Consider the following 129162-nt stretch of genomic DNA (forward strand, 5'->3'; position numbering starts at 1 on the left):
CAATGCCTGGGTGATTCAAGCACTCGTCTAGACACTTCCTAAATGCTATCAGTGACTCTGCTTCCACCACTTTCTCAGGCAGTGTATTCTCGGTACAAAAAAATGCTGGAGAAACTCAGCGGGTGCAGCAGCATCTATGGAGCGAAGGAAATAGGCAACGTTTCGGGCTGAAACCCTTCTTCAGACTGAACAGACAATGGTATTCCAGGTACTCTCTGATTGAACCCCTCAGATCCCATCAAAATGTCTTCCCTGTTACTCTAAATTTATGTCTTATAGCTTTATGTCTTATAGCTTTATCCTACTCTTATATGACAAATCATTTTGTGCTGTCTACCCTACCTATATCCCTCATGTCCCTTCATAAACTCCTCCACTCCAAGGAACACGGAACCAGTCTTTCCTCATCTCTCCAGTCTCTCCTCATAAATGAAATGCTCCATCCCATTGACATCCTGATGTCTGATGAAGGGTTCCGATCCATAATGTCACCCATTCTTTTTCTCCAGAGATGCTGCCTGACCTGTTGAGCTACTCCTGCATTTTGTGTCTATTTTCAACATGCTGATGAATCTCCTCTGTACCCTCTCTATAAAGGCGCCAATAATGGGGATTTCCGTTAGTATTATACTGTCAAGCAGGCCAGCAATTTAAAGGGAACAGAGTGTAAATGACTACTAAAGTACAGCCAGAAGAACGTATTTTATCCAATGTGTAGCAAGCGCATCAGAAGGTGGGGACTGTAACAATTCTGAATTTAAATTGTGGAATGAAGCTGGACAAGTCCTTGCATGCTTTATCTACAGTTTATCTGTTGCGGTAACACTATATCCTGCATTATATTTCCTTGCCCTTTATTCCCGCCCTGTTGTATGACTGTATCCATATGGTATAATAATAATAATAATAAATTTTATATTTAATGGGCGCCTTTCATACAAAATCTCAAGGACACCTTACATAGTAAACATATAATCGGAATATAACAATAAGGACATCACAGAGACACAAATTAAAAACAGGATTCAATCCAAAAACAGAAAATCAAAAACACAGTGTGAAGAGGGAGCAGCGGCAACCAAATCGTGCCAGCGTCCACTCTCTCTTCACGGCAGCCATCTTGGACACAGACCTACAAGACTACAAATAGACAAAAAAAATCATCCCCCCACAGTGGATAGCACTGTGGAGGAAGGCACAATGTCCAGTTCCCACCCCATGTTCACCCCAAAGTCAGGCCTATTGAGGCCACCGCAATTGCCTCTACGGAGGCCCGATGTCCCTGGCCGTTCTCACCGGGTGGTCTTGCCCCGGCGTCGGGGGAGTCCTCTCGGCGGCTGGGCCACCTGGAACGGCCGCTTCCTGGTTGGAGCCCGCGGCTGCCGAAGCCGACAAGGCCGCGCCGGTTTGGAGCTCCCAGGCTCCCGTTGTTGAAGTCGGCGCCGCCTCTACGCTCCGCAAACCCGCAGCCCGGAGTTGTTGCTCTCGGCGGTCCAGCTCGCCAGAGCTCCAGCGCGTCGCCCCAGGCAAGGGATCGCCTGCTCCACTCCGCTCCGCTCCAGCGCTCCGATGCTGTGCCGCCGCCGAGGCCGAGGTGCTGGGCGGTTCCCGCCAGGAAACGGCGCTCCAAGCCCGCAGGTAGGCCACGAGGACGGATCGACGGGTATGATCTGTATGTAGCGCTTCTTTGCCCTCTACATGAGCTGCGCCCCAGGTTCGTAAACTTTAATTCCCTTATAGGTGTTTTACTGGTGTTTCTCACACAGATATTCAAAAAAAAACAACACTCAATAAATCAATCTTTTATGGTACCTTTAAGTATTAATTACTATGTGGGCCCACACACTCACTCACACAAGCCGGCAACATTACAAACAAAACAAGAATAACCCCACGTTGCAGGCCTGGTCGAAGCTGGAGAGCGTCGCGGCCAAATACAGTGGAAGCCGACAAGTGCACAGTGCAGAAGCTCACAAGATGGCGGGGAGTTGGCTGACCAGAGAGGACCCCATGTGGCAGAAATCTTCCTTCTCCCTCGTTGTCTCCAGGGCTCAGCTAACCGCTGCTCTCACTCTCCTCGTAATCACAAAGTCCAAACAGCGACAGTCTTTAATCCACACCTCCGAGCTGAAGAGGTAGCAGTTAGCCTAGGCTTCTTCTGGACTTCTCTCTCCTGGACTTCGATTACCCACAATTCCCAGCTCCCGCCCCCAAACCAATCACCACACAGGAAAAATGATCTAACTCATTAACAACAAATCAAAATGCAGAACACATATTCACAGCAAAACTTATATACATTTCTTAATAAGAAAAACTAATATGAAGTTACACAGGCTACATGTAGAAACAAGGAACTGCAGATGCTAGTTTACAAAATAAGACACAAAGTGCTGGATTAATACAGCGGGTCAGGCAGCATCTCGGGAGAACTTGGATTGGTGCTGTTTCTCACCAGGACCCTTCTTCAGGCAGATGAAGGCAGCACAGTAGCGCAGCTGACTCTCATATTTCCCCTTTTAGTTAACTTATTTTAGTTAATTTATTTGCTGAATTCTGAACAGCTCCCAATCCTCAGATCTGCTGCTTTTTTTGGCAGCTTCCCAACTGCAGAAATCTAGGTTCATTCTTGATCTGGTGATATATGTGCGGAGTCTGTACATTCCTCCTGTGATCGTGTAAGTTTGCTCTGGGTGCTCCAGCCCACAACCCAAAGCCATGGTGGCCAATGGGTTAATTATACACAATAATTTGCCCCATGTGCGTAGGTGAGGGGCAGAATCAGGGGGAAGTTGATGGGAATGTGGGGATGATAAGGGGTGAATAATGGTCAGTAAGAACCTGGTGGACCAAAGGGCGTCTTTCTGCCCTGTATGACTCCGTGAATTGGGACCTGGATTTCGAAGGCAAAGGAAGGCGATATCATCACTTAGCAGATTCAGTCTTTGCACTTCATTGGGTGGGCTGGAGTACCAGGTAACAACTAAATGGGTTGAATTGTGTGGGATTCCTTCGTGTCTAATATGAGCAGGTATACAGTATGTGTGGCTAGCCAAAGAAATTGATTACCGATCCAGTATTCATTGAGTGACAATGTGGAGAGTCTGAAATTAGCTGAACCGCAGTCGAATAAGTTCCAAGACCAGCACTAAAAGGGTTAATAGAGAAAGAGAGCACTGCTGTGGGAAAATAGAAAATGATCTCATGGCTGACATGCTTGTAATTGGAGAGGGGACTTAACATTAAATCCATAACTTTAAGCTTCGAAATCCAAGCAGGAGGCTAACTCGCGCGGTTGACTCCTGACACACTAACACCACAGGCTGGAGTCCCAGACCTTGGTGTCACTTTGAATCACTCACTTCATTCCTCATCTTGGAGTTAATGCAGACACATTCCTAGAATTCACAATGCATTAATGATATTTGGAGAACAATGTTCCCTAAATCCTGTGATTGGGCTGTAGTGAAATACTGGTAGGATCTATAAACTATATGGAAGATACATTAGGAATGTTAATATACAGAGGAACCTTGGACTACAAGTCCATTGTTTACTGACAATGGCAGCATTGGCTCATGTGGTAATAAAAGCACCGAGCCCATGCCAACCATCAACCCTCCAATTACACTAATACTATATTAATCCCATTTTATCCTCCCCACATTCCCCATCCATCTCCCTGGTTCTACTATTCACCCACACACTGGGGACAATTTCCAGTGGCCAAATAACACAGCGACCCTCGTGTCCTTGGGATGTGGAAGTAAAAAAAGCACCCAAGGGTCCACGTAATCACAGGGAGAACGTACAAACAACTGTGGTCAACAGAACTTATCAAGGGAAGTTAGTAATGGGCAACAAATGCCTGCCTGGTCAGTGACAGGCAAACCCCCCCAAAAATGAATACAACTAATAGGCTGTGTTCAGAAAGTGAAGGTAAATTGAACTGAGCACATTGTAACCACAAATCAGTTTCACCCTAATGTGTAAATTCTAGTGACTAAAGTACACAATTCATGCAGGAAAAGCTGATGATTCGTTCAGTGAAGATAATTCGTTAGTTGCTTTCCTGACAGAAAGGGCCTGTCTGCTTTCACCTGACTCCTGCCAATGAGTATCTCTGGAGAGAAGGAATGGGTGACGTTTCGGGTCACCCATTCCTTCTCTCCAGAGATGCCACCTGTCCCGCTGAGTTACTCCAGCATTTTGTGTCTATTTTCGGTTTAAATGAGCATCTGCAGTTCCTTCCTACACATCCTGCCAATGAGCAACAGAATGAAACTCCATACGTTCCTCTTGAATTACAATCCATATTTGAGTGCCTCGCAGAGATGGCCTGATGAAGAACAAGTTCCCTGCTCACTGAGCAAGGAAATCCCATCAAAGCCCAAATTTCCAATAGATGGAATTTCACAGATCAGTGGCCATTTCTCTAAACCGGTTATTTTTCTCATTGCAGAATTAACCGGGTGACCCGCCCCCTCTGAATGGAGACTGGGAAAAATGATCACTCTATAACCTCACGGCCATAAAGTGAAATTTAAAGTGATAGAATTGGGTGTTAGTAATACTAATTAATAATGCGTTGTAAATCCGATTAAGTTTTCAGCTCAAGAATTGAGCACATTTTCACAGGGAAATAAATGCTTTTGAAATTCCATCAGGTGAATGTGACACCTCCAGCCTTGCTCCAGCTAAGGTTTTGAGAGTTTGTGCAGGTCACTGCACCTCTCGTAACAAGCTCCGGATGGTGAGAAAGAATGCCCGCCAGTGGTTAATTGGCCAGCGACCCATCCATTCATAGACTGAAGAGATTTCGTTCAGTGGCTGTGAATTCCAGTAAGAATTGGACAGCAGAAAGGTTCATGACTGGACAGGCCCTCCTGGAGAACATTCGGGATTTCTGAACTATTGTGCTGATCAGTCGCAAATGGAGGAGGCAGCCAGAGAAGGTATTAGTCTCCTGGCCAAGTTGGACACTGAGGAAGGAGAGAGGCCAAACCTGTCCTCTTCTGGAGCAGTATTCATCATGTTAAAATCAGCTCTGGGTGCCGGACTCCTCAACTTCCCCTGGGCATTCAGCAGGGCTGGGGGATTACACACAGCTATCATTGTGGAAATGGTAAGTCTCAACGGCCACCTTGCAAAATATTTTTTGTAGTCTCCCTTCTGCATCTCTTGGAATGATTTCTCTTTTGGGAATGTTATTGCTTGTTGATGGAGTACTTCTTCTTGTAAGAGTTATGATGTTCCCATCTAGCTATTGCAGGGCATTACTTTGAGCTGGGCAACACTACTTCCCATCAAACACTCCCAGGGCAGGGATGGGAGGGGATGGGTAGAGAGTAACGATCCCTCTTTACATCCTGACAGACACTCCCAGAGCATTGGTTGGGGAGAGAGTGAAGATCGCACTGCACCCTTCAAACATTCCAAAAACATGTCTGGCAGGGGTTGGTGAGAGAATGGAGATCCTTCCTCATGTCCCATCAAACATTTCCAGAGCAGGGGAGAAAGTGAAGGTCCTTCTACATTGTGCCATCAAACTCTCCCAGAGCAGGAATGGTAGAGTATGGTTCAGGGCTAGGATATTTGGAGTGGATCTGAGTAAGAGATGGGTAGTTGGAATCTGATTCATACTGCCTGAGGGGATGGCAGAGCAATAATCCCTCACAAATGTAAATACATAGCCAAGCACTTATATCACTCATGGTTTAGTAGGTTGCCGAACAAGTGCTGTAAATTCGATTAAATATAGATCTCAATGGTTGTGCAAGGGACCTGTCTCTGTGCTGAATATTGCTATCCTTGTTCAAGATCCAGTGCCTGGGAGCCCTCCAGCCCTGGGACAGTGCACAAGGATCTTCTGGCATCCAGAAAGCCAGCAGACAGCACATGCTGCATGCTACCAATGCAGTTGTGGAATCCTTTCCACCCACAGGTTAACCAGGGTGGAGCAGTGGCACAAATGGTAGAGCTGCTGCCTTACTGGGAGTAATTCGGGAGTTCCTGCTTTTTAACCTTTTGCCTAACTTCCTATATTAATTTTGCAGGACCTCATTCTATTCTTACCTTTGTCATTTGTGCCAACATGCACAATGTCCTCTGGCTGGTCATTGAGAATGTCATGCAGCCACTTTGAGACATTCTGGACCCTGACAGCAGGGAAGCAACACACCATCCTGGTGTCTTGATTGTTGCCATGGTATCTCCTGTGTTCCCCCATAACCAATGAGTCTCGTACCACTATGGCTTTCCCAGATATTACCCTTCCCCTCTGTGCCTCAGAGCCAGGGTTGGTGTCACAGCCCTGACTACTACAGCTGCTCACCCGAATGGGTCATCCCCCAACAGTATCCAAAATGATACAGGCAAATGGCCACAGAGGCCCCAACACACTCTGTTCACTCTGTTTCCTCGTGATCTCCTACCTACTCTCTTCCTGTACCTTAGGCATGACCTCCTCGGTATAATTCTTATCTATGAAGCTCTTTCTCCTGGATGATCCTGAGGGCGTCCAGCTGCAGCTGAAGTTCCTTAACACGGCCTGTAAGGAACTGCACCTGAACACAATTCCCAAAGGTGGTAGTTAAAATTTCCCCGACTTCCTGCAGGAGGACGATTGTACCATTATGCCTGCCATCTCCAATGCCTGTGGAACAACACTATAACAGCATTTAAAAGACAATTCATGGATAGGAAAGGTTTAGAGAGAAATATTCCAAATGCAAGCAGGCAGGGTTAGTGTAGATGGGGCATCTTGGTCAGCATGGGCAAGTTGGGCCAAAGGGCCTGTTTCCATGCTGTATGATTAGTGGATGGGGGGGAGTGGTGCGACCTGGGATACTGTGAGGAAAGAGATTTTCCGGGGTGGTGTGTGTGTGTGTGTGTGTGTGTGTGTTTGTGTGTGTGTGTGGTGTTGTGTGTGTGGTGTGTGTGGTGTGTGTGTGTGTGTGTGTGTGGTGTGTGTGTGTGTGCGTGTGTGTGTACACATATGTCTCTGTAGGATGAAGATAGACACAAAATGCTAGAGTAACTCAGCGGGACAGTCAGCATCTCTGGATAGAAGGAATGAGTGACATTTCGGGTCGAGACCCTTCTTCAGACTGTGCGATGCTTTGCTGATGCAGGTAGTGTTTGTGCATGTGTACGTTTATGTGAGTGTGCGTATGTGAATGTCAATAGGTGTCTTTGTGTGCGCTTGTTTTTATGTCTGTGAGTATTCAAACGCACATGTGTGTTTGTCTGACAGTGTGTCTGAGTATCTATTGATGTATGCATATTGATGTGTGCGTATTTGTGTGTTGGTGCGTTTTGATATATGTGCATATTGATGTGTGTGTGCATTGTGTCTGGTTATTGATGTGTGTGTGTTTTGGTGTATGTATGTATTTTGCGTGTGTGTGTGTGTATTGTGTGTGTGCGTATGGTGTGTGTTTATTGGTATGTGTGTGTATTGGGGTGTATGTGTAATGTTATGTGTGTGTGTATTGATATGTGTGTATGATGTTTTATGTGTATGTTTGGAAGCATGTATGTATTTATGTGTATGTGCGTACGTATGTGTAAATAAAGTAGCTGAAGAGCCTGAACAGAAATCATGAGCACCAACTCATGCGAGGGAGATTGAGAAAGCTGCGACACAGAAGCAGGGCTGAGTAAAGACCACTGCCTCCCCTCGCTGAGGGTCAACAATGTCACTGCACCAATGCCCGGCCCTTCATCAGTGACACCAGCCATGATCAATTGTAGGCTCCTAATGTGATTCAACAGTGCCCCTTCCTGACTCGGCTCTCTTGCCCAATACTCTCGTTCTGGTGGTACGAACGGTTGCCAGAAATCTTCGAGATTGGTGCAATATGTCCGGACACGTCTTTGGGATAGATGGGGCCAGTCAAGGGGAATATGATTCCCTGGGTATAATATCCCTCATTTTTCTCCCCTCATCACCTCCCGTAACCTGAGTGCCCATGCACAATGCTGCTGTATTGTTTCTGCAATACTAGACCCATCCCGTCACAGTCTTTGGTAAAATGACAGAATTACGAGCTATTCCTCAAACTCTTCAGCCAACCCCAATGACTCGTTTGCCTCCTGCTAGCTGCGACCTCGTCAAGGCATCTTCTGGTCATGCCTGCAGCACCTCCCAGCTTCCCTGCAGACACAGATCCTCACTAAACCCCACACACCTCCCACTCCCCATTTTACACTGTCATCCTCAATCCCACCAGTCCAGCTGTTCAACACATCTCCCAAACCAACCTGCTGACAAACCACCTGCCCAAAACCAATGTTTGTGTACTTTCTGATCCCTACTGTCCAGAATTTCCTGCCACATTGACAATGGTGATCCATTCCCCAGGTATCCCTTGTCTTTCTGATCAGTGGGCTGGTGATCCTTGGCTACTGTTCCTCGATCAGCAGGTGCTCGACGTACCAAGGAGTGGTGAAGGCGATCTGTGGCCCCACCATCGGAAGACTCTGTGAAATCTGTTTCATCTTCAATGTCTTCATGATTTCCATTGCATTCCTTGTCGTGGTGGAAGACCAGCTCAGCAAACGTAAGTGTGGGCTGGGAGCCCCATCGGTCAATAACCACATCAATCAGAAACTGTCTGTCAGTTGCTGCCTGCCGGTAACAGTGTCAGTCAGAAACTATGTCAATCAGAAACTGTGACACTGGGAAATAATGTCAGACCGAAAAAGTATGCATCAGGAATAGTTTCAGTGAGAAACTGTGTCAGTCAGTAACTGTGTCAATGAGAAACTGTCAGTGAGAACCAGTGTCAGTCAGGAACTGTGTCAGTCAGGAACTGTGTCAGTCAGAAACTGTGTCAGTCAGAAACTGTGTCAGTCAGAAACTGTGTCAGTCAGAAACTGTGTCAGTCAGAAACTGTGTCAGTCAGAAACTGTGTCAGTCAGAAACTGTGTCAGTCAGAAACTGTGTCAGTCAGAAACTGTGTCAGTCAGAAACTGTGTCAGTCAGAAACTGTGTCAGTCAGAAACTGTGTCAGTCAGAAACTGTGTCAGTCAGAAACTGTGTCAGTCAGAAACTGTGTCAGTCAGAAACTGTCAGTCAGAAACTGTCAGTCTGAAACAGTGCCAGTCTGAAACAGTGCCAGTCTGAAACTGTCAGTCCGAAACTGTGTCAGTCAGAAACTGTGTCAAAAAGAAACTGTGTCAATAAGAAATGGTGTCAGAAATGGTGTCATTCAGAAACTGTCAATCAGTTGTTGCTGGTCAGTAACCATGTCAGAAGTAACCTCATCAGTCAGTTACCATGCCAATCGTTATCAATTTCAATCAGAAATTATGTCAATCCTAAACTGTGTCAGTCAGTACCTGTGTCAGTCAATAACCATACCAATGAGAAACTGTGTCAGTCAGTAACTATGAACCAATAATTGTATCAATCAGTGAAATCTGTTTCATCTTCAATGTCTTCATTATTTCCATTGCATTCCTTGTAGTGGTGGAAGACCAGCTCAGCAAACGTAAGTGTGGGCTGGGAGCCCCATCGGTCAGTAACCACATCAATCAGAAACTCTGTCAGTTGCTGACTGCTGGTAACAGTGTCAGTCAGAAACTATGTCAATCACAAATGGTGACACAGGGAAATAAGTGAATAACCATATCAGTCAGTGACTGCAACAATCAATTATCGCATCAGTCAGTAACCATGTCAGTCAGCAACCAATGCAGTCTGTAACCACATAGGTCAGCGAATGCTTCAGTCAATGATCGCATCAATCAGTAGTCGCATCATACCCTAGCTGTGTCAGTCAGTAGCCACAACTGTCAATAACCACACCAGTGACCATGTCAATCAGTAACCATGTCAGGCAGTAAATGCATTTGTCAGTGACTGTGTCAGTCAGTGATTGTATCAGCCAGTGAGCATGTCAGTCAATGAAATGTCAGTCAGTGATTGTGTCAGCCAGTGGCCGGGTCAGTCAATGACTGTGTGGCCATGTGAGTTAGTAACCATGTCAGTCGGTAACCGTGTCAGTCAGTAACCGTGTCAGTCCGTAACCATGTCAGTCAGTAAAGGGCCTGTCCCACTTTCCCGAGTTATTCATGAATTCTCCTGAGTTATACATAAATTCTCCCGAGTTTTCAAACTCGCAGAATGTTCATAGCGAGTCCATAGGAGTCAGTGGATATATCGTAGCGGCTCGTTATGCCAGCCCTAGGTACTCGGGGCTATTTCTTTACTCGTAGACATTTTTCACCATGCTGAAAAAACGTCCCGACTTACCTGATGCCCCGAGTAACTACAGATGGCATAACGAGCCGCTACGATATATCCACTGACTCCTACAGCCTCCTACGGACTCGTTACGAACATTCTGCGAGTTTGAAAACTCGGGAGAATTCGTGAATAACTCGGGAAAGTGGGACAGGCCCTTAACCGTGTCAGTCAGTAACCCTGTCAGTCAGCGACCGTGTCAGTCAGTAACCCTGTCAGTCGGCGACTGTGTCAGTCAGTGATTGTGAATGTTAATGACTGTGACAGTCAATGACGGCATCAGTCAGTGCCTGTGTCAGTCAGCCCATCATGTCTACTCCGCCATTCAATCATGGCTGATCTACCATTCTCCTGCCTTCTCCCCATAACCCTTGAGACCTTTACTAATTAAGAAACTTTAAGAATACCCAATGACAACCTCCATAGCTGGCGGTGGCAGACTGGATGCCCTTTGATTCGTTCCCTGTGAGTAGTGTCCTGTGATTGATGAACAGGGTGTGCTGCCCTTGGATTGGTTCCCTGTGATTGATGCCCAGTGGGTAGTGCCCTGTGATTGGTAACCTGTGAGTGGTACAATGTGATTGGTTCCTGTGTTTGGTGCCCTGTGAGTGATGCCCATGATTGAAGTGTTTACCGCACCACTTGCTTTGATGCCCAGCATGGCCTGTTCTTTGTATTGCAGTGTGCGATTCAATGTCTGACAACGCAACCTCGTTGGGTGCTGTGGATTCGGAACGGTCTTGGTACATGGACCGCCGGCTGGGGATCTCTGCTGTGTGCCTGTTCATCATTCTGCCATTGTCAGTCCCTGAGGAGCTTGGTTTCCAGAAGTACATCAGGTACATCAGGGAGGGGCGCAGCTCTGGATGGTACTCAGACTCCTTGCTGAGACTGGGAACTGTGACTGCGATGCATCCAGTGTGGTCAAGGAGCCAACACTTGTGGATGGTGACTGGTATTTGTACACTGAACTGTCAGTCGATGTCCAGCCAATAACTCTGCAGCCACAATTAAAAAATATATATTTTGCCTATATTTAACCATTTCGACATGTTAACTCTCAAAATTCAACTTCTTTCCCATTCACTCGTACAATCTCCAGTCATTTTCAGTCCAGCTGTGTACATTCATAACTGAACTTTTGCACGAGTAGCTACAAGTGTAAAAGTATCTTTACAATACTACTGCTTCTTATTGAGTCCACTCACAAGATTAGAAGTTGTTCAGCCAGAGCTGAACACATTTCTCAGCATCTGCATACAATGGTGTTTGTCTTGTTGCTTCTTGTGCTTCTTGTGCGTGGTGGTGGAAAGACTGGTGGAAACAGGGCCTCGATGTGAATGCTATTTCCTTGACCCCTTTACAATAATTAATCATTGTGATTTGTCAACATAAAAGTGAACAGTTCTTCTCGTGCCTCCACTTTACCCAGATAACAATTCAATCTAATATATGATGACTTCTGCTAGACTCATGAAGGTTTATTGACTAAAGTCTATTGTGAATTATGCCCGGGTTCTTTCAGTGCTTGCCATTGCTGACCCTCTGGCATGACTTTAAATATTGTTCCTTAATCGAATTTCATCAATGGGATTTAGATGAACAAATATCCTAAGAGATTACGTGCAGCTGCAAGACAAATATTGTTGTCATAGTAAGGGATTTTAACTTTCCCAATGTAGACTGGGACTGTCATAGTGCCAAGGGCTTAGATGGGGTGGAATTTGTCAAATGTGTTTAAGAATGTTTCTTCAGGTCATGTGTAAAGGGCCGTACAGAGGAGAAGGCAGACCTTGATCTTCTCTAAGGAGATTGGGAAGGGCAAGTAACTGAAGTGTCCATGGGTGACCAGTAAGCACGGTCCCGTTAGTTGTAAAATAGTAAATGGATAAAGACAGAGTGGGCACACAACTTAAACTTCCTAATTGGGTCAGGTCAACATTGGTGGTATTAGACAGGAATATGTCAAAGTTAATGGAGTAGATGTGGCAAAGGAATGTGCGGACACTGGATGTTTTAAAAATGTGACGATAAGAGTTCAGAGCAGGCTTGTTCCTGTTAGGCAACACTGCGTATGAGCCACACAGTCTGTATGTCCTGGTGTATGTGCTGGTTTGTATCTGTGTGTTTGTCTGTGAGCTTGTGCATGTGTGTGAGGACATCCTCCTGTCAAGGTGTGTCAGCACTGGGTAGGGAATGAACTATGTCTGAGTCTGTTGGCAGCTGGCTGAAGGACCGAGTGTTCCTCTCCTCAGTTTCTCCTCTCTGTTTCTTTCCCTCCTTCAGCATCCTGGGGACCTGCGCAGCTACCTACTTAACAATTATGGTCGTTGTGAAATTCTACCTGATGGATTTGGATTCTATCCCAGAGCTTCACAACCCCAGGTGAGCAAGGACAGAGGGGACCTCCTTACACAGGGAGATGTCAACAATAAAGGTCTTGTCACTGCTGAAGGGAACATCTTCCTATGCTCTATGTCAAAGGCCCACATTAGCTGTGAGCACCACCAACTCAGCAGGCTCTGTTTTAATCCTTTTACATAGCCTGAGACAATTCAATCAATATGATCTATAGATTTTAAGATAGTTATGAATAGGGATAAGTCTGGACCTTGGGAGAAGGTACTAAATTGGGGGAGGGCAGAAGAGGTAAATTGGAGAAGTTGCTATTGGGAAAGTCCACATCAGACATGTGGGAGTCGTTTAAAGATCAGCTGATCTGAGTAAGGTGGAGGGTCAAGGGTGGCAAGGTATGGAAACCTTGGATGATCAGAGAGGTTCTAAATTTGGTCAAATTTTTTTTTTAAAGCATGTGTAATTAAAGAAAATCCAGCGGGGAATTAAAAGGGCTGGAAGTGACTTTGAAATGTTATTGGCGAGTTGGATTAAACAGAATCATTAGACTTTTTATACCAACATTAAAAACAAGATGCAACTAGAAAGAGCGTAGGACCAGTCAAGGATAAAAGAGGGAATTTATGCTTGGACTCAGAGGATGTAAACGAGGTACTAAACGAGTACTTTGCATCGGTATTCTACGAAGAGAAGGACATGGAGGATAGTCTTTGGGATGTGGGATTTGGGCGGAGCTCTGGTGTAGCTCTACCAGCTGCACCACTGTGCATCCCTCTTTCTGGATATTTATTTGCCAGCAAACAAGCTATTCCAATCAACTTTTGCAAGTGTTTCCAGCTAATAGCATCGATGTTGACTTTGCCCCAATATGGAACTTTTAGCTGTGGATCAGCCCGGTCCTTATCCATAACTATTTTAAAGTTAAGAGAACTGCGGTCACTGATCCCAAAAGGCTCGCCCACAGACACTACAGCCTCTGACCTGACCAATTCCCTAAGAGTAGGTCAAACTTTACCCTCTTCCTAGTAGGGCCTTCTACATATTGCCTTTGGAAACTTTCCTGAACACATTCTATTCTATCTGGAATTATTCTATCTAATCCCTTTGCACTATGGCAGTCTCAGCTCACATTGGGAAAATAAAAATCGCTTGCAACACTCTTGTTTTATTATAGCACAGGTGCCTCCTTTTTCTGCCAAGATAAATCTAGGCTGTGGAGGCAATCCACTAATTTAAGCCATGGTATTTCCCAAACCCTGGTCCCATTTACTTTCCACCCTGGCTTAAAAAGGGCGTAGACCATCCTTTAAATATGGGTTGGTCCTCGAGTTTGTCATTCTGAAAGCACCCACTAGTTGCTGTTTTATTCAAAAAGCAACGTAAGGACAGAATCTCAGTAAGGTTAAAGGGTATTGTTAAGAGGGGTATTCCTCCTCCACCATTATATGGGACATACGTACACACCCGGCATGCACTTATATTATCACGAAGGGCCAATTCATGAATCATAGACAGAAACAGATTATTTCCCATGCCAGCACATCTGGGCCAATCTCAGGTTAAAAGGAGGGTCAATAACCCCATTGTCCTTTCTTCATTCAATGGTAACATACTTAACTTTATAATTACTTTCTTTCAGTATAACAAGCCTATTAGTCTTGCAGATGTTTGCAATCTACCATCAAATGTGCTGGTCTTTAGTACAATCCCAACAACGGAAAGATTATTTTTCCCCAAGACAATTTTATCCCAAGATAGTTATCTGTTGTTTCCAAAGTAAATTTAAGGGTTTAAATTCACAATTGAAATTACGCCACCATCAATTTAATCTGTGTAATGCAAATACTGTTTATCAATCATGTTATAACCGATCTGTGATAAGGAATCACACATTATAGCAGAATGACCTATGCAGCTGAAGGACACTTTAGTTTAGTTTAGTTTAGTTTAGTTTAGAGATACAACACGGAATCAAGTCCTTCGGCCCACCGGGTCCGCGTCGCCCAGCAATCCCCGCACATTAACACTTTCCTACACCCACTAGGGACAAGTTTTACATTTACTAAGCCAATTAACCTACAAACGTGTACGTCTTTGGAATGTGGGAGGAAACCGAAGATCTCGGAGAAAACCCATGCAGGTCACGGGGAGAACGTACAAACTCCATACAGACAGCACCCGTAATTGAGATCGAACCCGGGACTCCGGCGCTACAGTACTGCTGTGCCACCATAAGAGAAGAGACCTCTCCATGGAGGCTGCACTTTATCCCACAACGGACCATCCAACTTGTTCTGTGTAAGACAAAGCCAGCAGTCAGCGAGCACCGAGTAACTGAAATAAAAACAGAAAATGATGGAAAGACTCAGATAGCCAAACAGTAGCTATGGAGTGAGAAACTGAGTAAATGTTTCAGGCCAATAACTTTCACCAGAACTGATGCAGGAAAATGGTCTTCGATCCAAACCTTTAACTCTGTTGCTTCCTCGTTTACTGAGTGTTTCCAGCATTTGTCATCTTTTCAGTTTCAGTTTCCATGCATCTGCAGTGTTTGACAAATTGGTTAAAGGTAAAAGTGCAGAAAACCTGTCTAAAATAGTTCCTGACCGGGCAGGACAAAAAATAGAAGTAAATGAAGTTAATTTAAACTGAGAAGTCATATCCCAGCAGCCACTCAGATGTAGAGTCCTCGACTTGGCATTAACATACATTCTTGCAATAACTTTGCACCTTCTGAAAGTAGCACAGAGAGTGTGTTGACACTGGCTGACATTCACTTAGGAAATTGTAAAGGCACTATCAGCTGAGGTGTTGTACAGTATCACTCTCTCCATTGTGGCTGCTTTTCTGATGCCAAGCCAGAGGACCATGTTGGGACTCAGTATCCAGCTCTGGCGAACTCAGCCTCTTCATGTTTGAAAGTTGGCACTGATACACAGATAGGATTGGCAAACATGAAGTCCTCTTTTAAATAAATGTCAAAGCATTTTATAGCTGATCAAGTACTGTAGCAATGTAGCGACTTATGTAATCCAGGTAATGTGGGCCAACACATGCTCACAATAAGTAATGTGATAAAACCATCTGATCTATTTTTGCAATTTTCATTGCTGGATATGTTTTGGCCAGGGCGCCAGAGGCAATTCCTCTCTTCTTCACAGTATCAGACAGTATTTTACCATCAGTTGAGAGGCAGCTGTTGAACACCTTGTTCAGTGCACTGTAAAGCTCCCTTAGCTTTATGCTGGAGAGTGTCGGCCTTTTGTGCCCAGCTCCCTAATCCAAACATCCCTGATGCACGTGGGCTGAATATCGGCTGCCATAGTGAACCCATGCTGACAAAAATATGCCTCGGCTCCGAATATCCCTAAAACCAAATCGCCAATCATCGATAACAAAGAAATCCAGAGAGAGGTGGGGATTGCACACTGCAGTCACTGCTAAGTGTAGCCGTCAGTTGGGGAATGCCCTTTACCTTGAGATACTGGGCAGCAGGGTCTGAGGCAGGAGGTATGATCACATTGTCTGATGCCCTGGCCATCTTTCTGATGTAAGCACCCTCCCCTTTCTCTCCCACAGCCTCTCCTCATGGACGGGGTTGTTCACTGTAGTCCCAACGATCTGCTTTGGATTCCAGGTAAGTTTGGTCAAGGAGCTCAGCCTATCCCTAACATTGGATGTTGGTTGTTGGTGGCCCTGTTCTGATTCACTCCCAGTTCATCCTTGGACCAAGCATGCAATTCACATACACTAGCAGCAGTTTAAGACCAGGACGCACACGCCCAGAGTAAACCCATCATCACACAGACCAGGATCTCACAACATCTCATCATATACCAGGATACGACATCCACAGTAAACCCCTCAACCCCCCTCCCCAGCTCAGCACCCATACACTGTAAATACCTCATCATCCACACCTGGATTTCACACCCAAAATAAACCCCTCGCCCTTTCACCTAAGACCACTACACCCACAGTAAACCCCTCATCATCCACGCCAGGACCCCACACCCACATTAAACTCCTCACTCTCCAACCCAGGACCTATACACCTCATGAGAAATAAACCTGGAGATTGTTTTCCCTTGTGAGTTCCCTTGCTAACCTTGGCCCCTTGCCCCAGTCTGGGGTTCTGATTAGGCCACAGAGTTAGAATGGGAACCCAGGCCACCGAGAGCAAAGCAGTGCGAGAGGGAGTTCGTCACAGAGATCCCGGTGGCTGGTGGAAAGGGCCTTGAAGCACTATTGTATGACACGGTCTCCAACATCTCACCACCAGATGGCACAGCCCCTACTATGGCACAGTCACCGAAAGAAAGGGGGACAGGGTGGGGTGTGCGGAGGGGGGGAGAATGGGAAGACGAGGAGGAGTAGGGAGAATAGGGTAGTAAAAGAGGAGGAGAAGGGAAGAGGAAGAAAATGAGGGGGGAGGAGAGGAGCACAAGGAGGAAGGCGAAGTGGGGGAAGAGAGAACTTGAAGATGGGGAGGAGAATGGCGATGGGCAGAGGATGCCCCAGGCTCCATGATATCAAAGAGTTGTAAAGAGCAATTTTCTCTGGGTGGCCTGTCAGATGCTCCTCATTCTGTGTTATCTCTTTGAGTAAGGAGGTGTGGCCACCTTCCCAACGCCGCAGTGAGCAGCAAACAGGGTTGTGGCAGCGCTGGAGCACCATCGTGATGCATAGAGGTGGGAGGGGTGGAGGAAGCCCCAGGTTGCTGACACTTGTCTCTGTCTGTGTTTCAGTGTCACGAGGCCAGCGTGGCTATCTACAGTAGCATGAAGAACCAGGCACTCTCACACTGGATCCTCATCTCCTGCCTCTCCATGCTCGCTTGTCTTCTCATTTACTCCGTCACAGGTAAATGCTCGACCATGGCACCCGAAGGCCACAACTCCTCTCACTGTGCAACCATTTAAAGAATGCCCCAGGCTCCATGGTAGCTCTGTGGCTAAATGTACCATTGGAGGTGGGAGAGGCAGCCAGTGCCATTCAACTACCAACAGCAGAGGATCTTAAGTCACAGTCTCCTCAACACTGTCTGGTCACTTCCTGACATCTGTCATTAAACAAGGGTCAGGTCCTGATTTATTCCAAAACAAGAGGGTGTTTGTTCCATCAGCTATGTCCCAGCTCACAGGACAGCAGCCCCATCATCCCATACCCTTGCGTACTTCTCTGTATCCCTGCCATTTATTCCCTTTCACACATACACTCATCAACTACAGAAGCTGTGTTGCACCTGCATACTGGAGGCAATTTACAGCAGCCAATTAATTCAGTGACCCAGATATGGGAGGAAAGTGGAACACCCATTAGGAAACCCACACAGTCATAGGGAGAAATGCAAACTCCACACAGCCAACACCCAAGATCAGGGTCAATGGAACAGTACAAGACAGGAACAGGTCCTTCAGCCCACCATGTCTGTGCTATCATGATGCCAAATGAACCTGTGCATGGACCTTTCCTCAGCCCACCTGTCCAACTGATCAAGATCCTGTTGCAATTTTTGATAACTATCTTCACTATCTACAATACCACTCACTTTTGTGTCATCTGCAAACTTGCTAATCATGCCATGTATGTTCTCATCCAAATTATTGATATCGATGATAAACAGCAATGGGCCTAGCACCGAACCTTGAGGCACACCACTTGTTGCAGGCCTCCAGTCTGAAAATCAACCTTCCACCATCACCCTCTGCTTCCTTCCAGGAATCCTATTTTCTATCCAACTAAACTAAACTGAACTACCGAGTAGTGATGGTGACACTAGGTTGTAAAGGATGAGAGTGATGGTGTGTGTGTTGGAGGCATTGATGCTGGCAGTGACACTCTGAATATGATGGTGATGGTCACAGTGACTGCGAGTGCTGGTGTTGGTGATCCTGACAGTGGCACAGAGACCATGATGACGACAGTGACAGTGGGGGTGGTGATAGTTATTACGTGTTAGCGAGGGTCGTTGCAAATGAGAACTATGAATAACCAGCCCAGAAAGCTGGCTTCATTCTTGCTATGGGGGAATGTTACTAATGTTAGCCAATTCTGAGCCTGAGCCTGGAGGAGAGGTTCAGAATCCACTCCAAGAGCCCCGGGAGAGGACACTCCAATGAGACTGAGCCCTCCGCTAGCGATGACTGTCTGACAATACCTACAGAAACAGGCCCTTTTGTCAATCAGGGTCATGGTTAGCATTAACCACCCGTTTATAATTATTTTATTTTATTTTCCCTACATTCCTATCAACTCCCTCCAGATTCTAACACTCACCCACATACATAAAGTCAGTACACAGCAGCCAATTAACATCGACCTATGCTGAAGATAGATACAAAATGCTGGCATCACTCAGCGGGACAGGCAGCATCTCTGGATAGAAGGAATGGGTGATGTTTCGGGTCGAGACCCTTCTTCAGACCTGTGCTTCTTTGGAACATGGGAGGTAACCCGAGCACCTAGGGTAAACTCACTGGGTCACAAGAGATCATACAAACTCCACACAGAGAGCGGTGGAGGTCAAACTCGTCTCCCGAACTGAGAGGCGGCAGCTCTATGAATTACACCCCTGTGTTACTCTTACAGAAGGAAACCACTCTGACCCCTTGTAACGATCGTGATGTGTTTCAGGGATGTATGGATACTGGACATTTGGTACAGGTGTGGCAGCGGATATCCTGATGTCTTATCCAGACAACGAGGTGCTGGTTATCATGGGCAGGCTGCTCTTTGGCATCTCCATTGTTACCATCTATCCCATAATATTGCACCTGGGCAGGTAGGTGGATTGATCAAATTACTCATCTTTCACGTCTCATGGAGAGTTTCTGCGGTGTGAGTGTTGTGAGGGGCAGATGTCACTGATTATAGGGCAGAGTGCGGCAGGCTCGGGCAATACCAATGCCAGGAGCAGACTCTGCCTGGTGCTCCATCCATCACAGTAAATCCTGCAGGGAAGTTGGCAAAGGTGAGGTTCGATGGACAGTTTTCATCCTTCCTCTTTCCAATTTTGCACCTCTACCCCAAGAGTGATTTTATATTAGTTAGACTGTGCTTGGACTATTGTGTACAGTTCTGGTTACTACACAGCAGGAAGGATGCAGTAGCAACAGGGAGAGTGCACGAGGTTCACCAGGATGCTGCCTGGAATGGAGGGCTGTAGTTATGATGAGAGATTGGATAATCTACAGCTGGTTTATTCTCACTGGAATGTAGGATGCTGAGGGGTGACCTAGACAAGAGGCATCGAAAGGTCTGTTTCTGTACTGTATCGCTCTATGTGAAAGGTACGCTCCAGGACCTAGTGGGCAAACGATGTGGGGGTCAGCCCCCATTTCTGATTGCCCAGGAGCCATCAATGGCCGGTAAGGCTGCAGACTGTCGAGCCAGTCAGCTCCAGCAGTCACTGGGCAGCCCTGAGGAGAATCTACTCACTCTGAGTCCTTCCCCCCAGCTACAAGAAAAATATTATGCATGACCTGCTGTCATCTGCTCAATTGCTGCAGACATCCTCCTCCCACCCAGGTCCAGGGATAAGTGAGAAGGGGATGGGTGAGCTGAGCAGATTGGGCATGCTGGGACTGTGATTCTTGCCCTGCACTTGAGAGGCCAGTTCATGGAACAGATTGGCGTTACAGTCCACCATCCTGCTCCATTCAGATAGACCGGACCTGCAGGCTAGTCCAGTGGAGTCCTTTGGGATGAACACACTGAAGGGCAGCAGAACGCACAAGTGAAGGATTGACTGGACTCTGCAGTGTTCAGTGCTGTTCTCCTGCCGCAGCTCCCACTCGAGATTCATAGAAGTTAGAAGAGTACAGCACAGAAACAGATCCTTCGGCCCTTTATTCAGACATAAATTCATTTGTGCCGAACATGACATCTAGCTGAGCTGATCTCATCTGCTTGCGCCTGAACCATATCTCTCTATTCCCTCCATTTTCATGTGACTATCCAAAAGCCTCTTAAAAGCCACTATCATATCTGCCTCCACCATCACACTTGGCAATGAGTTTCAGACCCCCACCTATGTAAAAATACCTGCCCTGCATATTTCCATTAAACTTTCCACCTCTCACTTTATAGCTATGCCCGCTAATGTTGGACATTTCTACCCTGGGAAAATGGTTCTGACTATCTACCCTATCTATGCCTCTCATAATATACCGATCAAGTCTCCCCTCACCTCTGATGTTCTAGGGAAAACAATGCAAGTCTATCCAACCTCTCTTTATAGCTGAATTCCTCTAATCCAGGTAGCACCCTGGTAAACCTTCTCTGCTCCCTCTCCAAAACTTCCATATCTTTCCTGTGAAGGGGCGACCAGAACTGCACGCAATTTTGCAAATGTGGCCTAACCACATTCCTAGACCTATAGAATTGCATCATGACTTCCTGACTCTTGTACTCAATTCCCCTAGCAATGAAGGCAAGCATACCATATGCCTTCTTTACGACACTATCTACTTGCTCTGCCACCTTTAGTGAGCTATGATCTTCAACTCCCAGATCCCTCCGCACATCAATGCTGTTAAGGATGTCATTGCTATTAACTGTATACTCCCTCCTTCCATACAACCTCCCAAAGCGCAACATCTCGCACTGACTCGGGTTAAACTCCATCTGCTATTTCTCCACATGATCTGTATCCTATCACCCATTTCTGTGGATGATCTGTATCTTCTGACAGTCTTCCACACTGTCTGCAACTTTTCCAATTGTCTCCAATTTTGGTGTCATCAGCAAATTTACTCACCAACTTGCCTACTGGTACATTTACGTTTTGGTCATTTACATATATCACAAACAGCTGAGATTCCAAGCATAGATCCCTGCAGACCTCCAGTCCTACTTTCCATCACAACCCTCTGTCTTCTGTGACTAAGCCAGTTACAAATCTACATGAGCAAGTTACTATGAATCCCGCACATCTTATAGCATTGTGTGAGGGTTTCCCTGGACAGATCAGAGCGGTGGTGGAGCGTGTCTGCCGATCTCACTCTCTCACACAGGTCTGTCATCCAGGAGTTGTGTGTAACGAGCAGGACCAGACATGTGGCGAGGGCCGGAGGCTATGGGAGGAGGCCGAGGGTGCTGCTGACCACTGGCTGGGTGCTGCTGAGCCTGGGAGCGGCCCTCTTTGTCCCGGACATCTCCGAGATTGTCGGCCTCATTGGAGGAGTCAGCGCCTTCTTCATTTTCATTTTCCCAGGTACAACGGTCAATCAATACAGCCCAGGCCCCAAACCCTAAATGTTCAATGGGGGAGAGTGAGTCCTCTACACCCTGAGTGACTGCTACACCTCCCTTTCCCCCTTCCCACTCGCTTCTTCTCCCCACCACCCCCATCATCCTGAACTCTCATATGACTCCCGATCATCGCAGGGTGTTAGAGATTGATCCCATTATTTGGGAGTTAATTTCCACTTCCCAGAATTGATATTTAGTTTTCTTGGTTGTTGGGATAGGAACAGGAGAGGCCATTCAGTCCTTCACAGTTGACCTTGTACCACTTTGTGTTTCATGCCTTTAATACCTATCAATTTCCTCTGAGTCATGTAATTCGAAGAAATGAACAGGTGAACAAAGGAAAAGATCCAAGTACGATATCTCCCTGCATCTCCTCCTTCTCCATCTTCGCTTCCTCCCCTTCCCTCCACCTTTACTTCTTCCTCCTCCTCCCAACCCCTTCATCTCCCCTTATCCTCTCCCCTCCCCACCGTTTCATTCTTTCCTCCTCCTACTGCCTCCTCCTCTCCCTCCTCTTCCCTTCCCACCCCTCCCTCCATTCATCCTCTCTCTCCCCATCACCTGCTCCCCTCATCCCTTCCTCCCCTCCTCCTACGTACATCTATCATTCCTTCTCCTTCTCCTCTTCATCCACTATCCTTCCCTCTCTTTCTCCTTCCCTCCTCCTCCTTATCATGACTACCCCCTCATCCTCCCTCTCATTCAACCCCTCCCCTCATCCTCCTCTTGTCCCCAGTCTTTTCATCCACTCTTCTGCTTCCTCTCCTTCCACCTCCATCCCACAACTCCAAGACATCAAAAAGTTTGCTCTCACATAGCCAGCCAGTGTCCCATACTGCCCATGCTCTGGAGTCCCAGTGTGATTTCCCTGCTCCCTCTCTGAAGTGTGGTGCCTCAGCTGTATGAGAAGAAGCTGCTGACATCTTCTCTCCCTTCAGGCCTGTGTCTACTGCGGGTGGTGCAGAGGGAAGGTGCCGTTCCGAGAGTAAGGTAAGGCTGAGCACAGCCATTTCCTACTGATGCACTGCTCAATAATTTGAGATGTTGCAGTGAAGCCACCAACTAGGGAATTCTTTCCCTGGATGCTGGTGGGATTTGCAGCACAAGCCCAGACACAGCATCAGATGCCACGCCCTCCAGCTGCTGATCTGGGGCTTGACATAATGCCCCTGTCCCACTTAGGAAACCTGAACGGAAACCTCGGGAGACTTTGTGCCCCATCCAAGGTTTCCGTGCGGTTCCTGGAGGTTCCCGGAGGTTTTTGTCAGTCTCCCTACCTGCTTCCACTACCTGCAACCTCCGGCAACCACCTGTAACCTCCGGAAACCTTGGGTGGGGCGCAAAGTCTCCAGAGGTTTCCGTTCAGGTTTCCTAAGTGGGACGAGCATTAAGGGTTAGTCTGGGAGAGATGTGATCCATGGCTCCACAAATTGTATGGGTGTCAAATCAACCTGAATTCATCTGGGAATGTCGATTACACTAAAATTGATGCTGCACTGGACAATGCAAAAGATTACAACAGGATGGAGAATAATTGGGGAAAAATGAGCCAAAAAACGGCAGATGGAATTTAGCTCAGACCAGTGCGCAGTGTTGCAGTTTGATACAGTAAACCAGGACAGGACTTACACAATAAATGATTGGGTCCTGGAAAGTGTTGTAAAACAGAAAAAAGCAAGGGGTACAGGTACATAAGTTCCTGAAAAGGATGCCACTGGTAGACAGAGTGATGAAGAAAGGCATTTGGCACACATGCCTTCATTGGTCGGGGCATTGAATACACGAGTTGAAACAGCAGGATAGCAGCCATTTCTCACCATGGTGTGGGCATCTCCAGGTACTTCTACAGGACCCTTTCCCCCCAGCCCTGCACCCATGAGTCCACAACCTTCTCACATTTGTCTCCAATGCAGACTCACTCCCATGTTCAGCTCACCAAAGCTCTCCCCAAGCACAGGAGAAGGCCATTCGGTCTGAGCTTGGGCTATTGCATTGAAGATGACAGTGTTCATCCCCCCTTCTCTGTCCACTGCTGACCTCATCCTGTCCGTGTGTCTGAAAGTTAATCAGCTGCCACACTTTAACAATTTAACGTATAAAACAATGTTCTTGACTTTATCTCTGCTAGTAAATGCACCCACAGGATTGGAAGGGACAGCGGGGAAGCAGGTCATTGGCTAGTTCTGTCCATAGCAAGTTTACTGAGAGCTTCTTTTCTGTTCTCAGGTGGGCTTTGATTCTGTGGGCAATGGTGACAATCCTGTGCGGAGTCTTTATCTTCGGACAGAGCTCAGCCGCTGCAGTCATGGAGCTGATCGAGAGACTGGGTTGATCGCTGGCCAAGCGAGGCCAGTGTTTAGTATGTTCACAATGCTCACAAAGAACAGACACTGTAACCTTCTTATTTCATAAATTGCTTTATCTGGAAGCTTCTGTGTGCTCATGTCTGTGTGCTTATTTACATATCTGTAATCTTCGGTTCTACTCTCCAAGGAGTACACATGAAACCTGTGCAATGTGTTCTCATCATTAAAGCACCTGATCCCTGTAGTTATTCCGTGGGTCTGAGATGTATCTTGTCCCAGGCTAGTGACCAGATGTGATCTGAACACTGCACTGCACCCAGGTCCTCAAATAACCAAAACATAACCCCCACCCACTCCAGTCCAAACATTTGTGATCGAGGTCAGTATTCCACTGCTGCTTCCATTAGTACTCTGCCCCTGTGCATCACTTTAACTGATTTGCACACTGAGACACAATGTTATCAAGAAAACAGAGGATGCTGTAAGTACTCGGTGTGTCAGGTGGATTCTGTGGAGAGAGAAAATGCCATGGTGTCAAAGGAGGCCATGCAGCTCATTGAGTCTGACTGCCCCAGATAAAAGGTACACAAAAATGCTGGAGAAACTCAGCGGATGCAGTAGCATCTATGGAGCGAAGGAAATAGGCAACGTTTCGGGCCGAAACCCTTCTTCAGACTCGCAACGTTTCGGGCCGAAACCCTTCTTCAGATAAGCCCCAGATAAAACATTCTCCATGCTTGTTCCTAAGCGTTCATGCGTTCATTCTTTTTGCCCATCTCAAGTTCAAATGAGTTTATTGTCATGTGTCCCTGTATAGGACAATGAAATTGTTGCTTTGCTTAAGCACACAGAAAATAGTAGGCATTTACTACAAAACAGATAAATGTGTCCATATACCATGATATAAATATATACACACATGAATAAATAAACTGGTAGTGCAAATAACAGAAAGTGGTTGCTAATAATCAGAGTTTTGTCCGAGCCAGGTTTAAAAGCCTGATGGCTGAGGGGAAGTAGCTATTCCTGAACCTGGTTGTTGCAGTCTTCAGGCTCCTGTACCTTCTACCTGAAGGTAGCAGGGAGATGAGTGTGTGGCCAGGATGGTGTGGGTCTTTGATGATACTGCCAGCCTTTTTGAGGCAGCGACTGCGATAAATCCCCTCGATGGAAGGAAGGTCAGAGCCGATGATGGACTGGGCAGTGTTTACTACTTTTTGTAGTCTTTTCCTCTCCAGGGCGCTCAAATTTCCGAACCAAGCCACGATGCAACCGGTCAGCATGCTCTCGACTGTGCACCTGTAGAAGTTAGAGAGAGTCTTCCTTGACAATCCGACTCTCCGTAATCTTCTCAGGAAGTAGAGGCGCTGATGAGCTTTTTTGATAATTGCGTTAATGTTCTCGGACAAGTCACCTTATACTTTCTCCATTGGGACTGCATCCTTCTCTGCCTTGCCTATTTACATCTCTGTCTGAAAGCTTCCAAAATGGTGCTGAGGTGTGACTTTATACAGACTTATAAATTATTTCCTGCCAAAGAAGATGGTGGGGTGGGTACAATTACAACACCTTTGAACAGGCACGTGGATAGAAAAGGTTTAGAGGGAAATAGGCCAACCACAGCTAAATGAGACTAAGGTGACTTGTTTGGCCTGGAAAATGCAGAGCAAGGAAATGCAAAAACTGGTATTTTGCTTAGAACACAAAGTGCTGTAGTAACTCAACGGGTCAGGCAGCATCCCTTCAGGACATGAATAGGTGATATTTCAGGTTGGGACTATTCTTCAGACAGCTGGCATGGAGAGGTTGGATTGAAGGACATGTTTCCAAGTTGTATAACTCCAAGACTCTGTGAAACGTCAATTCAATTCAGACAAAGCACCTTCCTGTCATTGAACCAATACAAGCCACAGCTAGTTGGTACCATCCAGGAGAAAGCGACTTCTGGCCTGCAAACGGTGAGGTCAATACATGTATGACTTTCCGCCTGTGACTGAGCTAACTCAACATTACCCAAAGCTTGACCTCCGAAGCTCCTGTGAAGTTGGGGAAAGCAGCCATCCACCAACCAACAGAATGGGGAATTTTTTTTTTTTAAAGCAGCTTTCTCCACACTCTGCAGAGCCCATGCATGACCCAATAAATAATGGGCAGACAGTAGAACATTTGTGAACATGGTTATTGAGTATGTTGTCCAGGATTTTGAAAGGGATTCACTTGCTTTGTTTTGAAGCAGCATCTGCTATCCTCCACATTCCTGTGGACAGGTAAGCAGGCCTCGCCAAGGCCTATCCTCTCTGAGAAGGCTCACAAATACCAGCCCAGCTTATTCACATCTCTGTAATGGCACCAATGTCCACAACCTCCTGACAGAGGTGAGAGACCAGAGAAGATTTTGTTCTGCAAAGTTATAACAAACAGTCTGGGAGAATTAACTTGGTTAGAGTTAACTTTATTTGGATAAGGTCATGTTCAGCATTCATTCAATGTCCAAGAGCAGCACGCAGGATTCCTCATAACCCCACCCTGCACTTGGTGGAAGTCAATGTAAATTTTCTTCTCTAAATCTTAACAGCTATGAGTTATTATTGTACACTTGTAACAAAGGGGATCATCAGCAGTTTACTGTAGAACTACAAAACTAAATGATGCACATACTCAGCTAAATTAACACTTAAAGCAAAGTGGCAGGCTGCCTGACAGTCCCTTGAATGGGGAGCAGTTCCCCTCCCTCAACCAACTCCAGCTCAAGCACCAGCACTAACCGGGCTGTCTATTTTCCCTTTGGATTGGGAAATCTGGCATCTGGGGGTGGGTCAGGATACAGCTGCCGATATCCACATCATTGCATGAGTCTGTATCTATGGATCTCAGTGTCTCCACGTTTCTACCCGAGTCTCTGTCTATATCTGTGGGTTCTTACTACAGTATATCTGTGGGTCTCTGTTCGTGTCTATCTGAATTGGGAACTTCTGAATTGGGGCTTGTAAACTCCTGGGTTCCGTGAATGGCCATCAGGGGAAATAGGTGGGGGAGAGAGGTAGACGATACAGGAAGAAAACATATACGAATTATGCAGAGGGCACTGAGAAAGGGAGATACAGCAGGCACACAGGGTAACATATGAAAAGGTAAGAGCAGAATTGTAGGAAGAAGTTGGGGAGAGGATCGATACAATAGGAATAAAGACGAATCAAGGAATAATGGATGAATTTGGAGGCATTGCCCTCTCAGGGGAATGTAGGTACTTTAGTCTGGAGAGGGACTCAGCTGATTGTTCCACCCAGTGTTCAGCACCAAACTGTTTGTCCTGGCCATCAACTGGAGCTTCTCTCCCATTCTTCTCTACAACAACCGAGGCAGCATAGTCAGTGCTGAATGCAACCAGGCAAGTTCCGAGCCACCTCCATGGTCAGACCCGCTTAGGACAGAAAGGGTGAGGCCACGGACAGGCTCAGGCCAAAGGGAGCAGATCATCAGCTCTCTCAATACAACCGTTTGGCTTTATTGAGTTCCTCCCATTGGCATAGGGTCTGTCAGACACACTCAGCTCAAATACACCGATTTTCTTTAATAAATAACGTGCGTAAAATAGTCAACAAATATTCCAGGAAATAATGCAAAATAAACCAAGGTCTTGTATGGGAGCTGCCATTTTAGTAAGAGAGGGGTGCCTGTTTGTCTGGTCTGAAGCAGCAGCGCCTCTCCCTCAGCTTCCCTGAGAGGCCCCAGTTATTTTCCATCCAAAGTACACCAGGCAGCTTGAAGAAAGGAAAGAAACAAAGCATTCAGCCAAGCTTGGGACTTTTCCACCCAGTCTCATCCCACTCTCAGTCACACCCACGCGGTACCCGTAGTCTCATCCCGCTCTGCTTCCTCCCTTTGCCCCACCCAGTCTAATCGCACTCTTCTTCTCCTCTCTACCTCACCAGTCTAATCCCATTCTGCATCCCCTCCTTGTCCTACACATCCTAATATCACTGCCAGTCTAATCCCATTCTGCATCCCCTCCTTGGCCTACACATCCTAATATCACTGCCAGTCTAATCCCATTCTGCATCCCCTCCTTGGCCTACACATCCTAATATCACTGCCAGTCTAATCCCATTCTGCATCCTCTTTCTACCCAAACTGTCCATTCTTGCACGTGTAGCATACAATTTTTGTAATTCACTTTTTTTGCCCTTGAGAAGTGGGTTTGCGGGGTAGCGAGCTACCTTCTTGAACTGCTGCAGTCTTTCTGGAGAAGGTCCTCTTGCAGAGAGCTGTTAAGATGGATGTCCAGCCACAATTACGGACTAGCAATATATTATTAAGGATGGTGCATTGCTTGGAGCCTGCAGTGGTGGTGCTCTCATGTACCCACTACCCAGCACGGCTATGAGGCCACTGGAATGAACCCTTACCTGGTATAAACAACGTAGAGACAGTCTCAGGCTGGGTCAGTGAGTCCACTTTGACATGTTGGAATGCTCTGGATTTTTCACTTTGAAGGTGTCTGGAGGAGTGATAAACGGAGAATGGATATGTATGAGAACCACTCAGTAACTGCATGCTTTCAAGTGATTGAGTGGCTATTCAAGAGTTTTTTTACAATGGAATAATCAAAAGATGGGAACTGTTGGCACTGAAATCCTGAATGTTGGGAATGGTCAGTGCAGGGACACTCAGCAGGATATTAAACTTGTCCCAGGAAGTGCTGTGTTAACAGAGTTTTGGGACTCTTGGGTGGGAGGGAGGGGTGAGGGGGAGATGAAAATAAAAATAAGCTGTAGATGCTCTAAATCTGCAATAAAAAATGAAAATACTGGAAACATTCAGCAGGTCAGGTAGCATCTGCAGCAAGAGAAACAGTTATCATTTCAGGTCAAAAGCCCCTGTTCAGCGCTTTCTCACTCCTCAGATGCTGGCTGATATGGTGCAGGTTTAACAATGAAACTATGACTGAACAGTGGAGAGAATTGGATAGTTATATGGATGGGAAGGGAATGGAGGGTTATGGTCTGAGCGCAGGTATATGGGACTAGGGGAGACTATGTGTTCGGCACGGACTAGAGGGGTCGAGATGGCCTGTTTCCGTGCTGTAATTGTTATATGGTTATATGGTTATATAGAACCCATCAGGGGATGGGAGGCGGTGTGTGGTGTGCTCTGATTGTTCCTGTTTTCCTATGTCAAGGATGGATCATTGTGCATGAGTGATGAAGAGCACAGCTTCCTGTGGCTGGGGTGGGTGATGAATGTATTGACTACAGCTGGGTTGAGTAAAGCCTGTTACACCAAATTAAAACCGACAGACACTGTAAGAGTAGCATCCAGAAGAATGCGAAGCTTATGCATCTGCACTGGTTCTACGCAGTGAGGGTTCATTCTCGAACAAACAAATTTCTGTGGGAATTGGGAATGAGATGGAAAAGTGAGAGGTGGAGTTTTAAAATAAAAATGAATAAAAGTGAAAAAAGGATTTGAGTATAGGAGCAGGGAGGTTCTACTGCAGTTGTACAGGGTCTTGGTGAGACCACACCTGGAGTATTGCGTACAGTTTTGGTCTCCAAATCTGAGGAAGGACATTATTGCCATAGAGGGAGTGCAGAGAAGGTTCACCAGACTGATTGCTGGGATGTCAGGACTTTCATATGAAGAAAGACTGGATAGACTCGTCTTATACTCGCTAGAATTTAGGAGATTGAGGGGGGTCTTATAGAAACTTACAAAATTCTTAAGGGGTTGGACAGGCTAGATGCAGGAAGATTGTTCCCGATGTTGGGGAAGTCCAGGACAAGGGGTCACAGCTTAAGGATAAGGGGGAAATCCTTTAAGACCGAGATGAGAAAAACATTTTTCACACAGAGAGTGGTGAATCTCTGGAACTCTCTGCCACAGAGGGTAGTTGAGGCCAGTTCATTGGCTATATTTAAGAGGGAGTTAGATGTGGCCCCTGTGGCTAAAGGGATCAGGGGGTATGGAGAGAAGGCAGGTACAGGGATACTGAGTTGGATGATCAGCCATGATCATATTGAATGGCGGTGCAGGCTCGAAGGGCCGAATGGCCTACTCCTGCACCTATTTTCTATGTATCTATGTATCTAATAAAGAAGGTGACAAGACAGAACTGCATAAAAGGCTGGCAGCAAACATAAAGACAATCCAAAAGAAGTCAGAGGATCTGTGAACAGGGTAACGATTACTGGAAGAAAGGAGGGAGAAATGGCAAATGGAGTTTAATTTGAGCATGGGTAAAGTTTTGTACTTTGTGAAGTCAAATGTTGATGAAAATACTTTTATTTGTATTGATGTACTGAGGGATCCAAGGGTCGAGGGTGATACAATTGTAGTGGCCAGTAGGCAGTTAGATTAGTAATTGGCAGGTGGGGGAAACAGGACCAGTATGATTGCACTTGCACGGAGCTGAAGCAGACCCGTGGGTGAAATTACCAGGCAGGAACAATGCTGTTGGTGTGTCAGCAAGGCCCAGAGTAGCTGAGGGTTCCCTTGCATAGGTCTGTTGTGTCACTTACTTCTTCCACTGTTCCTCAGTCTCCCAAAACTCATAGACGACAAAGGACAGTTCATCCGGTAACCTCACAGCTGTAACACTGCAGACAGGAGACAAAAAGAGAAACATTCCCTATCCATCCACAACACATCACCAAAATCTCAGCAGATAAACATGAATGGGAAAAAATCAGGAGGGGCAAAAGAATGGAGAGGCCATTCCAGATAATCTATAACTATAAATGGTCAGCTGTGGGAATGGACAATGTTAGGAAAGGGTAGGAGAGTGAAGGGTCAGCAGTGGGAAATGGAAATGTTGGGAATGGTTGTAGGTGCGAATGATCAGTGCCGGGATTGTCACTATTGGGCATGGTCAATGTTGGGAATATTCAGCACACTGAAAGATTAGTGTTGAGAAAGGTCAGTAGTGGGAATGGTCAGCAGTGGGAATGATCAATATTGGGAAACAATGGTCAGGGCTGGGAATAATCAGTGGTGGGAGTGGCCACAGTGATGAAAGGCCAGTGTTGGAATGGTTAGTCAGGAATTAGGCTTGGAAATATGTGTTGTGAATGGTCAGTGTTGGGAATGATCCATGTTGGAGATGGTTAATGTTGGGCAAGATCTGTGGTGGGAGTGATCAGTATTGGGAATGATAAATATTGGGGAAGCGACCTTTACCCCACCTTTGCATTGTCTTTTCTGATATCATTACCCAATCCCGCCCATGCTAAAACTGCCAATCTGCTGACACCATTCCCCATGCAATCCCAGAAAACACTAGAAGTGCAACTTTACATTAAGGTTACCTCACGTCCAACCTGCTCTACCTCACCAGATCCAGCTACTGCCCTATCTCTGTCAGTTATGGCTCTTCCTTCTGGGGAGCAAGCATTGGTTCAAGCAAGGTGACCCCTGACTGGCTGGACTCACTGGAAGCAGTCTCGCTGTGCTGACACGTCCTTCAGATATTGCTTCAGAGAGCAGCCAAACTCTGTCAGCTGATCCTGCCCGACCGTCATGAGTTGGCGGACAAGAAGGAGATGCTAGAAAGAGAGAGAGCAGAAAAACAGACTGACATCAACAGAACAGGAGGACTGTGAATGTGGGAAGGGGAGGAAAGTTGGAGTCAGAGGAGAGGTTTTTGCACAGTAGGATGATTCTCCAACCACTAGCCACTTCTCCCCCACTGATTTTTGACCGCAACCATCACCAGAGTGCAGTGCCAAAGATCAGGATCAAATCCAGGTCTCCGGAGCCGGGTGTCAGCGGCTCCACCAGCTTCACCACTATATTGCCCTCACACATGGCAGCCTGGGAACAGGCAGGCTCCTTCCTATTCCAAATAGCCCAGAACTGCACTGGGCAGGATATTCAGTGCAAAGTCTTTCATCCTAAGAGGAAGAACATGATATTATGTTACAGCTGTACACAATGTTATGGGGGCCACATGGAATAGTGTGTGAAATCTGATCGCCACACTACAGAAGGACATGATTCAGCCAGAGAGAGTGCAGAAAAGATTCACAAGGAAGTTGTCCAGACTGTTTACCCTGGAGTGAAGGAGAAAGAGTCAGAGATTACCCATGTGGTGGTGAGGACAGGATGGAAATGGGCAGCAAACTAATAAAACGTTTCTGCATAGCTGTAGAAAGCTATGGTAATGCAGTCATCAATGTACCGGGGAACAAGTTGAGGAGACGAACCCGGGTGGGACTGGAAGAAAGACTATTCCACAAAAGGACAGCTGTGGCGTGGGCCCACACAGGTGCCCTGAGGTATAGTTTTGACCTGGAGGAGTGGGTGGGTGCGTGGAGTTGGAGAACTTGTCCAGTGTGAGAATATGTTCAGTCAGGTGAATGAGTGTGTGGTGGATGGGTAATGGCTGGGCCTCATTCAGGCAATTGGGATGTGTTGGGATCAACTGCCCATTATGAGGTAGATATAGGCTCCTGCTGGAGCTCAGTGAATGAAGTCGTTTTGAACATGGTTACTATCTGGACTACCCAGGACAGCGCAGTCACTATTGGGACCGATGGAGGGATGGTTCACTCACCGAGCAGGTCAGGCTCTCTTTATCCATCACCTTCTGCTGCAGGTCAAGCCAGACCGTCTGAAAACAGAGACAGAGGGAGGGGTGAGGCCTGGTCAGGTTGGGGCACTCCCTACACGACTCCCTCCATTTCCATGAGTAACATAGTGCAGTGAGGGAGAGCAGAATATGCTGGGACACTTCCTACACTACAGCTCTACCCCAGGGTTGAAAAACATATGACCCTACCTCTCCACTCCCAGAGGTTACACAGTAACGCAGTGAGGGAGGGCAGGGCATGTTGGGACTATTCTACCCATCCACCACCATATTGTAGAGTGCAGTGAGGGGTAGGACATGCTGGGACCCTTCCTACACTACCCTGGGGTAACACGGGGCAGTGATGCGGGTTGGACAAGCTCGGACAATTCCTATTCTACTCATTCACCCCCAAGGGAGTAGATGGATGTGAGGGAGCTGGGACACTCTATGTGCCACCTTCTACCGACCCCTACCCCACACACTCCCTCCTCACCCTTTTGTGCAAAGACCTGGTCCGTCTTAACTCACCCAGGAGAATAGTTTCCCTGGTGGTGCAGGTCCAGGGCCCAGAGGTGTCACTGAGCTTGGGATCTCACTGGTAACCCGACGGGTAGTGGTGTTTGGAGCTGGCTCTGCTCTCAGTGTATGTGGGGCATCGGTCACCAATGTGCCCAAAGTTATTTTACCCCCCCCCCCCAGTGGTACAGTGGGAACTTCCTGTACCTACAGGGCACAGACAGTTTTCCTAGGATGCTGCCTGGATTAGAAGATATTATATAGGAGTTGGATAAACCTAGATTGTTTTCTCTGGAATATTCGAGGTTAAGGGAGACCTGATAGAACTATATAACATTATGAGAGGCATGGATAAGGTAGACAGTCAGAACGTTTCTTCCCAGGGTGGAAATGTCAAAGAGTAGAGGTCATTGCTTTAAAGTGGGAGGGAGAAAGTTTAAAGATGTACAAGCAAATATTTTACACAGGGGGTGGTGGGTGTCTGGAACATATTGCCGGGGGTGGGGGTGGAAGGAGAGACGATCATGTTATTTAAAAGGCTTCTAGTTAGGTATATGGATATGCAGAGAATATAGATCAGGTGCAAGCAGAGATTAGTTTAACTCATAATTGGCACAGACATGGTGGACTGAGGTGCCTGTGCTTGTGCTGTGCTGTTCTATGTTGTATTGTCTATAACATGGTGGTCCAAAGAGCTTGCCTCAGTGCTGCTCAACTTTTTGACTCTTTCAATTGTCTTCCGTGAAGGGGACACGGTAAAGAATGAAACAGAGCCCTCTGAACTATGCCAGCAGCTGTCTAACCTTGGCAGATTGGCCTGAGAGGGCACCTCCCTCCTCACTATCAGTAAATAATAATTAACAATTGCAGGCACCAGAAAACTGAGATAAAAATGGTAAATACTGAAAGCATTTATGGTAGTAGCGCAGGCAGAGTTTGTGGAGAGAGAAACAGTTAATGTTTGAGTTCCGATTAATGGTCCCAGACCTGAAACAATAACTTTGTTTCTCTCTCTGCCCAGATGCTGCCTGTCCAAATGGGTGTTTCCAGCATTTACTGTTTTTTGATTCTTGCACCATTGATGCTGCTTCTTGGGATCTTCCTCATTAAGGATTTAACAACAATACTTGGATCTCTTTGATTTGGAGAACAGGAATGCATATGTGAGATGATGGTGTGAAAACGTTGCCTTACTTCCCCAGTGCATCCTTCTTTAAACATTAGAATACATGGGGTACACATGAAAGGGTTCCAGGTACAATCCCTGAACTGTGTCCTCGTCCACCTAGATGTTGGGCCAAAAAGGAGTGCACTCTTCATTGAAGTACATGCAATGTGCACCAGTGGGGGGTGGGGGGGGGGGGGGGGGAGGAGGGGGGGGGGGGGGGGGGGGGGGGGAGGCAATGCCATCTCAGCAGCCTCAGACGTAGAGAACAAATTCATTGGCTATGGTGCAGCTGGTAGAGCCACTACCTCACAGCTCCAAATCCAGGTTTAATACTGACCACAAGCACTATCTGTGCATGGACTTTCCTTCGTCCCTCATCCCAAAGGTACGCAGATGGATTGCTAAATTGCCCTTAATGTGTTGGTGAGGGGTAGAATCTGAAGAGAGTTAATGGGAGAATAAAATGTAGTTCATCTAGGATTAGAGTAAATGGGTGGTTGCTGGTTGGACTAAAAGTCAAGTTCCCATGCAGTCATTGGGTGATGCTTCCCTGGGTTGAAAAGCTAACCGGAGCTCACACTCCATGTTCTCGTCTTGTGTGTTCCATTCTAAAGGAATGGAATCATTGGCTGACATGAACATTGGATTTCTTCCTGGGAAGGTTTAATGACAACTCAAGTCTTGCTCCAGACCCTGTGAATGAACTATTTTTAAACTAAGTATATGAGAAATAATTTTCAAAGATTTGCCCAGACAAACAATGCATATTGTATTTTGCATTGGATATAATTTGGTGCTTTAGAAAATCTTTTATTTTGTTTCTTCCATATATTACACTATTGGAACATTATGGGAGGGAGGGGTGAGTTTCTGGAAATGGAGGGAGCGACAGCTCGGATGGTAGGCAGGGAGGAAGCAATTGGGGAGACAGTCACGGTGGGAAATTGTCAGGGTTCATTCACGAGGGGTGAGCTGGAGAATTTTGCGGTGATGATGGAAAAGTTTGAGGATGTCAGTAGTGAGGGAGGGAAAGAAGTGCAAACTAGAGAAGGCCTAGAAGATGCTGCCAACCCCATGTTGCCAACAACACTGGAAATTGGGTGCGGCCTGGCCTCCAGTACCAAATGCCATAGCCTAACCCTAACACTTTGCTTATGCATCCAGGGGTAGATATGGACAGATAGAATTATACTGAAGGCTAAATCAAGGTGGTGATGAACTTAGGTGTTGAGATTAACAGCTAAGAGAAGCACTTGACCTTATAACCATATAACCATATAACAATTACAGCACGGAAACAGGCCATCTCGACCCTTCTAGTCCGTGCCGAACACGTATTCTCCCCTAGTCCCATATACCTGCGCTCAGACCATAACCCTCCATTCCTTTCCCGTCCATATAACTATCCAATTTATTCTGCTCACAAAGTGATTCCCTCAGCCTTTGGATAAAGCGAGTGTTAGCCTCATAAGCTCAGAGGAATCCCACATCAGTGTAACATAGAACTCCTGCACAAGTTAAAATTTTATCAGAAATAAATGATGTGTCACACAGAACAACTGTTATAAATGATAGTATTCCAAGCCCAAGTATTCTTCTTCAAACTCTTTGGCCATTGCAGGGATGCTTTTGAGCCTTTTTTTCCAGATATTAATTGAATGTGACAACTTATTGCCGTTCATGCGTGTAATATTCTTCAGATCGGCTTCAATTTGTCCCCAGGGATTTCCTTAAACACTGCTGTCAAATAAATCACCTGGGCTTGTTTTGGTTGATAGCCTCGCAGCAGATCCATTGTGGTGATAAGATACAGTATTTTCCCTCGTGTGCTCATTCCTCTCTCCTGAACATGAGCAGCATTTTATTGATCTTAGATTTATCACATGCATGTTATATATGCATTAAAAACAAAAGGTTAGGTAGGGAGAAAGTAGGACGTCTCAAGGATAAAGGAGGGAATTTATGCCTGGCGTCAGAGGAAGTGGCTGAGGTACTAAATGAGTACTTTACATTGGTATTCATCGAGGACATGGACGTAGAGGATGGTGACATCAGTAAAGGATATGCTAATAAACTAGGGCAAATTAAGATCAAGAGCTGTTGGGATTATTGAAGAACATAAAAACGGGTCTGAAGTTGTGTCTTGACCCGAAACGTCACACATTCCTTCTCTCCAGAGATGCAGCCTGTCCTGCTGAGTTACTCCAGCATTTTGTGTCTACCTTTGATTTAAACCAGCATCTGCGGATCTTTCCTACACAAAATGGGTAATTCGCCAGGTCTTGATGGGATCTATCCCAGTTATTGACAGTCAAGAGAGGAATCTGTTTGGGCCCCAATGGAGATCTTTGTATCCTCTCTGGTCACAGGTGAGATCCCATAGGTCTGAACCAGAGTAGCCAGATTTGTTTAAGAGCAAAAGGGGTGCACAATGGCGCAGTGGCAGAGTTGCTGACTTACAGCACCAGTGACCAGGGTTGGATTCTGACTATGGGTGGTGTCTGTACGGTGTTTGTACGTTCTGCCCATGACCACGTGGGTTTTTGCTGGATGCCCCGGTTTCCTCCCGCACTGCAAGGATGTGCAGGTTTGTAGGTTGATTGGCTTCGATAAAAAAATATATAAATTGTCCCTAGTATGTAGGATAGTGCTGGTGTACTGTGGGCTCATTGGTCAGCACGATCTTGATGAGCTGAAGGACCTGTTACAGTGCTGTATCTAATCTAAACTAAACTAAACTAGTAATAATCCAGGAAATGATATGAGGGCTGGTTTTACATCAGTGGTTTGGCACCTGTTGGAGAGGTCTCTTACGATATAGAACAAAGAATAGTGCAACATCGGATCAGGCCATTCTGCCCTTGATAGCCATGCCAATTATATTGACAAATTAAACTAATATTCTGACGACTATATATTTGCAAGGATTGGATTTACTTGGATTTCCAAAAACATGGGTTTATTAGGGGATAGGCATCTTGTCATCATCATGATCAAGTTTTTTGAGGTGATGAACGTGGTTAATGTGAATAAATCTATGGACATTAGTAAGGCATTTATCGAGGTCTATAATGGAAGGCTGATCCAGATTGTTAAAATTCTTGGAATCCATGGGCGCTTGATAGACTGGATTAAAATTTGGCTTGGATATAGAAGAAAGGGTGGTGGAGGAGTGTTACGCCCCTGTCCCACTTAGGAAACCTGAACGGAAACCTCTGGAGACTTTGTGCCCCACCCAAGGTTTCCGTGCAGTTCCCGGAGGTTTTTGTCAGTCTCCCTACCTGCTTCCACTACCTGCAACCTCCGGCAACCACCTGCAACCTCTGGGAACCGCACGGAAACCTTGGGTGGGGCGCAAAGTCTCCAGAGGTTTCCGTTCAGGTTTCCTAAGTGGGACAGGGGCATAATTGTGCAGGGATGTTACTGTGACTGGAGCTGAATGGCCAGTGGTGTTCTGTGGGGATCAGTACTGGGGCCTTTGTTGCTTGTCATACATATACATTATTTGTGCAAAAATGGAGATGAGCTGATTAGTAATTCTACAGATAACAACAATTGGTGAAGTTGTGAATAGTAAAGAAGATTGTGAAAGGAGACAGCATAATATAGATCAGTTGAAGATATGGGCAGAGAAATAGCAGATGGATATCCTTGCAAATTTGAGGTGTTGCATTTTGGAAGATCAAATGTAATGGAGAAGTATACAGTGAATGGCAGGACTCTTAGATGCATTGATGCACAGAGGAATTTTAGGGTTACCGTCCATATATTGATGAAGGTGAGAACACGTGGATCGAATGGTAAAGAAGGAATATGGCATGCTTGCCTTCATCGGACGGGGCATTGATTATAAGAGTCAGGAAGTTACTTTGCCGCTATATAAAACTTTGGTTAGGCAACATTCGGAGTATTGTGTACAATTCTAAAGGATGCTGCAAGGTTTAGACTAGAGAGTAATAGCTGTAAGCAGAGGTTGGACAAACAGATTGCTTTTGATGGAGCTTCATAGAATGAGTGGAGACCTGATAGAAGTGTACACAATTATGAGAGGCATGGATAAGGTAGATGGTGTCTCTTTTTCTCAAGATGGAAATGTCAAATACCGGAGGGTATAGCTTTAAGGTGAGAGGGGGGATGTTTAAATGAGATATGTGTAGCAAGTCTTTACACAGAGTGGTGGGTGTCTGGAATGTGCTAACAGGGGTGTTGGTGAAAGCAGATAAAATAATTATGTTTAAGAGGTTTTTAAACAGACATGGACACTGGCAGGGAGTGGAGCCATATGAACCATGTGCAGGCAGGTAGGGTTACTTTAATTTGGCATTGTGGTCAGTACATATATCATGGGACAAAAAGCCTGTTCCTGTGCTGTACTATTCTTTGTTCAGGAGCTATCCCATAACTGTGCTGTGTAAGTAAGACCAGATTATTCTTCGAATCCCTGAGGATGGGTACTCCCTACCCCTCCACTCTCAGGCCAACGTGAAACATTGTCTCTGGTTTCTCTGCAATGGTCCGCAGGCATTGTGGGCTGGGGAATGCAGTCACATGTTTAACACAAACACTAATTGAAACTGGATCACAGGGGGTGACAACTGGACTTGGAAATGGCCATGAAGAAACGTTGATCTTCAGTTGCATAACTAAAAAAGCAGTACTAGGCATTCATTGGGCAGTGGGCAGGTGCTATAGACCTGCACGGGAAGGTTCCCACCCCCACGAGTCTCGGGCAGATGGGGCTCGGCAGCCTGGGAAGGCAGTCCATCTATGAGAGGGAAAACTCTGATTTAAAACCTCCACTGCCTAGTGGCCATATCCAGTCATGGAAAAGGCTCCAGGTGTCAAGCTCAAGAAAATCGGGAGTCGGAGCCCCTAAGGCAGTTCGTCGTTGTCTACAACCTCGCTCTGGCAGCTCCTTTAACGGCCCTGCTGTTCCTTTAACAGCCCTGTAACAGCTTGTCCTCCATATGGCATCGCCCAGGCTTGCATCCGACCAGGATGCATCACCCATGGTCACTCATGACCGAGGAGGGCCTACTAGGCATTCCTGAATTGTCTCGTCCTTGGGGAGGCTCGATGTGGAGCCTCACGAGCGACCTATGCTTGTGGATGCGAGTGAGTTTCTGGCCCATGATCCTTACCTGAACACTGACTGGTACTTGCAAAACTCCTTCCTTGGACCCTCACCTCTCCCTTATCTAGTAGCGTTGTTCATTGAGGGATTAATGATGGCCAACTTGAAACACCAGGACAAAATCCCTGCTTCATTCTAAATACAGAAAGGACCACGAGGATGTAGACATGCTTCCCTTTCAACAAAATAGCCATGTGGAATCCATTATCACAGAGAGCTCTGCACTTATGAATCTTCGTCAGAGATGGTTCAACAGCTGAAACCTACTTAACTGTAGGAACCTGGAAAAGGACTGGTAGGGACAGGATCCTGGGAATTAAGTAGTGGGGATAGGATCCTGTGAAGGGAATGATGGAGGACACGATCTTGGGAAAGGACTAGTGGAGACTGGATCCTGGGAAGGGACAGATGGGGGGTGAGGAGCAGTGAGGCCAGAACAGTGTACATCTTTTGCAGGTTGAGATTCTTGGAGTTGTATTGTACTCAGGAACCTGCATTCAATTGAACGGCCTATGCTTGTGTATGTAAGCGAGCCTTTAGCTGATAACCCCTACTTGATAACACCAATTGGGACTTACAAAACTCCTCCCTCTGATCTCTTCTCCTCACCCCCAACTTGTGCAGATATCCCAGGGTTGCGGTGGCCTTGGTTAGCAATGGACCAACACCAGCCCAGACAGATGACAGGGAGCAACCTGACAACCTCCAGCACTGCCCTCACCTTGTCCTCCAAGCGGCCAATGAGTTCGGCCAATCTGTTGATCTGCAGTTCGAGACTGTCTCCTCTGCTGGCTGTTATAGCTGGTGGGAACAGGCACAAAACTGCTGATTACAAGCTTACCTTCCAGAGGTAACACAAATTATCTCAGAGTAAGATATGTAAGAGATACGTAAAATAGACATTTAAACAGATAGACAATAGACAATAGACATTAGGTGCAGGAGTAGGCCATTTGGCCCTTCGAGCCAGCACCGCCATTCAATGTGATCATGGCTGATAATCCCCAATCAGTACCCCGTTCCTGCCTTCTCCCCATATCCCCTGACTCCGCTATTTTTAAGAGCCCCATCTAGTTCTCTCTTGAAATGCTACAATGCTTGAAATGCTCAGATGCTACAATAGGCAAGGATAAAAGGATATTGAACTAATGCAGGCAAAAAGGATGAGTCAACATGAATGTGATGGGCCAAAGGGCTGTATGACTTTTTGAGGAGAGGCCACTCGGCTCCTCAAGCTCACTCTACCATCCAATAAGATTGCGGTTGCTCAAGTCCTGTCCTCCACATTTTTTTCCTGCTCTCTCCCCAGAACTCTTGACCATCTTTAGTTCAAAAGTCAATCAATCTCAGCTTTCAAGGGGTTTACCTCTACCGCTCTCTGGCATGAGAGAATTCCCAAAATTCACTGCCCCACTCAAAAAGGCATTTTTCTCCAATGTTCCAAAACCAGTTCTAGATATTCTCACCAGCGGAAATATCCCATCTGCATCCACCCTCTCAACCCCCCTCAAAACTTTAACGTTCCAATCAGATCAGTCCTCATGCTCCAAACTTCAACAGTACAAACCCAACCTGCTCAACTCCTCTTCATACATCGAGCCCTTTGTCCAAGAATCATTCCAGTGAGCCTTCCCTGCACTGACCACAATGCACATGCATCATTCCATAAATGTAGATATCAAATCTTTGCTCAGTGCTCCATGTGTGATATCTCCAGCTCTCGGTAAAGTTGCATTAAATCTTCCCAATGTTTACTCTCCATACCCTTGCAATGAAAGCCATTGTTCCATTGCCCTTCAAAATTACTTGTACACCCATGTGTTAACCTTTTGCGTTTAATTACAAAACCTCCAGATCTCTTGCACTGTAATATTTTGTAGCCACACCGTATTCAAATAATAATTTATATTTTCAATTTTCCTTCCAACCTTCCTTAACCTCACGTTTCCAAATTCGACATCATCCACAACCTCCTGCGACACTCACCCACTCTATCCGAATATCTCCATGCCAGTCTCAGAACTTGCTAACCCACCCACATCTGTATCTTCAGCAAACCTGAATACAGAGCATTCATTCCCTTATACCAAGTCATTAACACAGACTGTAATTAGTTGAGTCCCCAACATTGATCCCTATGACACCCCACCTGCTATTCCAATCCTCTGTTTTATATTATTTGCTATCCCTTATCCATGCTAACCCCAACCCTGTGAGCTCATATTTCGTACAGTAGCCTTATAAGGGTAACTTTAGTGACTAATTTGGAAAATCCACATACACATACCAGTTCCCTTTTATCCAGCCTGTTTGTAAATTCACTAAAAAACGTCATCATATTTGTCAAACATGATTTCCGTTTCATAAAACCATGTTGCTAGTATGACTGTTGAATAATTTCCTTTGCATCTTGCTATTATCTGATTAATAATGGATTGTATCACTTCCCCACCAAAAATGTTAAGTAACTAAATGTTAAGAAAGATACAGCATGGAAACGGGCCCATTGGCTCAGCATTTCCTCGCAAGTCTTCAATCACCTATTTACTCTAAACCTGCATTAATCCCATCTCATATTCCCCACATTCACATCAACTCAGGCAAACAAATGGGATTAGTTCAGTATGCCAACTTGGTTGGCATCGACAAGGTGGACCAAAGGGCAAATTTCCATATAGCTCTATGACTCAATAACTCCTCCCCAAATTCTATCCCTCACCCATCTAGTTGGGAAAATTTACAGTGGCCAATTTATCTACCAACCTGCACGTCTTTGGGAGGTGAGAAGAAAGATAGCAATAATAGGTCACAAGGAGAACGTGCAGCCTCCACACTAACAGCATCCAAGGTCGGTATTAAACCCGATCTCTGGTGCTGTGAGGCAGTGGCTCTACCCACAGCACCAGTGTGCCTGCTTACTTCCTGCAAAAGGCCTTGTTATAGTTTCCTGCTGGCTGTCTCCTTTCTTTCTTGAATAGTGCTCCTACATTTGATGTTTTTCAAACCTCGGGGACCTCTTCACAATCTGAGGAATTCTGGAAGGTTATTATCCACTATCCCTGTGGCCATTTCTTATAAGACCCGATGATCCAGGTCATCAGATTCAGGGGACCTTGTGAGCCTTTCCCCTAACAAGTTTGCCTGGTACCATTTATTATGCAATAGAGACTGATTTAAGTTCCTTCTTCCCTTTCAGCTTTTATCACCTATAATCAATGGAATTATTTCACAGTCTTCTATCACAAAGCCTGATTCAAAATACTTGTTTATAATCCTCTCCTTTCTGGGTTTCCCTTTAATAACTTTCCAGACTTGTTCCCGAAAGGACCAATGTTTGATTTAGCTTTCTTCTTAGGAGTATGTCTTACTCTCTGCCTTTATGTCATCTGCTTGTTTGCTCAAGTATTCTATTTTCTCCCTCATAACTACTTTGGTCATGATACCATCCACAGGTAAAGGTGAAAACAGTTGATTTAACACCTGATCAATGCCAATCAGCCTAATCGATATAAACAAGGGCATTCACCATCAGTGGTAGTACTCTACAAAGTATTGAGAAACAGATGGACTTTGGTGCACTTGTTAAATAATTCCTGAAGATGGCAGCACAGGCAGATAAGAGTGGGGAAGGCACATAGAATGCTTGTCTTCATTAGTCTGGTACATAGAATATAGAAACAAAGAACTGCAGATGCGGGTTAACTTAATACACAAAAGTATACAAAGTGCTGGAGAAACTAGGCAGGTCAAGCAGCATCTCTGGAGAACATGGATAGGTGATGTTTCAGATCGAGACCCTTCTTCAGAATCTCATGAAGGGTCTCGACCCGAAACATCACCTATCCAAGTTCTCCATAGATGCTGTCTAACTTGTTGAGTTACTCCAGCATTTTGTGCCTATCTCTGGTGTAAACCAGCATCTACATAGAGCGGTTCAGTTATGAGGAGAGCCTGGATAGGCTGGGTTTGCTTTCCTTGGATTGAAGAAGAATGGGGAGAGCATGTTCAAAATTGTGAGGGAAGTTAGGAAAAAAGGTTTTCCCACATCAGATGTTTCTAAAACTATAGGGCAAAAATTAAAAATTAAAGGTCAGAGGTTTAAAGGGATCTGAGGAGGATTTTCTAACCTTGATACACTGCCTTGCTGGGTGGTGAAGATAGTTACTCTCACAACATTTAAGAAGCAATTGCAGACCAAGGCTTAGAAGTGGACAGGGTGTGTGCTAGCGCATAGTATTTGTGGAAATGGATAATTGTTGACCAGTATTGACAAGAAGGGCAGCAGGACTATGACTTTGATGCCATATTGAGTATCTCACTACTGGGGATGCAGAGTAGAAATTGGTCAAGCCTTTCCCTTGATTGTCCAGAAACTCCTGCAGGTTGTATATCTGACCTGCCCTCCGGTTTCTGTTGAGGTGGTTGTTAACATCACAGAGTAGATACATTATATAGTTCTCTCTGCACTAGCCCATCACACACTCCCAGGGTGGTACTACAGTGGCTGATGACTGATAAAAGGCTACTCATCTGAAGCAATAACTCTGTTTGTCTCTCCACATTTCACTGCCTTCCAAGCTGAGCATCCCTGGCATGTTCTTTCTTCATTTCAGGTATAGCACAGTTCAACAGCAAAGCTCCCTCTACACTATCTAATCAAACATTTCCAGAGCAACTAGATTCAGAGCAAAACTCCATACTGTCCAATCCAAGCACCCAACATGATTGCTATTTAGTTAGCCTTTGCAAGAACTTCCAGATCCAATACCCAATGTGTGAATGCCAGATATATTGAAGCTATATACTGTAACTGCATTATGTACTCCATTCATCTTTCTCTTTAATGCCAAATGGTTGAATTTGTGAATGACTTGGTTGTACTTATGCACGTAAGATTTAACTGGACAACATGCAAAATATTTATTTCACTGTATCATGACAACAATGAACACATACCAATACCAAGATCAATTGGCAAATTAATTGGCTTCTGTCAAACTGAGATTCACAGAACAGAAACAAAAATAGGGGAGCAGCTGCAGGCAACTGCATGGAAAAAAATGTACTGTCGATTTTTTGGGTCAAAAACATTCATCAATCCAGATGAAACTTCAACCATCCATTCCCTCCACATACGTAGGCTAACTTTTTTTGCACCAGATTCAAGCCTCTCCAGCCTCATGTGTCTCTACTTCACAAACAGAAAGTTCTATTAATATTCTGATCCTTGTGATCAGAATGTTAAGGCTCATGGGATTCAGGGCAAGAGAGATAATTGGATCCAAGATTAGCTTGGCGAGAGAGATTTGATAGGTTAGGTTTGTTTTCCCTGAAGCAAATTAGGCTGAGAGGTAACCAGGTAGAAGATTGTAAGATTATGAGATGCATAGATCAGGTAGATATCTAGCATTAATTTCCAATGGCAGATGATATCAAAAAGAAGAAGGAATAGGTTTAAGATGAGAAGAAGAAGTTTTAAGAGGGATCTGAACGTCGTTTTTTTACATAGTGAGTGGTTGATATTTGGAACTCGCTGTCAGAGGAGATGGTGGAATTAGATACAATCTAACTACATATAAGAGACAGTTAGGCAGACATTTAATTAAGCAGACATAATATTAAAGCATAGAAAGATACAGTTCCAATGTGGAAAATGGGATGAGTATAAATGTGCAAAAAGGTCCACACAGACACGTTGGGCTCATTTCTGTGCTCTATGACTCTGTGCCGCTGTGTACCTCGTGAGGAATTTCAATTCTACACCTTCCCAGCTTGTGGACATCTCCACATCCTGAAATACTGCACCTCTATGGCCTCAATTGCCTCTGCTGACTCAGGTTATAAACAGTAAAACTCCTTTCCTGTGCCTTAAATCCAACCATTGACCTGTGATTCGGTCCTTGTCAGGCTCATGGCTGGGGTCAGGATAGGGTTTAAGTTTCAGAAGGGTCACTGTGTTTCAGAAAGGAATCAGAGTTGAGGGAAAGGAAGAAGGAGGGGGTTGAGGTTAGAATAGAGTGGGGATCACAGTGGGAATTGTTTGTGATTCAGAAAGGGCTCAGGATTAAGGAAGAAGGGACAGGCAAGGGCCATGGTTGGTATCCAAGAGGTGGTTTGATTCGAGTCAGGGTTAAGGTTGGTGAAGGGTCATGGCTGAATATGGGATCTGAGTCCAGGTTGTGTTTCGGGTCATGGTGTGAGAAAGGGTTGAGCACGGGTCGAGGTCAGCATGGAGGCTGGAGCTGGGGATGGAGGTCAGAGTGAGACCGAATCAGGTCAAGTTCAGGGTAGTGATGACACAGGGATGAGGCTGACTCTGGATCAGAGAAGCGACCAGTGATTGTGGTTGGGTATGGGATGGTGTGGAAGAACCAGCCAGCAATCGGGGGCTGTGAATGGGTGAGCCAGGAACCTTGGTGGTGAGATGGGAGTTAGTGATAGGGAACTCCAAGATTACATAAAAACATAGAAATATAGAAAATAGGTGCAGGAGTAGGCCATTCGGCCCTTCAAGCCTGCACCGCCATTCAATATGATCATGGCTGATCATCCAACTCAGTATCCTGTACCTGCCTTCTCTCCATACCCCCTGATCCCTTTAGCCACAAGGGCCACATCTAACTCCCTCTTAAATATAGCCAATGAACTGGCCTCAACTACCTTCTGTGGCGGAGAATTCCAGAGATTCACCACTCTCTGTGTGAAAAATGTTTTCCTCATCTCGGTCCTAAAAGAATTCCCCCTTATCCTTAAACTGTGACCCCTTGTTCTGGACTTCCCCAACATCGGGAACAATCTTCCTGCATCTAGCCTGTCCAACCCCCAAAAGAATTTAGTAAGTTTCTATAAGATCCCCCCACAATCTTCTAAATTCTAGCGAGTACAAGCCGAGTCTATCCAGTCTTTCTTCATATGAAAGTCCTGACATCTCAGGAATCAGTCTGGTGAATCTTCTCTGTACTCAGAGGGAGTAGAGAGAAGATGGCAAGAATGTCTTTCCTCAGATTAGGAGGACACAACCTGGACTCAGATCCCATATTCAGCCATGACCATTCACCAGTGAGATCAGTCACAATCTTATTGAAAGAGCAAGCCTCAAGGCTCTTCCACCTTCTCTTGATTCACAGGAACTATTTAGTTACAATTCTGTAGCAGAAAGAGTGTGTTATAAAATATAATTGATGAAACATACTGTGTGTTCTGCAGATTTAATTATATCAAGATTCTAAATGTCAGGACTTAACAATTACACCTTTCCATTCCCCTTAGCCCTTCTTAAAAATACATCAATAGACAGGCAGAAAAGCAATCTAACCAACTCGCTGTGTTTTCACAGCAAAGTCACAATTTATTACATGGAAAGTCTTCAGGTTTAATTTAAAGTCAAGGTGGATTCATTCTGCTACGAATTGTAAATGTATTAAATTTGTCAACTGTACAAGGAATGTCATTGCGGAAATTGTTGTTTAATTCAGCGGGCAAGCCTATTCTATCTTCAGGAGACCTCACCTCCTCTCCTGATTGTGGAGTTCTCACTGGAGTGCAGCTCTGGCCCTGGGTCTGCAGTGTAGACAGTGAAGGCAAAATTATTAACCCACCCTCATCATTGCAGCAACAAAAACCGAATGGTTTTGTGGGTGGGGAGTGGAGGGGAGATGAGGTGGTGGTGAAATTTTAGAAACCTCAAACCTGATTCTGATCCCTCCAGCAGGGTTCAACAGAGGCAGGACATGAGGTGGGTAATGAACCCACTCCCAGGAGCTGGGCTGTGAGATGTTGTCAGCCTCGGAGCTCACTTCCTTTGAGAGGGCTTAGGAATCACTGGCAGCTGAAGGAGAGGGTGTGGGGAATCACGTGGCTGGGGAAAGGATAATTGCCTTTCGAGCACTCTTTGTGAGCCAACAATGAGCCCATGGAGGTGGAATCGGACACCCTCTGCAGCTTGCCTGGAATGCAACCCACAGTTTGGGAGCGTGACCTGTCAATAACACTACCCTCATGCAGAAGTGCCCCACACTCCTGCCATGCTGTGTCGGCAAAGCAGATTCCCTGGCTTCCCATGTGACACTGCGACCCACATCTACAGGGGCAATCTGTCGGAGGCCGGATGCAGGAGAGGAGGGATAAAATTACAGAAGAAAACATGTCAAGCCCATTGTTTTTGCCCCTCCTGCCCCAGAGAACTCATCTTCAAGTACCTTGATTCCAACCTATTCCCCCCTCGTCCGGCCCTTTCCGAGACACTTCAACTCTTTAATAATCCCCCCCCCCCCCCCCCGCCACTGCTGTCATAGATGGGTCCCTTACCACGTGCGTCCCATAGTTCTGCTCTCGTATAGCCCCTCGTATATCCCCAGTTGGTACAAGGATAGAGGTCTTCATCTTTCAGCCCACCAGTCTCCACCTTAAACACCTCATTCCCCGACATTTCCGTTACCTCCAACGTGATCTCACCACATCTTCCTATCCTCCACCTTCTGCAGAAACAGCTCCCTCCTCTTCTCCAAGGTTCACTGATCCCTTTTCTCCTAAACCACCTCCTCCTCGGGGACTTACCCCTGCAACAGCAGGAGATGTAAAACCTGTTCCTGTACCTCCTCCCTACACGTCCATCTAGAGACCCCAGCAGTCCTTCCAGGTAAGACAGAGTTTCACATGCACCTCCGCTAACCTCATCTACTGCATCCAGCGTTCCCGATGTGACCTCCTGTACACATGACCGAGACCAAGCATAAATTTGGCAACTGTTTCACCTAACCAATGCCACAGCCTACCGGATATCTCGGTTGCTAACCATTTTAACTCTTCTTCCTATTCCCATACTGACCTTACTTTCTTGGGTCTCCTCATTTGCCAATATGAGGCCACACACAAACTGGAGGAACAGCACGTCATATTCTGCTATGCACATTGAATTCCCCAATTTTATGCTAAACTAAAACGCCCCTCCCCTTTGTTCTCCCCTTTTCTTTTCAGGCCTCCTCTTCCGTGCCCCAACTGGACTCGTACCTATTTCTCCCCTCCTCCTTCTCCACCTACATTACTTCCTCTAGCTTTAGAATTTGCAACTCTTCAATTATTTTGTCTCGCACCTTATGTGTATTCATTTCTGTCCTTTGTTCAACCAAGGTGAGTTGTAGCAGGTAAGAGAGGAAAGACATAAAGATTGCCAATATCACAGCCACTGGCTACAGTGCAAAGATACGGATCATATCAGAGGGATCCAGGTGTGCACGAATTCTGTGGAACAGCAACAGAGTTTACAGTGTAAGGGTGAGTGTTGGGACAAGATGTGGCAATGAGGTCAATTACCATGTTAAGTAAAAGTTATTCTGAATGAAGGTTAAGGTGAATGGAGAGCAAACCATCTCCAACTAGAGAGAGAGTGAGACTAGCCACCTACCCATGACATTAGGATGTAATGTTAAAATTGTACAAGGCATTGGTGAGGCCAATTCTGGAGTATGGTGTACAATTTGGGTCGCCTAATTATAGGAAGGATGTCAACAAAATAGAGAGAGTACAGAGGAGATTTACTAGAATGTTGCCTAGGTTTCAGCAACTAAGTTACAGAGAAAGGTTGAACAAGTTAGGTCTTTATTCTTTGGAGCGCAGAAGGTTAAGGGGGGACTTGATAGAGGTCTTTAAAATGATGAGCAGCCCTCCACCACTTCCCCTGCATCCAAATACTAGGCCAATTTTGGATCCAATTTGACATTTTTTCCGGGATCTCAACCTCTCTAAAAAGTGGAGATAGACACAAAATGCTGGAGTAACCCAGCGGGACAGGCAGCATCTCTGAAGTGAAGGAATGGGTGACGCTTTGGTTTGAGTCCCTTCTTCAGTCTGAAGAAGGGTCTCGACCTGAAACGTCACCCATACCTCCTCTCCAGAGATACTGCCTGTCCTGCTGAGTTACTCCAGCTTTTGTGTGTATCTTCGGTTTAAACCAGCATCTGCAGTTCCTTCCGACATGTTTCGTCTCTAAAAAGTGGATCAGGTTCCCATGTGGAAAAACATCAATCCCATATCTTTCAATACCTCTTCAGAAAATTAAATCATACTGGTCAGACATGATCTTCTCCAGACAAATCGTGTTTACATTCAGTCACTACCCAATAGAATATTTATGCAATAACCTCTCCACTTCTAAGGGATTCACTATCACTATCCACTAATACCCCAGTCTGCATAATACACTATCACCCCACTCCAAATGATTTACACTCGGTGAGTATCTTGTACTCTGCTCTGGTCAATGTTCCTGCTCCTCAGCCCCAGTGTGAACGTACCCAGGTCAGTCTTCAGTTTCTTGTCTCTGGTCGTCTGCCTGCTGCTCGTTGTGATGGCCGCAGTGTGCCTGTACCAGTTCCCCACCACTGCCTGGCCTGCCGTGCCATCATAGTACCTGCGACAGATTACAGCCGATTACTCACTCATCAACGCAGGCCCACGCACGGTGTCAGTTCTATTGGGGATCCAGAGAACAACAGCACTGAATCCCGGAATGTCCAGCCTGGAACATCTTGTGTCACATGCTGGATGGAAGAGATGCCAAACGACGAGACCTTTCTCTGTCAGAGCTACTGAACAGTAATGCAGCACACTGGCGCATTTAGCAGAGCCGCTATTCAGTAGCACCAGAGACACAACTTCCATCGCAATTTCTGGTGCTGTCTGTGTGGAGTTTGCACGTTTCACTTTGACCACCTTGGGATTCCGCCAAAGGCTCAGTTTTCCTCCCATCGATATGTGACTTGGAGCGATAATTGGCATTGTAAATTGCCACCCAAATGGGTGGGTGAGTGGCAGAATTTGGGGGCAGTTGATAGAAATAATTGATTGATTGGTTTAAAGATACAGCACGGAAACAGGCCCTTCAATCCGGTGAGCTCACGCCGACCATCGCTCACCTCTTCACACTGGTTCTATGTTATTCCGCGTTTGCATTCCCTCCCTACATACTACGGGCAATTTACAGGGGCCAAATTAACCGACAAACCTGCATGTCTTTGGTGTGTGGGAGGAAAGCAGAGTACCCAGAAGAAACTCACACACAATCACAGGAAGAGCATGCAAAATCTACTCTGGCAGCACCTAAGAACAGGATTAAACCAGGTGTTCTGCTGTGGCGAAACGGCAGCACTACCAGCTGGGCCACTGTGCCACCCTGTCCCATTTTATTCTCCAATGTTTGGAGAATAAAATGGGATCGGTGTAGGTTTGGTGTAAACAGGTGTTTGATGGTCAGCATGGACTCAGTGGGCTGAAGGGCCTAGTTCAGTGCTGCTGCTCTATGACTGTTGCTGAATAGTGTTGCAGAAGATCTGCGATTGGGAAGGGAGTACAAAGCAGAGCTATTGACAATTATTCCAAAGAGACCAGATATTAATGATAGCCTGCCCACATCAGTGGGCCCATCTGGTGGCTGGTCATGACAGTCGGAGTCCACACTGGCTGGGAGCAGCATCGCCCTCTGTCAGCACCGCGGGCTTTGAACTTTACAAGGGGGGTCATCAGCCTGAATCGCAGGCTTGTCCTTGCCTGAACAAATCCCTCCCACAGGGAGCCAGGTGGACAGTCAGCGTGAACTCTCCTATCCAGCAATGAACCTTTGTGCCGAGGAGATTCATCCATGTCCTGCCCCTTGCTGGATGAACGCCAGGGCAACAGAGTGACAGGAAGAGGCGACAGCTCCCACCTGGCTCTGCAGCAGTAAGAGATGTCTTCATAAATATACATTTCATTAAATCAACTACAGTACCTAATAAATTGAGTGAAATTCCGCTCCAAGCCATCCAGATATTGCTAGGCAACAAATCCAACCAGCTCGCCTTAGAAGAGGAACTGAGCGTGCGTATGTGTGTATGTGCAGTGTTGCTCCCATCTTAAGACTTGCCACGTCATGACTGACCCACTATTACCCCGAGTCCCTGTGAACCAATATTACCCCTGTCTCTGTGTCTCACTTTTATCCCAATCCTGCGATTTCCTCAGTCCCTCTGACCCACTATTAACCCGTCTCTGTGTCTCACTATTATCCCAGTCGGGTGATCCACAGTTATCCCTCTTCCTCTGACATATTGTTACCCCTGTCCCTCGTGACCCACTTGTACCCAATCTCTGCAACTCACCGTTACCCCAGTCCCTGTGACCCACTGTGACCCCAGTCCCCGTGACCTAGTCTTACCCCAGGCCATGTGACACCTTATTGATCAAGCAACGGTGACCCACTGTTACTCCAATTCCCGTGATTCGTTATTACCCCTGTTATCCCAGTCTCTGTGACTCACTATTAACCCCAGTTCCCATGACCACTATTACCCCAGTCCCATGATCCATTACAGCCATGGATCGTGTAACCCACTGTTACAACAATCCCTGTGATTTTCTATCACCCCACTTTCTGTGACTCACCCATGTACCAATCCCAGTGACTAACTATTACCCCATCCAAGTGACTCATTATGTCCCCCCCCCACCCCTCTGTCACAATATTGCTCAGTCCCTTTGACTCACTATTACCCCAATCCCCATAACCCAACCTACCCCAGCCGCATGATCCATTATTGCCCTGGACCCTCTGACTCACTGTTACACTAGTCCCTGTACCACACTATTGCCCCAGTTTCTGTGACTCACTAACACACCAATCCCAGCAACTATTATCCCATCCATGTGCCTCAATATTACCCCAACCCACTGACTCTCTATTACACCATTCTCTGTGATCCGCTATTACCCCAGTATCCGTGATCCACCATTACTCTAGCCCTCGTGACCCACTATAATCCCAGTCTCCATGGCCACCGTTATCCCAGTACCTTGACTCTTTATTGCTTCATCCCTGTAGCCCACTATTTCCTCTTACCCCATTCCCTATGACCCATTATTACCCCACATCCTCTGGCTCACAGTTCCCCCACTCCTCATGTCCTTGTTGTGAGTTGAGCCATCAACAATATCCTCAGACTCATTAATAATACCTAGGAAGCTGAGTCAGTCAGAGCTGGAGTGCGCCCCTCTGCCACTCAGCATTGCTCTATCTCTGAACAGAATCACAGTTGAGGTGTAAGTCACACTGACTGCTCTCTCTGCCCTGACATTCTTCCAACGCTCCACAGGGCAGCTCAGCGGTCTGGCTGAGAGGGGAGAGGAAGAGCCTGGCTATGATACAAGATCACAAAACCTGTCCTCTACAGTTCAGTGCGACCTCCCATCCAGCTGCAGAATCCCTCTACACCCCTCCTCTTTGTGCCCCTGTTTAACTGTCTGTCAAACATTGTCATGTTGCCTGCATCCACTACCTCCCCAGGCAGCTCGTTCCATCTCATCACCACCCTCTTGTGAAAAACATACTCCTCAGATTTTTATTGCATTGATCTCTGCTCAGGGGGGCGGGTGTGTGCCAGCAGAAGAGGTATTGTAAGTGGCAGGCTTGGGAACATCTGCCCTAATTATCATAAGCAGATAGATGTTTGTGGGATATCCAATCTGCTCTGTCTAAAGCAGTGAGATAAATCCCAGTGCAGGCCTTTATCGTTGCTCTAGCTCGCTGAGCCTTCAAGGTGTTATCACTGTGGGAGTGTGATAGCCAGCAGGACAATACGCAGTTGGTTTTATCCAGTGCCTTGCTCAGACTGAGGAGGCAAGGGAATGGAGCAACACATTGACCAGGAGAATTACCCACCCTGTCTGAGTGGTCTGATCCTCTATGGCATCAACTGCACTTTCCACAGAAGTCAGCAATGACTGGATCTGGCTGGCTGTCTCCTTCAACAGGAAACGGGTCACAAACTGGTCCAACTTCGTCCCACTCTCGTAAACCTGAGAAGCAGAGGGGCCAAACCCAATCAAAGCACATTAAAAACCAGGCAGAAAGAACTCACATTACATTCAGAATCCTTTCTACTATTAAGCATTTATTAATTAATTCTCCATCATATTTATGGCTCTCAAATTATAATAACTCTAATATGGGGGATTTCAACAAATATTTTCTAAAAATTCTGATATTTCCGTCTGAAGCCATCTCATTTCACTGCTTTATTGAACATCCTGCAAAGAGCTCCAGTGTATTGGTGAATTGTGACTTATAGCTGTTAATTCTGTATCAGATACGCAAATTGACATCTGTGCTTCTGAGAGCATTTGAATATTAATAACATTTAATAAAACTACTCATTAGTGTCCTTGCTGTGACTTTAGGTTGGCAGGTTCATAATTCCAAAGTTCAGACCTCGAATACCATTTGCTCCATGTTCATTTAGTTCCTGAAATAGATTTTTAACTCAACCTTCACTTGAACTCAATAGTCACTAATATATTCCCAATGATTTTCTTTCTATATTATTGTAGGTAATCAATGAAAACAATGAGAAGGGATGATGTGAATTCGATTATTATTACTGGAGTAAACAGGAAGAATTGGTCTGTCAGAATTCTATATCGAGGGAGGAAATGGAAAGGAGTTATGTTCTACACATTGAAAGTGATGGAGGCAATTTGACCTGACATTGGGATGTAAAGTAATGAGAGGGAATGTGACGTAGAAAGTTGCTTTGGAGGATTTAATGCAACTGTTGTTGAGACAGGTATTGTTGAACTCCTCCCTTCTGCCCCATTGAACAAGCCTGAGAAGTTCATTGACTTCAAGAGAGCAGTTTGTCACCTTGTCCCTGTCCTTTGGTCCGAGATGATAAACAACCCAGCCCCAGGCCAGGATAGGCACTCCAACCACACCTTGTCCTTGCTTGCTCCCCTCAGCCTGGCTATAATTTCTTTACCCTTGCTGATCCCTGCGTTATCTGATATCCTTAAGTAAAGCAATTATTAGCCACCCTGTTTTGGTGAACTAATGCAGACCCCAAAAATCCTTTTGTCCTCCAAATCATGTGACATGCTAGCACCTCCCATAATCTTTCACCTTTCCTGCAGCCTCCTTGATCCGGTTTCCCATTACTGCTACAATAGTCATTCTTGTCATCTGCAACATCCTGTGCTATCCCAACCCCTGAGCTTTGGAGGGTCTTAAGGTAGACTTTTTTTTAATGCGAACATCAATGACTATTGTATTCTAAAGTTATTATATATTTTTCTCAATGTGATGATGTTTTAACTTTTCATGTAAAATCTTCATTTCGACATCTGACTGAACTAAGCCAAGTGTTATAGCTTAATTGCAATTTGTTTCATTGCTAATTATCACATGAGAGACACACACTCAAGGAGAGATGTGTTACTTAACATTTCCAACAAGATGGAATTACCCTGGGGATTTTAGCGATTTAACATGGGATGTCATTAGTTGATTCAGAATGTCAGGGAATGAAATGTGAGAGAGAATCAGCTTGTGACTAGAAGTAAGTCTGACAGTAAGCATACAGGTACAGCAGGCAGTAAAGAAAGCTAATGGCATGTTGACCTTCATTGCAAGAGGATTTGTGTTTCGGAGCAAGGAGGTCCTACTGCAGTTGTACAGAGCCTGATGAGACTGCACCTGGAGTATTGTGTGCAACGTTGGTCTCCTAATTTGAGGAAGGACATTATTGCTATTGAGGGAGTGCAGCATAGGTTCACCAGGTTAATTCCCGGGATGGCGGGACTGATATATGATGAAAGAATGGGTCGACTGGGCTTGTATTCACTGGAATTTAGGATGACAGGCTAGATGCAGGAAAAATGTTCCCGATGTTGGGGGAGTTCAGGACCAGGGGTCACAGTTTAAATTAAGGGGTAGGCTGTTTAGAACTGAGATGAGGATAAACTTTTTCACCCAGCGAGTTGTGAATCTGTGGTATTCTCTGCCACAGAAGGCAATGGAGGCCAATTCACTGGATGTTTTCAAGAGAGAGTTAGATTTAGCTCTTAGGGCTAAAGGAATCAAGGGATATTGGGAAAAAAACAAAACAGAATACTGATTTTTGATGATCAGCCATGGTCATATTGAAAGGCGGTGCTGGCTCGAAGGGCCGAATGGCCTCCTCCTGCACCTATCTTTCTACGTTTCTAAAGGAGAAGTAAAGAATTAAAGAAATAAAAAATAGATGTAGCTAGCAGAAAGGAATTCTGGCTTGCATTTCTTCATTCAAGTCCACAGTTCTTAGGATGTCCCTGATTATTTTACACCACCAGAGAATACTTTACTGTGTAGTCACTGTTATAAAGTTGCAGATAGTGCAGGCAAATTCTTACATAGCCATATGATTAATGATAGTTTGGTCTGGGTTTTGTTTTGGTAATGTTTTCTGAATCACACATGTCCATCAGAATACTGGGGAAGACTGCACTGTTCTACTTCTGAAACAGCAGTGCAATCTTTTACATCCAGCAGAGAAGTACATGAGGCGTGGACCTGACATCCAGCAGTGGGGCTCTCCTTCGATGCTTCAAAATGATGTCGGTTTGAACTATAAGATAGGCCCCCCAGAATGGGACACGCTCTGCTGTCAAAGGTTGTGCCAAGGCTAAAGAAAATGAGACACCAGAGATGGGGAATGTACTACAACCTGTCCAAAACAGTCCAGAGTCATCCCATAGATTCTAATCCCCAAGAAAATTGGGCACAAAGCATGGATAGGTCAAATGTTCTCCTAACTCTGTATCTCTGCATTCAACAAGATCTTAGTTTACTGCTCACTTTCCTGCCTGATCTAAAAGTACTTTGGTTCCTGTTGCGTCCATCAGTTCCAGGCTTTAACCTATTCGATGTCTGAGAATTCCTGATGATTGATGGTAGAGAATTCCAAAGGTTCACATCCTTCTGCCAAACATTCTTCAATAACAGTTCAAAATGGCTGTCCTTTACCCTGACACTTTGACGCTCATTCTGGACTCTTCGGTCTGAGGTAATAGCCTCTTCCAGTCTGTCCATCCTTCTCAAAAGCTAGCATCTCAAGGAGATTCCTCTCATCTTTCAAATGATGCCAACCCATTCTCCTCAATTCAGACACAGAGAATACTCCAGGACTTATCTCAACCACTCTATGTATAACTGCAGTAAAACTCAATTGCGTTAATGCCCCTCACCTCTTCCAACAGTCTTATATTAAAACTATACAGGGCATTGGTTTAAATTGAGAGGGTTAAAACTAAACTTAAAACTGTTCCCGATGTTGGGGAAGTCTAGAACAAGGGGTCACAGTTTAAGGATAAGGGGGAAATCTTTTAGGACCGAGATGAGAAAAACATTTTTCACACAGAGAGTGGTGAATCTCTGGAATTCTCTGCCACAGAAGGTAGTTGAGGCCAGTTCATTGGCTATATTTAAGAGGGAGTTAGATGTGGCCCTTGTGGCTAAAGAGATCAGGGGGTACGGAGAGAAGGCAGGTACAGGATACTGAGTTGGATGATCAGCCATGATCATATTGAATGGCGGTGCAGGCTCGAAGGGCTGAATGGCCTACTCCTGCACCTATTTTCTAGGTTTCTATGTTTCTATACTTACTGGTTCCTAAATGCATGTTAAATTTCTGTTTTTCTGTTTTCTGTTTTTGACCAGTCCTCTCGACAAAAATCATTGTTATTTTTTATCCATTTAAATAGGATATTTCTCTACTCTTCACATTGAATACATACCCTTCTTTCACCATCATACACTTAAACTGTCCTCCATTTCTTTGCAGCCATTCTTCACAGCCTACTCTCCCAGAGTTTTAGGTTTCCAGATGGAAATATCATCAACAATTTATTCAGGTTCAACCTATACTGATGCTGCAGCCAAGAAAGTATACCGACACCTCTACTGCCACAGAAGAATAGTGGTGTGTAAGCAATTTTTGGATAGTCACAGGGATATGCAGGGAATGGAGTGGTATGGATCACATGTAGTCTGATAAGAGTTTGTCTTAGCTCCATGTTCAGCATAATATTGTGGACCAAAGGGCCTGTACCTGTGCTGTACTTTTCTAAGTTTGAAAAACTTTATCAAATAGTTTTAACAGCTTTTATAAAATCTAAATTTTTCAGCATGGATCCAAAAAAAATGGTCAACATAATTTCATAAGGCAAAAAATTACCTTAAAATAGAGAACAGAGCATTTAAGCACAGAAACAGGTATTTTTTCTACCATGCCCATGCCGATCACAATGCCAATCTAAACTAATGCTATCTACCTACACATGATTCACATCCATCAATTTCCTGCTTGTTCATGTGTCTCTCAATATTTATTAACCATTCTCTCACCTTCCCTGGCAGTGTGTTCCAGGAACCTACCATTCTTTGTGTGAAAAACTTGCTTTGTAAATCTCTTTTAAACTTTCCCACCCTCTCAATTTAAACCAATTCCCTCTGGCATTTGACATTTCCACCCTGGGATTATCTACCATATCTATGCTGTTCATAATTTTATTTACTTCTTTCAGGTCTTCCCTCAGTCACCAATGCTCCAGATTAAACAATCAAAGTTTGTCCAACCTCTGCTTAATGCTGATACCCTGTGGTGTGATATCAGGTGAGAGCGGAGGTTGGGGAGGGAGAGGAGAGAGAGAGAGGAAGGTGAAAAAGGGAGAGGGGATGGAGAAAGGGAAATGGAGGAGAGGGGAGGTTGAGAGGAAGAGGGACGAAGTGTGTGAGAGAGGGAGGGAGACAAAGGGAGAGAGAAGGATAGGAGAAAGAGTGGGAGATAAGGTAGGAGAGTTTGAGTAGGGAGGAGAAGCAAGAAGAGTGATTGTTTGTGGGAGAGGGAGTGAAATCTGTGAGGGAGCAATGGTGAGCCTTAGGGTGTTGGGAAAAGAGAATTAATGAGGGAAAGGGGGGAGGGATAAAGTGAAACGGAGAGAGTCGGAGGAGAGAGAGAGAGAGAGAGAGAGAGAGAGAGAGAGCGAGGAAGAGAGAGAAAAAAAGAAACAGAACATTAAATCTGTGAGATGTGGGTCAGAGCGATTGAAAAGACCTGGAAGGAAAAGGAGCAACATGAAAAGCCCAGCAGGGGATGTTTGTTGAGAGAAAAACTGTGTCAGTATGACAGTTGTATAACTTCACAGCAGGATTGGCCATTTTTGATACACTGTGTTCAGAGAGGGTGGCTGGTTTGGGGGGAGATAGTTCTTGACATGCTGAGGGAGTGGAAGGAAAGTTGAGGAAGAGGAGAGTTTTATGAAGGAGGGGGAGCGGCTTTGAGAGCAGGAGAAATGTTGAGGAGATGAGAGGTGGTGAGGGAAGTTTTAGCGAAAGAGGAAGCGGTATGGGAGAGATGCTGAGAGAGTTGAAGTGTTGAAAGCAGGGAGAGCCAATGAAAGGGGGGTGGGGTTGAGTGCGGGAGATGTTGAGGTAGGAACAGGTGTTGAAGGAGTGGAGGGTGTGTTGCGGGAGGAGAAAAATGTTGGGGGAGGGGAGAACTGTTGAGGGAGAGGGAGGGGTATGTAGGGAGCAGGGGAGATGTTGTGGGAGTGGAAAGATTGTTGAAGGAGGGGAGAGGTGTTGAGTGAGTGGTGGGATGCTGAGAGAGGGGAAAGCTGTTGAGGGCGCAGAGATGATGAGGTAATGGAAGGGGTTTTGAAGGAGGACGTTAAGCAAGAGGAAGGATTTGTGTGGGGGGGTGGGGGGAGCATTGTGAGGTGGAGGGGTGTTGAGTGAGTGGAACGGGTGTTGAGAGAGGGGGAGAGATATTGAAAGGGAGTGGGAGAGATATTGAAGGAGTGGAAGGGGTGTTTGAGGACGGGGAGATCTGTTATGGGAATGAGGGGATGGGAGGGGTGTGAAATTGTTCCATTCAGTATTAATCTAGAGGGCACACACAATTGCTGGGGAAACTCAGCGGGTGCAGCAGCATCTATGGAGCGAAGGAAATAGGCGACGTTTCGGGCCGAAACCCTTCTTCAGACTGAGAGACTGTTTGTTGAGAGAAAAACTGTGTCAGTATGACTTGTATAACTTCACAGCAGGATTGGCCATTGTCTGAAGAAGGGTTTCGGCCCGAAACGTCGCCTATTTCCTTCGCTCCATAGATGCTGCTGCACCCGCTGAGTTTCCCCAGCAATTGTGTGTACCTTCGATATTCCAGCATCTGCAGTTCCCTTTTGAACACTTAATCTAGAGGGCTGCAGCTTGCAAGGTGAGGTCTTGTTTCTTCAGCTTGATGAGTGCTTTGTTGGAACAGATCAGGTTACAAATGAGGTGGCTGGAATGCTAAATCTAAAGAGGGGCAATTTTGTGCATCGTTTTCCAGAGACAGTGACAGCGAGATGGACAGATTGAGATCAGCTCACCAGCAATTTGGTGTCAGGACACTAACTCATCCTTGTAAATTTTGTGAATAATGAGCTGGTTTTAATGAGCTGACTTCCTCTCTAGGATGTTATTAACACATTATTCAAAAGCCGAGTGTGAGTGAGAGAGACAAAACTGAAACAATAACCATTTGGATTTTATTATCCGAGAAAAAATATATTAGCACTGTGCCCAAATTGATGGCTGTCCTTGAGTTAAACCTTGAGGGTAAAGATTAACCAAAGAAATGACTACATAACATGTCCGATGCAACCCACATATCTCTCCCATATTCAACATCCCCTCCCTTCCTCAATACCAAATTCTCCCTCAACAGTTTTGCCACTCACTCAATCCTTTGCAACTTCCTCAATATCTACCCTCTCCCTAAACACCACATCCCCTCCCTCAATACCACTCCTCTCATTAACCCCACCCACCTCCATCAACACCATCTCTGCTCCCTCAGCACTCCTTCCACCTCTTCAACAGCACCACTGGTCTTCAACAGCACCACTCTCCCTCATTACACCTCCACTCTCTAACCCCCCCCCCCCCACCCCCCCCCCCAAGCACCCCCCCCCACCCCCCCCCCCCCCCCCCCATCCAGGACCTCTCCACCTCTTTCATCACATGTCCCCTCTCATCACACTTCCTCATCCCTCATTGTGCACCCCTCATCCTCAAGCTGCACGCCCTCTCTCACCACCCCTTCCACTCCATCAGCAACTAGCCCGTTCTCACATCATTTTTCAACGTTCATTACACCCCTTCCTCTCGCTCAATAGCTCTTTCCTCACTGTCCTCCCCACACATAACACACCTCCCCTGCCCGCAATGCCCCAATCTTCGTTGCACCCTCTATATTAGAACCTCTTTCCCCTCAATGACACTCCAACCCTCTCAACACTTCTCCACCCTCACACCTCTTACCTTCTATTAGTAGCTTTGACCCTCACTGTCTTCCCCTTGCCGACAGATGTCCCCTCCCTCAATACACTTACCATCCCTCAACACACATTAACCTCCCCAACACACCAACATATCCACTAACACAACTTTCCCACCTTCAACACATCCCTCAACACACAACCCCTCCTGCATCTCCCCTCTCCCTCTCCATGCCTCCTCCTCCTCACTTAACACACCTATTCCCCCCTCACCACATTCTCCTCTATCAACCCATCTCCCCATCCCTCACATCTCCCCGCCCTCATCACATCTCCCTACCTCATTTCCCGCCTCCTACAACACACCTCCCCCTCTCTCAACACATCTTTTAACCAACCCATTCCTCAACACATCTGCTCCCTCATCAAATCTCCTCCTCCGTCAACGCACCTACATTTCCCTCAGCTCACCCCCCCCTCTTTCATCACACCTCCCCCACCTTCAATGCACAACCCCTTCCCTCAGCACCCAATCCCTCCCTCCCTCATATGATGATAAAGTGAAGTTTCATTCATTCATTCATTCATTCATTCATTCATTCATTCATTTTCATTCATTCATTCAGGGAGAGAGAGGAATAGAGAAAGAGCCCCACAACTGGAGGAGCCACACCTGTATAAATCTCACACCCAGACAACAACAGAGATGAACCGTTCTTGCTTCCCACCCCCCCCCCCCCCCCCCCCCCAACCCACTAACTCTCCCCTCATGAAAGGTATGAGAGAAGAGCTAAATCCCTCACCACCCACATATTTCAGCAGATAGGGTGGTGATGTCCTGCCAGGCTCACCTTCTTGGTGTAGTCCATAGCTTTCAGAATCGATAGGTTTAATGTCTCCAAGCAGGCCAGGACATCTTCGTAATCACCCATGTGGGAGGCAAAGTAATCTGCAGGGATGGAACACACAGCATGGGTAATAAAGTCCACAGCATGTTCCCATCTCCAGGTTCACATTGAAAACAGCTTCAATCCATAACCTATGGTTGGCATGGTGGTGCAGTGAGTAGAACTGCTACCTCACGGTGCCAGAATCCTAGGTTTGATCCTGACCACTGGTGCTGTCTGTGCGGAGTTTGGCAGTTAGGTTTCGTCCAGGTTCTCCAGTTTCCTCCCACATCTCAAACATGTGTGAGTTGGTAGGGTAATTGGTCACTATAAATTACCCAGTGTAGGTGAATGCATAGAACCTGAAGTTTAAAAAATGGGATTAATGTACGACTAGTGCAGATGGGTTTAGGGTCAGTGTGGACTCTGTGGGCCAAAGGGGCCTGTTTCCTTACTGGATCTTTCTGTGACCACCACCACTATCACCAACTGCACCCTGTGAGATTCTTCACCAAAACAGAGGAAACAGGAGCAGGATTTGACTCCTCCGTCCTTTGTTTCTGCCTTGCCATTGCTCATGGCCAATCTTGCACCTCAGCGTTTTCCTGCATTATCTCCATATCATGCTTGTTTAAACCTTCCCAAGTAGGGCGGCACAGTGGCACCCTGTGAATTGAGAGTTGAGTTGCTGCCTTACAACGCCAGAGACCCGGGTTCGATCCTGACTATGGGTATTGTCTGGAAGGAGTATGCACATTCTCCCTGTGACCCCATGGGTTTTCTCTGGGTGCATTGGTTTCATAGAAACATAGAAAATAGGTGCAGGAGTAGGCCATTCGGCCCTTCGAGCCTGATCACCTTCGAGCCTGATCACATTCAATGTAATCATGGCTGATCATCCAATCAGTATCCTGTACCTGCCTTCTCTCCATACCCCATGATCTCTTTAGCCACAAGGGCCACATCTAACTCCCTCTTAAATATAGCCAATGAACTGGCCTCAACTACCTTCTGTGGCAGAGAATTCCAGAGATTCACCACTCTCTGTGTGAATTTTTTTTTTCTCATCTCGGTCCTAAAAGATTTCCCCCTTATCCTTAAACTGTGACCCCTTGTTCTGGACTTCCCCAACATAGGGAACAATCTTCCTGCATCTAGCCTGTCCAACCCCTTAAGAATTTTGTAAGTTTCTATAAGATCCCCCCTCAATCTTCTAAATTCTAGCGAGTACAAGCCGAGTCTATCCAGTCTTTCTTCATATGAAAGTCCTGACATCCCAGGAGTCAGTCTGGTGAACCTTCTCTGTACTCCCTCTATGGCAAGAATGTCTTTCCTCAGATTAGGAGACCAAAACTGTACGCAATACTCCAGGTGTGGTCTCACCAAGACCCTGTACAACTGCAGTAGAACCTCCCTGCTCCTATACCCAAATCCTTTTGCTATGAATGCTAACATACCATTCGCTTTCTTCACTGCCTGCTGCACCTGCATGCCTACTTTCAATGACTGGTGTACCATGACACCCAGGTCTCGTTGCATCTCCCCTTTTCCTAATCGGCCACCATTCAGATAATGATTTCCTCCCACATTCAAAGATGTGCAGGTTTGTAGGTTAATTGACTTCTGTAAATTACCCCTAAGGTGTAGGATAGAACTAGTGTTCTGGGTGATTGTTGGTTGGTTGACTCGATGGGCCGAAGGGCCTGTTTCTATGCTGTATCTCCAAACTCTGAAGTAGCACGACCAAATCTCACAGCAAGGATATTGGTGCCTCTCCAGTTCAGGTGCAACCCGTTCCTCTTGTGGTGGTCACTTCTGTCCCAGAAGAGATCCCAAAGTTCCAAAAATCAGAATCCCTGCCCCCTGCACCAACTCCCCAGCCACGCATTAATCTGTCCATTCCTTCTATTGCTACCCTCAGTAGTAAGTGGTGGCAGTTGTAATCCAGACATAACCACGTTCGAGGTCCTGCATTTTAATCTTTTGCTTAACCCGATATTCACCCCACTGGACCTCAAACCTTTTCCGACCTACTGTATGTAATTTGTGCCGACGTGCATAACAACCTCTGGCTACTCACCCACCCCCTTGAGAATATTCTGCAGCCACACGGAGGCATCCAGGGCCCTGGCACCAGGGAGGCAGCAGACCATCCTGAAGTCTCGTTTGTTGCCACAGAATCTCCTGTCTGTCCCCCTATCGAGTCTCCTACCTGTATCGCTCTGCCTGACCTCACCCTACCCCACTCAGCCTCAGTGCCAGGCCCGGTGTCACTATCCAGGCTGCTGCTGCTGCTGCTCACCCCTGAACACTCATCCCCCTCAAGATTATGCAAAGTGGTTTATCTGTTTTGCAGGGGAATGGCCACTGTGGATTCCAGAACTATTTTCCTACTCCCTTTCCTGCTGGTCACCCATCTATTCTCTATCTACACCTTTGGTTCTGACCACCTCTCAATAGCACCTAACTATGACTTCCTCTCTCGTCCGGATGAGCCTGAGGTCGTCCAGCTGCAGCTCCAGTTCCCTATCACGTTCTTTGAGGAACTGCACCTGGACGCACCTCCTGCAGATGTAGTCCTCAGGGACACTGCCCATCTTCTTGAGTTCTCACATCCCATAGGTCGAGCACTCCACTGCACTACTTTCCATTCCACCTTACCAGGGCCAAGTTGCACACTGAAACAAACAGAACGTGACAGACCAAACCTCACCCTGCCCTTGTAGAAGCCTCCTCACGCAGAAACCTCCTGAGCCACGGCCTCAATACCCACTCTTACTCTGCCCACTCTCACTATGGCCGCTTCACTTCCGCTTACTTTCCTTTTATTGACTAATTGGGCAACCTGTGAAACTTGACATTTCAGCTTGCTCCGCGCTCACAGGGAAATCCCGACAGCTGAGACCACCAACACTGAGACTTGATATTTTGCCTTGCTCCTGTTCTCCAGAGAAATCCTGACAGCTTCCCCACTGATTTCAATTCAGAGAAAGACTACCAAGGACTGAAGTAGCTATCTATTAATCAAGAATGTTTTAAGTGTTTATTTATATATTTTCTCTTGTATTGTGTAACATTTAAGACTCATAGACCTTTGCACAATATCTGTAGTTGTTGGAGATCAATCATTCCAAAACATTCCCTGCCCTCCTGCCCCACTTCTTCCATTCACTCCTCCCCACCCTGTCCATACCCTGGGCTCCCACATTTCTTTTCCCTCCCTGTTCACTTCTAAACACCATTTCTCCTTCAAGTTCCATATTTCACTCACCATCTCCATTCCTTAACAGGTTCCACCATTTTCACCCCTTTTGTCTTCTCCACGCAAAACCTCCAGCTTTAATTATTATCTCCGCCCTCCTCTCTCCTGGCAATCATCTGGCAATCAACCCTTCCTCAGCTGGATCCACCTATCACTAGCTCCTGTTTTACCCCTTCCCCTCTATTGGATAGTTATATGGACGGGAAAGGAATGGAGGGTTATGGTCTGAGTGCAGGTAGATGGGACTAGGGGAGAATAAGCGTTCGGCACGGACTAGAAGATCCTGTTTCCGTGCTGTAATTGTTATATGGTTATATGGTTATATGGTCTGAAGAAGAGTCCCTACCCAAAACTGTCTGTCCATTTACTCCCACAAACACTGCCTGACCGGCTGAGTTTATTCAGAGACAGAAGTAACTCAGCAGGCCAGGGAGCATCTCTGGAGAACATGGATAGATAATATCAGAGTTTCTCCAGCATTTTTGTGTACCTTCGATTTTCCAGCATCTGCAGTTCCTTCTTAAACACATGGATAGATAATATTTTGGGTTGAGAACCTTCTTCAGACTGATTTTGGTAGGTGGGAGAAACCACACCCTGACCAATCCTTCTGAAGAAAGGTAACGACGAAGGAAATGTCACCCGTCCATGCTGCCTGACCCGCTGAGTTACTAAAGTACTTTATGTCTTTTTTTTAGTGAACCAGCATCTGCAGTTCCTTGTACAGTTCATTTCTTGCTCAAGATTCCAAAATTTACAGTATCTTGCATCTCTATCCACCAACTACATTTGTTTTAATGATTTTTGAGTGTTTTTTTAACGTCGGAAACATTTATTGTCTTTGACAGCCAGATAGGCCAGGGACATTGCTTTATCAGCTAGCAATGGCTTTTACAGCTATTTTGAGGGTGAGGCTTACACACATGGTTCCAATACAAACAGATGGTTCAGTTAATTAGACAGGAGCTGGCTTCTACTTGCAAGTTCTCTGTTGTGGGGAGCTGATCCAAAACTTGTTGACGATAAATACTACACTGTCACTATCACACGTGGGAAGTCCAAAGCTGCTATAAATCTGATACATCTGGTTAGAAATTCAGGAAGAACTTATTTCCAAAGACTTGCCCTTTCTGATTCCTGGCAACGTTATCTGAAGTAAAGTTGCAGTGGTATTTTATGGCAGTATATCATTTTGCTTAAAGGCAGATCATCTGTTTTCATCACGTTCTGTCAGGAATAACTATGGGCCTGTGATTGTGGGACAGATCGGAGCCGTAGATGCCTTGTGTCCAATTGGGAGACAGGGGATGGGGGAAGGGGAACAAGACAGTGGCACAGCTAGTAGACCACTGCCTCACAACTACAGACACCCAAGTTCAATCCTGACTGTGTGCTGTCTGTGTGTGAAGTTTGGATATTCTCCTAAAGATTGCAATGGTTTCCTCCAGTTTCCCCCAACACCCAAACTCATGTGGGTCAGTAGGTTAACTGGCCGTGTGTGTGAGTCGTAGAATACGGGGGGCGTTGTTGAGACAGTGGGTGAATAAAATGGGATTAGTGTAGGATTGGTGCAAATGAGTGGGTGATGTTTGTCAGGGACTCGATAGACTGAAGGGGCTGTTTCCGTGCTGTATTTCTCTCCCTCACTGGCCATGCACTTCACCTGACGGATGCACCTTGGTGCTCTCTCAGTAGCTAGACTGGGGTTGTGGCTGAAAAAAACATTACTTGACTGACTGATGGAGTATAAAGCTGCACAGAACTAAGGAAAGCTGTGTTCTTGATGGAACTCACTTTAATGTGGGGAGGGGAGTAGTGGTGGGAGAGCAGACTGAGAAATGAACAGCGTAGAAAGAAGCTAAAAGGTTTACTTATCAGGTAAGTGAATGCAATTAGCCAGGTAGCTTATGTGGTGCAGAGTGACAGTGGGGTATTGCACGCAGGCCTGCTGCAGATGCTGATTAGCCCAGCAGCCTAATGATGTTCTGGACAGATTACAGACAGTGGGACTCCACGTGTTACCCTGCGATTGCAATTGTAGTGATACAGTTCCTTGTCAATGTTTTATCAGCTATTTTCTCAAACTTTTCGATAAAATGAATTTTACCACCACAGAAATGACATATTACTTCAACCCACCATGTCGACCGTCAGGTGGCCGACTCTACTAATCCCTTGGTCCATAACCTTCTCTACAGTGGCAGTTTAGGCCCTCATCCAGATACTTCCATAATGTTCTCAGCTTTCCCCACTCTATCAGGCATTCCCTCATGCCACACTCCTAAATACTGTCAAACTCACATGGCAACCTGAGATCTGAACTCAGCATGGGCTGAGGATCAAGCCATGAAGTCCTGAACTATCACCCAGGTTGTGTGCTTACCAGGAGTAGATCAGACAGAGTGAGGGTAGCCGGCTACAATCAACTTCATGGGCACGCATGATCTTGTCACCTCTCCTCTGCCACTGAGGGGAGAGCCTTCTGCAAGGTCGGGAGGTCTGCCCTCACCCAGCAGGGAGAGAGGATGGGGAAGGCATACCACAAGGTCCCTTGATGAGGAAGGGAGAGAAAGCCATAAAGCTATACTGCACGTAAACAGGCCCTTCGGTCCAACTCATCCATGCCTTCCAAGTTCCCTAACCGAGCTGGTATCACCTGTCTGTACCTGGCCCATATCCTTCCAAATCTTTGATATACATGTATCTGTCAAAGCAATTTTAAAATATTGTAATTGTACCTGCCTCCACTCCTTCCTCTGGCGGCACATTTTGGATCCACATCACCCTTTTTGTAGGGGAAAAATGTTGCTCTCAGGTTGCCTTTACATCTTACCCCCCTCATTTTAACCCTTTGACACTAATTTTAGACTCATCTACCCTGGGGGGGGGGAAACAAAACGGTGGCTATTTACAGTACCTATCTACGCCCCACGTTATTTTATAAAATGAGGGAGGAGGGACTCTTCAGCTGTTTACAGTGGTCATGGAAAAGGAAAGCCAGGTAAACTGTAGCCAAGGGCATTGGGCCCAAATTGCACCCCCCCCCCCCCCCCTCCTGCCCCTGACAACCAGACCTGAGCACCAGGCAGACAACTGCAAAGAGGCATCGGGGTTTCCTGACTTACCACAGAGCTCCTTTGTGTCCACGTGACTGTAGCATGCAGAGAGGAGAGAGAAGCACAGAGAGACTTGTTACTTCAAGGAATGTGCACATTCATAGGTCCCAGCTGAATGAGCAAAATGTCAAAACTCAATTGTAAGCTTGGACCAAAAACATTTGTGAAAGACTGTCGTTACTTCACAGAGCGGATGCTTTCCTCTCTAACACTGAGAACAGGGCAGTCTGGTGCCCCCACGAAAGCTAGCAGCTCCTGATGTAAATATGCATCATGTCCTTCACCTTGTTGCTATGACTACAGTGCTGCTTTCGGTCGGAAGTTGCTGCGCTGGAAGAAAAATTGATTTCCTCTGGGAAAATCATCCCCGGCTGAAAAAGAGAATATTCACAGGCCCTCAGTGCAGTAAGCTCTTTATTTTCTGTACGGCACCTGTAGCCTGAATGCTTAACTTTAGTTAAGTTTAGTTCAGAGTTACAGCACGGAAACAAGGCCCTTCGGCCCACTGAGTCCTTGCCAATCAGCGATCCCCACACACTAACACTATCCTTCCCACTAGGAACATTTTTCTGTATGTCTTTGGAGTTTTGAGAGGAAACCAGAGCAACCGGGGAAATCCCACGCGGTCATGGGAAGAACATACAACCTCCATACAGACAGCGCCCATAGTCAGGTTCGAACCTGGGTATGTGGCACTGTAAAGCAGCAACTCCACCGTTGCACCACCGTGCCGCCCGCTTCTGTAGGAAGCTGTGGGTTTATGACTCCTGTCAATGAAGTAAATGGAGTCACTTTAATATAACATGGTGCGAATCTCAGTAGAGAATCTCTGGATGAGACAGCGAAAATACTTTTGGGTACTCATCATCTGAGTCAAACCACAGGAAGTCAGACTTTGACCTACTATGAGCCACAGCATTTATGTGGTTTTAAGTCCCCCCATTATATTAATCCCCCCAATATATTAGTATTGGAATTAATGATATCATTAAACACCAAAGAGAAAGGGTTAAAATTTGTGTCCAATTTTCCCTCTGCATCTCTGTCTCATTCTATGTGTGTGTGTGTGTGTGTGTGTGTGTGTGTGTGTGTGTGTGTGTGTGTGTGTGTGTGTGTGTGTGTGTGTGTGTGTGTGTGTGTGTGTGTGTGTGTGTGTGTGTGTGTGTGTCTCTATCTGTCACTTGGTTACACTTACTTTAGAGATACAGCGCAGAAACAGGCCCTTCGGTCCACCTGCACCGACCAGCGATCCTCGCACATTCACACTATCCTACACCCACTCGGGACAATTTTTACATTTACCAAGCCAATTAACCTACAAACCTTGGAGTGTGGGAGGAAACCAGAGAACTCAGTGTAAAACCACACAGATCACTGGGAGAATTTACAAACTCCGTACAGACAGCACCCATAATCGGGATCGAACCCGGGTCTCGGGAGCCGCATTCGCTGTAAGGCAGCAACTCTACCGCTGCGCCACCGTGACCGCCCTGAACTGTTGGTACTTGGCTGGTGTGCAGGTTGATTGTCACCACCCAGTGATGAACTGTGCAACCATCAACCATGAACATCCCCATCTCCAGTCTTATGATGGAATTGAAGTCATCAATCAATGATGTTTGGGCTTGAAACACTGTCAATCACTGCTGCAGCAATATCCTGACGGTCACAATCATTTTCCTTTGTGTGAGGACAACAACAACATGTGCTGGACACGGTGAGGCAGCTGTATAGTTGCTGCCTTACAGCACCAGTGACCCGGGTTCGATCTGTATGGTGTTTGTACGTTCTCCCCATGACCACGTGGGTGCTCCGGTTTCATCCCACACTCCAAAGACGTACAGGTTGGTAGGTTATATTTGGCTTTGTTAATAATTGTAAATTGACCCTAGTGTGTAGGATAGTATTAGTGTACAGGACGATTGCTGGTTGGTGTGGACTCGGTTGGCCGAAGGGCCTGTTTCCATGCTGTATTTCTAAACTAAACTAAACAAAAGTGACCAGTGGAATGAAAGTGCAAGTTACCACAGTAGGTGGGCCAGCAGCCAATGAGCAACGTTCCCCCCTGATTATAACATTACAAACAATGCTCAACAACCTGATGACAAAGGTAGTTCCGCTCTTTAGCCCATGTTTGAACCAATGCCAAGGTCTTGAGCCAATAACTGAAACTGGGAATTCTTAAGGATGCCTTTTGAGACACTTTCTACCACTCTGCTGATGTTTCATAGGTTGATAATGAACAGGATTGGATTTGTCTTGCTTTCTGTGAACAGCATACCTGGACAGTCTTCATCGCTGTTGGGTAGATGCCAGTGCACAGGAACAGCTTGTGTGGAGATGCAGCTAGTTCTGCAACACAGGTCTTCAGTACCAAGGTAGGAAGACTCCCATTCCCCATAGCGTTTGCTACATTCAGAACTCTCAACCATTTCTTGATAACCCATGAGTGCACTGATTTGATGAGGAGTTGCTTCTCTGAGGGTGGGGATCTCTGAGGTGCTAGATGACTGTAGGGTGGCTAATGTTATGCCTTTATTTAAGAAGGGCTACAAGAAAAAGCTTCGGCACTAAAGACCAGTGAGTCTAACATATGTGGGAGGTAGGTTACTGGTGAGAATTCTGAGGAATAAGGTATTTATATATTTGGATAGACAGGGGCTGATTAGGTATAGTCAGTATAATTTTGCAATGTGAGATCGTGTCTTATGAATTTATAGTCATGGAGTCATACAGCATGGAAACAGGCCCTTCGGACCAACATGTCCCATCTACACTAGCCCCACCTGGCTACGTTTGGCCCATATCCCTCAAAGCCTATCCTATCCATGTACCTACCTAAATGTTTCTAAACCTTGCGTTAGTATCTGCCTCAACTACCTCCTCTGGCAGCTCATTCCATACTATTAAATCTTTCCACCCTCACCTTAAATCTATGTCCTCAGGTTCTTGATTCTCCTACTCAGAGCAAGAGACTCTGTTTGTTTACCCGATCTATTCATGATTTTGTACACTATAAGATCAGCCATTATCCTCTTTCGCTCCAGGTCTGACGCAATACCCTGACTGATGAAGGCCAATATGCCATAACCCTATCTACCTGTGACCCCACTTTCACTTTTATGCACTCCTAGATCTCCTTCCTCTACAAAACTCCACAGAGCCCTGCTATTCACTGTGTAGGTTCTGCCCATGTTTGACTTCCCAAAATGCAACATCTCACTCTGTATTAAATTCCATCAATCATTCTCCAGTCCACCTGCCCAACCGATCAAGATCCTGCTGCAATCTTTTACCATAATCCTCACTATCGACAAACTCACTTTTGTGTAATCCGTTACGTTCTCATCCAAATCATTGATATAGATGAAAAAACAGCAATAGGCCCAGCATCGAACCCTGAGGCACACCACTAGTCATAGGCCTTCAGTCTGAAAAACAGCCTTCCTCCATCACCCTATGTTTCCTTGCATGAATCCAATTTGCTATCCATTCAGCTAGCTCTCCTTGAATCCCATGTGATTTAACCTTCCATTGCAGCCTACCATGCAGACCCTTATTCAATGCCTTGCTGTAATCCATATACTGTATACAATATCTGCAGCTCTCCCCTCATCAAACCTTTTGGTCACATCTTCAAAAATTCTCAATGAGATTTGTGAGACATGACCTCCCACATTAAAGTACATGTATAGTACATCTTATCCCTCAGAATACTCTCCAGTAACTTTCCAACCACAGATGTTAGGTTTTCTGACCTGTAGTTCCCAGGCTTTTCCCTCCAGACCTTCTCGAATAGAGGCTCAATATTTACCACCTCCAGTCATCCAGAACCTCATCTGTATTTAATGACGACTTGTAAATCTCAGCCAGCACACCTGCGATTTACTCTTCTGCTTCCCATAGTGCCCCTGGATATATCTGATCAGGATCGCGTTGCCTTTCTCCTTTGCTCCATAGATACTGTTGCACCCGCTGAGTTTCTCCAGCATTTTTGTGTACCTTCGATTTTCCAGCATCCGCAGTTCCTTCTTAAATATCTGATCAGGATATTTGATTGAGTTTTTTGACGTAGTAAACCATGAAGATTGATGAGAGCAAGGCCAAAGATGTTGTCTACATGGACTACAGAAAGACCTTTGATAAAGTTCTGCATTGTAGGTTGCTCTGAAGGTTAGATTGGATGGGATCTAGGGAAAGCTAGCTATCAGGATACAGAATTGGCTTCATGGAAGGAAGCAGAAAATGCTGGTGGAAGGTTTTTTTATGATCTGGAGGTCTTTGACTAGTGCTGTGCCTCAGAGATCGGTGCTGGGCTCTTCGCTATTTGTGATTTATATCACCGATTTGGAGGAGAATGTACAAGACATGATTAGTAAGTTGAAGATTACACTAAAGTAGATGGTATCATAGACAGTGAAAATGGTCTTAAAAAAATACACTAGGATCTTGATCAGTTGGGAAGTGGGCTGAGGAATGCAGTTTAATGCAGGTAAATTTACATTTTGGGAAGTCAAACCAGGGTGGGACCTTCACTGTAAATGGTAGGTCCCTGGGAGTGTTGTAGAGGAGAGTGATCTAGGAGTAAAGGTTCATAGTTCCCTGATAGTGGTGTCACAGGTAGATCGGGTGATAAGAAAGTTTTCGATACATTAGCGTTTTCAGTTAAGGTATTGAGTATCGAAATTGGGATATTATGTTACAGTTGCACAAGACATTTATGAGGCCACATTTAGTTTAGTTTATTATTGCCATGTATACCGAGGTGCAGTGAAAAAGCTTTTGTTTGCATGCTATCCAACGAAAGGGTACAACATTTAGTGCAAGATAAAGTCTGATAAGGTTTGATTAAAGATAGTTTAAATGACTCTAATGAGGTAGATGGGAGGTCATGACCATACTCTAGCTGATGAGAGGATTTCTGTACCTCTTGCCCGATGGGAGAGGGGAGAAGAGGGAGTGACCAGGGTGAGAGCGGTCCTTGATTATGCTTGTGGAGTTGCAGGGGTAATGTGGTGTAGATGGAGTCAACTGAAGGGAGGTTGGTTTGCCTGATGGTCTGGGCTATGACTACAATTCTAAGCAATTTATTGCGGTCTTGGATGAAGCTGTTCCCAAGCCATGCTGTGATGCATCGCAATCAAATGCTTTCTGGGGTGCATCTGTAGAGTTGGTAAGGGTTGTTCAGAACATGCCGAACTTCCAAAGCCTTCTAAGGAAGTAAAGGCATTGGTGTACTTTCCTGGCCATAGTTTGATGTGGCTGGTCCAGGACTTATGACCATCTCTACTTCAGCGCTATCAGTGTGTGTGTGTTCTGCTTTGTGGGAGCACTGCTCCACATTTTGACCATTGTGTTCAGGTTTGATCACACTACCATAGGAAGATGTCATTAAGATGGAAAGAATGCGGAGATTTACAAGGATGTGGGTAGGACTCGAGAGCCTGGGCTATAGGGAAAGATTGTGCAGGATAGGACTTTATAACACTATGACTATGAGAGAGTGATGGAGCAGGAGAGAAGGGGGAGAAAAAGCAACAAAGGAAGTGGAGAGGGAGAAACAAATGGAGATGGAGAAAGAATGGGGAGAGAGAGAAAGAGAGTGAGAGAGAAGGATCACAAGATCGATGGAGCATAAGCTCCTTTGGAATTAGTCTTCTCTGTTGCTTCCTGTCCCATGCTGTCAGTGAAGTGATCCGGGAGCTTCAGTGCATCTCCATCTGTGTGACAGAGCAGAATACTTTGAAGGTCTGATTCCAAGTTCCAGTGATGGAATGCGCTGTTTCTGCGCATTTGCTGGTAGCAGCTGTACTGGTGGCCGAGCCCAGCACTGATTTCCTCGTGTGGTACAAGTACACTCCCCTCTCAATCAGTGCCAGTGTAAAGGTGTACTGGCACAGGAGCTGACCAGGGTACAGAGCCACACCTCTAGTGGTTGGTCAAGGGATTTTTCAGTACAGCAGGGTTCTTCCCCCACCCTGAAAGCCCCCCACAGTTCCCAGCCAGGGATGCCAAGAGCCTGAAATCAGGCACGGTGACTTGGACTGCAGGAGGCCTTGATCTCATTATTGAGATAAGGCTCACTAAAACCTTCTGCCTTGAACAACAATACCCTCCCCAAATCACAGTGAGAACCTAGACTCTAACCAAGCTAGTTGGAAGCAGGTCAGAATCCCAAGCGGTTCTACACGTTTCTACAATGTTGATTGAGCAAGAGAGGAGCGGGTAGGAGGAGTGGTGATCTTACTTGGTGTTGTCCAAATCGATTGTATGGAAGAGATTTTCCAGTTCTTCTTCGTTGAGGGTCCCATCAGAGAAGAATGTCCGGAATTCATCCAGGGACAACTTGCCGTCATCTAGAAGACAAGACATAAGTGTTTTTCGTCTGACTCAGCAGAGACCACGACTAATGGTAAAAGACCACAGTCCCAGATCTTGTCCTTTATGCAACACAGCCACAAGAACAAGTAACTTCACAATTACTGATTACAGTTCAGCAAATAACACAGTAAACACAAATAACTGTGGATCCCATGCATCTTAATCTGGGTCAGTCTATCGAGAAAGATTTTATCAAATGCCTTACTAAAATCCATGCAGACAATATACACTGCCTTAATCTTATTGATCACCTTGTCACCTCTAAAAAAAAGTGACATTCGTAAGATGTGACTTGCCATGCATCCTTCCCCTCCCCAGTCCTGTCACTAGTCCCATTGTCTTCGCCCACTTACTTTCTTTGTCCTACCACATCCCCTGACATCAGTCTGAAGAAAGGTCTCGACCTGAAACGTTGCCAATTCCTTCTCTCCATAGATGCTGCCTCACCCGCTGAGTTTCTCCAGCATTTTATGTCTACCATGTATAAATCCATATTGACTATCCCTATTTAGCCAATTACCGATCAATCAACCTTTATTGTCATCTTGCAAAGCAACAGTTGTACAGTGCAAAATGAGAAGACGTTTCCCAGGGAATACCGGAGCATCGCACATGAAACTTAAAACATTTCACACATAATAACAATAAAAATAACAATGAATAAGTAAATAAGTAAATAAGTAAACCCCATCCCAAAGAATCCTCTACACAGCTTCTTTTCCACTGACATGAGGCTCGCCAGCCTATAATTTCCTGAATTATCTCCTTCCCTTCTTAAATGAAGGAACAATATTGGCTACAGTACTTTCCAGTTATCTGAGATATTGAGAATTGCTTGAGAAAATATAAGGATCTTTACCAAGGCCCCTGCAATCTGTGTGCAATCCCTGCAAACACTTTCTATTTTCAGACTTCCAGCATGTGCAGAGATGTGCTTCTCAGTTACCATACTGATTTGGTCACTGGAGAGAATGCAGAACAGATTCACCATTTCACCAGTCAGCATTTCTGGATGTAGAATCGCTGACTCAGCTATATGAGCCATCTTCTCGAGCTTCTGTACTTATCCTGCTCCCCGGACTGTAATTCCTCCCCTTACTTCGGAACAAACGAGAAACCATTCTCCAACTGATATCACCACCTGACATAGAGGTTTGCAGTGCAGAGCTGCTTGTCAGCTTCCTAGTGGCCACAGGGACTCTCCCTAGGGATTAGGGTTGAGGACAAGTCAGCTTGACATCCTTTCCACCTGCTCGGCTGCCCACAGGGAAAAGATCACAGTTCACCATAACTAGCAGCCAATTCTCCCCAGTAACCCCAGGGACAGCTTTCAGACGGAACCATTGCAAACAAGGCCAGTGTTTCTCAGATGGTCACTAAGGCAGAACTAATATTGATCACTCAGGACAAAGCCCACACTGGGAGGGGAAGGGTGTGGGATGAGAGAGGAACACCCATTCTTTTCTACTGTTTCTTGGGTATGCATCTACCACAGCAGTCATTCCATTTAACACCCAAGGTAGGTGTTGGTCAACTGAGCAGTTGCGAGAGACCTTTCCAGGTCAGCTGCAGAGGAATGAAGGTTGAAGGGCAAGGGGTGTGGACAGAAAGCCTTAAGCTGTGGGGAGTCAATCTGGTCAGAGATTCAGTCAGGGAGAGGATGGAAGCTTGGAAGCAAGAAATATGTAGCAGAATTAGATAGAATGTATCTGGATGGAGGTGGTGGTTTAGGTAACAGTGCTAATGTGCGGTTAAAAAAGGGAAAAACATTATTCAGATTACACGGGGAGAATTGTATGCATCTCTGGTCTACACACTAGAGGAAAGATATGGTTGTGCTGGAGAGAGTACAGTGTAGCTTTGCCAGGATGTTACCTGGGCAGGAAAACTTTAGTTTTCGGGAAAGAGTGGGTTGGCTGAGACTGCTTAACCTGGAATGAAAGAGGTGGAGGTGTGACCTGTCACGGAATCTAAAATCACTTGTTCCCAGCTGCCAATACCTGACCCATAACTTCTCATTTTCCACGACCAGCCTCAATTTCTCTCATCATCCAGGATCCCTTACTCCCACTTGCCTTGCCCTTCACACTAACAACAATATACATACCTTGAACTCTAACAATAACATTTTCAAAGAATCCCTTTGCCCACAACCAATCTACTCCAATAAACCTTTGCACGTTCCTGTCTAATACCATCAAGATTGGTGTTACCCTAATTTAGAACTTTTACTTGTGGACCAGCTATGTAGTAGATACCCATAACCATTTAAAATCTAATAGAATTATGATCGCTGGTCCCAAAAATGCTCACCCACTGACACTTCAGTCTCTTGTCCTTGCAAATTTCCTCAGAGTAGATCAAACTTGCCTCTCCCTTGTAAGGCCTTCTACAGTACATCTTGTCTGTGGCAACAGACTGCAGAAATTCCACACTGAATAAATATACTGAATAAATTGAACAAACTGAATAAATTCCATCCCATCTAAGCTTTGGTACTATGGCAGTCCCAGTCTACACTGGGAACGTTAATCCCCGACTGTGACAATCCAATTAGTCTTGCAGTTGGCTGCATTCTCCCGGCATATTTGTTCCTCTTATTCCCATTGACTATTTGAGAGCCTCTAGTACAATCCCAACAGTGATTATCCCCTTTTTATTGGTGAGCTCCATCCACAGTGCCTCACTGGATGATTCTTCAGTTATGTCATCTCGGACTACTGCCATGATGTTCTCCGTAATCAATAAAGCAACTCCCCTCCTCTCATTTGTATCACTTTGTTTCTCACCTGTAGTACATGTACCTGGAATATTAAGCTGCTAGTCCTGTCTTTCCCTTAGCCGGGTTTCTGCAATAGATGTAACATCCCAATTGCACGTGCTCACACACTGAGTCCGTTTGTCTTACCTGTCAGGCTTTTATCATTGAAATAAACACAATTTGATACAACTGGTTTTCCCTCGCTCCATGCCACGCTCCTGCCTATCCTGTCTACTTAACTTGCTGTCATTAACTTCTGTATTGACTACCAGCTTTCCATCTGCCTCACTACAGAATGGGATGCCATCCTCCTGCCAATCTGGTTTAAACCCTTCCAGGTAGCACCAACGAACCCACCCGCCAGAACTTTCGATACATTCCATTTCAGGCAACCGCCTGTCCTTCTTGTGCAAGGCACTGCTGCCGCAGAAGAGGTCCCATCGAGGTCCCATCGAGGGGGCGACACACCATTCTGCAGTCCCGTTTGCCAGCACAGTATCTCGTTCCTCGAACTAATGAGTCTCTCATCACAATAGGTCTGTCTGATTTCACCCTAGCCCACCGTGCCTCAGAGCCAGGCCTGACATCACAGAGCTGAGTGCTGTTGCTGCTCTCAGAAAGTGTTCCTTTCACCCAATAGTATCCAAACGGGTATACTTGTTTTCCAACATGGAATGGTCACAGGGAATTCCTATGCTCTCCATTGATTCCCTTTCTTAAAAGTCCAGAAGTCATCCAGCTGCAGCTCCATCTCCCTCACGCAGACTGACAGCAACCGCAGTTGGACACACTTCCTACAGGTGCAGTCCTCGGGGACACTGACTTGCCAAATCCTGCAGGAGAAGCCTACCCATGTCCTAACTGCAAAACCTAATTGAACTAAGACCAAGGAAGAGATACAAAAGAAAACAGACTTTACCTTATCTTGCCATTGTCTTCTGCTCAGCCTCTTTGTCAAAGCCTCAACACTTACCCTCAAATGCAGCACTTGAGCCTCAGCATAGCTTTTACCAAAATGGCCACTCAGCTAGTGCCTCCCTTCCAGTTTTATACCTTCAGGAGCAGTCACAGCCAGATACAGCTGCTTTTTATAAAGTGTAACACTGGGGCACAGAACTGGTGGAAGTGCATCTTTCATAGTACAACACTGGAGTATTGTGGGAACAGGGCCATTGTGTAACAAGGGTACAGTACTGGCGAGTATGAGCCTGTCACTGTGTGATACAGGTTACAATGTGGATAAGTCTGTCGCTACATAATACGGTACAATATTGGTGTGAATATGTCTATCACTATATAACACGAGTACAGTACCTGGTAGGGTAGGGTAACACTATATAATACAAGTATAGTACAGGACGGCATGGATATGTGACTTTATAATACTGGGGTACAGTACTGGAGGGACCAGATACCATTCATGGTATAATAGTGGGATATAGTACTAATGGGGATCGTATTTGGCTCTATAGTAATAATAATAACTTAATAATAACTTTATTTATAAAGCACTTTAAACAACTGTCTACTTAACTTGCTGACCTACAGTACTAGTGGGGACAGTCTATCACTGTATAACACTGGTACAATACTGGTGGTGACCAGTCTGTCATGGTGTAACACTGGGGTATAGTACTGGTGGAGACAGGTTATTACTGTATAATACTGTGGTATAGTTCTGGTGGGGACATCTTTCACTATATATCACGGATACAGTACTGGTGGGGACAGGGTTCCATCACTGTATAATACTGGGATACAGTATTGGTGGGGATGAATCTGTCACTATGGCATTGTGGTACACTACTGGTGGGGATGGGTATTTGTTTGTATAATACTAGGTTACTGGTGGCGATGGACTAACACTGTGTAACACTGGGTTACAGGACTAATGCACAGTTCTATCAATGCATAACATGGGAATGATACTGGTGGAGACACGTCTGTCACTGCAGAATCATGCCTTGAGGCTTCTTCACCACCCTGTCTATCTGTGTTTCCACTTTCAAAGAACTGTGTGCTTTAACTCCCAGGTCTCTCGATTCAACAATGCTCCCGATGCTCTGCCATCCACTGTGTATTTCCTGACTTGGTTTAAGAAATGGAAAATCGGGAGAGTGTGAAGCCTCCACAGCCAACACCATCGTTCTCCAAAATTTCCACCATCTTCAACGTGATCCCACTACCAATTACAAGTTCCCATCCCCAACCCTTTCTGCATTCTGCATAGACCACTCTTGCTGTAACGCCCTGGTCACCTCACATTCCACTTGGGTAGCCTACAACCCAACAGCATAAACATTGAATTCGCCAATTTCAAGAAACCCCATTCCCGTCCTTCTCTTCTACCCAGTTGCGACTACTCCTCCCCCAAACCACCCAAGCACACCTTTGATTCCACTCTGCCCATCGCTATCACCTATTTCCTTTCCCCGCATCCACCTCCTCCACAGCTCCTCTCTACGCCAGATCCCCCATTTTCATAGCCCCCCCCCCTCCCCCAACACCCCACCACCATATAAATTCTACACTATCCCTCCCTCTGTGTCTATATTTCACTTCCTTCCTTTCTTCCTTGTCCGATTCCACCATCTGCCCCCCTGTGCCTTCTCCATCTATCACCTCCTGCCATGGTATCATCTCCACCCTTTGAACCCCCACCTGACTAATTTGCCAATCAACTTCTCCTCATCTGAATCCACCTACCACTTGCCAGCTCTTGCCCAAACACTTCCTCTCAATTCCCTCCACCAGCTATCTCCCTTTACTCTATCAGTCTGAAAAAGATCCCAACTCAATACATTATCAATCCATTTTCCTCCACAGATGCTGTCTGACCCCTTGAGTACTTCCAAGAGAGTTAAGTGTTTAATTGTTATATGTTCTGATAACGGAACAATGGAATTCTATCTTGTAGCAGCTTAACAGGCTCATAAACTCAATAACACACATAACTGGCAACTCATTTTTCCAGGGTTCGATGTTTCAAACGTGATTAAGAGGGAAGCAATAGTGGTGTATACTTGATAGTGGAAACACAAGTAGTTAGAATGGTAAGAAGGCATATGATATGCTTGCTTTCATTGGTCAGTGCACTGAGTGTAAGAATCAAAAACTCATGAGGCAACTTTATAGGACTTTGGTTAGACTGGATTTGGAGTATTGTCTGCAGTTCTGTCAACTCATTACAGGAAGCATGTGGAGGCTTTGGAAAGGGTGAATGGGAGGTTTACCAGGATGATACCTGGATTGGGGGTATTAGCTACAGGGAGAGGTTGGGCAGACGGATTGTTTTCTCTGGAACACCAGAGGTTGTGGGGAGACCTGATAGAAGTACAGTATATAACATTTGAGAAACTTAGATAGGGTAAACAGTCGGAATTTTTTTCAAATACTAGAGGGTACAGCTGTAAGGTGAGAGGGGCAAAGTTTAAAGGAAATTGACAGGGTAATTTTTCACATGGAGGATGCTGGGTGTCTGAAATGTACTGCTTGTGTGGTGTTTGAAGCAGATTGTTAGTGGCATTTAAAAGACTTTTGAATAGGCATATTGATATGCAGGGTATGGAGGGGTTTGGCTTATACGCAGGTAGATAAGTGATGGTGTTCTTCCCTCCTCCCTGCTTCTCTCCAGCATGCATTCAATCACTGCTGTTGCAGCCCCTAGGAGGATTCTGCAGATGGGTTTGGGTCCAGCCTATGTTGCAGGATGATCCCAACACCGTGGCTCCCAATCCAAAGTCCACTCTCCCACCAACACCCTTCCTGGGCTTCTAACAGTACCAGAAGCTCTGAGCTAGTTGCCATGGTACCCAGACTCATCAATAGGGATGATCTTTAACTGAGAGAGCCAAAACCCTTTAACTGTGCCAGCTGTACTGCCAACCACTTCTCCAGCAGGCACTGCCCCAACTCAGGACACACTCAGCTTCGGAAATGCCCTGTGGATAGATCTCCCTGATGTCACTGGTTACCATGGCACCCAGAGTTTACAGAGGAAGCAAGGCCTCCAATGACCTCCCCCATCTAACTGCCACAATTTTCAGGAAAACTAGTCTCGCTGAAACAAAACCTCACCTGTGCTAACACTGATGTATATTCACTTCAAATAAAAATAGCTGCAGAATGCTTCCACTGGGAACAGCTCGAGGCTCCTGGACTCCAAGAGCTGGATGTGTTAAAAATAATGATGCATTTATCTGACAACTAATTAAATATTCCGACAAATGAATTAAATTAAGCTGTGTGAGGACTTGTGTTGGCTCAGTACCAAGCCAACAGCAACCCTTTCCACTAATACACTGAGGCACTCACCTGCTCACTGCCAACAAACCCTGATAATATTTATCTTCCTGCCGCAAATAAATCCGAAACACAGAGACTTCTTCTTGCTTCTCTTCCTTGATTTTCCTGACACCTCCATACCTCTAGCTGTGCCAGTTGAATCTCCTCACTTCTACAACCCCCTCTGGTAGTGGTTTCCTGAAAATAACTCCTCCTTCTCATTCTCTGATTGAGAATGTGTATCTTTCTCCCATTGTCCCTGGGGTCTCACCCTCAGCAAGTTCCATGGCAACTTTTCCTCAATGACAGTAATACACTGCTTCCGTATCAGCTCAGACACTGATGACCTTAGAGACTTGCCTCTCTTTTGAAGTCACCATGCAGCATCAAGTGTTTCATGAATTGCATTGGGAAAACAGAGACCACTGTTGCAATTGGAACTGCATTAGCCAGACTGGCTAACGCAGTTCCAATTGCAACAGTGGTCTCAGTGGGTCAGCACTCTGAGCAGGCCAGCCTTCTCCCGCCCCCACGTCACTGCTATATAACGTGGTGCCATGGCAAGTAGACATGGTGAATAACCTGGTTCTACCCAGCACCACCCCCAGCACAGGAGCAGAGAAGTTGCAAACTGATGTTCCATTCTTCTCCATTTGCTTCTGCTGACGCAGGAGCAGACATTGATTCTCAGACATCCCCTCTGCCTAGAGGAAGGTATGCCTTGGATCTGTCTGTGATTTGGAACTATCGACTCCTTGCGTTCCAGCACCAATGCCTTTACCTCCATCTCCATCCCTTTGGTCTCCTGATCCTATCAAAACCTCACGCTCACATCACCTCCCTCATCTTTTCCTCCCTTGCCTCCTCCCCTCCACCTCCATTATCTCCATCCTCCCCTCACATGCCTCCCTTCCAATGCCCCACCTCAACTGTGTCTGCGGAATTCTCTGCCTCAGAGGGCGGTGGAGGCAGGTTCTCTGGATGCTTTCAAGAGAGAGCTAGATAGGGCTCTTAAAAATAGCGGAGTCAAGGGATATGGGGAGAAGGCAGGAACGGGGTACTGATTGGGGATGATCAGCCATGATCACATTGAATGGCGGTGCTGGCTCGAAGGGCCAAATGGCCTACTCCTGCACCTATTGTCTATTGTCAACTCTGTCAATTTCTCTCCACCTCTTCTCCTCCCTCCTCTGAATTTCTTGTACTTCCCCCTTAGCTTCCTCCCTCCTAATCACTTCCTTTTCCATCTCAATCTCCCCCTCCTTCTCACTCCCCTCCTCTTCATCTCACCGTCCCTCGACCTCCTGTTCTCCTCCATTCCCTCCTCCTCCCTCAATGGTTCAAGAGCCTGAGACCTCTTCATTAACACTCACTTCCTCCTGATATCTCCTTGATTCCAACAACCTCCAGTTTTTGCACACAGGAGGGCTAAGATGGCTTGAAGGGAGAGTCCTCACAAATGAAACTCACCAACATTTTCCAGCAATATATCTGAAATTATATTACTAATTTACTTTAGTTCGGTATGCACCCCAGCACGCTACTCCTCCGATAGAGAGTGCCCCCTTATGAAATGTAGAGTGAAAATGGCACACACACATCAGTTAGAAGCTGACACAAAACAAACTCAAGCCACCAATTGTGTCTGTATTGTAACCTTTCTCTCCCTGGCAGAATGTCTTTCTTGCCACAGATTGTCCATTCCAGCTGAAGATAACACTGGTTGTATGCACCTCTGGTCACCGAAATATGGGAAGTAAGTGATAGCTATAGAGAGAGTGCAGAAGAGATTCAGCAGGATGGTTGCCTGCAATGGAAGGCTGTAACGATAAGGAGATTGGATAAACAGTTTTTTTTTTCTCATTGCAATGTCAGAGTCTGAAGGGTGACCTTGTAGAGGCTTATAAAGTTATGAGGGGCATGGATAGGATAAATAGTCAGACTCTTTTTCACAGCATATGAGAGTTTAGAACAAGAGGACCTAGGTTTAAGGTGCAGGGGAGAAATTTAAGGGAGATCTGATGAGTAAACTCTTTCACACAGAAAGTGTCAATTTTATTTCACTGCCAGAGGAGGTGGTAGAGGAGGATACCATTACAACATTTAAAAGGCATTTGGAAAAGTATATGAATAGGAAAATCTTAGGTACTGTATGATCCTAATATGAGCAAATAGAATTAGTACAGGTTGGCATAGTGGTTAGCACGGATGTGTTGGGCTAAATGGCCCATTTCTGTGCTGAACACTACCTTGTGCTACAACTCTCTGAAAACACTGTATAATTCAATGGGTTGGGAGCAGAGGTGACATAAGGTGAGATCCACAGCAATAGCCTAACACAGAATGTGGGCAATCATTGGCAAAGCTGGCTAAAGAATGGCAACTCCCGGCAACATGGCCAAGTCTAGCGAGCCAGTCTTCAGAGAGAGAAAATGATCACATGTCCTATCCATCAGATTTTAAATCTTGTTTTGAAAGAGACTTTAATATCTATTGAAAATGAACCAGAACACCTGTCCTTTTGCTGATTTGCAGACAGAAGAGAAAGTGACCAACGAGGTAGCAGCAGTGTTTAAATTATTCAGGATGAGCTCGCAACCAACTAAGGCAAGAGTGGAGGTAAACAGAAAATGTGAATGAATAGCAATTTCAGAGAAGATATTTTGGGAAATGGTCTTCTTGTCATGAATAAAGAGGTCTTTGAAGTCAGTGGCTGAGTGAGAACAGCATATGGTTGGCATAAAATATTAGGCTGGATTGTTAGAGACTCTCCTCACCACTCTCCCCCAGCCTGCTCTCTCCAGATCATATCATATAACTTAGAACAGTGCAGCACAGAAACAGGCTCTTCAGCCCATAATGTCCACACTGAAAATAATGTCAAGTTAACTTCCTTGTCTTTATTCTCTGCGAAGAAAAATAAACAATCCCTGGAATAATGTTGATTGCTAAAAATGGCAAATATCTAGCATGTTCTCAATAAGCTGGAGTAGGGCATTCAGGCCCTCTGCCATTCAATAAGACAGTGAGAACAGGTACTTGAGAACAACAGAGAGAAGCAAACACTGTGGTCTCCTTCAGCAACAAGCAGCTTCTGTTAGGGAAAAGGAAGTGCCAATGTCATGGGCTGAAACCCTAATCTGTGGTCTCTATGACTTCTAAACCAGGTGAGCTGAGCTTGTGAGGTCACTGCCCAAAAAGCCATGAGGATAGAGATGAGCATGCAATGCACCGATGGGATATGGCGATGGCCTTACCAACTGCACTGGCAGTAAAAGCCCACACCACATTACAGACATTCACTGTCTTTCTTACTGCCATTCACCAATTGATACTCAATGGCTAAGCCTAAAGGGCCTGTCCCACGAGCATGCAACTGCATGCGGCGAGCGTGACCTAACGTGGTCGCTTGAGCCGTACGGCCTCGTGGGGCCGGTCCCACTTTGATCGCCGGAGCCGTATGGAGTTGTACGGAGCTGGTCCTGACATCGCGCGGGGCTTCGAAAAACTGAGTGTTCAAAAATTCCGCGCAGCAACGGCCTGCCGGCCCGCAGCCGTCTCGACGCCATACGCACCGCCTCGACAGGCATACGCAGCGTCTCAACGCCGAACGCAGCGTCTTGACGGCGTACGTCACGCGCGAACTTCCCGCGGACTTCGCTCGAACTTCACATCACTCACTCGACCTCCACACGACCCCCGCGCGGCCCCCGCTTCCGGTTTGGTCGCGCTTGCCGCATGCAGTCGCATGTTCGTGGGACAGGCCCTTTACTCTTTTATAGTAAATAAAGGATTCATAATTGACCTTGGAGAACAGTGCCCAAAGAAAGAGACGGACATGGCTGCATGGTGGTGCAGTGGTAGAGTTGCTGCCTTACAGTGTCAGGGACCTGGGTTCAATCCTGACTACGGTTGCTGTCTGTACTGAGTTTGTACGTTCTCCCTGTGACCTGCGTGAGTTTTCCCTGGGAGCCTCGGTTCTCCAGTTTCCTCCCACTCTCCAAAGACATACAAGTTTGTAGTTTAATTGACTTGGCAAAATTGCATATTGTCCCTAGTGTGTGTGTGGGATCGTGTTAGTGTGTGGGGATCGCTGGTCAGCACGGACTCTTTGCCGAAGGAACTGTTTCCGCAATGTATCTCTACACTAATCTAAACTAAACTAAACTACACTAAATGTGTCTGCTTGAAGCTCAAATGCTCATGGATCCCATCTGGGTTTGTGCCAGTCTCCCAAGAGAATAAAGCTACTGTTGTCAGTACACCAGCGTGTAAGGCAATGAGGAGGAGCAAAAACCTGGTGCTCTCCACACAATAAGGAAAGCTGACATCAAGGATTGAGGGTGTGCTGACTGGCTTATTGACAGAAGGCAGTGAATGGTGATGGAGAGTTGCTTTTCTGGTTGGAAGTCTGTGAACAGTGATGTACCTTTGGGATCGGGGCCGGGATCCTTGCTGTATGTGATGTATATTAACATGTGAATAGAGGATATACAGTGCATTCAGAAAGTATTCAGACCCCTTCACTTTTCCACATTTTGTTACATTACAGCCTTATTGTAAAATGGATTAAATTCATTTATTTTTATCTTCAATAAAATACCCCATAATAAAAAAGCGAAAACAGGTGTTTAGAAATCTTTGCAAAGTAATTAAAAAGAAATAACTGAAATATCACATTTACATAAATATTCAGACCCTTTACTCAGTACTTTGTTGAGACACCTTTGGCAGCGATTACAGCCTCAAGTCTTCTTGGGTATGACTCTACAAACTAGGCACACCTGTATTTGGGTAATCTCTCCCATTCTTCTCATTCTTTCTCTCAAGCTATATCAGGTTGGATGGGAAGCGTCGATGCATAGCTAATTTCAGGTCCCTCCAGAAATGTTCGATCGGGTTCAAGTCCGGGCTCTGGCTGGGCCACTCAAGGACATTCACAGACTTGTCACAAAGTCACTCCTGAGTTGTCTTGGTTGTGTGCTTAGGGTCATTGTCCTGTTGGAAGGTGAACCAGTCTGAGGTCCAGAACGCTCTAGAGCAGGTTTTCATCAAAGATCACTTTGTACTTTGCTCCGTTTATCTTTCCCTCTATCCTGACTAGTCTCCCAGTTCCTGCCGCTGAAAAACATCCCCACAGCAAGATGCTGCCACCACCATGCTTCACCATAGGTATGGTATTGGCCAGGTGATGAGCGGTGCCTGGGTTCCTCCAGACTTGGCATTCAGGCCAAAGATTTCAATCTTGGTTTCATCAGACCAGAGAATCTTGTTTCTCATGCCTTTTGGCAAATTCAAGCGGGCTGTTATGTGCCTTTTACTGAGGAGTGGCTTCCGTCTGGCCACTCGATCATAAAGGCCTGAATGGTGCAGTGCTGCAGATATAGTTATCCTTCTGGAAGTTTCTCCCATCTCCACAGAGGAACTCTGGAGCTCTGTCAGAGTGATCATCGGGTTCTTGGTCAACTTCCTGACCAAGGCCCTTCTCCCCCGATTGCTCAGTTTGACCGGGCGGCGAGCTCTATGAAGAGTCCTGGTGGTTCCAAAGTTCTTCCATTTAAGAATGACGGAGGCCAGTGTGCTCTTCGGGACCTACAATGCTGCAGAAATTGTTTTATACCCTTCCTCAGATCTGTGTCTCGACACAATCCTGTCTCGGAGGTCTACGGACAATTCCTTTGTCTTCATGGCTTGGTTTTTGCTCTGACATGCACTGTCAACTGCGGGACCTTATATAGACAGGTGTGTGCCTTTCCAAATCATGTCCAATCAATTTAATTTACCACCAGCGGACTCCAATCAAGTTGTAGAAACATCTCAAGGATAATCAATGGAAACTGGATGAAGTGATGAACTGGATGAAGTGTCATAGCAAAGGGTCTGAATACTTATGTAAATGTGATATTTCAGTTATTTATTTTTAATTACTTTGCAAAAAAATTTAAACACCTGTTTTCGCTTCTTCATTCTGGGGTATTGTGTGTACATTGATGATAACAAAAAATGAATTTAATCCATTTTAAAATAAGGCTGTAACGTAACAAAATGTGGAAAAAGTGAAGGGGTCTGAATACTTTCTGAATGCACTGTATGATTCGTAAGTTTGCAAGTGAAATGGAAGTCAAGGTGGTGGATCACTAGAAAAGTTGTCTAAGGCTTGAACAAGATATAGATCGGATGGAAAATTAGATGCAGCATTGGCAGATGGATAATACGCGAGGTGATATATTTTAGGAAATCAAATAGGGGTAGGACATATACAGTAAATGGGAGGGCACTAAAGAATGTTCATGAACATTACAGATATTTCTCACCTTATGTGAGGGAACGAGGGAAGTTAACAATTATATCTCGGAGGGCACGTGACAGATGTAGAGATGCTGGAGGTCTTATAATGCATATAATAAGAGAAATCCCATGGATCACATCGTGAATCCTTGGACATTATGGGAACGGAGACGAGGAAACACTTTTTCTCACAGAGAGTGGTGAGTCTGTGGAATTCTCTGCCTCAGAGGGCGGTGGAGTCAGGTTCTCTGGATGCTTTCAAGAGAGAGCTAGATAGGGCTCTTAAAAATAGCAGAGTCAGGGGATAAGGGGAGAAGGCAGGAACAAGGTACTGATTGGGGATGATCAGCCATGATCACATTGAATGGCGGTGCTGGCTCGAAGGGCCAAATGGCCTACTCCTGCACCTATTGTCTATTGTCTATTGTCTATTGAGTACCACAGAATGGTGAGCCCAACGTCAACGGCGAGGATAATTATTAGGCGGGACTCTGAGAGAGAGGATCGACATGTGTTTGGAAAGGCTGATTAGAGATAGTCAGCATGGCTTTGTGCATGGAAAACCATGTGTCACAAATTTGAGTTTTTATAAAAGGTGACCAAGAAGATTGATGAGGGCGGTGTGATAGATATTGTCCACGTGAACTTTAACAAGACTTTAACAAGGTAAGAGAAGGTCTGGAATGCTAGATCAAATGGGATCCAGGCCCAGCTAGCCAGTTGGATACAAAATTGGCTTGAAGGTAGGAGAGTGTGGTGGTAGAGGATTATTTTCCAGGCTGGAGGTTCTGCAACGAATAGTGTGCCACAAAGATCAGTGCTAGATCCACTGTTCGTTATTTATATTATCAATTTGGATGTGAATGTAGGTGACATGTTTAGGACATTTGTGGAGGATACTAAAATGGATGGTATAGTGGTCAGTGAAGAATTTTACCTACAATTACAATGCGATAATCAATTGAGCAAGTGGGCCAAGGAATGTCAGGTGGAGTTTAATTCAGGTAAATGTGAGTTGTTGTATTTTGGTAAGATAAACCAGGGCAGGACTTACACAATAAATGGTAAGGCTCTGTCGAGTGTTATACAACACAGACAAAGAGGTTCAGTTCCTTGAATGCAACAAACAGGTAGACAGAGAGGCGAAGGAGACATTCATTGGTGGGAAGGATGTGGAAATCATTATCAAGAATATTAGCAGGACTGGACAAATTGAATAATAAGGAGAAAAAGGACTTTTTTCCCTAGTGCGAAGGAGGCTAAGGAAAGTTTTGAGGGGTATGTGCCAGGCATAGGTAAATGAGACAAGCTTGGTGAACCAACTTGGTTGCCATGGACTGCTTAGTTAGCCAACTTTGTTGACTGAGATATATGATTTACCAATAGAAAAAGGTGAGGTGATGGAAAACTGAAGGATGGATAATGTTGTGTCTCTATTTAAGAAGAGCTGCAAGGAAAAGCCGGGAACTATAGATTAGTGAGCCTAATATCTGTGGTTAGCAAGTTACTGGAGCGTATTGTGGGGAATATATGAATTTGGATAGACAGGGCCTGATTATGTATAGTCAGCATGGTTTTATACATGGGAGATCATGTGTATTGAATCATTGTCCTGTTAGTCTTTGTCCAAGATGGCTGCCGTGAAGAGAGAGTGGACGCTGGCGCGCTTTAGCTGCCGCTGCTCTCTCTTCACATTGTGTTTTTGATTTTTTGTTTTTGGACTGAATTCTGTTTTTAATTTGTGTTTCTGTGATGTCTTTATTATATATTTTATTCTGATTATATGTTTTTTATTCCTGTTAATCTTTGTAAGGTGTCCTTGAGATGTCTGAAAGGCGCCCAAAAATAAAATTTATTATTATTATTATTATTGTTCCATGAAAGTGGCGTCACAGGTAGACAGGGTAGAAAAGAAGGGTTTCAGCACATTGGCCTTCATCTGTTAGGGTATTGAGTAGATGTGTTTGGATGTGATATTACAATTGTACTAGATGTTGGTGTTGCCATATTTGGAGTATGGTGTTCAGCTTTGGTCATCCTGTTATAGGAAAGATGGTGTTAAGCTGGAAAGAGTGCAGAGAAAATTTACGAGGATGTTGCCTGGACTTGAGGGCATGAAAAATAGGGAGAGGGTCGGCAAGCTAGGACATTATTTCTTGGAGTGCATGAGGATGGGGGGTGACCTATGATGGGAGGTATATAAGATCATGAGCGGAATAGATAGAGTAGATGCGTGGAGTCCTTTACCCAGAGTAGGGGAATCAAGAACCAAAAGACATAGATTTATATTGAGGGGAAAGATTTGAATAGCAACTTAAGGGGCAACTTTTTCACACAGAGGGTGGTAGGTATATGCAATGAACTGCCAGAGGAAATAGTTGAGGCAGGTACTATAACAACATTTAAAAGACATTCAGGCAGGTACATAGATGGGAAAGGTTTGGAGCAATATGGGCCAAATGCGGATTGGTAGGATTTGTGTAGATGGGGCATCTTGGTCGGTATGGGCAAGTTGGGCCAAAGGGAATCTTTCTATGCTGTATGACATATGACATGTTGGGCTGAAAGGCCTATTTCCTGTATATAGTCTATGGCTCGATAACACAAGGTCCTTGAGGTTTAAGTCCTTAATTTTCCTGAAGTAGCAATGTGGATGTGGAGGTGAAGTAGGCAAATGACATGCTTGTCCTCAGAGCACATAGGTATATAAGAGTTGGTATATTATGGTGTTTTCATGAAAAAAACTAGTTGGGGTGCATTTGGAGTATTGTGTATAGTTCTTGTTCTGCTGGAGATGATGCAGAGGAAATTTTCTAGGATGTTGGCTGAATTGGAAAATTTTACTTCCGGGGAGAGATTTAATATTTTGGGCTTGGAGTGAAAGATATAATAAGTATGTAAGATTTTTAGAGATACAGATAGAGTAGATAGTTAAAATCTGTGTCCCATAATCAGGGTATTAAAAGAAAGAGAGTGTAGGTTTAAGAATCGAGGAATTCGTTTTTGGGGGGGGGGGGTCTGAGGGGTATGATTTTTTTTACACAGAGAATGATTGATATCTGTAATGTGCTGCCAAAGAAGGATATAATCTGATCAATCACTGTGTTTCCGAGGCATTTAGACAGACACCTAAACAGGCAAGGCACTGCAGGATATGGACCGGGTTTGGGCAAATGGGGTTAGTGTAGATGGTCAAAAAAGTCAAGATGGATGTAGTGAGTAGGAAGGAACAGCTGAACGTGGTTTAAACCGAAGGTAGACTCAAAATGCTGGAGTAACTCAGCGGGACAGGCAGCATCTCTGGAGAGAAAAAATGGGTGTCGTTTCGGGTCGAGACCCTTCTTCAGACTGATCAGACTGATGGATGTGGTGGGCCCGTTTCTGTGCTGTACGACTTCACCACAGCCGGCTGACAATCCGTCGCCAGAGAGCACATCCCCCTATCCCACGGAATTCTTTCAGCGTTTGATCAGATCACTATTCAGCCTTTGAAGACTATCCTAATAAATCTGCCGTGGAAATGTAATCCCGGGGGTTGAATCTAAATTTCACCCCTTTCTAAGGCCAACACATTACACCCAGAAGTGAGTACAACATCACTCACTTCAATGTGCCTCCGGCAATTAAACTCGAGAGAATATAAAACAAGTTTATGAAACCTGTCCTTGCGAAGTTAACCCTTTACACGCTGGCGTCCTGGAATTGTCATCACCAACAGTGTCATTGAAACATTCAGTCTGAAGAAGGGGTCTCGATCCGAAACGTCACCCATTCCTTCTCTCCAGGGATGCTACCTGTCCCGCCGAGTTACTCCAGCATTTTGTGTCTATGTACCATTGAAAAATCCTTATAGATTAAAAACATGAATCAGCTCTTACCATTTTTATCAGCTCTTCTGAATATCTAGAGGGATCAAGAACATATCAATCAGGATGGTTCAGACACTGGGTAAAACACAAATTCAGCTGAAATTCAAACACCAATCCATACAGGGCAAGCCCCCCCCCCCCCCCTCCCCTCCTCCCCTCCCCTCCTCGGCCCCACCACCCTCGCATACGTTGCATTTCAGAAGCAAATCCTTGTGGTCAGGTAAGCACGATCAACCCTCATTCATAATTTTACATAAGTCTAACTTTGGCCAGTTTATCACTCGTTTCCCGGCGGTAATAAGATTCCCCTCTCCCCTTCGCTCTCGCTCTCTCCCTCGCTCTCCATCACTTCCATTTCCTTTCCGTTTCTCTCTCTCCCCTCCCCTCTCGTTTTCCTCCTTTATTCTTAATTCTGCGTCCATTTCTCCCGCCTCCGATCCCCACCTGCCATTCTCTGGGATATCCTCCTTTCCCCCGTCACTCTCTCAGCTACGAGAGTATGCGTGTTCTCCCCCCACCCCTCTCTCCCCTCGCCCCTCTCTCCCCTCGCCCCTCTCCCCTCGCTGTGTTTGATTTGTCAATGGATGATTTTTTTTTTCGCCAAAGGGATTCTGCAGCGGTTGAAGACCACTGCCGGCTGCGGGACGACGGTCCCGGCGCTCGGTCGCTACTCGCTGCGAGCAGATATTGCTCACAACCGCACCAAACTAACGAGTGAAAGTTCCCTGTTGCCTCTCCTTCCCACCTATAACACCGGCATGTCAGACGCCATGGAGCACCAGCAAAGACAGCGCAGAATATGCTTCAAGTTGTGGACTAAAGTTGTTGATTCACCCAGGCACGGGCTTTCCCAGCCCCCGTCCGACCCCTGTGATCCGGGAAGAAGTTACCTACATCTAGTATGACTGAGATGCCTTTCCTGTTCTCTGGAACGACACGGTCCCGGCAAGCAGGTTCTCCCTTCAGGCATTCCCTGTCCCCGAACTTCTTCTCGCTCATCTTGGTGAAGACCCAGCGCAGTACCCCGTCCAGAGCCCTGATGCTGCGCTGACGCGCCGGTTGCTTGTCGAGACGCTGTCCCGTGTCCGTGCAGTAGCGAGTATCCTGAGCGCACATCTTCACATCCTGCGGACCCCTCCCCACCCCTTCCCTCCCTCCCCTCGCCGTCACCACTCACGCACTCTCGCCGAGGGACAGGGAGATGGAGATGTAGATAGATGGAAGAGAGAGTTTGGCGGAGAAAGGAGGGAGGAGCGAGGAAGAAAGAGAGGGGGTTACATATACACAGTGAGGGAAATAGAGGGGCAACGCCACAGCAAAATCGCCAGAGCACCGAACTGGCAGCTGCACTGTGCCGCAGGGCGATTAATATAAGCAGCCTATGTTTATTTCGGTTGTACAAATGCATTACTATAGAAAAACGAGGGTGTGTGTGTGCGTGTGATTTCCACAGTGCTCCTGTTGCGATACATCCAGACAAGATTCTTCCAACTGTATTTGTGTCCATTTGATGTTTGCGGGTGTTAGTGCATGTTCCTGTATGCGCATATGTGGGATGACTGTGCGCGCGCGTGTGTTAGTACCACTGTTATTTAAACATCTGCTGTGTGCATCTATTTTTGACTGTTTTGAGCATGTGTTTGAGTTTATATGTGTATTTCTGCATTTACATATGCCTGCGTATGACTGATTGCATTGTAATGTATGTTCATGTATGCAGTGGCTGTGCCTGTGTATCTGTATATGCCAGATTGTATATTTGAGCGTTTTTTATGTTGAGGCCTTATGTATCACTTTAGGTGTCCATGAATCTATGCGTTTCAGTGTGTGTGTTATGCAAGTGTTGAATGTTGTATGTATATCTGTGCTTGTGTACATATGTGAGGCTGAGAGTGTGTATATGAGATAAAATTCCCCGTTTGTATCCTAACATATCTATTTCTGGTTCTGCAAAGATGTGTTTCTATATGTGCAAGTGTTTGTATTCCATCAGTGTGTGCATGTTTGCAAATGCACCTGTCAGTGGGTTTCCCTGCATTTATGTATATCTTTTTGTATGGCATCTGTTCGATGAAAGAGCAGCACAGCACTTCCATGTTCAGATGGTGTGCGTGTGACCTGGAGCAGATCCTGTAGGTGGTGGTGCTCCCACCCTGGTCCTTCTTGGTGATGGAAGTTACAGTTCAGGAGGTGCTGTGGCAGGTCATGCAACTGCAATGCATGTTGTGGGCGGTACATCTTGCAGCCACTGGTCTGATTATGGTGGAGGGAGTGAATGGTTCTGGTGCTAGATGGATTGCACATGAAACAAGCTGCTTTGACCTGCATGATGTCAAGACTCAGAGGAGCTGACATGCCTTATCGATAGTGGAATGTCTTTATGGTGTCAGGAGATGAATCATTCATTGTGGGTTACCCATCTCCTGACCTGTTCTTGTAGCCATGGTACTTGTGTGGTCCACTTGAATTTCTGGTCAATGGTGACCCCCCAGATAGTTGATTGTGGCCTCAGTGATGAGGCAAGAGTAAGTGCCTCAGAACATCAGGTACCTCGGGGTCAACATCAGCCACGACCTGACCTGGACCGTCAACATCACGGCGACGGCCAAGAAAGGACTTCAAAGGCTTCACTTCCTGAGGTGCTTGAAGAGGGCACGTCTCCCACAACAGCTGCTGGTGAGCTTCTACAGGTCAGCCATCGAGTCAGTTCTCACATATTGCATCACAGTATGGTACTCTGGCTGCACCGCAGAGAACAGGAAAGCTCTCCAACGCGTCATTAAGACTGCTGAGAGGATCACTGGCACCCAGCTCCCCAGACTGGAGGACATCTACCGGACCCGCTGCATCTGGAGGGTCAAGGGCATCATTAGAGACAGCACACACCCTGGACACTGCCTCTTCACCCTCCTGCCCTCAGGAAGACGATACAGGACACTGAGCGCCCGCACAACAAGACTAAAAAACAGCTTCTACCATAGAGCTGTGACACTACTGAACTCTATCCCCCTCCCACACTGATTCCCCCCCTCTCTCTCACACACCCGCCCATACTCCTATATGTTTATAGTCTAATTTTTTTAATAGTTCTTTTTTAAATGTATTTTTATACTCATATTCCTGTGCAGCTGGAGGACTGAGGTACTGTCCAGCTAGTTCTCCATACATCAATGGGTGGTCCAGGGAGCCCAGTTCACCCGACACACTTGTGTCCTGGTTTTATTTTTGTTTGTAGTCTTAGTGGTAAATTAGTTGACTTATTCTGGTCATGACAGATAAATATGGTTGAGAGAGAGGCAGCTAAATGGCCTGAGGTACAAATGCTACCGATATGATAGAGGTGGAGGTGATTATGAGGTTGAATTGGAAGAACTTCCTGGAAATAGTCATATTTTGTGGGGTATGGTTAGCAAGGCCCTGTAATCAGAACAATCAAAAAAGGGGGATCACTTCAATGGGATTATACTCTAGGCTCTTTGAGAGTCAACAAGAATTAGAGGAACATATATAAAGGGAATTTACGAAGTGTAGGAATAAAAGGGTTCTAATAGAATATTACTTTCCTAATATTGACTGGTCTGCCATTGCGCTAAGGGATTAGATGGTAGAATTTGTTATGTGAGTCCAGGCATGTTGCCAGAAACAATATGTAGGTGGCCTTACCAGAGAGGACAAACACTCAACCTCCTTTTGCGAAATGAGACTGACCAAATGGCTAAAAAAGGATAAGGACTGGTCCACAAATGAAAATCCTAAACTGGGGCAAGCCATAGGACAGGAATTTGCAACGGTTGAAGGGGAGAGGTTGTTTGTGGAGAATGACACATCTAAGCAAGTAAATGAGATTGGGAGAGTTCAAGGCCAATATGTTCCTGCTGAAGTGAAGAACAAGGCTGACAGAATTAGGAAACCCTGGCTGATGAGGGACAATGAGGCTTTGGTCAAGTAAAAGAAGGAGGCAGATGTCAGCTCTAGGAAGCTGGAATTAAGAAAGCCCCCTGAGAATATGAGTGGTGTAGGAATATACTTGAGAAGGACATCAAGAGGGCATAAAGAGGACATGAGATATCTCTGACGGATAAGGTAAAGGAGAATCCTCAGAGATTCATTCAGTATAATAAGAGCCAAACGATAATCAGGGGAGAGTAGTCCCCGTGCGGTCATCTATGTGTGGAGCCACAGGAAATGAGCAAGTTCCACAGGTCGACAGATCCCCAAGGCCAGAACAGGTCTATCCTGGAAATTGTGGGAAACAAGGGGAGAAATTGTCAGATACCGAAAGACTGGAAAGTGGCTTTTGGTGTGCCTGTATTAAGGAAGGGCTGCAGACACAAGCCAGAGATCTGCAGGCTGGTAAGCTGGTGGAATCGTTAATGGAGGGATTCTGAGGGTCAGGATCTATCTTCTTCTGGAAAGCCAAAAACTAATTAGAAGTAGTTAGCAAGACTTAGTGCATCGGACATTGTGTCAAATTTGTTAGATCCTTTGTAAGAGATGGCAAAGAGGATCAAGGAGGACAAGGCAGTGGACATTGTCCATGTGAACTTTAGCAAAGCTTTTGACAAGGGTCTGCATGGTAGGTGGGTCCAGAAGTTTATAACACATGGGATTGAGGGTGAACAAGTGAATTGGATGCAACTTTGGCTGAGTAGTGGGAGGCAGAGGGCTTGATTGGAGGGTCGTTTTTCAGACTGCAGGCCTGTGAACAGTAGTGTGCTGCAGGGATCGAAGCAAGGTTCCCTAAAGTTTGTCCTGTATATTAATGATAAGGATAACAATGTTGTTGGCTGGATTAGTAAGCTTGCAGATGCCACCAAAGTTGTTTGTATAATGGAAAGTGAAGAAGATTGTCTAAGATTGCAACAGAATGTTGATCAATTTGGAAAATGGGTAAAGGAATGGTGGATCAATTTTAACTTAGACAAGTGTAGTGAAGCATTTTGCAATGTTTAACAGGGCCTGGGCGTGCACAGTGAGGGCCCTGGGAAGTGCTGTGGAAAAGAGAGAACTTGATACACTAGTACATTGGGTGTATGTGTTTCCATAAATTCATGTCTGCCTTTTGCTACATGTTGGTGCCTTTGAGCACGTATCGGCATAAATCTGTTTTACGTCTGTGTCCACATATATTTTTGGGTGAGGAAAGTTAATTAAAAGATAAATCTGGATGCAGACACAGTGGATAACTCCATTGTGCTTCTGCAGCTACTCAAATGATCAAGAGGCTTCAGGATGTCACTCCAACAGTAATGTGAGACAAAGCAAGGATCCTGTCCTTTGTACTGTCCAGCTAGTTCTCCATTCATCAATGGGTGGTCCAGGGAGCCCAGTTCACCCGACACACTTGTGTCCTGGTTTTATTTTTGTTTGTAGTCTTAGTGGTAAATTAGTTGACTTGTTCTGGTCATGATAAGTGTGTTTTATTCTAATGTGTACATATGAGTCAGCTGTCATGTGCTGGTCTCATAGTGTGTGTGGAATTCCTGATGGGTTTGCGCTGGTCAGTACTGATCTTAACAGCTGTATAATAATGTCAGTGCCCATGTGTGCTGGTTTTAGGCCATCCTCATAGGGAGTGTGCTTGCTGAATTAATGAGTTACTGAACCAGGCCAGCCAATATACTCCCTACCATACATCTGCAAAAGTTCAACTGAGTATTCAGCAACATGCTGAAATCCTCAAACTTCTAAGGAAGTAGAGGTATTGATGAGCTTTCTTTGTGATTGCATCAATGTGCTGGGCCCAGGACAGATCTTCAGAGATGTGCACACCAGGAACATGAAGCTGGCTCAAGTTTCCTTGCACCACCACTGAAGACAGATGCATGGCCTCTCAGCTTTTCGTTCCTGAAATAAATCAGTAGCCTTGATCTTGCCAACATTAAGAACAAGATTGTTGTTCTTGCAGCATTCAATATGATTATTGATCTCCTGTTCGCTGACTCATCGTTACCCATTATTCGTCCATCAACAAATTTATTATTACTATTATCAAACTTTATTTCAGACTCATTATATAAAAATACATTGCATATAAAAACATCATAAAATACATATAAAAGCTTAGTATATTACTTGTAAAAACATCATAAATTATATACAAAAACCCCACAATACATGATTAAAAATCCAGAATAAAAAGAAACATCAGCGTCCTACAACGAGACAGCGAAACCAGTGTCTCCACAACTGGGATTTGTAGCGTGTAATGCTAAACCTTATGTTTGACAAGCCCACGATAACTACATTTTTAGAGTCATTTATCCTGCAAATGGATTTATACGTATGATTTCTTAGGATAGCTTTTAAAGTACTGACTCTTGCAGCCACAAACATTTTACCAGCACTACACCATCTAAATTTCCTTAGCAGTGTTCTCATGACATAATTATAGGCCGCCTTTAGTCTCTGCAAACTTGTCTTTCCGTAGTTTGATCACAGGTCTGCAGTATAGAGTGGTGTGCAATATGCTTTAAACAGAGACATCTTCACCACATCTGTACACGCACCAAACTTACGTAAGAGAATATCCGCCTGTACATACAGCATATGTCGTTGCCTATAAATATTCTCATCATCTGTTATTTGTTCTGAATTTATTGTCAATGAATTTAAGGTGGCGTTGGACTGTCTCTGGCTGCACAGTCATGGGTATAGAGAGAGTAAAGCAGGGGATAGACCATGCAGCCCTAAGGATTGCTGATGGTCAACGAGGAGGAAGTGTTGTTGCAATTCACACTGATTGAGTCTTGCTGATGAGGAAGTTGGGGATCCAATTACAGATTGAAGAACAGAAGTCTAGTTCCCTGATTTTGAAAATAGGCTTAGAAGGAATGATGGTGTTGAGCATTTGGTCTCTGTGGTTTCTTGTAGTACCATATGTTGGTCCAGGATGTCAGGGAACAGGAAAGGGAGAGGAAGACTGTTCTCACCCTCAATCTAAACTATTAGACAGGAAGAGCAGCAAACCATTCTCATATCCCGTCACATCTCAGAACCCAGCTTATTTTCCTCATTACAGCAACAGCAAAGACACAGTGTGACATATCACTTTCAAGCCACATCCGTTTGACTATCTGTGGGTTAATTAGTCAATTCCTACAGCGTTTTAAAGGTTGAATATAGAGATTAAAGTCCTTTCCCAGTTTACCACCTGCCAATCTTTCTGTCTCATCATCACACAAGGTCCATTAAAATATTCTCTATTTGAAATAAACAAAAAACCATCAGAAGTGATTCTAATTAGGCTGAGACTTGTTTGATTAATGCTGATCTAATATTGTTATTCAAAGAAAAACATATTTTCATGTCCAGGCTGGAACTAGAGAACAGTACACACAGGGATTGTGCTGAAAATAGCTTGTCCATAAAACAGTTGTGGAGAAGAACTTTCTATTTAAAATAGTAAATTTAATGAGTGAGATGCCTCCATCCTTCATCTCTTTCTGTGCCTTGAAAGCTGCTTTAGTGTTTTTGAAATATATATTTGGTTACAATATACCAGCCAATTATGCGCTACAAAATCCTGTTGTGTAGCAATGAGATCAATGACCAGATAACGTTATTTTAATGAGTGTAAACCAAAAGCAGTGCCATGGTGATAAGATTTGATAAAGACACATGCAACTGCTTGATTAAACTCTCTCTTTCAGGTTGCTCTCATTAATCTATCAACAAGACAGTTTCTTAAATACTGTATCACGCTAACATTCCATTTCCCCCCATCCATCTTACACCCCCCACCATCTTTGCTGCAACTCAAAACAAACACGATTCCCAGATGTGATCAAAGAATGTCAATCTGAAAAATGTCTCCCCCCACCAACGCCGCCTGACTGCTGAATGTTTCCAGCATTTTCTGTTGTTACTTCTGCCTTTAGTGAAGTTAATTTGGGGGCAAACTCTAGGCAAACTTCCCAATGAAATATAGCCAGGGATTGTTCACCTCCTCATGTGAGAGTACCTGGTTTAACATAAACCACAGGCTTGAACTACGCAGTTGGCCTCTATCACTCAGAGATGAGAGACTCTCCAGCAAGCCGCAGTTGACAAGTTGAAAACACAATGTTGTCTCGGTCTGAGCTTCCTGGGCTCACTTCCAAAGGATCCAGCCATTGTGCTTTTCCATCTGAGTTCACAGAATCCCAAAATAATGAAATGGATGCCAAGCCTCTTGCTGGTTGGTCTCAACCCTTCCGAGGGCAAGCACCATGCTTCATTATGATGTGCTTAACTGCCTGATTTAGGACGCCTTTAATTCTGGGGAAGCACATCAAACTCCTTCAGTTATTAGAGAGTAACAACAGAGTTGTACAATCCAATAATTAATTTGACCCTTTTTCATATCCATACTGATCCCAGTTGCCTGTTTCAGGACCACATCCTTCCATATCTTGCCTGTTTAAGTGCCTGTCTAAATATCTGTGAGAAAGTAATAATTGGATCTGATTCCACCATCTTCTCCACAGCACATTCCAGATATCAATCTCTGTGCAAAATGAATTACCTCTTAAATTCCCTTGAGAACTTCTGCATCTCACCTTAAACCCGTGTCAATTTAGTTTGATTCGGAACATTTCCTTTCTGTAAATCTTCTATCAGATCACTTCTCAGCCTCCTTCACTGCATGAGAAACAAGCCCAGCCTATCCAAACTCTCACCGTAACTAAAGACCTCCAATCAAGACAACATCCTGGTGACTCTCCTCTGTACTCTCTTCAGCACAACCACATTCGTTCTATTGCGCGGTGACCACATCTATAAAGAATACCAGTTCACCTGTGAGTAATAATGAATGTTGAAGAGAGCATTATGTAGGGTGCAGACTCTCCTCTCGGATGCTAACATCCAAAGGTTCATTTAATATTCCGACCTTATTTCTCTCCCTTCTGCTCTGAAGTTGCTTACGCCTCTCTAGGTGCCAACAACAGCATGATAGAGTCACAGAGTCACTGAGTATGGAAATAAAGAATTCAGCACACCAGATCCATGCCAGCCAATGGGCATCCATTCATATCAATCCGATCTTCAAGTACTTGGCTCTTAGCTTTCTATGCTTCTTTCTGGCAGTGTGTTCCAGGTACTCACTACTCTCTTCAGATCCCCTTTAAACCCTTTACCTGAAATCTATTTCATCTAGTTTTATCTGGGCAAATGTTTCCTGCAGTCTACCCTATCTATACCCTTCATAAGTTTATATACCTCAATCCTGTCCTTTCTGAAACTTTCCTGCTCTTGGGAACGCAAACCCTGTCTCCAGTTTCTCAAAACAGAATAGCTCCATCCTAGGGTATATCCCGATGACTCTCCTCTGTACCAATTATAACACCACCACCTATTTGATACAAGACTAGTGCACGAGAGTGCTGTTGGGGCAAAATGGCAACCATCTAAGTTTTTTACAGAGAATGGTTGATATCTGGCACATGCTGCCAGTGGAGGTGGCAGAATCAAATACAATTATTATGGTTTAAGAGACATTTGGACAATTAAATAGGTATGGCACAGATCCATTGCAGGCAAATAAGATTATTCTCTCTGGACCATAGAATAATGAGGGGTGACCTTGAAGAGGTTCATAAAATTATGAGGGACAGCCTTTTCCCCCAGGATAAAGGAATAGAGGGTATAGTTACAGCCTTTTTCCCAGGATAGAGGACACAGGTCTAAGGTGAGAGGAAAACATTTAAAGGAGATCCGAAGAGTTTTTTCACAGAGGACGTTAATATTGAATGAGCTGCCAAGGAGGTAATGGAGGCTGATGCAATTACATCATCTAAAAACATTTGGACAGGTACGTGATGGGGAAGGCATCGAGGAATGCAGGCTTAATGCAAGCAAATAGGATTAGCATATATAGGCACCATGGTTGGCATAGTCACGATGAACTGAATGATCTATTGATTTGCTGTATGATTCGATAATTCTATAATTCTATGCAACAAGAAGGCAGCTAACGTTGCCCACACTGCCTTGGCCACGCTCCCATCTTGCTGCAACAATCGGAAAGAAGGTACAGGAATCTGAAACTATTACCTCCAGGTTCAAGAATAACTTCTTCCAATCAACCATCATCAGGCTTTTGAACCACCTTACACAACCGTAACCACAGCAATGAATGGACTTTGCCTAAATTTGCACTACGTATTTCAGCTTTCAATATTATGGTGTGGGCAACTGGTATAATCCTGATGCACATGACAATTCAATATTCTTGACATCTCTTGACTCTATTAAGGCACAGAACAGTGCTCCAGCCACTGCGAAATGGAGCAGTGGAGGATGGGGTGGGGGTTACACACCCAGTGAGGAACACAAATTCATGCACAGACTGATTCCAGCCTTTTCAAGTGAAACCTCTGTGTGCATTCACATGAGCACTGAACACCTCCAATGCCCAACTCCAGTTGGGTCAGTCAGCCCTAGGCCTGCCGCTAGTGTTGCGAAAGCTGCCCCAATCTCTGCCCTTCCACCAGTGCCTTGCTCGCTTTGTCCTTGCCGCTCGGTATCCCAGTCAGAGAGAGACAATTTTATTTGTCATTTGAACCCCAAGGGGTTCAAACGAAATTTTGTTTCTGCAGTCATACACACAAAAAAGAACCAAGACACAACACAATTTACACAAACATCCATCACAGCGCATCTCCTCCTCGCTGTGATGGAAGGCAAAAACTTATCTCTCCCCTGCACTTCCCATTCCCCTCCCGATGTTAGAGTCAAAGTCAAAGCCCCCGGTGGGCCATGGCAATTGTCCCGCGGCCATTAACGCCGCGCCGGGTGATGCAAGGCCACGCACCGGGTCTTGGTGTTGGAGCCCCGGGCGGGCGCTGGCGAAGTCCCGCAGCCATTCCAAGCCGCGCGGGGCGGTGATGTAAGGCCCCGCTCCAGGAACTCTTCAACCCCGCAACTCGGGCGGGTGAAGTCGCCGTTGGAGAAGCCCCGAAAAGCGGTCTCCCAGCAGGGACCCGCGGGCTCCCGGTGTTCCCGTCTGCCAGACCTGCGGTAAGCCTCCGAAACCCCGGGGTCGGGTCGCAGCAGCGCGCCACCACCGCTCCACCCGCTCCGAACTCGGCCAGCTCCATGATGGTGAGTAGGTCCGCCGGCTCCGCGACTGGAGCCCCAGGTCGTTCTTGCTGGAGGCCGCTCCACGGTGCTCGGCCCCAACGACAACGGAGACCCGACAGTGAAAAGGTCGGGTTCTCCGTGCAGGGGGTAGATTTTTTAAAGTTTCCCCCACCCCCCGCCCCCCACACACATACCCACACACATACACAAAAAAAAATAATAAAAACTACATTCAAACGAGACAGAAAATAACAAAATACAGACGGACTGCAGAGGCCGCTGCAATGTGAGTCGCGCCGCCAACCAAGTCATTTAACAAGACCTAGAGCTCCACCTTTTCTCTCTCCTTCCATGGTCAGCAGGAAGGATAGCCATGTACCTCTGTGCACACCAGTTCACTGACTCCTTCCTTGTGAGGGGATTGTTGTTTGACAGACTTTATTCTGGTGTTTGATGCATGAAACACAGCCGTTTCCTGAAGCAGCATGGCTTCAAACCTCTTAATTCTTCCCCCAGAGCTTTTGTTCTATTCATGCCGCTCAGAATAAAGTATCACGGCAATGACCACAGAGTTCAGAGATGTCTCTTTAACCTCAATGCTATACTGCTGCTGGCACAGATTTTTATTAGCTTTTGTCTGCTGGCACAGCCTTCCTCATCAGGCCAGCCTTCCTCATCAGATGCTGAATTTTCTGTCACATATTTTACTCCCCCTTGCTTTCATTGCCAACCTTCACATCAGTGATGTTGGAATCTGCCTGTCTCAGAACTAATTTCAATCTCTGAAACTTGATGTGATCTTTCCATCACTTTGCAAAGTTCCCCAGCTGCTCATGGGAGGAGATCCACGTGTTGAGTTATTGACTTTTCTCACCCAGGCTTGAGAAGTTCCTTGTGGAATCTAACCATCCTGTTGGGATGAACAGGCCTGACTCACAGATTCATCGCCTTGGAGCAGATTTCCAGGGTCGATCAGAATCGTGGTACCTGGTAACACGGAAAGGAAGGACCAGAAGGCACATCTCCCTCTGTGGAAACGTGTGGCATCGGGTCCCTCGCAGGACGCAGCCCAGCCAAAATTTGATGTACTGAGGTACCGTGCATTCCCTGGGGGTCTGAATGGACACATCCAGCAATGTTTCAAGGTATTCTAGAAGAGGCCAGCCCTGGAATGCAAACAAGATGGGAAAAGTGAAAGTAGCGAACCACAGGTCAGTGAAATTGACCAAACATCATCAACTATCGAGATTCTATCTTGTCTCGCCTTGCCAGCCCCTTCCAACCTACATCGAGACACCTCACACGCACTCCACCACCTGAATAACCTCCAATTTCAAGGACCATATAGCTTCATCTTTACCATGGATAACCAGTCTCTTAAGACCTCCATTCCTCATCCAGAAGGTCTAAGGACCCTCCGGTTCTTCCTTCAACAGTTTGCTTCAACTAATACTCTCCTCCAATTGGTGGAACTTGTCCTCACCTTTAATAGTGTAATTCCCGATTTGTTTCCACAACATCAAGGATTGCATTGGGGCTGCCTCCTGCATCTATGCAAACTCAGTGATTTCATCGACTTTCCTCTTTCCCGACCTTCCTATCTCCATTACAGGGGATAGACTATCGACTGACATTGACTGACAAACCCATTGACTTCAACAGCTACCTTTTCTACACCTCCTCCCATCCTGCCTCTTGTAAGGACACCACCCCTTACCCTCAATTAATCCGTATCCACTGCACTTGCTCCCAAGATGTCCTCTTCTTTCAAACGTTACGGGGAGAAGGCAGAAGAATAGGGTTGAGAGGAAATGATAGATCAGCCATAATCGACAGAGTAGACTCGATGGGCCTACTTCTGTTCCCATGACCTATGACATGTGGTAGCAGGCCTGGTTTGCTGCTGCCAAGAAGGGTCCGGCGAGCCTCTGCCTACAGGGGGAAGATCGGAACAAAGGATACCCCGGGAACCCTGGGACACAGAGGCAGTCAGCGGAGGAGAGGGAGGTTTGGTCACAGGCCTGCAGCAGCCTAGGGATTACCTGAGCTTACCTGGATCGGGGGCGCTCCAGTAGTCCCAGCATGTGGACTGAACTTTGTGGTTAGGACTTTTTTTTTCTTTTTTTCTTTGTAAACATCAACAAAATATGGCAACTCTGCATTTGTGGGTTGTGCAGAATAATTTCACTGTGCTGTGCATATGTGATGATAATGAACCATTGGGCCATTGAATGTAGGGGGAGTGAGGGGGAGGGAGAGATAGGTGCAATGTCAGCTGGGCTCAGGGAAGGGGAGGGGGAAGAAATGGGGAGGAAGTATATCTGGTGCACCCAATGTGGCCTCCTGTATATCAGCGAGATCAAGTGTGGACTCGTTGACCGGTTCTCCAAACACTTGCACTCGGATATTTATTATCCAAGACCTGCAGGAATTCTTGAATGAAAATCATTCCCATATTGACCTTTCTGTCCTGGACCTTTCTGCCAGTGAAGCCACATGCAAACTGGAGGAACAGCGTCTCATATTATGCTTGGGTACCTTACAACCCAACCGCTGTGAACATTACATTTTCCAACTTTAGGTGAACTTGACAAAACACTTCTTCGCTTTCTGCCCCATAAACCCCCCCCCCTGCCTTTTTTCCACCTCCCTCCCATGTGTCCCAGCTGACCATGTACCCACCTCTCCTCTTCCCTCCCCTCCACCTACATTCCTTCCCCTAGCTACTCAATTTGCACCTCATCAATCCTCTAGCTTCACAATTTGCAACTCACACCTTGTGTGTGTTCACTTATAGCATTAGTCCAACCATCTGCCTATCAAAGCCCCCCTTGCCTATGTTCACCTATGACCGGCTATGTTTTGTCTTACTCCTCCATTCTTCTCGTTGTTTCCCCCCAACCCAGCAATCAGCTAGAAGAAGGGTCCAGACCCGAAACGTCACCTATCCATATTCTCCAGAGATGCTGCCTGAGCCTGTTACGCCAATATTTTGTGTCTTTCTTTGGTAAATGAGCATGTGCAGTTCTCTGTTTTTACATTCTCCCCTTATGCACAATGAATTTGAGATGTCTCAAAGGAATTGTGAATGAGTAAGGAAAATCCCTGCGATCTGCAGTAAAGCAGAAGCAAATGTTGGCTGACCCAAACTGTTTGAACATTGCCAAGGGAATTTCACATCTGAGCAACACCTGGAGCTGATGTTGGAGGTTAATGCTGCAGAATATTATTCTCATTCTGACTTGGAAACCTTTTACTTGGTAATTTTTTCCTCTCATCCCCACACAAACGATAATCCTATTTCTAAATCTTTATTATTGCTGTGGTTCAACAGATCAGAGGGAGCCTGGAATGCAAATGCTTCAGTTCTGCAGAATCTTGGATACTCCCCATCCGCAGTATTTTGTTCAGGTCTGGGCATCACATCAGAGTGAGAATTAATTTTATTTGTTACACAATATGAAGCCACTAGAATGGGTTAACACAGCACAAAGCACCTTGTGGTTCTTGTCTTAACCATGAAAGAGCAGAAAAAGCACTCAATATCCTTTCTCTAATGGAATCTAAAATAAATCATCTGGCCTGTTGACCAGTAGGATGGTAATATGATCTAGTGCTGTAATGATCATATTTGTTGGCTCATGTTTATAGGATGAGGTCATATTATATTGGTCTACATCCACAGCACAGAGAACACATATCCCACTAATGCCTCCTGTCCACCTGCGCACATCAGGTAGGTCCAGCCTAAAATGACAGGCAGGTGGTCGGAGAAGACTTTGGGTTTCTGAAAAAAAATCTCCTGTTCCTCGTTCCTCCCAACTCCACTCCTTTTTCTGGCTTTCCTGGATTGGTACATCCCCAGTTCCAGCTATTTGAATAATTCCTGCTACTTGCATATCCCACCCGTCTCCCATCCCACCCACCTCCCAACAATCATAATTCATCCATCTGTGTCCCAAGCTCTGGAATTCGCTCACTAAACACCCCCACACTTTCCTCTATTTCCTCCTGTCAGGTGGTACCAATATAACTGTCTATTTACATGGCTTCATCATGTCATTGCATGTCAATTGCCCGATCATGTCACATAATCCCATCAGCAGCCTCCTTTAAAAGTGGCTCAGTCTTCCGACTCTTACTTGCTCCATAAAACCTCATCTTTTGTTTCATCCAGTGAGTTTTTGCTGCCTTTTCTGGTACCCCTAAGCAAAAGACCTTGCAAAAGGCACAGAGGTAGCATCTGGGAACAGGATTGAACCCAAGTCTCTGACTCTATGAGGCAGCGGCTCTACCAGCTGTGCCACTGTGCTGCTCCACACAATCAGACAGAAAAGTCATCCAGTTTCTTGTGCTTGGAGATCTGGATGTAATTTGCAGCGAGTCTTTAGGCATGCAGTGAGTGAGGTGCTGTTACCTGGGTGAAAAGACCCAGAAGTCGGAAGCATTAGTGTCTTGTGAGATGCCTGCCTTCTCCAGGGATTTTTGTTGAGGAAGGACATTTGTTGAGTCACGTAGTCGTACAGCACAGAAGCAGACCCTTTGACATGCCATCTTCATGCAACCCTTTTGCCCATCTATATTAATCCTATTTGACTGCATTATGGGCCTGTCCCACTTAGGCGATTTTTCAGGCGACTGCCGGCGACTGTCAAGTTGACGGCAGTCGCCTGAAAAGCCGACAACGGGAACTGTCAGAGTGGAACACAGGAACACACACACACACATGGCAGAAGTACAAGTTCTGTTGGCAAGGCTGCAGGAATCATGTTGTTACTTTGCAGGACATCCCTGAAACTTTTTGCTTTCAGCTAACTAATCTGTGGAAACTTGTCCTTGATTGTAAGAATGTGTTCCCCCAATGGGCGTCATCCACTCTGCCTAACACAAGGATACCTTCAAAATACCCTCCAGATTTCCAAGCAGAGCACAAACCAGGCAATTTGGTTTTATAGAATAAATTTCACATTTTAGAGCATATTTTGAAATGTTTCCTCACTGTAACAGACATTTCCTTTTCTTCTACAGCATTTTAATGGGATCAGTTACAAGTCACATTAAAAATTGAAAGCTTTCTTTACTGAATATACTTAAATAAGTCCCTAATGTGTATGAATGAGGAAATATTTAAATTATATGTTAATTTTCATACTTAAAATAGAAATATATAGGACAAGTTTGATATTTTCCTGGTTTTAGTTTTTTTTTGTGGGTGATTTTTTAATTGAAATGGGACAGAAATGTTAATGTAATTTGACACTGGCAGAGGTAAACGGAGGACCATATAGGAATCGGTCCAGGAATTGATGGTGGATTAGACATCTGAGGGGTGTGAATTCTACCCCTAGAGCGATTGATATCTGGAACTCATTGCCAGAGGAATCAGTTATAATCACCATTTCTGATCGCGATGTAGACAAACACTTAAATAGGCAAGGATACATTCCTAACATGGGCAAATGGCATCAGAGTAGATGGGCAAAAAGGTCGGCATAAACATGGTAGGCGAAAGGGCTTGTTTATTTTCTGTATAACTCTGTGACATGGGATGAATGCAAGACTGGCCTTGGCAATGAGAATGGGATAGTCAGTCATATAGCACAGATAAAGCTCCTTTGGCTGAACTCGTCCATGCTGACTGGATTGGGTGCCATAATGCAAATAAGACTTGGTGTGGAAATGGGGAGTGGGATGGGTTTAGGAATGTGTGGGTCCAGGATGATGGGGTTGGAATGGGTGGGAGAATTGGTATAAGAGCCTTTAATTCCCTCAAATCCCTCCCACCATATCCAAACCATCACGCAGGAGTGTGATGGGAACTTTCCACTTGTATATGCGCAATGCGGACCAAAATAACCCAATCCTAATTTGTCCAACAGCAGCACAAGATTGTTGCATTCTATATTGTTTGCAAAAGGTGGTGCAGCAAGTGTCTTCAAGAACCTGACAAACGGAGAAAAAGGCTACATTTTGTTCACCATTGCTGGGCTACAATCCTAGAACTCCTTGTCTGTTGCTTATTTTGGAGTTCCCCTGAATTCCCTTCACTCTCTCAATGTTGCTTTGATTGTATGTAGTTCTGGAAGGATTTGGAGACTATGGGGAGTGTGCAAAAGTGATTCACCAGAATGCGGCCTAGTTTAAGGGAATTGGTTACAGGGAGAGGTTGGACAAATTAAGATTGTTTTATATCGATCATCAGCGGATAATGGGGAGACCCGATAGAACTATAGGCATTCCCCGACTTAAGTCATGCGCGACTTACATAAGCTTGCACTTACATAAGCAATTCCTTAAGTCCACTACTTTATTTGTGAGTTGCACGTCTCAGTCATCTAGGCAGCAGTCACCAGTCAGCTGTTTCATGGATGCTCCAATGTGGTTTCCACATCAGAGCTCCCACGTGTTGTCTTCATTAGAGCTCCCACATGGTCTTCATGTCGATTCGTAAATTTATGCGTGTGCCATAGCCATTCCATTTCCAAACAAGTAACGTCTGAATTGCGTAAGGGTCTATGGGACGCAACCATTACATAAGTCAAGGAGTGCTGCATATAGATTTTTGAGGATATGAAGATAATGGAGAGATATAGATCATGTGCAGGCAGAGGAGATTAGTTTAACTTGGTATCGTGTTTGGCACAGACATTAAAGGCTGAAGGGCCTGTTTCTGTGCTGTACTTTTCTATCTTCAATATTCTATATCCAAATAAACATGAATAGTAATGGTTGGCCTTGTTAGCAATACTTCCACCTTGAGAAGGAATAGAAAGGCAGGGAAGTAGATGCAGGAATGGAAGGGGGATAGTCAGGGCCGGATTTAGATGAAGAGGGAAGGGGGCGCTGCACTGCAGCAGCCTGTCGGCAGCGTGTCCGTTTTTTTTCAACTTTTTTTATTTTTTTAGTATGTTTAAAAGTCTGTTTTTAATGTTTCTTCGTGTGTTTTGTGTGGGGGGTGGTGTGGGGGGGTAAGGGGGAAACCGTTTCGGCCGCCTCCTCCATGGAGAGGCGACTTTTTCCAGGTCGCCTCCCCCGTGGCCTAACATCGAGGATCGGGCAGCCTTTCCCGGAGACGCGCCCGGGGCTTCAGCGGCGGGCGCAGCGTGGACTCTCGGCGCGGAGCGGGTGAGACCTCACTGGGGCTCGCTGGAGGGGAGCGCTCCGTTACGCTGGCCCACGGCAGCCGGCAGCCTGAAGCAGCGGTCTGCAGAACTCCAACTGGTGCGGCATCTACAGCCCGGGATCCCTCGTGGAGGACCCGGGGGGAAGAAAAAGCTTCTACCGCCGGCCCGCGGCCGTCTTCTACCGCGGGTGCGGCATGGACTTACCATCTCCCCTGGAGGGGAGCTTCGACCGCCGGCCCTGCAGACTGCGGTGCTTCCGGCTGCGGCACGGCAGGTACTTTAAAACTTTGACCGCCGGCCTGCGGCCTACACCAGCCTGAAGCCGCGGTCTCTAGTTGGGAAGAGCCGATCCTGGACTCACCTTGACTTTGACTTTGTCCCTTACCATCTGGATGCCCGCAGCAACGGCTGTGGAGGGTGGAGGTCCCGACCACGGGGGAAAATGGAGGAGGACTGGCCAAGTTCTGTGCCTTCCACCACAGTGATGAATGCTGTGGTGGATGTTTGTGTAAATTTTTTATTGTGGTTGTGTGTTCTTTATTACTGTACCGCTGCTGGCAACCCAAATTCCACCGACCTTGGTTGTGTGGCAATTAAATTATATCTATTAAATTATATCTATATCTAAGAGAGGCCCTAGGCTATTCCACTTGTGAGGCCCCTCCCAATCCCCCCCCACGACGAGAGGAAGATGGAAGATTGACACCGATGTGCAGCCAAGCGTGGCCAATAAGATAAGGGCTGGAAAGCTGCACTTTTTATTTATTGCCAGTGCTAGTGTCGAGTTATCAGCTTAAAACACTATTATTCTGAAATGGAGGGCAAGGAAAATTACTGAAGTGTTGTTTAGAGACTACAGTGCGTTGTGACAGCATATGTAAGAAAGGTCTATGACAGTATCAAAAATATTATACACCAGGCCCGTACGAAGCTTTTCAAAAAGGGGGTGTGGCATGGCAGGATTACAATTTTTTTTGGAATAAGTGCACACAGCGCATATCACAAGCGCAAAGCTGAAAGACCCTTGTGACCGGGGTCCAGGGCCCGCTTAAGGGACCTGGAAGCTCTGGGGTTTTAGATGCTCTCTGGTGCATTCTGAGCCTTATTTTGGAGCATTTTTGCACCAAATTTATGACCAATCTTTCAGAAATAATTTTGGTTGAGTCAAGAGTAATGAGTGGTTGGAATGGGATGATTGGGATCATTGTGGTATACATTTTTGTAAATCAAGATTTGAAGCTGTTCTTGTATTAATAATCAAGTTGTACTGTAAAATGTTATGCAAAATGTTATAAAGGAGCATGCAAACACTGCAAATAAAATACTGTAATTTGTTGCAGTAAATAAAACCTTTTTTTAGAAAATGTTTTGTGTGTTGATTTGATTGCCTGGTACAGTTCGACTGTGTTAGTGTGTGCACATTAAAAATATGATGCAAAATGAAAGTCGCAAACTATGGAATTCATATTTTTCAGTATTGTTATCAAGGAAAAGAAAGCAGTTCCAATTGTTTGATATTATTCATATAGAAAAGAAAATATAATTACTCTAAAACCTACCTTAATTTTGCAATCTCACTAAAGATAATCTCCCTTTCCCTCTCCCCCCTCCTCCTTCCCCCTCCCCCCTAGATTTTGTGGCCCTAGGCTTCAACCTATGAGGCCTGTAGGTAAATCCGGCCCTGCCGAGGCCCCCCTAGATCTCGAGGCCCCAAGCTTAAGCTTGTGAAGCTTATACATAAATCCGGAAAGTGCAGGAAAATGTACTTTGAGAATGAATGCTGGGCTACTCACAGTCGCACGCTGAAGCCCGACAGTTTATTTCTGACTGCATTTCCAGTCTATCCCCCTCCCCCCCTTTCTGTACAGTAACGGGGAGATGGGAAAAAAATTCCAGATCATTAAAATCAGATAAAACTAGGAGAAGATAAATAACGTCACTATTGCTCACAAAATGTCCGACATAATGAAGAGTTTCACAGCAGCAGAGGCTTTCATCCCTCAGACAGACTCTGTCTGCCTCTTGGCAGATTCACCAGTCACTGGTCATCAGGTGAAATGTCATGGCTTATGGATATGTGAACCTGAGTCAAATTGATTATGAATTGCTGATCAATAATTACCCCTCAATCAATATCACCTACGGTGGTTATCTCTACATTGTCACCTTGCTGTTACCAAGACCTTGCTGTGTATGATCACAACTTCTTCAAAAGTGAAACATTCACCGTTTATGAAAGTCTCTCTCTCTCTCTCTCTCTCTCTCTCTCTCTCTCTCTCTCTTGCGCTTGAATTATTCTGCGGTTTCCATGCCGACCAGCTTCTTCACCTGTGTGGTGTGAGGTGGTTAAATCAGATTACATTCAGCGAGGACATTCTGGTCACTGACTACCCCTTAGTGACAAGAATCAAACAAACATCTGAGTTGCTAATGGCCCTAATCCCTGAACCAAATGATGTCAACACTCTTTCATCAGTCTCTGCAGGCTGCATTTCATCAGGGCTGCTTACCATAAACTTCAGTGCATTCCCTCATTTGTGATTCTCTTTCAAACAGATCAGTGTTCGGGGAAGAGGTGCCGACTGTTTAATGTGTAACTAATTCGCTATCCACTGAATGAATGATATAAACTTCGCAGTCATCCATGTGGATCAAGGGATAAGACACAATACCATCCAAAGTGGTGTACATCAAGGACCAACAAGAAGGGGTTTAGATCAGGTGGATAGTCAGATTCATTTTCCCATGTTAAGGAGATCAAATACAAGAGGGGGCCTTTAAAGTGAGAGGATGGAATCCTAATGGGGATCTGAGGGACATGTTTAGTTACACAGAGAATGGCTGATATCTGAGTTCTTGGTTGTTGGCCCTCCAAAATATTCCAAATGGAATTTAATCCGGAGGTGGTGGAGGGTGGACCAGAGGAGGTAGCATAATTAGATTCAATCATTATTTGGACAGACAATTAAATAGGCAATGTGCAGAAGAATACAGACCCAATGGAGGTGAATGAGACTAATTTAATCATCTTCTTCTGCACCAAAAAATCTGCACCAGACCAGTCCTTTTCGATGAATATGATCCCATGCATCTGGTGCCCTTCTCTTTTTCTACGGCAATAGTCACAGTTTTGAGAGGTCCTGTCAGAGTAGCTTGAGCAAGTAGCCACAGTGCAATTTACAAGTGATGCACACTGTATCCCTGGCGCACGTACAGTACATGTGAAACCAATCAAGGTTCATTGGAAATGTCAAACCCTAGAGGACATCGCTATAAGGTGAGAGGGGGAAAGTAGTGGTGTGTTAATGGAGATGTGCGAGACATGCTTTTTAGACAGAGGGTGGTGTGTCCCTGAAACACATTGCCAGGGGGGTGGTGGAGGCTGATACGATAGTGGAGCTTAAGAGGTTTTTAGATAGGTGCATGGAAGTGCAAGGAATAGAGGGATATGGGTTATGTACAGGCAGGTGAGATCAGTTCAACTTGGCATCATGTTTGTTCATTTGCTCTACTGTTCTGTTCTCTAGTTTTATCTATCTCCGTTATAAGGAAACGTTTCCTGCAGTCTACCCCATCCATATCCCTCATAATTTTCTATAGCTCATTTGTGTTCCCTCTTAATCTCCTCTATTCCAGGGAAGCAGACCCAACTAGTCCAATCTCCCCTCATAATTGAATGCTCCATCCCAGTGATCTCCTCTACATCCTTTCCATGCTATTACATCTTTAGATCCAGTCGTGCTCAATGTCCTTGCAGAACATTTACTTTGAAACCGAAACATGTTTTTTTTTCATCTTTAATGCTCTTGACCTCCTGGTAGACCAGAAATGTTTAGTTTACTTTAAGCAACCTTTAAATGAGGTAGCATGACAGCAGATGCCTGTGTGTACACATCCTCTGTGAGAGCTCTTTTATGTGGAAAGTCCAATCTTGTCACTCTCAGACCCGTGGAATTGAGGAGGCTTCCACTGTTTCTATAGGCTCTGACGTGAGCACCCTGGGCAGCAGTTGCCTGGCAGGTCAGGCAAATGCATAGTTTGCAAGGTGGTGCTCTTTCTGCTGTTTATCCAGATCTTCTGTGTGGCCCCCAATACATGACATTGAGTTCTCTATCCGAAACGCTCCTTCTCCACTTTGAGCAGTCACAAGTCAGAGGTTCTCAGGGCTTAGTGGCGATGTTTCAGAGGTTTTGAGTGCACCCTTGAATCATTATCTCTATTGGCTTGTCAATATGCAGTTGCCAGTTATATCAGCAACCCCACAATACAAACAGCAATCTGAGCCATTCATGGATCGCATGGTTAGGAAAGAGTCACCCTGCAGCTATAGAGAATTTGGGAGAGAAGTGGGGACCCTACAAGTAGACCATCAGGAATAGGCAGAGAGTGCAGGTACCAATCTGGAGCATAAAATAACGCTTGGTGTTGATTACCATTCAGGGTGATGACCCAGGGAACGTATAACAAGCAAGTTCAAAATCTCAGCTGCACCCAAGGAGTGGGTGGGAGGTACAGGTAAATGTAGAAACCAGTGGTGGACTGGGTCTAGAAATATTGGTTGCCAGGATACAAAGAGGGCCCACTTCATCAGGGGCCCACTTGCCATCGGGCAAGCTGACACCCTGGCCAGTCTGCCACTGGTAGAAACCCATGCCTGGGATTTTATCTCTTTACACTCTATCATCACAGTGGTTGTGGAATCGACTCTCAGCACTGTGCTGGTGGTCATCTGTTTGTTAATATCAGCCCATGATGACAAGTCTGGAACTGAAGTTACTGAAGGGGATCTGTGGAACAGAGGAGTGGTCAGGTAGTCTGGAATGGGCATGTAGACCAGAACAGGCAGGTGGGTGGAATGGGCAGGTGGGTGGAATGGGCAGGTGGGCTGGATGGGTAGTAATCCAGGATAGGCAATTGGCTCAGAATGGGCAGGTTGTCTAGAACAGGCAGATGGTGTAGAATGAGCAGATGATCAGGAATGGGCAGGTGATCTGCAGTCAGAGTACAGGGTATCAATGGTAAGATAGTATGTGAGTTAAAAAGGTACTCATAATTCTAATAACATAAGTATTCTCATAATTCTAACATAAAAGGCCACTCATCCCATCTAGCCTAAGCCAGCTCTCAGATCATCTGTGCCATTCCCTCACTGATTTCCTCATAACTTGTTGTAATCATAGATTGGAGAAATATACTACCTCCTCCGGCAGCTCGTTCTAGAAAATTGTACGTAAAACGTACCCCTCAGGTTCTCTCCCACACTCCCTTGATACCCCTATCACTTTTCTTCACAGCTGGGGTAATTTACAAGAACCATTTAACCCACCGTCCTACTCACCTCTCTCTACTATCTATCACCCCTCTACTCGATCAGTCACTGATTTACAGAAGGCCAAAAAACATGGTCACAGCAACATTAGCCTAACAGATATACAAAACTGGGAGAGGTTTAGAAGGGCTTGTTACCCATGACAGGGCTATTTAAAATTGGAGGGCATAGGTTTGCACAGACCAGAAATATGTAGGAGTAAAACGAGAATACATTTCCAATTGGCAGAAGGCAAAGGGAGATGAGGCACAGATAAGTGATCCACACAAGACTCCACAGGAGTAAGGATTAGGGATTATCACTCTCGGATTAACATGCATGATTTTATAAAGTTTTCTTGGCCTTATGGCAGACATTGTGCCGGTTAGTGCCAACTTCAGGGAGATAAGAACACACTGGGAGGTAAACAGTGCGTGACAGGAAAAAATTAATCCAGTAAAGAGTGAAATGCAGGCGCAGCTGTGACCAGAGATATCAGAAGCTTCCATGAGCTACAGTTAGTGAGCATACAATACAATGTCAGAGCAGATCACCTGATGGCATATTCCTCCCTTTCACTAACTATCTCACTGCAGATTTCAGTGACTGCATATTCTACAAGCACAAATATATTTTTGGTCTGCCAAAGTATCTTGGAGATGTGAACAATACACAGACCTCGATGTGTAGCCCCAGGCTATCTGGGTAGGTTGCTTGTGTTTCAGCTGGCATTTCCTTTCTTAACCTGCCAAAAGGTATTTGAATAACTTGAACCTTCTGTGAGTTTGATTCTTACACTCAGGGTCATGAGTCCTTCCTATTCATTCGATCAGAGTGCCTCATAATTTTTTACAAGTAGACAGTTAATGGCAAGACGCTTAATGGCACTGATGTACAAAGTGATCTTAAGTTCCAGGTAAATAGCTCTCAGAAAATGGCAACACAAGCAGATAGAGTGATAAAGAAGGCATATGGTGTGCTTGCTTTCATAAGTTGGGGGCAATGAGTATAAGAGTCAGGAAATCATGATGTACATTTAAAGGACATTGGTTAGGTCACATTTGGAGTATTGTGTGCAGTCTGGTCACCCCATTACAAGAAAGATGTGAGGCTTTGGAGAGGGTGCAAAAGAGGTTTATCAAAATGCTACCTGGATGAGACGACAATAGCTAGAAGGAAATGTTGAGAAAACATGGATTGTTTTTTTGGGAGGCATTATGAGAGCCATGGATACAGTAGTTGGAAACCTTTTCCCACAGTGGAATCATCAAAGACTGGAGGGTATGGCTTTAAGTGGAGTTGGGCAAAGTTTAAGGGAGATGTGTGGGAAAGGTTTTCTGCACAGAGAGTAGTGGTTGCCAGGGACCAGCTGCCAGGTGTGGTGGTGGAGGCAGATGCAATTGTGGCATTTCAAGAGGTGTTTAGATAGGCACATGGATGTGTAGGGATGGAGGGATATGGTTCACTTGCAGGCAGAGATTGGTTTAACGGCATCATATTCGGTATGTACTTTGTAGCTGAAGGGCCTGTTCCTGTGCTCTATTGTTCTATGTTCTATATGTTTAAACGTCAGCTCTTGCTTTTCTAAACTCTAAGGACACATACTCGAACTGTGTAGCCCCTGGAGATGTATCTGAGTTCTCCAGCATGCAGGAGAGCCACATATTAGACATTTTGCCATTGCGTCTGGGTTTTGGATGTCTCCACATAGTCTGGCCTAATATTCTCCTATTTACTAGCTACTGCCCTTTAAATTTATCAGTTGTAACTGGAAGTACTTCTTCCGCAAGACTCGCTGCTTCCTTGGCAAGTCTCAATGTCACACTAAAGTGCACCACAGTCGCAGGTGCCCTTGTTAATGCACTTCCGCCTACATCAATAAACTTGCGCTGAGCAGAAAACCTATCCCGAATTCAACAAAAGAACTTTGGCCCCTTTTGGACTGATTGAGTTATTTTAAGTCTTGCGCTGTTTAATACTTTTGTTATATATCATTTGATCTGTGAATATATTTGACTAAATGGTATCAGTCTACTGATGTTCTTTCTTCCAAGGTGGCATTGAGTATATAATAGGACATTCAACCTTTATTGCAATTAGCCATTCCCTGGGGTCAATTATTAAAACAAAGCAGGCTACATGGTGGAAATAAAGTTAATCTTGTACCCAAAATCCTGGATTGCATTATTTGAGTTTAACGACCTGGCTGTTTTGTTCCAGCATCTCAGAGTCCAGTGTAATCATCATGAACAGAACATGTCCGTTTCTTTATTTGATTGGCTACACATGCCATTTGCAAACTGGTTCAAGCCAATTATAATGCACTGTTGCAAAGGTCACTCTGTCACTGAAATCAGGGAGTCACAGATTCAAGCACAGAACAGCACAGAAACAGACCCTTCGGCCCACCATGTCCATGCTGGTCTTTTCATTAATCCATTGCAGACCATATCATTATATGCCTTGCCTATTTAAATGCCCGCCTAAATGCTTGTAAACAAAGCAATTATATCTCAGAGAGGAACCTTGAAGTTAGAGAAATTAGCTTTTCAGGGAAAAGGACATTGGGGAGAAAGAAGCAAAACAGGAACTGAAAAAAATAATCTAAAAACACAGGAGCTGTAACATCATGGTTTCCTTAAGCATTGCACATAATGAGACAATAAATAAAGTTGTGTAACTCAGAAAAAGGCCCTTCGGCCCACTGCAACCATGCCACCTATCTGCTCATCCACACTAATCCCACTTGCCCGCATTGGGTCTGTATCCTTCTATGCCTTGCCTATTTAAGCGACAGCTTCATAAACATGGTAATTATATCTGATTCCACCGCCTCCTCTGGCAGTGAGTTCCAGATATACACCACCCTCTATGTAATAAATGTATCCCTTAGATCCCCATTAAAACCTTCCTCTCACCATGTTTTTGACACCCCTATCATGGGAAAAAGACTCAGACTATCTACCCTAATTATGGCTCTTAGAATTGTATATCCCTTGCTCAGGTTATCATTCAGCCTCCTTCATTCATATTGATCTTTTACTTCAGCTCCATTTTCCCTGCATTGTCTCCATTCGCCTTAATATCTGGGAATCTTTTCATCTTTGCATTGAATATACTCAGTGACTGAGGCTCTGCAGTTAAAGGTTCATGTCTCCGGCTGAAAGAATTTCTTATCAGTCTTTGTTTTGAGATTGCGATGCCTGGTTCTCAGCAACTTCTCCCCTAGACACCAAGGAAATAACTTGACCACATAAATCCTGTCAAGCCACTTAAGAATTTTATATCTTACATTGCACAGATGGACCAAGGCATTTCACTCACTGGACCTGTCAGCAGCTTTAAGGATTAAGAAGCTGTGCTGAATTTATGCATTTTGGTCACATGGACACAAGAGACCACAGATCAGAGAGGGCAAAATCTCTCCAGTTTCCTTTCACAATTATGGCCCAGTGGAGTCTACTGAAATGCGGTTTGGTAGAAAGATAGCTATTTTACTGAACAACTAGTTCAGAATCTGGATCAAGAGTCTGGCGATATGTGTTCAAATCCCACTGTGACAACTTAAGAATTTTAATTCAGATAATTAAGTGGAATAAAATAGTAAGATTAAACGAGAATTTACCAGTTTGAAGTTTGATCTGTATTTTATGAGGAGTTACGATGAGGGATTACGTGAAGAACCCGCTCAGCGCGCATGCGCGGCATACTTCCAAGCAGCGGTGTGGAATCACAGATAGACACAGTTATTTGAAGTAAACATAGTAAAGAAAAGGAGACATCAGTTATTAGTTTGATCCATACAATGAGGGTGGGAGCGGAGGGCACGTAATCCCTCATCGTAACTCCTCATAAAATACAGATCAAACTTCAAACTGGTAAGTTCTCGTTTAATCTTACTATTTTACTTCGGAGTCACGTGAGTGACTACGTGAAGACTTCAAAGCTCTGTGATTTCAAACCGTGTAACAGTTTTATTTCACTCACTGCCGAAGTTCTTGAGGGAGGAAGTGTTATTGTAATCAACCAATGAATCTGTTTTTTCGAGAAAAAAAAAGGTATTTTTTAACAATAACAAAATAAATTGCTCCCCCGGGCTTAAATTAAATATTTGCAGTTTGTAATATTTTCTCTGCAAATAAATCAGGTTTTGTCAACGGCTTGTTATAAAAATTCTGAATGTCGTTTCCCTCGACCATCCTGCTGTATTCAGAATATGGTCAACCAGTACGTCCATTCTCTCGGCCGTTGACGTAGATGCTGCCCTAGTGGAATGAGACTTAAAAGTATTAGTATCTATTCCGGCAGCCTTCAGTACCTGTTTGAGCCATCTTGAAATGGTTTGGCTCGTTACCCGGCCATGAGGTTTCTTGTGGCTGACCCATAAGGCTTTTTCACTCCCTCTGATATTGTGGGTTGTGTCTATGTAATGTTGTAGATGGGTCACGACACACAACCGTGGCTCTGGTGGGTAGGCCCGGAATACCACTACTGGATTAGCTGTTCCTGGCCTGCTTTGTTTCACCAGACCCTGTATGATGAATGTGATCTGATCTGGGGTGGTCACCATGTTGTCCAGCCTTAACTTGTGTAGTGACTGGACCCTCTGAGCGGATACAAGTGCCATCAACATGAGCGTCTTTAGTGTAGCTTGCTCGAGGCCGAGGGATCTGGCCGGTGGCCATTCCCTGAGATATGTCAGGACCACACTGATATCCCAAATATGGGTATACCTGGGCTTAGGGCTTGATATTGTAAATGCCCTTCATCAGTTTTACCACCAGTGGATGGGATCCCATCGCCTGTTGTCCTGGCGCTGGTTTGAGATAAGCAGAAAGAGCACTCCGCGCTGTGTTGATGGCACTGTAGCTGATCCCTTCATCGTGGTGTAGATAGGCCAGGAACTCCAGTACGTTGGTGGCTGTGGCTGTTGCGTACGTTGTCCCTGTTTCCTGGCAGTACTTCTCCCATTTTTTGATGCTGGTTAAGTACTGCCTCTTGGTGGATGTTCGAAAGGATGCCGACATGGTGGTGATGGTTTGTTCGGACAATCCCAGTTCCAGGTAAGGTCTGTTCAAACCTGCAACCCAGGCGTTTAATTTTCTCATGGCATGGGTGTTTAGCTTACCTGGTAGGTAAGTAGCTGATAGCCAAATATGTCTTTCGACACACCATTGCCAAATCATGTTGACCAATTTGTCGCATGATAATGATTTTATGCCACCCATATGGTTAATATAAGCCACCACCGTAGTATTATGAATTTGTAACCGAACATGCAAGTGCTGCATATTAGATACATATGCTTTTAAACCATAAAAGGCGCCCAACATCTCTAGATAGTTAATGCCCAGTGTAAGTAGTAATGATGACTCTAGGTTAGTCCATCTACCACCCGTGCTGGATATGGAGTTAGTCGCTCCCCAGCCTTGAGCACTGGCATCTGTTTGATAACTAAAGTAATAATAATAATAATAAATTTTATTTATGGGCGCCTTTCAAGATTCTCAAGGACACCTTACAAAAATTGAGCATGTAGAGGAAAAACATGTAAGGGGAATGAAATAAATAGTAGAGACATGACTAGTACACAAAGTAAAGACAGAATTCAATACAAAACACAGTATGAGGCAATTAATGCACAGATGAAAAGGGACGGGGACGTGGGGCTAAGGATAGGCAGAGGTGAAGAGATGGGTCTTGAGGCGGGACTGGAAGATGGTGAGGGACACGGAATTGCGGATCAGTTGGGGGAGGGAATTCCAGAGCCTGGGAGCTGCCCTGGAGAAGGCTCTGTCCCCAAAACTGCGGAGGTTGGACTTGTGGATGGAGAGGAGACCGGCTGATGTGGATCTGAGGGACCGTGAGGGTTGGTAGGGGGAGAGGAGGTCAATGAGATATGGGGGGGCCAGTTGGTGGAGGGCTTTGTAGGTGAGGATCAGGATTTTGTAGGTGATCCGGTGGGAGATGGGAAGCCAGTGAAGTTGTTTGAGGACTGGAGTGATGTGATGCCAGGATTTGGTATGGGTGATGAGTCGGGCGGCTGCATTCTGGACCAGTTGGAGTCGGTTGATGTAGGTGGAGCTGATGCCAAGGAGAAGTGAGTTGCAATAGTCCAGTCGGGAGGAGATGAAGGCATGGATGAGTCTTTCAGCAGCGGGCGGTGTGAGAGAGGGTCTGAGTTTGGCGATGTTGCGGAGATGAAAGAAGGTTTTAATGACATGGCGGATGTGAGGCTCAAGGGAGAGGGTGGAATCAAACATCACGCCAAGGTTACGGGCCTGGGGAGATGGGGAGACAGTGGTGCCGTCGATGGTGAGAGTGGGGTTATTGATTTTGCTGAGTGTGTCTTTGGAGCCTATGAGGAGGAATTCTGTCTTATCGCTGTTTAGTTTGAAGAAGTTATGTTGCATCCAGGTTTTTATAGCTGACAAACAGGAGTTGATATGGGAGAGGGGGGGGGGGGGGGGGGGGGGGGGGTTGTGGGGGGATTTAGTGCCAAGGTAAATCTGGGTGTCATCAGCGTAACAGTGGAAGTCCAGATTGAAGTGGCGGAGTATCTGACCAAGGGGGAGGATGTAGATGATGAAGAGGAGGGGGCCGAGTACGGAGCCTTGGGGAACGCCTTGAGTGACTGCGGCTGTAGCAGAGGTGTGGTTGTGGAGAGAGATGTAGTGGGATCTGTTGGAAAGGTAGGAACGGAGCCAGCTGAGTGCAGAGCCTTCAATGCCGAGGTCTTTGAGTCTGGTGAGCAGGATGTTATGGTTCACTGTATCGAAGGCTGCGCTCAGGTCGAGGAGGATGAGGATGTTGAGGGAACCAGTGTCAGCAGAGGTGAGGAGGTCGTTGAGGACTTTGAGGAGAGCAGTTTCTGTGCTATGGAGGGGGCGAAAGCCAGATTGGAGGGGTTCAAGTAGGTTATACGCAAGGAGGTGGGAATGAAGTTGCGACGTAAAGTAGGGTTAGTGATGATGATAGGGCTGAAACTATGCCAAACGTTTTCTGCCCACCACTGTAGCTCTGATATTGCTTCAGTGGGTAATTTCATGACACGATCATAGTGACCTGTATGTCGCTTTAGTGCCTGTACCTTTGCTCTCTGTAAATTTTGATAGTGCAAAGGTCCGAATTGTGTAGCCGGAAATGCTGCTACCATTTTCCCAATTACTCTTGCTACTTGTCGAATAGTTGGTCGCTCGTTGACCATCAAATTGTTGCATGATTGTACTAATTCAACCATTTTTGCCTTTGGCAAGGTAACAGTCATATGGACTGAGTTAATTGTGAAGCCCAGGTAGTCCATGATAGTGGATGGCTTCAACTTAGATTTATCTGGATGTAGGACGAACCCCAGAGTTTCGAGGAGCTGTTTTGTAGCTGATACTGCTGCCACAGCCAATTCCATCGTTTTCCCTACTATCAGAATATCATCCAGATATGCCATGACAATATGTTTTTGTTTTCTTAGTATTGCCATGGCTGGTTTCAATATTTTGGTGAATAATCATGGGGCTGAAGTTAGACCTTCGGGCAATGCTTTGTACTGCCATCGCTGTCCCATCCAGATAAATTTTAGGTATCTGCGATGATCCTTGTGTATGGGTACTAGATAGTAAGCATCTTTAAGATCAATGCTTGCCATGAAGTATCCTTTGGAAATCAGTTGTTTGGCAGTAACAAATGTCTCCATTTTGAAATGTATATACTTAACAAACTTATTTAGTGAAGTTAAGTCAATGATGATGCGACATCCACCATCTTTTTTGGTTTTAGTGAATATATTCGATACAAATTCCAAAGGTTCATGTTTGGTCTTTTCGATGACCCCCTTTGTGATAAGTCTCACCAGTTCAGCTTGTCCCTCACGTTTCTTTTTGACGGAGGGAGAAAATACCCTTTGGGGCCAATGTTGAACTGGCGGCGATTTTTCTGACATGAATTGTATTTTATATCCACTAATGCTGTTGAGTATATACTTGTCACTCGTGACAGTACCCCATGCTTCTTTGAACAAGTGTAATCTCCCCCCTGTTAGTAAAGAACCCTTACTGTCTATATGCTGGCAGGAACCAGACCCACCTACCTCCATGGTTATTGGCGTTTCTTCTGTTTTCTCATGTCCTTGAAGGCTTTGTTTGTCTGACGTGCTGGCGATGTTGGGGGGTGGCGCATTTTCCATGGGGTCCGCTCTGGGCCCTGATCTAAAAAAGATCTTTGGGGATAAAATGCGGTCCCCGAGCTTTCACCAGTCCCATATTGAGGACGTCGACTGGTGGATGCCGTGGGGTGCTGCCGCTTGGCTATTATAGGTCTTGGTTTGCTCGTCCCGGTGCCTGCCCTCATGAGGCTGAAAGTTTTCGATGCCTCTTCCATGTCTCTTACCTTTTTGGTGAGGTCCTTCCCGAATAACAGAGCGTCCTTCTCTGCAGCTGGGGCTTTGCATAACCCAGCAAATTTGGGATTGAGGGCAGGTCTTACGATTTCCCGCCGGAAGTTGTTAATCTCAAACTGAGTGTTGCACATCAATGCCAGTACATCCTGCTGGCAGGTATCCATGTCCGTGCTGTCCACAGAACGAGCAAAGGCTGTGATGGCCGACGTCAGGGGCCTTAGGATCCGCTGTAGCTTGAGTTCATAGTTACGAATGTGTGACCCCACGTGCCCCCAGATTTGGCTGTTCACAGTCAGCACTCTGAGGGCCTCACAGTTCTCTGGTGCTGTGTAAATATCTAGCGCCTCAGAAAGCACCTTCTCCTGCAAGGGTTTATTCGAAAGATGATTTATGCTGGCCGCCAGTTTCAGTTCCAGCGGTCTTCCAGCACGTGGGGTTGCTACATAGCGGTCCACCACACCCAGCAGCTCTTCCTGCTCCTGCACCGCTTGCATACTCCCGATCTCGTCCGCCAGCCCCTGTTCCAGACCAGCCCAGCCCTGGTCACCAATGCTAGCCTCCAGTAATGAGGGAGCAGAGGGCAGTGCATAAAACACTGTGGAGGGGGTGCCTGATCTCCCTCCGCGAGAGCGCTCTTTCTGCGCATCCCGCTGGAGCTGCTCCAATAGCTGTTGGATGCAGCTCAGGCGGCTGTCTCTCCTCCGTTTAGGTGGAGACATGTCCCCGTCCGACGAATCGGACGCCACCGGCCGGATGCCTCTTCGGATGGCTAAACATCCAGCCCGCAGCTCACGCACTAGCGGGACTGGGCTCGGCGCGGTGATGGGGATAGCGGAGCGCCCGGTAATTGTTCCTACCGCCTTCTTCTAGAGCTTTTGTGCCTTGTAGAAGCGAGAGCGCCCCTCAAGCAGCGCGTCTCGCAGGCACCTGCTCCGAGAGCTGCTCCAGCGGCTCAGGCGGCTCTCTCTCCCCCCGTGCGGGTGGAGAGACGTCTCGTCCGAAATCGGGAAAACACCTGCCGGCTGCCTCTTCGGGTGGCTATGCATCCAGCCCGCTGCTCAGGTACTAGCAGGCTGGGCTCGGCACGGTGTCAGGAAATAGCGGAACACCGGGTAAACGCTCCTACCGCCTGTTGCTGCCCCCCTCCCCGACGGAAAACGTTCCTCCTTGAACGGGGGACAGTTTTGTTCCAGAGCCTTTTTCTCTGCCTGTAAAACACAAGCAGAAAAAGGCTCCCCTGTAATAGAAACCCGACCTCAGGGTACTCACCTGACGGTCCGTTTCATTCTGTAGCGGGAGCGCCTAACTCCCGTTGCAGCCGCTGTTGCACTGCTGGCGTTAATGTCGCGCATGCGTGCTGAGCGGGTTCTTCACGTAGTCACTCACGTGACTCCGAAGTAAAATATATCACATTAGTGGTAACTGAAAAACTACCAGAATGTAATGAACTCTGTTCAACTGCTAATATCTATTAGAGGAGAAAACGGTGCCTTATCTGTAAAATCAGAATCACAAGGACATGGTTAACCTAAATGGAAATGGTTGAGCAGGTTATTCTGTCCAAGATATGTGCTCAGCACTAATTGCTCACTTTGCCGAAAGCATTGAGTTGCTGTCAAATAATAAAAACAAAGTTTGAGCATCGGTTAAAAGGTGATTGGAACAAATCTTCAATTAAATGTCTGATCATTCTGGTCACAAAAAAACAAACCCTATAAACACAGATGTTCTACTAGAGATTTTGTAGGGTCCTGACCAGAAGCATCACCTATCCATGTTCACCAGGGCTGCTGCCTGACCCGCTGAGTTACTCCAACATTTTATGTTTTACCTAACACAGATGTTTCCATTGTTATTCCCCCACCCACCCTCCCTCTCTTTCTGTATCCTACAACACTGTTCCAGCGAGGCCCGATGCAAGCTCATGAAACAGCACCTCATGAAACAGGGTAAGATGGCGGCTCTTTTTTTTGTTTGTTCCTTTGTCCTGTTTTAGTTAATTTTTGGTTTTATTTTATTATGTTGTGTATGGGTGTAGGGGGGGGGGGGAGAAATGTGTTGTTGGTCTCTTCCTTCGGGGGGATGCGACTTCTCTTGTCGTATCCCCCGTGTCCGTCTCCGTCTGCGCCGAGGCCTAATGGCGAAACTGGCGGCCTCGGAGCTGGGGCAGCGTTCCAGCGGCAACATCGGAGCTGTGGCGTTCCAGCGGCAACATCGGAGCTGTGGCGTTCCGGCGGCAGCGGCAGCGGCGACCCGACACCAGAGCTGTGGCGTTCCGGCGGCAGCGGCAACCTGACCTCGGAGGATCGGTAGCGTTGGGAGCTCACAGGTCGCCTCGGAGCAGAGGGAGAACAAGGAGGGAAGAGACAAGGACTTTAAGATTTTTGCCTTCCATCACAGTGAGGAGGTGCCTGGTGAACTCACTGTGGTGGATGTTAAATTTGTGTTTATTGTGTGTTTTTGTCATTTTTATTATATGTATGACTGCAAGGCAACGAAATTTCGTTCAGACCGAAAGGTCTGAATGACAATAAAGGCTACTTTACTTTACTTTACTTGACATCCCTCTGAGCTCGATATTGAATTCAACAATTTCAGATACCCAGCCCAAGTCTGTGCTGATCAATTATCAAAATACATTAATCCCATTTGCCATCACTTGGTCTGTAGCCTAATATGCCTTGTTGATTCAAATGTTCGTCCTGATGCTTCTTAAACATTATTAGAGTCTCTGCCTACACCACCCTTTATATTCTGCCCTGGTTAATGAAGATTATAATTTTTATTCAATGGATCAGGAACCCTGTGGCTATTTCTTTTTGACATTTGCACAAAATGAGTGCTGGGGGATATCAGCAGTATTTAAGGGAGTTGGGTGGCGGGGTGTCTGCAAGTGTGTGCACAGACAAAAGAAGCTCAGTTTGTTGTTTTCTTTTCTCCTTTGTTCCTCTATGAGTGGACGATGTGCCCAGCCTGACCTGCTGGGCATGTCTTCCTACTCTGCATTTCACAACTCCTACATGATTTTGACTATGTTTTCACTCTAACGGCTTTCATTTTCTCATTGACCATATCTTATTGCCAACTTCTCCCCATGGTCACCCTGGTTTTACCCTGTCAAAGACACCCCCCTCCCGAGCACACCACAAGCAGCCTAATAAGCTTCTTTTGCCTAATTCCCAGTTCTGACGAAGGGTCTTTGTCTGGAAGCGTTGACTATTTCTCATCCCTGATGCAGCCTGACTTGCTGATTATATCTCAAGCATTCTCTATTTATTTTACATTACCAGCATCTGCAGGGTTTTTTTCATTTAATTCTGCAATGTACTGTTCTAAGATATTGTTGTTAACCCACCCTGAATTCAAGAATACCTTTGTCAGTTTTACTTGTTTAATCTGCACAAAGGTTAAAGCTGCCCATGATTATTGCAGAATCTTTCTCAAAAGCCCCAGTTTTCTCCATTGTATTGATTTTCTCCATCATACCTCTTCACGTTGAATTCCTTGAAGATTCCTTGAACAATATAAAAATCTGTTACCACACTTCTGTTCAAATAATATTTGAGAAAAATCTGTATGTCCCCTGTAGAGAATCTACTCCCTACCTGCCCATTTCCTTTTTCCTTCCTTCCCCAATCACCCAGATCCTATTTCAGTGAGAATGCTACAAGATAGTCTTGTTTTATCGTCCAAGGAATGGGGGAAGAAAGCTCCAACTCATTGTACTGAGAACATAAATCGAAAAAGTTTTACAGCACCCACACATTTATTTTCTATATTTACACTGACAACATTGTTCGGCATTAATTGTGGATGGCAGGTTGCTTCAGAGGCTTGTAGTTGCAAGTCTTTATGCAGTGATCTGTTGCCAGTACCAAAGAGACACAGCACAGCCAGAGTCATCGGTCAGCTGAGGTCAACTTGTTTGTTTAAAAATGCTGACAATAAACGAATTCAGTATTTCAACTGCTCATACCCAGGTCATAGGTTATTCGCAATAAACATTCTCGCCAGCTGAGCTGCTGCGTGTATGCAGGCCTGCGTTTCAACCGTATTTTCCAGTTTTGCTTCTTCGATGTAAGAAAATACTGCTTTCCAAACTATTAACTGGGTGTATTTATGATTCATTTGTACAAAACTACGATGATTTTGTTGGTTTTATTGTTTTATGCTTCGGTGTTTTATTGGTTTATGCTTCAGAGCGCATAACTTTTATACCAGTGTCTCAAACTAGCTGCTATGTTCAGTCGACATAATATGTACTGCTTTAAGCAATATTATGTCTACTGAACATAGCAGCTAGTTTGAGACACTGGTATAACAGTTATACGCTCATTGCAGTTATTGGTGTGCCTGGTAAGAACTTCGGCAAACAAACTTTTACAGTTTTCTGTGATATATTTGGATTTGTTCACTCCTTGCGGTATAGTAATGTAACTTTATCAATGACAATATGTAGAACATCGGCAGTAAGTGCGGTGATCATTCAAGTCGCTTTGTGTTTTATATTTTTAACTCAGCTGAAAATAAACAAACTGTTGAAACAGACTCTCGCTCTCGCTACTGCCTGGTGGGTCCATTATTTACTTGCTGCTGGAAATTAAATCTCGCCCCACACTCCTACACTCTCTCTCTCTCACACTCATCATGAACAGCCACCCGCTACAATAGGCGGAATGGTCCTTACTTTCGTTAATCCTGCCTGCAGTCTCTGATGGGGCCGGTTTCGCACACTTAACCGTGACCGGCCGTGTTTAACCAGGGCTCTTGTAACTCGGCATCTGATGGGGACGAGGAGGATTGCAGAGGGAAGGCAGTGACTACTTCGGCAGCAGTGTGGCCCTGTTAATGGATTCGTTCCACAGTGAGTTCAGTTCGGGAAAAAAACACGCCGGTAGATCCGTGGCCACTGGTTCAGGAGATCGATCCAATTATTGACCAACAGGCGGTGGAATCCGTCTGTGACAGACTCCACAGTGAGACGTGTCCATAGGAGCGAGTGTTCACTCTGATCAATAACTCAGGCACAGTGAACTTCACAATGTAAGCCCATCCCAGTCAAAAGCGTCCCGGAGAGCTGCCTTGCCCGAGCACTGGGACAACTCTGGGCAAGGTCCCACTGAAGGCAAGAACAACTTTCTAGTCACTCAAAAGATACGCCTGTGGGCCGGATGATTTCGGGTTACAGGCCGGATCCGGCCTGTGGGCCATAGGTTGCCAACACCTGCCTTAACGGTATATTCACACTGCCTAAAGGTAAAGCATCAGCCCTGATACAGTCGCTGCCTGCCTCAGATTAAATTTTTACACATAAATTATTAAATTATTTCAAACACAAATAATATTTTCTTATTTCAATCGCAAACACATTAAGAATTAAATGCAAACATTGGTTGATAGACACTGATATGGGGAGAATTGTGCTGATACCTCACTCGCTTGCATTGTTGCTTCTGCCACCACCATAGATCTTATTTCACTGAGAATGTTACAAGATAATCATATCCTCTTAGGAATGGGAAAAGAAAGCTCCATCTTATTGTGCTGTGAACATAAAGTCAGAGTCACAGCATTACACAACATGGAAATTCACCCAACTTGCATGCAAGGTGCTCTCATTTCCCTGTGTTTGGCCACATCTCTCTAAACATTTCAAATCCATATAATTATCGAAATGATTTTAAATACTGAAATTGTACTCATCTCTATAACATGCCCTGGCAAATTATTCCATATACCCATAATCCTCTGTGTGAAAAAACCTGTCTC

General features: G+C 45.5%; 2 protein-coding genes across 3 annotated transcripts; one reads left to right on the forward strand and one right to left on the reverse strand.

Annotated features, from left to right (window-relative positions):
- The first annotated feature begins 4781 nt into the window (after positions 1 to 4781).
- Positions 4782 to 24277, forward strand: slc38a8 (solute carrier family 38 member 8). Its single transcript, XM_033035969.1, has 10 exons — positions 4782 to 5125; positions 8366 to 8564; positions 10935 to 11091; positions 12539 to 12637; positions 16187 to 16244; positions 17356 to 17470; positions 19244 to 19391; positions 21625 to 21824; positions 22801 to 22852; positions 24089 to 24277. The coding sequence occupies exons 1-10, from the start codon at positions 4934 to 4936 to the stop codon at positions 24192 to 24194; spliced, it is 1326 nt and encodes a 441-aa protein (XP_032891860.1). The 5' UTR covers positions 4782 to 4933; the 3' UTR covers positions 24195 to 24277.
- Positions 24278 to 24355: 78 nt separating this feature from the next.
- On the reverse strand, positions 24356 to 92739 carry necab2 (N-terminal EF-hand calcium binding protein 2). 2 transcript variants are annotated; one of them, XM_033035968.1, is made up of 13 exons: positions 92400 to 92739; positions 91515 to 91539; positions 74170 to 74278; positions 67932 to 67957; positions 61509 to 61606; positions 53246 to 53382; positions 49848 to 49963; positions 40277 to 40356; positions 32720 to 32776; positions 31597 to 31709; positions 30687 to 30764; positions 28575 to 28666; positions 24356 to 24676 (listed from the first exon to the last, which is right to left on the reverse strand). In XM_033035968.1, exons 1-13 carry the CDS (start codon positions 92619 to 92621, stop codon positions 24666 to 24668), a joined length of 1164 nt encoding a protein of 387 aa, XP_032891859.1. In that variant the 5' UTR covers positions 92622 to 92739; the 3' UTR covers positions 24356 to 24665. The 2 variants fall into 2 exon arrangements, with proteins under 2 accessions (XP_032891859.1, XP_032891858.1); XM_033035967.1 differs by lacking the exon at positions 24356 to 24676 and adding an exon at positions 26600 to 27929.
- Between the last annotated feature and the right edge of the window lie 36423 nt (positions 92740 to 129162).

The sequence above is a fragment of the Amblyraja radiata genome, chromosome 17 (genome assembly GCF_010909765.2).
Source record: "Amblyraja radiata isolate CabotCenter1 chromosome 17, sAmbRad1.1.pri, whole genome shotgun sequence".
In the NCBI taxonomy this organism is placed as follows: Eukaryota; Metazoa; Chordata; class Chondrichthyes; order Rajiformes; family Rajidae; genus Amblyraja; species Amblyraja radiata.

Bases quoted from the DNA above. Each gene is read 5' to 3' on its own strand.
- necab2 (XM_033035967.1), bottom strand. From the start codon at position 92,621: ATGTGCGCTCAGGATACTCGCTACTGCACGGACACGGGACAGCGTCTC. The intron at 53,383-61,508 runs GTGAGCCTGGCA...TCTGCTTCTCAG, and splicing joins CTATGGACTACACCAAGAAG to GTTTACGAGAGTGGGACGAA. The intron at 30,765-31,596 runs GTGAGTCCAGCC...TCCTGTCTGCAG, and splicing joins GCACAGCGAGACTGCTTCCA to TGTTACAGCTGTGAGGTTAC.
- slc38a8 (XM_033035969.1), top strand. From the start codon at position 4,934: ATGGAGGAGGCAGCCAGAGAAGGTATTAGTCTCCTGGCCAAGTTGGAC. The intron at 11,092-12,538 runs GTACATCAGGGA...TCCCTCCTTCAG, and splicing joins GGTTTCCAGAAGTACATCAG to CATCCTGGGGACCTGCGCAG. The intron at 22,853-24,088 runs GTAAGGCTGAGC...TTCTGTTCTCAG, and splicing joins GGTGCCGTTCCGAGAGTAAG to GTGGGCTTTGATTCTGTGGG.